General features: G+C 43.2%; 1 protein-coding gene across 1 annotated transcript; it reads right to left on the bottom strand.

The window, feature by feature from the left end:
- Positions 1-6,939: 6,939 nt before the first annotated feature.
- LOC148540329 (threonine--tRNA ligase 2, cytoplasmic-like) lies at positions 6,940-96,099 on the bottom strand. Its single transcript, XM_088445429.1, has 19 exons — positions 95,388-96,099; positions 84,141-84,230; positions 55,265-55,455; positions 46,922-47,045; positions 28,811-28,932; positions 26,609-26,726; positions 26,253-26,317; positions 24,772-24,850; positions 24,386-24,532; positions 22,322-22,420; positions 19,606-19,772; positions 17,446-17,608; positions 16,246-16,383; positions 16,084-16,161; positions 15,684-15,784; positions 14,501-14,605; positions 9,820-9,892; positions 9,136-9,250; positions 6,940-7,202 (listed from the first exon to the last, which is right to left on the bottom strand). The coding sequence occupies exons 1-19, from the start codon at positions 95,745-95,747 to the stop codon at positions 7,054-7,056; spliced, it is 2,484 nt and encodes an 827-aa protein (XP_088301555.1). The 5' UTR covers positions 95,748-96,099; the 3' UTR covers positions 6,940-7,053.
- Positions 96,100-144,179: the final 48,080 nt, after the last annotated feature.

Raw genomic sequence — 144,179 nt, forward strand, 5'->3', positions numbered from 1 at the left:
TAACTAGACGTGTCACATGGGAATCCATTGCTGGGGAAACTTCCCATTTAGCGCAACCAAGCTGCTGGAATAGAATTTAAAAAAAACAGGCGCTTTAGCAGCTGGAACTTTTTACTTGGTGTATTCCATGCCTTGCTCATGAGTTCAGAAAGCTGATCAGAGTGAGGAAATTCCACCAAAACCACTTTCTGTTTCTCAAAGAGTGACTCTTTTGCCTTAGGAATCAGTAGCGCATGCAGGGGGGGTTTCTGAGTACCCAGAAACCCCCCCTGACTGACCAAATAATTTTTTTTAGAGACAGAGACAGCACTGTCTCCGTCTCTGCACTGACTGCGGGCTCGACGGAGCTGCCGCGGATCCACAGACAGAGAGCTCTGTTTGGCAGAGCTCTCTGCAAAGGAGGTACAGGTGCAGTGGGCGCCGGGCAGGAAGCACTGTTGTATGAGACACTGTCAGTCCCTGCTGTGCTGTGAGGGGGCGTATTGGTGTGGCGGCAGTAGGGGATGGAGCAGCCGCTTGTCTCCCGGTGCTTCTCATCATTCTGTGTGGGTGGTCAGGTGCCGTGAGGGCCGCAGCTCTCATCGCTGTGGTCATCGTCATCCTGGTGCAGCTGCTCTGGATCTGGCTCAGCTCCAAGTCTTCAGGAGGAGATCACCGGAAAGGAGCTGCTACGCATGCAGAGCAGCAGCAACTACGCTCACATGGGCTCCAATGGTGACCCACCTCCTCCTCCCCTCTCCGGTAAGTATACTGATATTTGTGTACGGATGTATGTTGTGCATACGTATGCGTGTGTGTGTATGTATGAATGTATGTATGTATGCTGTGTGTAACTATGTAGGTATCTTGTGTGTATGTATGCTGTGTGTAAGTATGCTTATGTGTGTGTGTGTCTGTGTGTACGCTGTGCGTGAGTATGCTTGTAAGTACTGTGTGTATGAATGCTGTATGTATGTATATATATATATATATACATACAGTCAGGTGCATAAATATTGGGACATTGACAGAATTTTCATATTTTCGCCTCTATTCACCACCACAATGGCTTTGAAATGAAACAAACAAGATGTGCTTTAACTGCAGACTTTCAGATTTAATTTGAGGGTAATTACATCCAAATCAGGTGAACGGTGTAGGAATTACAACAGTTTCTATATGTGCCTCCCACTTTTTAAGGGGCCAAAAGTAATGGGACTATCAACTCAAAAGCTATTTCATGGACAGGTGTGGGCTATTCCCTCGTTATTTCATTATCAATTAAGCAGGTAAAAGGTCTGGAGTTGATTCTAGGTGTGACATTTGCATTTGGAATCAGTTGCTGTTGACTCTCAATATGAGATCCAAAGAGCTGTCACTATCAGTGAAGCAAGCCATCATTAGGCTGAAAAATCAAAACAAACCCATCAGAGAGATAGCAAAAACATTAGGTGTGGCCAAATCAACTGTTTGGAACATTCTTAAAAAGAAAGAACGCACCGGAGAGCTCAGCAACACCAAAATACCCGGAAGACCATGGAAAACAACTTTTGTGGATGACAGAAGAATTATTTCCCTGGTGAAGAAAAACCCCTTCACAACAGTTGGTCAAATCAAGAACACTCTCCAGGAGGTAGGTGAATATGTGTCAAAGTCAACAACCAAGAGAAGACTTCACAAGAGTGAATATAGAGGGTTTACCACAAGATGTAAACCATTGGTGAGCCACAAAAACAGGAAGACCAGATTAGAGTTTGCCAAACAACATCTACAAAAGCCATTACCATTCTGGAACAACATCCAATGGACAGATGAGACAAAGATCAACTTATACGAGTGTGATGGGACGAGAAGAGTATGGAGAAGGAAAGGAATTGCTCCAAAACATAGCACCTCATCAGTGAAGCATGGTGGTGGTAGTGTCATGGTGTGGGCATGTATGGCTGCCAATGGAACTGGTTCCCTTGTATTTATTGATGATGTGACTGCTGACAAAAGCAGCAGAATGAATTCTGAAGTGTTTCAGGCAATATATGCTCATATTCAGTCAAATGCTTCAGAACTCATTGGACGGCGCTTCATACTGCAATAGCAACCAAAGAGTTTTTTAAGGCTAAAAAGTGGAATGTTATGCAATGGCCAAGTCAATCCCCTGACTTGAATCCGATTGAGTATGCATTTCACTTGATGAAGACAAAACTGAAGGGAAAATGTCCCAAGAACAAGCAGGAACTGAAGACATTTGCAGTAGGGGCCTGGCAGAGCATCACCAGGGATGAAACCCAGCGTCTGGTGATGTCTATGCGTTCCAGACTTCAGGCTGTAATTGCCTGCAAAGGAATTGCAACAAAGTATTAAAAAGTGAAAGTTAGATTTAGGATTGTTTAGTTTGTCCCATTACTTTTGGCCCCTTAAAAAGGTGAAGGCACATATAGAAACCGTTGTAATTCCTACACCGTTCACCTGATTTGGATGTAATTACTCTCAAATTAAATCTGAAAGTCTGCAGTTAAAGCACATCTTGTTTGTTTCATTTCAAAGCCATTGTGGTGGTGAATAGAGGCCAAAATTTGAAAATTCTGTCAATGTCCCAATATTTATGCACCTGACTGTATTTAAATAATATGGAACCCCCCCTTAAAAATCCTGCATTTGCCACTGGGAATGGGCTCTGCTTCTTCTATTTGAAGAATTGTTTTGACAGCCCTCACTAGTGAATGTACATTCAATTTAGACTGAAGCTCCTCTTTCCCCGAGGGGACTAAGGAGCTCATTCAGACCCGCTCGCTAGACGTGTTCGCTCACACCCAGCGTATGCAAATCCGGAACAGACCCAGAAAGGCAGGCGATCGCACGGCAGGGCATAAACACGCCCACTATGTCTTGGCGTCAGCGGCGGGCTGGGCCGGGGGGCAGGGTGCCATGTGCCCCCCGGGCCGCAGCGTCATGCGGGCCGCAGTACAGACTGTGTCACTGTGACACAGACTGCATCGTGTGTGTAGCGCTACACAGCACAAACACACAGCCGCCGGTGCCGGCAGCTGTGTGTTTGCTTTAGCAGCTGAGTGAGACAGACTCATCGGCTGCTGCTCCCACTGCCAGAGCCGGACATCTTCCGGCTCCCGCAGTGGGTAATGGGAGTAACGCGTCACTCCCATAATGCAAAGCGGGAATGGAGGAGCTGATCTCGGCGGCGGGACCGGGAGCAAGAGCGGGTGTCAGCTAAGTGTGTTTTATTTTTATTTTTTTTATTATGTCTCTATTGCGGGGGGGGGGACTACTGGGGGCACTACAAGGGGGGGACTCCTGGGAGCACTACAGGGGGGGAATACTACTGGGTGCACTACAAGGGGGGGACTCCTGGGAGCACTACAGGGGGGAATACTACTGGGGGCACTACAAGGGGGGAATACTACTGGGGGCACTACAAGGGGGGGAATACTACTGGGGGCACTACAAGGGGGGAAATACTACTACTGGGGGCACTACAAGGGGGACTACTACTACCGGGGGCACTACAAGGGGGGGGCTACTACTACTGGGGGCACTACAAGGGGAGGACTACTACTACTGGGGGCACTACAAGGGCGGGACTACTACTACTGGGGGCACTACAAGGGGGGACTACTACTGGGGGCACTACACGGGGGGTACTACTACTGGGGGGGACTACTACTGGGGGCACTACAAGGGGAGGGGACTACTACTAGGAGCATTGCATAGGGGGGAGGGGACTACTACTAGGGGCACTACATAGGGGGGAGGGGACTACCACTGGGGGCACTGCATCGAGGGACCACTGCTGGGGGCTCTATATAAAGGGCAATAGTGGGGGTACTGCATAGGGGGAAGACTACAACTGGGGCCACTATTTAAGGGGCACTGCATAAGGGTTACCACTACTGGGGGCACTATATAAGGGGCTTACTACTGGGGGCACAAGGGGCACTGCATAGGGGGGATCACTACTGGGGGCACTACTCGAGGCCTGCATAAGGGTGTCCTCCTGTGGCACAGGGTGGCACTGCATATGGGCACTACAACAGGGGGCTGCCCCTAATCTTTATTTTTACCTTACATTAATCCCATATGGACCCGCCTCCTCCCTAGAACACTTGAGGGGGTGGGGGCACCGTAGCACGCACCGTCTTTCGGGCACCCTGGCTACACGCTACTCCTCTGGCAGGGCCGCCTGCATGCATTTGCCCCCCAGGCTAAAAGTTGCCAGCCAGCCCCTGCTTGGCGTGCCATCACTTTGTGTATGCAGACGCCCACCAGCCTATCTAAAGACGCCCACTTGCACACATCATCTCCAGGAAGTGTATGCATCCATCGGTACATCGGGTACCATCGGATGCGATCGCAGCGCTTGAGGTTGACTATACCCTGCCGCCAGCACTGCGATGACTTCAGTGTGAAATACAACTAGGTGACGTTTGCAATGACGCTGCCTGTTAAACGGCATTAAGATGCTCAGGCATGCCTGCGTTCGCACCTCCACTCCCCCGTTGTTAATGGCCAGCCGCTGTCATCACCCACAAACAGCTTCTCCTGTCATTCACTCTACTGGGCTGTCTATGTGGAGTGAGTGGAAACTTCCCGATCCCTCGCACTGGTTCGCGCACGCGTACTGCGACGCATGCGCAGATTGCAAAAATCAGCCAGCTACGAGCGGGTCTGAATCAGCTCCTTGGTATGAGAGAGATCTGTGTCTTCTGCTTCCCCAGACGATACCTTGGAATCTGAGAACTGTGTTGACTGTGAGATTAACACAGCACGTTAAGTAGTTTTATTGGGTAAGGGACTCTCACTTTGCAGCATTTGTTGAAAAGCTGTAGAAGTAGCCGCTAGACTGTGCACTGAGGGAGATAGTATGTCTACCCATGGAAGAGGCATAGGAGTTACTGGTATCAGTGGGTGTACCAATTGTGGCAATTCCATAGGAGGAGCTACCACAGGGACTGCTAGGCGGGCCGCAATATTTGCCTAAACCTGTGAAAAGGAAGCACAGGGGGGTTCCAGAGCAAGGGCTTACTGGCCTTATACACCAGTATCCCAGGGGTATTGTGAAAGAAAGAAAAAGGTATAAGCTGACAGTAGAAAAAACAGACAGCAGCGCTAGCACAAGTCACATACAATGCAGAGTGTAAAGTATAATTGCAATGGGCACTAAATTCAACTACACAGACCGCAGTGACTGGTAGGAAATGGCGCTGTATAACCTAGCTCCTAGGAGAGGTATACAGGGAGATTGGACCCAGCGTTCCCAGAGACCTGTGGCTGCTCTGAAGAAAATGGCCGCCTTGAGTCTCTGAGGGGGCGCAGGGTGGAGGAGCAGCTCAGGGTCGCCAAGACCACAGTGGAATGGCGCCCTGAGCTGGGGGAGGTACCGCAGGGAGAGGGATGACCTCCCCTATGCTGACATCAACCACCTGGTCCCCTGGCCTCTGTTATACCCTGTGCCAGTATAATTTTATGCCCTGGTGATCTAGTGGAGTCTCGGACGAACCGGTGTCCCCATCAGCACCTCTGGTCTGTCTCCTGAGACCGAAGGTAAGACTGCACATAGACGCAGATTCCTGCCTTACCTGTCCCCTATGTCCTGGCTGCAGTCTGGGGTCTTCCCGTGGAGTACGCTAGCCAGGTCCCCCGGAGTTCCAACAAGTACTAAGCCTGGGGCTGGAGTTGCGGCGCCACGGAGGGGTGATGGAGCAGCAATGCTGGCATCCAGAGGACTGCCTACTCTTCATGATAAAACAAAATAAAAGAAAACATAAAATAAAGCTTGGGCTGCTTAAAAGCGGCACCACTGTTGTAAACGGTGAGCCCCACTGTTGTAAGCGGTGATCCAGCTCCTGCAGGACACACCGACGAAAACTGAATTGCCTCAGGATGTGGGTATAGGGGGGAAGGACCAGAGCATCCTGGGTCAGAAAAGCTTTAACTGTTGGTGTCCAGTCTTCCTAACCACCACCTATACCCCACTGTCTCCCCTGTGGAGCCCTATGGACCCTGAAGAGGAAATAAAGCTAATTAATAATGAAATAATAATAATAATAATACTGTACTTGACTTCACTTCTGGACCCTCAGTGGTCCAGCATCTATAAGCATAATTTGTAAATTAGCATCCATAGCCATCCATATAGTATGGAATTAATCAAAGATGGACAGAACAGTTATTAGTTTACAGCCATACTGTTTTTCATTTTACATTAGGTTATCAGCACATTTCACAGGTGACACATCACATGATACTGTATATTACCAATCATGCAGCAAATGAGAATATGATAAAATTATACTCTTTAAGGTTTGCTGATATTTAATCCAAAATGTATGCAAATGGAGGCATTACTAATGAGGGAATTCATATAACCCTCGTTTTCTGGCTTGTGTGGCTCAGACGGTCATGTGCCACTTCCTATTCCATACCCTTTGGTGGATCTAATAGTGATTCATGTAACCATAAGTATAATTTATGCATTTCGCTCAGAAGTGTTTATTTATATTGAAGTATAGAATGAAAAGGGCAGCAGTTCAGTTGTTGCTTAAAGCTGCAGGAAGGCTGAGCATACTCTAGTCTCTAGTGTTGTTACCATTTCTTTATTAACTTATGTTAATAGTGTTACGATATAGGAGAGCAGTAGAATATAAGATAGGGGCATTGATGAAATGACGTGAGTGGTTGGTCTTACTGAACATGTGTCCAGATCCTGTTTCCAGGCAAATTGACCAAACTAACCACCCAAATCATGCCTGTTTTATTTCAAATGTCATTATGGGCATCTGTTCCTAATCAGTGCAGCCTCATTACACTAGAACATTTGAAATGCCCTATAAAGCGCAAGAGATAATGTGGATGAATGAAAATCATGTATCTGTACGTTGATCCATAAAAACGCAAATGTTTCAATACCTTTATGTAATAGAATTAGAAATAAGTTACAGAAGTCACATATTAATTACCAAAGTTTTATTAATTGGCAATATGCAGCTTGTTTTTTGTACAGTGTCAGCAGTATTGAGTTTAATGTTCATTAAAATGAACCGGTCTTATTTTTTAGTTCAGTCTTCAGAATTCCTCTTCTGCATTTTTACTGTGTGACTTCTTTAAGGTTTCGAGTCTTTCTAATGCAGAAGCTACAGACACCTCTCCGTGCACCTTGTTGTCTCTCGTCCGCACATTGACTGCACGGCTTGCCTTCTCTTTCTCTCCAACCACTAGAAGGACAATTGTTACCAAAATGTCAATTAACAAGAATATAATAAAAAAACAAAAACAATTCACACTGTAGTGTAGGGTGACACTATCGTGCCATTCCTGCTATGTCAGAATAGGTGGGTTTACTGCCATTAGGGAGACGATCGAACAATGTCGTATTTCTGTAAAATTGTGATGCAGATTCCAAGTCACATTTTAAATCACCAAATAACTGACCCTGTTAGCAACACTGTGTGATACAGCAGCAATCTGGTATCATACCATTGTTATTGCTCTGCGTATATAAAGCACAGTGCGGCCCATTTTGAGACAGCATCACATCACGGCAGCCTCCCAGATAGCAATAGCTGAGACTGTAGAAATTGTTAGTCTGTGATTGGTGGATTTGGTGACCAATATTGTGCTAACATACAGAGTGTGTCAACATTTTTCACAGTGACATAATTTAACCTCCTTAACCTTTCATAAGATAAATCTAACTGGACCGATGGAGAATGAAAGACAACTGCCTGTCATTAATAGTAAGAGGTCAGTGATTTAAAATATTGTAATGTTTTCAGATATGACCTGATTATTCTGAAGAATAATAAAAAATATTAAAAAAGTGTTACTTTTAACTGGGATTCTGTTTTTTTTCCCAAACAATTGTTAGTGACACCATTAGGATTCCCGATTTAATGGCATCTTAAACCTGACCTCATTGATTGGAAATAAATTAAATTATTCAGTTTATAGTCAAAGTAAAGGGGAACGCCTGTGATTTGTTTGTTCCTTCAACAGATAAGAATAAGGCTATGCATTGGATACAATTGTTTCTAAACAGCAGATCAGTTGTCCTCTTTAAAAGCAATGAGAATTACCAAATCTGCCTTGGTAAACAATTCTCTAAAGTCCCAATTTAAATAAACGCTCAGTTGATAATGATTATTTATTAATTGAAGATAACATATTTTTTCGCCATAGATCAGGCTTCTCCCTATTTCACATGCCCACAGGCTGGCGATATCTATCTCCAGCTGCCTCCGATGATACCTTCCCATGCAAAGCATGGAAAAGTCTATTTAAGAAGGATTGTGAGGATACATGTACTGATGCAATCCTGGTATAGTGTTTGCCAGCTCAAGATGCGGATAGCAGGAACAGGACAATGTAACAAAATTATTTATTGAATTAAATTAAGCATGTTTTCATAAACAAATTACTACTTGATTTTTTTTTTAAACTTATTTTAAGAGGTATTTTATAAAATTGATACTGGAAACCCAAATCTCGGTCATGCCTCTTTCCTCTTGTGCGTATCCTTTCTTTACTTATATTATCTGCTCTATACTCAAAAGCATCTAACCCGTGACTTTTGCCATCCTGCTTCTGTTGCAGCAGTGTTTATATACCATGTACTTGTCTTGTAGTGTCTTAAACTGTATGACACTGTTTTCTTGTTCTGCTCAACTGTTTATGTACTATGTCCTATGTACTATGTTTATGCACTATGTTTATGTACTATGTAAGGCGCTGCGGAACCCTTGTGGCGCCATATAAATAAAGGATAATAATAATAATGTATGTGAACTTGCTTCCACAATGGCCTGGTGAAGCAGTAAGTTCAGCCTTATCGCTGCAAGTTTTATTTATAGATCCCCTAGGACAGAAAATATAAACTAAAGATGCTCTCTTCTGTAAAGTTAAACTGCAGATGATTGTTCCGAGGAGGAAGGAGCCTATAGCAGATTTACATAAAGAAAGTAATTCACGGTGTTATGGTTTCATGCAATCACAAAGAAAGCATGATCTTCCCTTTAGGAAATGATTGCACATTGAAAACACTAACATAAAAATACTTGGGACAGAATTCATAGAGGTAAAGACAAACAATTCCTAGAACTGGTTGGTGTCTGTACATTTTATATATTAAAGTGTTGATCTTAAAATTACCGAAAATGAAATTGTATTGAGCCAGCTGTGCATTTCGTATCTTCTTATTCAACGTACAGCTATTGTCTAAGTCCACATCAGCCATAAAACCAGCATCAAAAAAATCTTTACACACCTGAATAGCAAATAAGAAAATACAATAAATAAGTATTAAAGAGAAGTACAAAGATTAAAGGGCAATTCTACTCAAAATGACCGTAAGCTGTAATAGGGCATGGGCGGATAAAGCGTTGTGTAATAAGTTGGATGATTGTAGTATATTTTGTTGGCATTCACAATGTCAAAATTCATGTTCATAATGTCTCTAACTATAAGGCTAATGGAAATGTTGACATTAAGGACAATGGCGATATTCTGTCAATGTCGACATTTTGCAGATCATGAATGTCAACCTTCTGCTGTCGACATTTTAATTGTAGACAGCGTGACTGCATGCCAGTTGGAGATGTATAAATAAAGCTAAATAATAAAAGCAGTAACAAGAGTAAACATGGAAACTGATTCGGTGCAGTCCACTGATTGATTCACAGTTTCACTGCTGCTAAAAAAAATCTGTTAGTCACAGTATATCTGTAATATTGCACCAAATTATATTTAAAATAACAGGATTTATTACAGTAAGTTGTAATATACAGCACGTAGTTCTAGATTGTGTATGGAAATCTATGACTCAACATTTATTACCTGTTGTGCATAGTCCTCACAGCTAGGTCCCACAGGGACTACCATCACTTGCCGTGGTGAAAGCCAAAATGGCCTAGTGGATAATAAAAGAAATAAAAATATTTTTTATCTATGAAGACAAAACAGTGGGGGTTATTTATGAAAACTGAGTAGCAGTAAACCGTGTTGAAAAATACCTATTGCCCATAGCAGGGAAATATAATACAACAAAATGAGAGTGTTGGAGTTCAACATCCCAGTTAATACACAAATTAATACAGCAGACAGTAAGTAAAGGAAGGACAGCCGCATGTTAATAGATAGAGCAGGGAAATCCATTGTTAGTGTGTCGATATGTGATAGAGATCTGTCTTTGTGTTGCGAAGTCAGCGTGTAGTTCACTGAGATCGCAATGACGGCACCTGAAAATCCCACGTGTTCCAAAAGAATTACCAAGAAGTCCTAAACTAGAAGTCATTTGTTTGTTCTCATATTGTGCTCACTCCACTTACTTAATACGGAATCGGTGTGTAATACCGCCGGCCGCATGGCCGGCAGTTCGAATCCCGGCAGCGTCAGTCCGACAGAGGAACAGATCCCGGCACCGGCAGCCCGACAGCACTGGAAATCCCGATCGTCCCCAGGTAAGTACCAACTAACCTAACCTACCCCCCTAACCCTAACCCTCCCTTAGTGGTGCCTAACCCTAACCTCCCCACCAAGTGCCTAACCCTAATCCCCCCTCTAAGTGCCTAAACCTAACCCCCCTCCTTCCCCGCTGCCTAACCCTAAGTCCCCCAGGGGTGTGCCTAACCCTAACCTCCCCCCGGGGGTGCTTAACCCTAACCCTCCCTTCCCCTAGCCTAACCCTAACCTCCCGGGGGGGGGTGCCTAACCCTAAGTCCCCCCTGGGAGCCCTAAACCTAACCCTCCCCCCCTGTGGCTGTCCGCTCGCGGCGCCCGGCATCCCTACGATCGGCGTCGGGGAAATGCGGGCGTCGATAAACTGAGCGGCGTCTACATCTAGACGCCGGTCATTTCACCCCCGCTGGGATATGACAGGAGGCCGGCTGTCGGTATAATGTCAGCCGGCTTCACGATTGCAGTATGTAATACCACCGGCCGCATGGTCGGCAGTTCGAATCCCGGCAGCGTCAGTCCGACAGAGGAACAGATCCAGGCAGCGGCAGCCCGACAGTGCTGGAAATCCTGATCGTCCCCAGGTAAGTACTAACTAACCTAACCTACCCCCCTAACCCTCCCTTAGGGGTGCCTAACCCTAACCTCCCCCCAAGTGCCTAACCCTAATCCCCCCTCTATGTGCCTAAACATAACCCCCCCTTCCCCGCTACCTAAACCTAAGTCCCCCGCGGGGGTGCCTAACCCTAACCTCCCCCCGGGGGTGCCTAACCCTAACCCTCCCTCCCCCTAGCCTAACCCTAACCTCCCGGGGGGGGGGTGCATAACCCTAAGTCTGCCCGGGAGCCCTAAACCTAACCCCCGCGGGTGTCCACAAGCGGCGCCCGGCATCCCTTCGATCGGGATGCCGGGCGCCGGTCTCCCGGCGTCGGTAAAATGAGCGACGTCTACATCTAGGCGTCAGTCATTTCACCCCCACCAGGATATGACAGTCGGGAAGCCGGCTGTCGGTATAATGTCAGCCAGCTTCCCGATTGCATCCCTTTAGTACATGTGTACCACATTTTTTTTTGTTTAATAATTTAATTTTTGACTACCAACTGCTCTCAATTTCTTTTTTTCAATTTCCATCACAGGTGAGTGGATAGTAGGTTCTTCAGCTGCAGAGGTCTGTTCTTGGATGCTAGCTGGCATGCTTATATCAACGGCTTATTTGTTGCACACAGCAATTGCACAAATTCTGTCATATTCTAGTACAGCTTAGAAAATGAAAGAATGATATACTTGTGGCATAATTTTCATGTGTCTATGGTACTGTCCATATGCAATAAATGCTCATCATAAACCAGAGTTATTTTACCCATAAAGCACTTGTTGAATGCAGCTTTACTAAATAATCTTAATTAAGTTCTGAAAGTACACACTAAGGGGTCAATTTACTAAAGTGAGAGTTTTTAGAAGAGAGTTGTAAAAATGATGGTGCCCATAGCAACCAATCAGATTCTACTTAACTAGCACCTTCTAGAAGATAATAGCTAGAATCTGATTGGTTGCTATGGGCAACATCACTTTTGAAACTCTCTTCAAAAAACTCTCACTTTAGTAAATTTACCCCCTAGAGTTAGATTCAATTAGCCGTGAGGTTAGTATGGATGTTCTAGGTAATAATGTTTGCTAGTTTTTACTCAAACCTTACTGCGAAATGGTTCTTATTGAATTGGACTCAAACGTTCACAGTGTAAGGAGGACAGACCATAGACACAAGATAATAGCACATGCAGCCCCCAAACTGCATCTAGTCTTCACTCTGACTGCTTGGATTAAGGCCCCATGGAGCCCTGGGCAACACATTATTATAGGCACCCTACGACCCCCATATGTCACAAAAAAACCCATGGCAACAGTAAACAGTAGTCTGGGACCTTCAGTGCCCATTGGGCCCTAACTAATAGGCTACGTTGCCCAATGGATTATCTGCCTACGCCAGGAAATGGATGTAGCTCAGACCATGTATATTACAGATTCAGATAAAATACCCTTCTGTATGAGCATTTTGCAACTAACAAATTCCTATTTGCAGTTCCACTTCTGATGGCACTATGCAGGCAAAAGCAGCAGTTAGAGAAAAAGATAGAAGTGCAGTGCCACTGACAAGATATATACTGTATACAGGATTTAATAAAAGACAATAAGTAAATATACAATAGGAGTCAAGTTTGAAAACAATCAAAGATAATAAAGTGAATATAGAACATACATAAATAAATCTGAAATTATTATATAGAGAATTAGCAGCTCTAAATGCCAAGGATCAGAACCCTACAATAAAAATATGACAATAGCACTGCGAAAGAATAATATGAAAGGGAGAAGAGAATAGGAAATACGGTTAAATATGCTAAATTGGTATTATGAATTGATTAAAGTATTAATAAAGGAGAACAGGGACCGGGAAAGAAATGGAGTATATGGATACATGGAGGGGTGAAAAAATGCCCAAATGGCCAACCATCTACAGGGACCTGGAGTCTAGTGGACACCTGGGGGGTGAACACCCCAACACACTAGTTCTTGGGAGCCAAGGGGGGAAATGCCAAAAAGTCAGTCTAAGCTTCCGAGATCATATGAGACATAATTATGACCATATTCAGACATTGTTGAGCTCAATTGTGTCATTAAGACCTGTTGGACCTAGGGTATTAAGTCTAAAAATCCAAAAGGCCTCTCTTTTACAAAGGTATCGGAATCTATCGCCTTTACGTTTAGTGGCTTTAATTTGTTTAATCCCCATAAATTTCAGATTATCTAATCCACCCTCTGAGCAGGAAGAAAAATGGCGCGGAGACCGGATCGGAGTCACCACCCGAATGTAAGGTACCTTACTCACACAAATCTATTACGAACAGAACATATGTGAATATATTTATCCCTCATAAGGATTATCAAAATGATAGGAACCTGGTTTGCCTAACAAGGATCTGGGAGTTGTATATCTCCAGTGTGTCAGTGCCAATTGATACATATCATCTATTTGCTACATTCAGTGCCTTGGATTCCCCTGCGAGACTTTATGGTACATTGTATCTATCATTGTTCAATTTTTGTTTTTTAACAGTTTCACAGTGCTATTGTCATATTTTTATTGTAGGGTTCTGATCCTTGGCATTTAGAGATGCTAATCCTCTATATAATAATTTTGGATTTATTTATGTATGTTCTATATTCACTTTATTATCTTTGATTGTTTTCAAACTTGACTCCTATTGTATATTTACTTATTGTCTTTTATTAAATCCTTTACACAGTATATATCCTGTCAGTGGCACGGCGGTTCTATCTTTTTCTCTCTCTCTATTAGAATTGCCTGTGAGGTTCAACACCTCTTTAGAAGCTGCAGTCCTGTGAGAGTGATTTACTAAAGCATTACAATATTTAGCTATTCAATAGTTTAATACCCACACTTTCTGGCGCCCTCCATTTGTCTTTCTTTTTTTCTGGTTATTAAAAGCTGCAGTTACTGAGGGCCAAGTTCTTCCATATTGCAGGGCCCCCTGACATGGGTTCCTCACAGATCTGCCAGCTTGGTCCGGTGTATATTTGTTCAAATATTTGTAAGGGGGAATCAGTGCTGGATTAAGGTTTGTGGGGGGGCCAGGGCAATTTACTGTGGGGGATCCTATTAATACATTTGTCAAAGTGATATGCTGGCAATGTTATTAAAAATTGTAATTTGTAAATACTCCCAGCACCACAGAGCTCCCTCAGTTCACATTATGCCACACAGAAATCTCAATTCACATATGATATAGTGCCCCAATGCTGGTGATGTAGCTATGTGTGGGGACCTTTGGGCGACCACCCCTTGCTGCCCTGGTGTTAATCTGGCATTGGGGGGAATTCTCCTTAAATTCAGTGTTTAATCTATTATAATTAGTCATTTAAATTCAGTACTAGAAGATTTTTTTATAACAAAACGCATATTATATTATAGTAACAATAAAGTAAATCTGTGCAAAGTGGAATTAATGCTCTTAGAGAAGCGGTAATTGGAAAAATGTCATACCACTTTCCTCCATAGTTTTCACAAAGAATTGCTATCATCCTCTCCACTGATCCCAAGATGGCACGATGAATGATCACCGGTCTTTTCTTGTCATCTCCATCTTTGCTGCAGGTGAAAAATATACAGAAACAAACCTATATCAACACAAAAATATACAGTGTAACATGATAATTGCTAAAGCAAGGGGATATCTCAGTAAAGGTGGAAGGGAGGACTAGTACATTAGGACAGGGGCTCTCAACTCCTGTCCCCGAGTACCACCAGCAGGTCATGTTTTGTGGCTCTAATCATGCGCAGGTGAGTTAATCTATTTTGCTGGGTCAGTAACTATCCCACCTGTTTGCACAGACAGAAATACTCAATACATGACCTGTTGGAAAACCTTGAAGTTGAGAACCACTATATTAGGGGGAGATTTATCAATATGGCTATAACATCAGTACAAAAACACATCCAGTATTGTTTCTTACTACAGCTATGTAGAATGTCTTTGTGCCACAGTAAATCAAAACCTACCCCTCCAGCAGTCTGTTGTTACCCAGTAGCTCATCAGCATAATGTTAATGTACTACATAGTTGTATGCGAGTGTCCCTGATGTGCATGCATGAGATGATAAGGCAGTATGTGATGCTTGGCGTATCTAATTTCTCCACATGATGCTTTATTATATATAGAGAGAAGCACTAATAACCACTTTTTTTTTAGCGAAAATGGAAAAAAGGGCATTATCTCCGCTTGATAAATCTACCCCTCTATATGGACTTGTAACCTACATTTTATGGGCAGAACCAGTATGCAGTCTATCAATTTACTAGGAACCAGTGACGTCCTTAAAGTACTACCTAATATTCATGAAATCTAACGTACAATGTAGTAATCTCTAGTGCACTGACAGGATGCATTCTTATACGTTCTGTTGACGATAGGTCCACTTTTAAAGAAACTTAAAAAAACCACCTGTATAAAAGTAATTGTATAATTAACAATATTAAAAATATGTTAATAAATATTTGTTTACATTTTGGTATAACAGTGCATGTTACCCATTGCTTGATTGCATGTATAGTTATCATTGATTATTTTAATTTTCATGACAGATCTCTTTTAAGGCTAATGAAAGAAAGAAAAGAAGAAAGGAAAGATCAAAGGAAAGAGGAAATGAATGAGGAAAGGACTCCATACTTTACATAAGTCAGGTTAAACCGAGTCGGCAGCTGGAAATCCAACTGTATTGTGGCACATTGATGGTATCTTCCTATGGCGTCTCTGATGGTGATGTCAATCTGCAATAGAATACACAATCCAGATGTGTTGTTTATATGAGTTGGAATATACTTTACTTTCACAACTTTCTAAGTCTAAGGGGCTTATTTACAAAGTATTGGGTTGTAAAACCTGGCGCTTCTGTTCCAGTATGTCCGATCTTTAAAAGGGCAATGCGTCTACTATCCAGACACGGCTAGAAGCATTGCCCTTTTAAATATCGGGCATAAACACGATCGGAAGCGCTTCATAAATAAAACCCTAAGTGCCAAGCACAACAATGCTAAAAAGTAGGGGAAAAGGTTGTTGTGATACTCACCTTGGGACCATAGAAAGCACCATCTCCAGGGTTCAATTTCCAGGGCTGTCCAAATTCATTCAGACTGCTCTCCAGTTGCTGGAAACAACAAGCGTTTTACTCTACTAGACATTTACTACAAAGAAGAAGGTAATTGTGACAATGTTAAACGGTAATAAAGACCTTCTCAGCTTGATTCCATATCTCAATTTCTCCGAGGTAGTTCTCAGGCTTGGTTGAAAGATGGAGTTGGAAAGTAAACCCAAACACTGTGTATACAGACTGCAGGAACTCTAAGCATCCCTTCATCTCCTCCTCTATCTGGGGAACAAGTTATTAAGGTTAAAAAAATAGTAATTTATTACAGTGTCACCGCCATTGTACATTCATATGGAGGGATTATACCCAGTACAGATCTCATTAATTTGTATAAACCCACTAGTTACTTTTTTTTGGTGAAATTAAATTAATTAATTTCCCATTAAACATAAACATTGTTTATATGTGTTGATAACTAAACCTTTTATTGCTCTGCTAGTTAAATACAACAGCCTCATACCACTTACTGCCATGCTTGGTGTCAGCAGTCTTTGGTCTGGTTTCAATTAGCCGTGAGTTTTGTGTTGTGTGCTCCTGCATTAATAATCTGTGCACTTCGCATGTTAACCATATCGATAATATCGGAACAGGTTGCGCAATTCAATTCCCAATGTAAACTTGTTGCCATCTTGGCTGTTTATGCTGCAGTATGTGTTCATGCAGTAAGATAGCTAGTGGCCATAGGGATAAGGTAGGAGTCTGTTATAAGGTCTCACAGGCATACTTTTATTTGTGAATGACAAATGATAGCCAGCAAGTGTGTTTCAGCCAATAAATGTATTTAGCGTATTTTGGGATATTTTTTAATGTCCTAATTCGCAGCTAATGGAATCGGCCTCTTTGTGTACATATTTACTAAAGTATGTAGAAACAATATCTTATGCAATGATGGAGTCTACCCATGATGGTCTGAGTTAATAGGAACAAACTGCCATGATATTCTCACGGTAGACATAATTTTCTCAACAATGTCGTATTATATCAAGAAAGACTTGTTCTACAATTGCTGAGACACACGTGTGAATAAATAATAAGCATTCATGAACAGCTAATTGTTTGATTAAAGATCCCCTTTAATCATGTTCTTCCTAATCTTGGAATAGATTGTGGCTGTCTAACATATGTTTCATTTGCCTTAATGAAAATGTCCCTTACATCTCTATTAGGACTTGATCAGAGTTTATTTAGTGATATGCTATTGACATTATTGTTCATAAACCAATGTCTCCATGTTCTGCCGATGAAATATAAATGAGATCTTTGTGTACAATCAGTTTGAGTTACCTGCTCCATAGTGCAAAAAATATGTGCGTCATCTTGCTGAAAGCGCCTTACTCTGGTCAGCCCACTTAGAGCCCCAGATAACTCATTACGATGTAGAACACCAAAGTCTGCAAACCTCAGGGGTAATTCTCTCCAGGAGCGAGGACGATGACCAAACATGAGACTGTAAGAGACCGTAAGACAGCACTGATAGAGTGCACTCATAACTTAAGGGAAATACTTTATTTCTATTTGCAGTTCACAATCTTACACCAGTCTTCAGATAGTTAAGAGAGAAATGTATCCAAGAAGAAAATCTGGTCTGTGTCTTGGGGGTGGGGGTGCGGCACTTACTGTACTCAATTTCCACTTGTCTTTCCCCATTCCACTGCTCCATTTACAAGTGGCCCCAGTATAAGATGAGCACAAATCTAAATAATGATGAATTTTGCTGCTCACAATACAATAACTTGAAATGGGGCTATTTGATGCGCAACGATCTTTGCTACTTAGCCGCGCCAAGCATCTCACAAAATATGCGTCTTACTCAAATCACTAATGCGACAAAAGTACAATGCAGGGGTACCCTGAATACTGATGTTGGCATTTCATGTAGCCTCTGTGTGTGACTCAGTCGCTGATACAAGTGGCCAGCACCATGCCTTGTGGCACATTATGCTCAATCTGTGACTTTAGTACTTTTGTCACAAAAATACTATGTGAACAAGGACAAATCTGTATGCTATCATCGGGAACAAAGTTTTACAGCCAGAAATACAAAAATGTGAGAGACAGCAGGTAAAGCACTTTCTCTTCACTCGCTAGCTTATTTTGAACTATTAGCTATCGGACTTCAGCCCTTTAACTCCACCAAGGCTATCCAGAGTAAAGTGACCAATAATCTACTCACAGCTAAGTCAAAGGGTCACTTCTGCTTGCTCATCCGCCTTTACTTCTGCCACTTTGAATGCAGTTGATCACACTCTTCTCCTTGACACCCTTTACTACCTTGGCCTTCACGGCTGTCTTTTCTCCTATTCAACGCTGAACCTTTCTGAACACTCAATCAGTGTATCTACTACTGTAAAATCCTCCCTTCCACTCCCCCTATATATTAGAGTTCCTGAAGGCTGTATTCTCAGGCCCCTGATATGCTCCTTTGGCTTCCACAGATGACACAAAAATCTACCTCTCCTCCTGACCTCTCTTCTTTTATCACAACTGCCTCTATGTAATTTCCAACTGGATGTCCCAACGCTACCTAAACCTCAACAAAAAGGAGCTCATCATCTTCCGCTCTCCTAGTGTTACTGCTTCTCCTCTAGTCTCTCTTTTTTACGCAGAACAATAACAATCCCCTCAATCATTCTTTAATTATTTACCACCTTGACTACTGCAAACTCCTGCTTTCTGGCCTTTTCCTCACCCATCTTGAGCTCTACAATCCTTTCTAAATGCTGTGGCAAGAATACTCTTCATCTCTCGCTGCTCCACATCAGCAGCACAACGCTGCAAATCAGTATCATTACCTCCAGAATTCAATTCAACTTCACAACCTCAGCTCAGATTCCTCCAGTAACTCTGCCCCTTCATATATGTTTTCTTCTCTAGGGACAGTTTCACTAACACTCTTCAATCTTCCTCTAACTTATGCCTCTCTTTCTCTATGATAACCACCTATAACACCCACCTCCAAGACTTGTCTTGCACTACTCCCCACTTATGGAATGTCCCATACTGCCAGACCAGACTCTTCCACAATCTTCAAGTCTAAAGCCCGATGTCCACTCAGAGCCCATTTATCTTCTATTGTCTCAGCATTGCCCTATTCCTCTATACAAGGGGTTCTCAACACTAATCCTCAAGTGCCACCAGCAGGTCATTTCTTTAATCATGTCAGTAATTATACCTGCTGCTTCCACAAACAGAAATCCATAAAACATGACATGTTAGTGGTACTTGAGGATAGTGGTTGAGAACCCCTGCTCTATACTGTAAGCTCTCATGAGCAGGGCCCTCTACCCTTTGTCTCATGGTTACACCTCCTTTGTCAACCTCATCTGTATGATTGTGTTCTGTATGATTAGAACTGTCCAGCCCTGCAGTGCTTTGTGGCATCTTACAAATGGATGATGATGATGATCATTGCTTCTGAAAATGGGAATATAAACTCCTACTTACCAATGTCCCGGACAGTTCATAGGTTTCAGTGCAAAGGTTTCCTTCTCAACCTCAAAGGAGAACATATTCTCGTTGTAATGCTGCCAGTGACCGGACGCTTCCCACAATTTGCTGTTGTAGATGTTAGGACTTGCTACCTCTGTAAAATTCCTCATCTGATAGAATTCCTGAAATAATGTTACACTAGTTGTAATACAGAAACATATTCATACACAGTGGGGTCATGTATAGTTGGTCGGATGTCCAGCTGGGAAGCACTATTATGCACTGCGAATACACTACCAGAGGTGGAACAGAGGAAGGAAGAGGCATATTTGTTACCACTCCCTCCCCCATGGTGCAAGATCTGTGGGCCTTGCTTTACCTGTAAGAATAAATAATAAGGAAACAAAATGAGCTCCCCTCCCCCACAAAGGTCAAACCACCACTATTGCCTGAATTGGGCTCACTAGAAATTGCTGCTACCAGCACTAGGCTATGTTAGCCAGGGATGGTGACACTATATAAGGAAACCATCAGTGTGGATACCCTATGCTATAGTACCACCCAACCCTAGGCTGGTAGGCAGTAGGCTGTATCCCTAGGTGACCCCTCCCTAGGAAAACCAGCTCCATGTTGCCTATAACCACACCCCTGATTGGTGGGTGTGAGTTACTTATCGGGCCAAGGAGAAATTAAGTTAAAAAAACACATACTCTGATTTAAAAAATAAATAAATAAATAAAAGATTATACTGCATATAAAAAAAGCACCTTACACACTCCTTCATTCTAAAATTTATTGTTCACCTAAGTCCTGGGGTCTGGAGGACCTCTTCCTTACATGTAGGCATCCATGGCTAGATACAAATCACTAACTACTAACCATTTGCTCCTTACTGAGCAACAAAGAGAATGACTAAAAAGTGGCTTATCACTTCTATTTATTCTGTGTTCAGGTCAGACCACTGGAATTCCCCAATATGCTAAAGTGATCCCTCACTAGCATAAGATACACTAATAACGTATCTTATTCAGTTAGTGTATTTTATTTTACTTGCAAAGTTTTCAAAAAATAAGCAAGTTATGTAAAATAAGATACCTGCATTTCTTATGGACACAATGTACACCTCTATTATTGCGTACATTGCATCCACACCTACACGAGCCCCAGTCTGACTGCCTGCATGTGTTACACATAAATATGTGCAAAAGATTGATAAGTTGTTTTTTTTTAATTTACTAAATATTGTGAATATTTAACTATCAATTTGTCACTTCAGAATTGTCTGTTTTCAAGGTCTGGCGCTACCACTGATTTAGTCAGAGGTCTATACTATGAGCTGAAGACTGTACTGTATCCATATAGTCCTTCTTAGTGGCAGAACAAATAAGGTATAAAATATATAGCTTCGCTTCATAGTATTTCTCATGATTAAAACCTCCTAAGAATTTCTATCAGGTATTTTCATTGAACACAGCTGTGTCAGGAAGCTTATAATCCTTTCCTGCTTTAGAGGTGTCACTCAATTTACCCAGACAGGATTAACCTAAGCCTGTAAAGAAATGTACTGCTTGTGATTTTACTGTAAATGGGTCTAGGAAAGACGGTGGTTCTTCTAACTCCCTCTATATTGCCATGACCTGTAATACATTGTATAGGATTATGGCACAAGGAGAACTGACTGTCCCTTTCCTGGAATACATATGATTGATTAGCTTAATCTGGGCTGACAGGGTGACTAACTGCTTGTTTAAGATAGCTGTATAAGACCATCATAAAATACACACATTTGCACTGTGCATGACCAGAAAATAGTCCGTGTACATACTGTATATGTACATACTGTATATGTACATACTGTATATGTGCATGCAGATCCATACACATATGACACTTGTGCCTCCTCTCATTCAGATAGGCAGGATGGGGAAACTGGTAAGTGTTGGAAGTGCAGAGTGTCAATTATACCTGAACTAAAGGTTCAGGTTGGCCAGGGTATGCTGGGACTTGTAGTTGTACATGCACCAACATATCCAAGCAGTTTAGACATGAAAGTGTTTGCTGTAGTAGTGCACCTGCAAAAAATGCTTTTATCTACTTTTTAGCTCTTTATTACCTCAACACCCACCAGGAGTGCATTGGGTGGCACCATAGTATGTCAGAAATAGGCTCTTTTCTTCTAGGACAGGTATCTTTGTGGTATAGTAAAAGCCATAACTGCAATGAGACTGTCATTCAGTGCATAGAGCTGGACAAGGGACCAAGCAACATTTACACTGACCAGAACTCGCTGTTTGGTTGTCCTGGGAATGCAGAGATGGAATGCTGAGACATCAGAGGTAAGCAGTTGAACAGAGTGTTTGGGACTTAGGAGCATATTTATCAAGCAATTTTGCTCTTAAAATATACAGAAACTGCTGTTTCCACATGATTAGGGCAGATTAGGTGTTGCCAGCCCTTGCAGCAGCCGTCCCCATAGTATTACTATGGAGGCGGTATTTATGAAGATCCAATAGTCTTTCGTGTGTTGGCTAATCAGAGCCTGCAAGTTAAATTGGTACATTCCCCCGAAAAAATAATTCTTATTGCCGCGATAAAGATTCTTAATTTTTCAGGGACTGGGTGCTTTTTTTCATTAATCTGCCACTTAGTACTTATAATTACTGAAGGGCCGTTTTCTCCTTTACATTGTTCAGGAAGACAGAACGTAAATAATCTCCAGTGCAGTACTGACCTTGATGAAGTCTATCAAAGTGTTATATATGTGTGCACCCCGAGGTAGGAAGAAACAGCTCCCTGGACTCAAATCATGGAAGAAGAAGAGCTCTTGATCCTAAAATACATATTACAGCTCTATTATTGTACATGGTCATTAGAAACATGTATTATCCACAAACAACACACACTGGTCTATTAAACATGGAATTAGAACTTTTGTTTACGTTAATTGCTTAAATTGCATGTGAAAATTAACATTCCATTCATCTCTCTTATGTAAGAAGCTTCATTTCATTTCCAACTACTAGACTGAATACTGCAGCCCATCAATTCCATGTATTGCCCGTGCAAATGTCATATGGGAAAAATAAAACATGAACAATTCAAACATAATTTCTGGTATTGCCCCATCACAAATACATTCTTATTGACACATCATAAATCAAACAGTATTGCTCCCATAATAAATCAATATATTAAAAAAAGGTTTCTTAATCAATAATTTATCCCTATAATTTTTTTAATTCGATCTTATTTATTGAGATTTGCATTTTTGAAAAACATAACAAATAGTAAAGAGGACTCTGTTAAAATTACAAGGGTACCTTTAGCATAATTTGTAATAAACCAGACAAAGACAAGTTAAATCAAAATTAATATATATAACATGTACCTATACCTTAGAAAGAGCCTCCATCCGGTCACAATATACATGTATGTGAGGTGTGTCCCATGTGACGGAGGGTTACAGTGGCGGAACTAGAGAGTGGTGGGCCCAGGTGCAAGAATATGCTTTAGGCCCCCTTATGCAGTGCCCCCAGTAGTGGTCCCCCTATGCAGTGCCCCCAGTAGTACCCCTTATACAGTGCCCCCAGAAATAGTCCCCGCTACGCAGTGCCCCCAGTAGTAGTCCCCCATATGCAGTGTCCCCAGTAGTAGTCCCCCCTATGCATTGCCCCCATACGTAACCCCCCTATGCATTGTCCCCAGTAGTAGTCCCCCCTATGCATTGTCCCCAGTAGTAGTCCCCCCTGTGCATTGCCCCCAGTATTAATCCCCCCTATGCATTGCCCCCAGTAGTAATCCCCCCTATGCAGTGCCCCCAGTAGTAATCCTCCCTATGCATTGCCCCCAGTAGTAGTCCCCTCTATGCAGTGTCCCCAGAAGTAATCCCCCCTATGCATTGTCCCCATTAGTAATCCTCCCTATGCATTGCCCCCAGTATTAATCCCCCTTATGCATTGCCTCCAGTAGTAATCCCCCCTATGCATTGCCCGCAGTAGTAGTCCCCCCCTTTGCATTGCCCCCAGTAGTAATCCACCTTATGCATTGTCCCCAGTAGTAGCCCCCCTATGAATTGCCCCCAGTAGTAATCCTCCCTATGCATTGCCCACAGTAGTAGTCCCATCTATGCATTGCCCCCAGTAGTAGCCTCACCTATGCATTGCCCCAGTAGTAGTCCTGCATATACAGTGCCCCCAGTAGCGGCCACCCCCCCCATACAGTGCCCCCAGTAGTGGCCTCCCCTACACAGTGACCCTAGTAGCGGCCACCCCAATATATACAGTGCCCACAGTAGTACCCCCCTATGCTGTGCCAGTTCCTGTGCCCCTTACACACAGTTCCTGTGCCCCCCGCTGCGGGGGTCAACGGAAGTCAGAGCTCATGAGTGAGCTCCAGTAGGCTCCTTCCATGGACGCAGCAGCCAATGAGAGTCTGTCCGACTCTCATTGGCTGCTATAACAAACACACAACCGCCGGATAAATGAACACTTAACAAACAACTGTTTTCGGTAAGCCACCCGAGCCTTCCCGAAAACAGTCTAATTATCAAGTTTTTTTTTTTAGAACCTGCTAAGATCCCCCAAAAAATCCCCAATAAGAAGGCTGCGCTTCAGGGCTAATCGGATAGCTCCGGGGAATCAATTAGCGTGCAGTAATTTACCCTGACTGATTGAATTCCCCCCTTTGTGTCATTGTATAAATGACTGATGAAAAGTGAAACATTTATTAGGTAACATATATTAGGAAAGGGATTTATTACTGAGATTGTATTATAGCTCATAGGAGCTGCACAAACCTTTCCAATCTTTCTGTGATCTCTGTTTTTAGCTTCTTCCTGGAATTGCTCCCATTCCTTCATCAACTTATTATCAGGAAAGGATATTCCATATATTCTCTGCAGCGTTTCCATGTCAGCCTTCCCCTCCCAATATGTTGAAGAATTCTGAAACATGAATCATATTGTTATTGTGGCAGCACAATCACTGAATACTGTGTTGTAACCCTGCTATAAACTACAAGTCCTGTATTATCCTTACATTTACAGCAGCATAAGGTTGTGTGAAAATGAAAGACATGTTTTGAGTAGGTTATAAAAACAAAGTGAATGATCTATACATTTATGAAAGGTACATTAAATACACAATTGTCGTACTGCTTTATTAAGTACATTTTGATACCTACCTTGTATATTTTTAAAGCTTTAATCTTCCCAGTGTGCCTTACATGTGGACCTCTGCACAGATCAATAAGAGGACCACACCTGGTGGCAACAACAGAAGTGATAAGTTATATGTCCTGGTAATGTAAGATATTAAATGTACAGTAAATGGTACATTATCAAAGGTGCTGACATTCACAGGAAGAGAAGACAAATCATTGGGACAGGTAATAAATAATTTACAGGAAAAGAGATCCCTTAAGGACTATACAGATGTGTCCTCATACATGTAGCCTTCTTGCGCGTTAAACAGCCCTTCTAGTCGCGCCATGCCGTGAAGTGACTCGGTAGCGCTGAGCGTCTTTTCGTGCGACTATTTACCTTCAAATGCGTCTTATTCCCACAGCAATGTTAATAGGACGCACAAGCAGCTTCCGTTGATTAAAATGCCAATATTCTGTGTGTGACATCGGGTGTATCTGCATGCTATGTTACAGTGTCAGCGGCTGTGACACTGTAATGTAGCATTTCGCATGCAGGTAAAAAGTAAAACGATAAGCTGCTTGGCCACTGCTCTCACTCGTTATGTGTAATGCACACGGATGATAAATGTATGTGGACATATACCCACAGTTTTGGTACAAAATTATCTGCAAAGTATATTCTCATATATTTAGTTAGCTTGATTCACTGCTTATACCTTGACAAAGGGACGGGTGTGTCCCGAAATGTTGGTGCAGTATTGTGTAACATGATTACATTAATACATTAATCTTTTTGCAAAGTCTCCGGAGTGCCGCCGCTTGTTTGTATCGACTATTCTATATATATATATATATATATATATATATATATTATTTGTATTACAAGGCAAACTGCTCCCAAAGCTATGTTTCGCTGCATCATATGTATGTGCTGACGGAAACAAATATAGAGCCATATTCAATTTGAGCCGAGCCTCATTAAGTTAACGCGGCCTGGACTTAACACCGACTTTGCCTGTTTTGTAGGCGTTAAAGTATCACACGCGTGCACGCTTTACCCCGTATTAAATTCTAAGTACGAGTAAACGGCACCCGGCGATACTGTAACAAGCGGAAAGTACTGTCATTTTTGGGGAAATCAACCTGTCACCTCCCAAATGATGCTCTGACATGGGCTTCACTATGGTACCCCCGATTTGGCTTTCTGAAGGTATTTGTTGTTTTTAAATGGGCTCAATAGCTGCTAAATAGCGTTTTTCTATGCTTGATGCAGAATAGAATTTAGGAGTATTTTTTTCCAGAAAATAAGTTATCCCAGCAAATTTGGGGTACTTGAAAATGGGGATCATCATATTTAAAGTTGAAAAAGTACATAATGATTGTGCAGTTCTGTACATGCCTGTGGCTGCCATTTACTACATAATACCTGCATTCACTCCTCGCACATTTCATACAGTTGCTGTCTATTAGTTTTCTTCACTCTGATTACAATAAATTATATTAATTAGTGTTCTAGTCACCTGTATACGGTTGTGGTTGGGGTATCAACTTTTTCATTCAAGATCCGACATTTGAATTTGTTATACTGGGGGAAAAAAAAGGATTAATATAAAAATATTAATGGGGAAACTGCATCCTCTACAAAAATGGTTTAACATAAGCAGGTAACCAAAGGTTGAATACAATATCCTAAGGGTGTGAGGTAAAGGATAAAATGTTCTAGACTAAGACAAAATAAGGACACGGTGTTAAACAACTGTAAGGGAAGTGGTTATGACAGGATGGTATTACATGACAAAGTGCAATTAGGGCCACTTACAAATCAATGCAAAAGATTAGGTTATCAATGTATTCATTTCAATTCTGCCTCTGTTACCTTAAACATTTCCAAAAGCAGCTCTTTGCTGACTTCCAGCCTTTCAAAGGGTTGCTTCTCCTTAACGATGGCCTTACACATGTTCTCTAGGACAGGAAACTCATTGCTAGACACCCCTCTAGAGAAATCACAATATATATGTCATACAGAATTACTCCAGGACCACAGAGACCATAACAATGCACCCAGTAATTATATTGCTGGGGTCAGGAGGCGTGTACAGGCAATAAACAAAATATGTATAAAATAATGGATCTTTATACATACAAAAAAAAATTATGTTTATTTATATAATGCATCTTTCAGTGTCTTTTTGTCCTAATATTAGTATGCCTACACATTTCCTTAGGGTAAATAATTTTTCTTATTTATTTAGAATACTAATTCAATATAATGGGAAAGTAAGTTAAACTATTTTAAATATGTCTGTAAAGTTTTGGGAAAAATTAAAACATAAAAAATACATAAATGACATCAGAGGGAACTCTTCTACATAATGGAGAGCAAAAGACCGCGTAAAAGGGACTGCTGCAGAGTTGCAGGCAAGCCTTGAGGATGGTACTTGCAGTGACAAACGCAGGATTTCTAGCGGGGGGGTTTCCAAATGCTTGATTTTAGAGTGAGTGTGGCCAGTCCATGAAGTGGGTATGATTAGCACTTATCCAGCTTTAATATGCACCATACAAAGTATATTGTGTGGCATAATTCCTGCATATACAGGACCAGCAATCACAGTAAGCCATTAGATACAGCAGTAGGTCCATCCTGTCTGAGCAGAATGTTTTTCTTTTCAGATGTGGGCACCATTCCAGAGTATGAAGCAAGTCCGGGAGTCTGGGGGAGCAGCAGAAGAACCTAGCACTGCCCTGGACATATATGTACATATTGGTCTCCTTATGCACTGGATAGTGTATTATTATACAGTATTAATAATTAACCCTATTGATGGTCTATAGCAGTGCATACCTAACATTGCATGTTTTCCACATCTCCTAGTTGGTGCACAGGTATATTTATTACTGGCTGACACATTTTAAAAGATCCACAGGTGTTGATCATTTCATTTGTGATACTGAGAAGAACATGCAGCACTAGTAACATTGTATTATATTACTATTTCTATTGTGGTCATGGTGTGTGCCGGGGACGGGGGTTTCCAGGTAGACGGAAACCCCCCTGCGTTTGCCTATGACTTGTGATGTTTACAACTGTGCATGGCTAAGAATATGCAACTATGAGCAACTACAGGCGATTCCCAGGCATACGCATCTCATTTGCATTTCCACATGTGGGTGAATGAGCATAACTGAGTGGAAAGGGAGTGTTCTGAGCGTGCATCATGGGGTGGGCGGAGCTGCAGTCTATGCAGAGTTAAGTGTATGCAGAGATCCGTCTGATTTTGCACCAGTGCAAATGCACTCTGATATTGATGATGCCTACTGCCATAAGCAGAGTAACGGGATCAGTGCGACAGCATTAATGCATACAACTCTGCATGCAGTATGAGTGAATATACACATTTATTTTTTTGACAGACAAAGATGTTGTAGCGCTCAACCTGCGTGAAAGCTAATATAATAATGGAGTGGTCTCAATTAATCCTTCCTGTGTTATAAGTCCAAATATATAGAACTGTAAGTGCCTGGCAATTAAGTATATAAACTGGTAACCCGCTTAGTTAGCTTATACTAAATCACATCTAAGAATGGAGGTAGAGGTAGTATACTGTATGTTATACGATAATATGAAAATATGCCAATGCAGATAATAAAAAATTATGGTGATTTATTGAGTCATGCGCTACACCAAAGTAAGCCAGAAAAGATGCACATGTAGGATGGTAACAATGTCACTCAGTTCAGGATGTAGACCAAACTGATCGGTGTTTGAGGAAGGATTAATTGAGAACACCACTCCATTATTATATTAGCTTTCACGCAGGTTGAGCGCTACAACATCTTTGTCTGTCTATGTATACTTTGTAGGTAAGGATACCTATAAATTGTTAGCAGCTCACCTTCGGTAGGTAAGCTCAGTGCGCAGGTCTACTCTGCTATATTACATTTATTTCTATGCATGCAGAGCAATCGACTTGCGTGCAAATCTGTATTGGCCCCAAAATGTACTATGTGAGATTTACCATAATTCTATGTAATCCATAATAAAATGTGTATTATAGGACTATAGAGACACTTAATTCACCTTTCTTCTAAGTACATGTCATAATAAAAGCCGTTTTCAATGGGTGGTCCATAGCACAAGCAGCCTCCATAGTAATTCTCCATGGTTTCCCCAAGAATGTGGGCACTGGAGTGCCAATAAACCTACAGAGGTACAAGGGAAAAATCTTAAACAATACAATAGTCTTCTCTTTGAAGAAAGAATTGTGCTGACAAATGAAAACCATTTTAATAACTTTTAGCTTCTGAAATTTGACAATCCGCCAATCTTAATAATTCGGGGCTAATGTAACATTTACATAATAAATGGTAAGAAACAATGACTTGTCGGCAGACGGTGCTGTAGTATTGTGCTCTCGTTTGTATGTCTAGTAGTGGATACCCGCCTTAAGAGGGGAAGCAATTGGGAAGCCGACTGCCTAAATACCGGCAGCCGGCTTCCCGACTGTCTTATCCCGGCATGGGTGAAATGCCGGGCGTCTAGATGTAGACGCCCGCATTTCCCCGACGCCGTGAGCGGACAGCCGCGGGGGGGAGGGTTAGGTTTAGGGCTCCCGGGGGGGACTTAGGGTTAGGCACCCCCCCGGCATGGTTAGGGATAGGCTAGGGGGAGAGAGGGTTAGGGTTAGGTACCCCCGAGGGGGACTTAGGGGTAGGCACCCCCCCAGGGGACTTAGGTTTAGGCAGCTGGGAAGGTGGTGGTTAGGGTTAGGCACCCCTAAGGAGGGTTAGGGTTAGGTTAGGTTAGCAGATACTTACCTAGCCACGTTCGGGATTTCCAGCGCTGTCGGGCTTCCGCTGCTTCGCACTCTGCTCCTGTCGGGCTGCCCTTAAGAGAGAGTACATTGCTACATGAGATGCTGAGAGATGCCAGAGTGGAAAGCATTCTGTATAGTATTGCTCATCTCTCAGAATATCATTCTTATCCAGAATACAGTCATTATGCATGTACCACTTAACTGAATAGTAAAGATACCAAAGAAGCAAGACCTTCAGGCTAAACACGTCAGATACCTTATTTGACTTTTCAAATGTAAAAAAATTGAAAATAATAATTTACTGTTGATATACACTTCCCTGCCTGCATAACATGCATACTTTATAAGAGGGCTGTTTTAACTGAACATTTATGCATTTCATTGCTGTATTATGTTAAACAAATACAGGCGTCTACCAACATATCTAACTGCAACTCAAGAGACAAGACATGTGAGTGATGATACCATGAAAGCAGCTTTTAAATCTGTTCCCAGTGACATTATTCCTAAATAAAACTTGAAAAGTATGTAGCATTTATGTTTGATTTTGTGCAGATTAAGCATTTAATTTAGGTAACATTGATTTCAGCGATAATCACACGGGGTTGTTTGTGACCAGAAGTCTCGGAGACCATCATTGTAGATGATTAATATCTGCCCCGAGTTTTCATAAGGTATATGGCTGAATTAAATAAATAGCTGTACGTTAAGCAATTGGTATGAATACTATGGGTTTCTATACACTGCAATGTATGTGACCAGCAAAAGCAATAGTGATATACCTACAGATAATGTAGCTACAGCTCATTGAAATAGAATATCCAATGAGAATAACATTGGCAACAGAGAAACAAACAAAATATAACCATAAAAACTGAAATTATAATATCTCATCTTGCTAGTATGTACATTTCAATTAAATACTATTTCTAATGACTCCATTTATGTGCAGTGCATATATATTCGTATTCCTGGAAGGAGAAGAGGTAGCTCAGTGGTTAAGGACACTGGAGCATGGAATAGATATTTCACTGTCAGCTCTTTGTGACCTTGGACGAGTCACTTTGTCTTCCTGTGTCCCAGGCACCAAACCTAAACTGTGTATAGCACTGTGTGTAATACAGTGTAAAGTATGCACTATATAAATCAATACATAAAGTAGTGGAAATAGAAAGGAATTACTGACGGAGCCATACTCAGCACACCTAGCAAATGGTACCCCTTCATTCTTTGGCATCAGCACTCCCGACCGCTGCGTCTTATATTTGCAGGCGGGAGATGGCATCATCTGCTCATCAAACTTGGAGTGTGGCGCTTGGTTTTGAAATCCTGTATAAGAGTCACAATTCCAGCTAAACACTGACATTGAGGAGCAGCAGCTGACAGCTCCATAAGCAAGCAATAGCCAACTACTTCCTTCATACCAATATTTGGATGGATGACATCATGCCACCAATTCAGCATTTAACCATTGGTGGTCTAGGCAACCACATATATTCAATTATATAATTTGTAAAGATATGCGCTGGTATAGAAAATCAGTAAGCTGATATCAAATATAATTGTATTGTTTAAATATCTGCTTGTCAATATGAAAACAAGAGATGGCTTCTTTAATTAAACATTTGTATATTTATTAAAACTAAACCACGTATATAAAATGGAACATGTAATATGACCCAAATAAATATTGCTTAAACACACAGATGCTTCTGAATTATAAAAGGAGTTAAATGGAATTATAGACCTCATTCAGAGTCGGTCGTTGCGGCCGCACGGTCGTACGGCCAACGACCGCAAATTCCAATTGTACGGCAGGTCGATCGTAAACAAAGTGACGCCCATTCGTTAGCACTGCACCTCCTCTAGCTACCGACTGATCTGATCGAACGAACGAAACAATCGTAGTCAGGCGCTGTCATTCGTTGTATGCTAATTATGTTCTGATGTTTGCGGCCGTATGTGTTGTTTTGATGGTCACATGTCATGTTTTCATGGACTATCGATCAGCTTGTTATGAGCTTGTTGTCAATTATCTAATTAAGAGTGTTTAACTCTTGCTGTTCTTGAAAACGAGTATTTTACCATGTGTCAATAAACTTTATTGTTCATTTCTTTGTTTTTTTCTCCGTTCGCTTTTTTTTAACACAATTTAAAAAACAAAGTAAGATTTATTATCTGTGAATGTACTGTTGATAAGTGTGTTATCTTTAAAAATACATGTGCATTTTGCGTTAGGATCATTTGCACTCTTATGTTTGCAATTGCACACTGCATGCTGTAGCCTTATTTTTCGGCCCACATGATTAAAGGATTGGCCAATAGTGTTTTTTTATGGAAACTGTGTAAATATTTTAGCCAATCATCTTTTTTTTAGCCCATGTATATTTCATGTTTTCTGAAAATTCGGCCATTGCCATCATGAGAGCCGCGGCTTTTACCAGGAGAGAATTGCTGATCCTGGTGAATATACTGGACAGGCGGATTACGTCCGCAGAGCCACCTATTTCCAACCGCATAAAGCGGGCAGCCTATGCGGAGGTGAGGCGAACCCTGAGAAGTGCGGGATACAGGCGCAATATTGCACAATTAGAGAGGCGCTGGTCTGATCTGCCCCGCCGGTCGCCTGCACTTTTATTGAATTTGCGGGTGCAAATACGCAGACGTAAGTATGCATTTGTTTAAAAGTAATAATTAGTGGACTGTTAAAAATGTTCCTTTGCCAATTATTTTAGTCAATGTTAAAAAACCCTCCTGTATATTGTCCGGAATGTGTAAAGTGTACTTGTATTGTGCAGCCGAACTTTTTTTTTTTATGTTTAAATTTTAGAAGCACAGCGGAGACAGAGAAGGGCACGCAGAAATCAAAGAAATGCAGTTGCCAACCTGCAGCCCTCACCATCTGCTGAACCCAGCCCTCCCTCCCCACCACCATACTCCCCCAGTAACCCTCCCTCCCTCTTCCAATCCTCCCCGAGTATTCTTCCCTCCCCTGCCCACTCATCCCATATATTCCCTCCCTTGGATATTTCCTGCTCTATTTCCCCTTCCACCATTCCCCCAACTCCAGATTATTCCCCTTCTCCTGCAGCATCTCCGGCGACATCTGTGGTTGTGCCAGACCACTCTGAGGGTATGTGTTTTGTATTTTTTTTTTTTGGTGTTGTTGTTATCCATGTATTTTTTTAAATTTATTACCGTTGTTTTTTTTTTGTCATTTCAGTATGGGTGTCAAAATCATTGCGCAGTAATGCTGTTTTTCACAATTGCGACCTTATGTTTTGTGCCTGGGCCTTTTTTTTATTGTGGACCACAAAAATGTAGGTTTTTTGGGCTTTAAAAAATGTTTAGTATTTTTAGGAAATAATGATTACATTAGGATTAGTATTTTACAATGTAAAAAAACATGTCACACAACTTGGCAAGGTGCTAGGAACCAGACTACCCTTGTTGATGTTGTGTACACTGTGTTTAAAATGTACTAAGATGTAACTTCATTAGGAAAAGTGATGTTTGCCATAGCAAACAAACACATTGTATTTTAGGATTATCAGGAACATTCTAGAAGTGAATACGTGCATTGTGTTTTAAGGATATGGCCATCATGACTTAAGAATACACCTCCCATTATTTTTAACATCATCATAGGGATTTTTGGCTTATGCCACATAGTTAGGGTTTCCAATTATTTTTACACCATAAAAGTATAAACCTATTAATAATGTGTGGCTGAAACTTTCAAACACACCCTAACATCATTGTGTTTACCCACTTTTTGGTATATTGAATAATGTGTAATGTTCAAATGTTTGTAATTTTAATGAAGTATTTAATCCAAAAAAAAAATGTTTCTGTCCACAGATCTAACAAACATCCTGAGGCAAATAAGTGAGGAGCTTCGAGACACAAGTGGCTATTTAATGCAGGCCTACTGCTGCCTCCAACGAATTGTGGGGAGTTTGGAGGATTTTTAGTTTTTTTGTATCATATTTGTCCATTTCTCTCAAAAATATTTTCTTACATTAAAGTTTTTGTGGTGCAAACATTTGTCCTCTTTTTTTGCAACACATTAAAGGGTGTAATTCTCCATATCAATAACTTTGTGAACAAAGCTGGGTGCCTTTCCATAGTGTAAGAACTGCAAAAATTTATTAGTAAACCTTAAGAACATTTGCAGTAATGTATAATTTTTTTTAGGGGTTGGCATACATTATCCACCTCAAAATGGCTTTCATAAAAAAATAAAAAAAAACACCATTTGTATTTAATTGAAAAAATGTATTAAATAACAAACATGTTGCCAACACGCTTTTACTCGTAAAAAGAATTTCATAACAGATTCACACATAACAAATGTCCTCAGGGTTTGGCCAAAGAAAACATCTGGCTTAGTCAGACATAAACAACAATAGTAAAAAACAAACAGATTTTTGAATGGAAAACATACAAATTAATAAAGGCAAATTAGCTAAACATGTTGGGGTATATCCGGTGCTAAATGTGTTAGTTGTCCAAAAACATACAGGGTATTGCCAATGGGTTCCTTTAGTTTTGCAGGTTTTGGAAAGTGTTGTGATTTGGTTGGTAGGAAAAGAAAACAAAAAAAAAAGGTACACATTAAAATACATTTGCAATAAGTGTTTTGCTAAAAAAAAACAAGTAAATATTCTTACCTAAAAAAAGGTGAAACAACATAATCGCGTCTGGCCCCCCCCGACAGCATCACAACACCTTCCTCCGTGGGGCCATCCTCTGGCAAGGCCTCCTCTGGCTGCATGGGTACTCGACTCCTTATTGCAATGTTGTGTAAAATCCCACACAGGACCACAATGCGAGAAACCATATCCGGCGAGTACATGAGTGCACCACCAGAGTGATGGAGACACTGGCCCTTTAAAAGGTCAATACAGCGCTCCACCACCTGTCTGGTGACAGTAAACGCACCATTATATTGAGTTTGGGGCCCTGGTGTGGGAGTCAAATAAGGAGTCAGCAGCCAGGGCGTGCAAGGATATCCACTGTCACCTGATGGAAATGGGACACCAAAAGATACATACATTTACCATGAAAACATGTTTACACTATTACTATAGATGCATACTGGATTTTTACTTACCAAGAAGTCACGCGTCACCAGCTTGCAGTGTGCTTAATTTTGGCCAAATCCCTGAATGATGGATCACGTACGCATCATGGCTGCAGCCTGGGAATTTGGCATTCAGGGAGAGGATCTGGAGGGAGGCATCACATAGCACCATTACATTTAGGGAATGGAAATGTTTTCGGTTCTTATATATTTGTTCCCTGCATGCAGGGGGCTGAAGTGCTATGTGAGTGCCATCCACTACCCCTATGATGTGTGGAAAGCCTGCAATTTCACTTCTGCTTTACCACATCAACGGCTTCCGTATCCAAAGGCATACTAATAAAATGTGCTAGATGATTGAAAAATGCATCTAGCACAAGCCTCAGGATCTGTGAAAATGAGGGCTGGGAGAGGCCACCCACCAGCCCCACAGTGGTTTGGAAGGACCCTGAGGCACAGAAATGTAACACCGCCAACAACTGTGTAAGTGGTGAGGTTGCTGTTTGAATGTGAATCTGACTTTCTAGATAATTCTTTATTATTGAAAGAGTGTCTAGGATAATATTTGGAGGCAGGCGATAAGTGGTTACAACCACATCATCAGGCATTCCAAAAAGGGTGACACGTGTTCTATATATCTTGGCCCTTGCACGCCTCCTATGCCTACGCCCAGGAGGAGGCTGAGGAAGGTTGGTGGGAGGCAACATGGCCACTATTAGCTGTCCAACATTGCTCTGTAAAGTTAAATTTATATTTTAAATTGGTTCTATAGAATGGTTTTTGATTATTTGTTCAAAAATACTTAGCTTTATAATAATGGTGCATATTCTTACAGGGTCGGGCAGTGCCATCTTCGGAAATCCCTACATGTGTATTTGTTGTACGGTTGATTTTTTTAGGGAAGAAAAATTTTTTTTTGTCCAAACCAATATTACTACTATTATTGTTAAAACAAACCTTAACTTTTAAATTGGTCAATATGAATTGTTGTTAAATGTACGAATTTACATTTACCAAATAGAAAAAAAACATTATTAAAAGAAATAAATAAATAAAACATAATTTTAGGTTTGAATAAATAGACACTTACCTGATTCAAGTACAAAATGGACTATTAAACACCTTTAATAAATGTTTAAATACAAAAAAAAATTTGTAACAAATAATGTAATATTTTTAGGATTGTAGAACAAAAAGAAAAAAACAAAAAATGCAGTAGGCTGGCACACTTACTTGAGTCTTCTAATAACGTTGGTTTTTTAAGGCTACAAAAGCCCGGCCACCCAAACAGAACAAGTAACCGGCTCAAACACAAAAAGTAACGGGGTTTTGTAAATGCACCAAACAAATTTGAAAACCAAAAACCCCACCAAAAAAGTAAAAAAAAAAAAACCACCACCAAAAAAATACAATAAAAAAAAACACCACCAAAAATAAAGGAACAAAAAAAAACCACCAAAAAAAAGGAACAAATAAACCACCACCAAAAATAAAGGAACAAAAAAAACCACCAAAAATAAAGGAACAAAAAAAACACCCACCAAAAAAAAGGTACAAAAAAACCACCACCAAAAATAAAGGAACAAAAAGAAAACCACCAAACATAAAGGAACAAAAAAAAACACCCACCAAAAAAAAGGTACAAAAAAAAAACACCAAAATTTTTTTTTTTTAAAAACAACACCCCAAAAAAAAACTTAAAAAAAAACCCCCAACAAAAATAAAACTAATAAATAAACCACCAACAAAAATAAAGGCAAAAAAACCCCACCACCAAAAAAAACAAAACAAGACACAACCAAACCAAAACTCAAACAACACACACAAGCAACACTCCAAAAACACACATAAGCAACACTCAAACAACTCACAGAAGCACCTCTCAAACAACTCACACAAGCACCTCTCAAACAACACACACAAGCAACACTCAAACAACTCACACAAGCACCTCTCAAACAACTCACACAAGCACCTCTCAAACAACTCCAAACAATGTAACCACTAACAATCCCTTCCTGCACCACAAATCACTCCAACTACAACCCACAAGTAAGGGAACATTTGGCTTTGCCTTAAATAAAGAAAAAAAAAAACAATTATTGAATCATGCAGGAAAGGTGTGCATTTGTAGTTAGGCAAATAAGGATGCACGGGTAACCAATCCAGGGATGCGCTCACATCTAGCACAACCCACGCAGTGATTATGGAATGCAGGAAAGGTGTGCATTTGTAGTTAGGCAAATAAGGATGCACGGGTAACCAATCCAGGGATGCGCTCATATCTAGCACAACCCACGCAGTGATTACGGAATACAGGAAAGGTGTGCATTTGTAGTTAGGCAAATAAGGATGCACGGGTAACCAATCCAGGGATGCGCTCACATCTAGCACAACCCACGCAGTGATTACGGAATGCAGGAAAGATGTGCATTTGTAGTTCGGCAAATAAGGATGCACGGGTAACCAATCCAGGGATGCGCTCACATCTAGCACAACCCACGCAGTGATTACAGAATGCAGGAAAGGTGTGCATTTGTAGTTAGGCAAATAAGGATGCACGGGTAACCAATCCAGGGATGCGCTCACATCTAGCACAACCCACGCAGTGATTACGGAATGCAGGAAAGGTGTGCATTTGTAGTTAGGCAAATAAGGATGCACGGGTAACCAATCCAGGGATGCGCTCACATCCAGCACAACCCACGCAGTGATTACGGAATGCAGGAAAGGTGTGCATTGTACTTAGGCAAATAGGTATGCACGGGTAACCAATCCAGGGATGCGCTCACATCTCTTAAAAAGTCTGCAGTATTCTTCATGCTCTCTCACAGGTTAGCAAAATGTCAAGCGAGGAGCATGGTGAGCATAGGCCAACTGAGGCAGGTAAGTGCGAATCACATTTTTTCAACAACACAAGAACAGTTCATATTTCCCTAAAAAAATTATTAAAATTTTATCTAATTTAAACAATGTTGTAGGTGCTGGGAATCCAATTCCACCAGTAGAGGATGAGGAGGCGGGCTCAAGCAGGCCAAGGCCAAGAAACCCTCCGTTTTCACGGATCGAGCTTGAGACATTGGTGACCATGACAATGGAGAACTTTGTCAATGCCCCAAGAAATATGGGGGCTGGAGCCAAAGACAGGATTTGGGAGGAGATATCCAGGGCTGTTAATGCTGTGGGGACAACCTACAGAATCATGAAAGTCGTTAAAAAACGGTAAGAAAATGATATTGTGAGTGTACTGAAGTCAAAATCTTGATCTTATTTAAATAAACTAACCCTTAAAATTTGCAAAATCACATTGACAGATGGACGGATTTCAAGTACCAACTGAAGAGGAAGCTACGGAGTAGGGTGGACCATGCTGCGGGGACAGGTGGTGGTCCCATCCCTGAGGAGCTGGCCTTGACGAGGTTGGAGACGTTGGCTCAGGGATGTGTGACGGCGTGTCCACTATGTCTCCAGTCGGCGTGTCCACTATGGACACTGACATGGCCGACTTCAACGCTCCACATGTGCAAGAAGGTAATTTTTTTTTGGTAGCCAAAAAGTATAAAGCTCAAACGTCTATGCGATTTTTTTTAAGGAAAACAAAATAAAATAGTTTTTTATATTCCAAACTCAGAGGAGGTAGTGCCTGCTCCTGAGGTCAGGTCTGGGTCCAGCACAGATGGAGACTCTGCAGGGGAGGATCCAAGTACTCCATCTGGGGACCCTGTGGAGTCTACTCCAGGGCAACCATCAGACCGAGCAGTGCCTCTCCTCACCAGGTTGGTCTCCCAAACTCAGGAGAACAGATGTGTTCTTCTGAGGATGGAGACCACTCTGGTGAGGGTGGCGGTGGCCCTGGAGACCATTGCTGGGGCCCTAGATCGTTTGGCCAATACCCAGGAGCAGGCACTACCTCCTCTGAGTTTGGAATATACCACCACCACCACCTGCCATGATGGAGCGAGACTCCCTTCCTCCCAGGACCACCACCTCTGGCAGCCCAACAGCCACCCCCGCAAGTATGGAGAGCCCTATGCCTAGGCCAGAGGAAATCCCATCTACCTTTGGCCAGGCCAGTCAGCGTGTTACACGCCAGTCGGCTGTCCGTAGCTTACCTCTTCCTCCGAGCCGGCCCAAACGACGAAAGTAGCCCTGGATATCTCCTCCCTCATCTGTTGTCCAGTCCCCATATTTGTTGTCACCAATGTCTCAAGCTCTTTTTTTTATTTTAAAAAACAAATTATTTTTTTTTAAATTTTAATTATATGCAAATGTTGCGGTCACAATTAATATTTAAATTGTGCTGAAAGGCAAATTTCAAATAAAAAAAATATTTTAAACCAAAAATGTATATCTTTAACTATATCAATATATACAAGGTTTAAAAAGTATGGTATCTGAAAAGGCTGCTACGCAAAACACAATGCTAGATGTTTTCAAAACTGTTTTACCAAAAAATTTTTTAAAAAGCACAAATAAACATTTCTGTTACGAATTCCCTAATGCACACGCAAGTGAAATCAGTTACAAGGTAATTAGCAGTGTTAATAGTTACAATGCAGCAATCTTAGCTGCTTGGTTTGTGTGGTTCAAAATAGAAACATCGCAGGTAACATCAGATTAACGATTGTACTGTTGTGGCTTACGGACGCTTCTTGCCTACATTAGCCTGGACGATCATCCTGTTCGTAGAGTGACGTTGTCATGCATCCGCAATTCTTGGTCGTACGAAGCAGGTAATTTATGCACTCCCCTAAACCGCCTGGAAACGCTGAAGAACGCCTCCGTTTGCAGACCACCACCCCCGTATACTCCCACAAACGGTCTTTCCTGTCAATCAACTTTAGCAATCCACTTCCGTGCCAGAAGCCCTACGACCGTCAGTATTTTTCATCGGTAGAGCTCGTACGCACATGCGCACAGCTAGCCGTGTGCAGACGCAGAAAGAAAAACATCGTATGCGTACGACCGTGCAGCCGCAACGACCGACTCTGAATGAGGTCCTATATGTGGTTGTCTGGCTGCTGCCCGATAATCATATAGTTGGTATAAAGGCCCTCATTCAGAGCCGCACGTTACCAACAGTACGCTCGTTGCGTTCCGATGTTGACTAACCGCGCATGCGTCGGTGTTACACTGCGCATGTGCGTACGGCAGATTGCGAGCTTTTTTTCTCTCGTTCCTAAAATAGCGTACAGGAAGTGACATGTCAAATGTGATTGACAGAACAGGGCGTTTTTGGGTGTTGACGGGGGTGGAGATGGAAAAACGCAGGCGTGGCGAGGCGTTTTTGGGGCGTACATACATTAGCAGATGCGAACGTCAAATGTGTTCGGACCGTCACATACGTCACTGGAACATCCTCTTTCCCTTCAAAATGCTCGCACAGTTTAGGGTCTGGATTACTCGACCACATTGGCGATGGCCCTCTCCTCCGTCCCGGGACTCCATGATGTTGCAGCGATTAATCGCGGGTGGTCACAAAAGCAATTAGTGTTGTATTGAAAACCGGCTTGGTATGTGTTTGGAAAGCAGTTTATTGGGATAGCACAAAACCGTACGCAGGTGGAAATCATACCTGCTAATGTCAGGATTACACAATCAATTGGCGTACATTTTTTGGGGTTTTTTTTGGCCTCAATTTGTTGTTTATGGCCTATTGTGACAATAATGTCATCATGTGTTAATTAGCTCCCCTTTTTTTTTTTAATGTGGAATTTGCATCGTTATGTGATTTTTTAAACGTTCCTTCAAGAGGCCTTTTTTTTAAAAAAATGAAATGGTTTTTGGTGTCCTTTTTTGCCTTTAGGGCCAGGATTAAATGTAACCCATTTGTACAATAATGTCACAATACAATGTCAGATTTTTAACATAAATTTATTGTTTAAACACAAACCAATTGGCATAATATTTTGTTTTCTTTTTTTCTGGCAAAGATACTTTTTATCAAAAATAAATAATCAATAACTGCTAACATAAACGTACAAAAATAAATTAAAAACATTTCACAAGAAAGGAGAGGGAAGTTTTGACCAGAAAGGAATATGAGCCAAGCACAGAAGGAGTGTGGGAAAAGTCGCCATTGCTGTCACCGTTTTTTCGCCCGTTTGGATGGGGGAGGGTGGGCGCCAGACCGGGTCCGGGATGCCATCGGGCTGGCCTGTCCAGAGGCAGATGTTGTGGCCTCTGGACTAGGCACAGGGCTAGGCACATTTGGAGGATTGGCTGATGTTGTGCCAGAGGTGGAGGATCCTGATGTTCCGGCAGGAAGGGAGGTCGGCTCCACCATGTGCTGGCGAACGAGCTGCTCCAGGGCATCGGCGATGCGGATGTTGACCCTGGTATTTTCCGCCAGGGCCTGACCAATGGTCACGTTGGCCGCAGCATTTTGCTCCAGGGCCTCAGCCACCCGTATCAGACTGGCGTCCATCCTCTGCAGAATCTCCGTATGGAAATCCGATTTTAAATTGAGTTCTGTGAGGAGGCCCACTGCCTGCGAGGGGGCACGCCCTGGACTGGCTTCTGCAGGGTCCTCAGCCGGATGTACTGGTTCCTCCCCTGCAGAGCCAGCAGAAATTCTGCGGCCAAGGCTTCCCTCTGGAGCAGACTCATCCGCCTGTGTCTCTGTTGGAAAAATGAGAAAAGAGTCACATTAGAATCTACATATTGGCACAATAGCATTTCAGAGTTGGTGACATCACAATACTTACCTGGGCCAACATGAGGAGCCGCAAAGTCTGGCATGTCCGTATCCATGTTGGACACGCCAAACACCTCCACAGGCTGCACACAGCCCTGTGCCAGCTCTTCTAAATCCGTCAACTCCAATGACACAGGGGTGGGACCCCCACCTGTCCCCCTTGCATGCCTAGCCCTGTCCGCGAGTTTTTGCTTTAGGCGATATTTGAAGTCGCCCCATCTGTGGGGAAAAATGGAAGCCATTATCCTTTGGTTTAAAATGGGGTTTGTTTTTAGGGGGGGCAAGGGTTTACTTACCGCCGTTTGACATCCCGGGCTAGACGGACATAATCACCCACTCTATTGACAGCAACGGCTACCTCTTCCCACATTCTCCACTTCTGGCTTAGACTCATATTCCTGTCTGCCTGTGGCAGGATGTCCACACACTTCTGGATCAAAACCTCCATCTCCTTTCTTGTGAAATGTGGCTGCCTTTTTTTTTTGCCCGCTTTGGCCGGAATACTGGGCCCAGCAGCCTCTTCCATGTCATCCTCCTCACCTATTTGTGTAAATTTACAGAATTCACAAAATCACAACTTGCCTAATCTTATGTTTCAAATTAATCGTTGATAGAAAATGCATGAAAGACTTACCGCCTGACTCTTGGGCATTTTTTCCCTGGTCTGTCGCCATGTCTGAGGTCCAAACAAGAAATACACCAGAATTTGAATGTGTTTTCGTGACGTATTTATACATGCGTCCTTATTTTGCGTCCCAGGCGTAGGCATCGTAGGCATGCAAGGCCCCAGATATTTTGAACACGTGTCACCCTTTTTGGAATGCCCGATGATGAGGTTTTAAGACGCTACCGTCTACCTCCCAAAATCATCATAGACACTCTCTCATTAATAGAAAGTGATCTTGAGCGGCAAATTGACAGTCCAACAGCAATACCACCACTGACGCAATTTATGGCGGTGTTACATTTCTGTGCCTCAGGATCGTTTCAAACAATGGTGGGAATAGTGGTGGGCATCTCCCAATCCTCCTTTTCCCGGATCCTGAGGGCAGTGATGGAGGCACTTTTCAAGCACCTCCATCATTTTATTCAAATGCCTTTGGATATGGGTGCCCTTAGTGTGGCCAAGGCCAATTTTTACCAAATAGCTGGCTTCCCACACATCATAGGGGTTGTGGATGGTACTCACATACCACTTCAGCCTCCAGCACGGCTGGAGCCAATATTTAGAAACAGGAAACACTATCACTCCCTGAATGTAATGGTGGTATGTGATGCCTCCCTCCAGATCCTGTCCCTGAATGCTAAATTACCAGGAAGTGCACATGACTCCTTCGTCATCCGGCAATCAGGGATATGGCAGAAATTAACCAACCTACAAGCTGGTGATGCGTGGCTTCTGGGTAAGTGGAGACCTTTAGTGCATAACAATGTTAAGCTTGATACACAGTGTTCCTGATGTTGTCTCTTATTTTTCACAGGAGACAGTGGATACCCTTGCATGTCCTGGCTGCTCACTCCTTATTTGGCTCCCACACCAGGCCCACAAAGTGAGTATAATTCCGCACTTACAGCCACCAGGCAAGTGGTGGAGCGCTGTATCGGCCTTTTAAAAGGCCGATTCAGATGCCTCCACCGCTCTGGTGGCGAGCTCATGTATTTGCCGGATATGGTGTCGAAAGTTGTGGTCCTGTGTGGGATATTTCACAACATCGCCATAAGGAGTGGTGTCCCAATGCAGCCAGAGGATGCCTTACCTGAGGATGGCCCCCCCGAGGTTGGTCGGAGGTCAGTATGTGGGGGGGCCATACGCGATGATGTGGTGGCCAGATTTTTTAGGTAAGTTTGACCAAAACTACAGTGTTTATACCTAATGTGTTTGTGTTTGTTTGCGAACATCTAATTTATTTTTATTTTTTTCACCATCTTCTGTTTGTTCACATAATCTTTGCCACTCCAACGCTCACTACTTCCTGCTACCCTTACCAAACCTGGATCTGGTGATTTTGGGCATATATTCTGGAACCCATATCGCAACGCCATGTTTGTGGAATCATGTTGGCATGGTCCTTCGTCAACCAGTTCTTGATTGTTTTTTTTATTTAAATATTTTATTTGTATGTGTTGTATTTGAGATTATCTTTTTTTTTTTTTTTTGGGAGTGACCACTTTGATTTCTCATTTATGTTGTGAATAAATGTTTGGAGAGTGAAATGGTCTTCCTTTTTTTGGACGTTAACAGCAACTGTAACCAGGTTAACACACCTTACATTTGACTAAGGGGTAATCCAGTACTGACACCAGTTGATGTAAACTGAAATATGTTTTCAGGTTCCCAACCCACACCAAAAGGAAGCCTGTCCAAACCTTTGGATTTGGAAGATTGGCCTAAGCAGCTTGCACACCAACTAGGAACCTGTAAAATGTCGAAATATCTAATTGACACTACACCCAAAAAGGGAAATGACATTGTTACTGTTATGTGTTTCTTGTGGCTGTTTAACATACAAATACAAAACACAATCTAACTTTTAAAAAAGGCAAATCCTTGCAGGAACAGTCTACTTATGTCAGGGAAAACTATTTTTGTTTTGGAAAAAAGAATGAGCCAGAACGTGTATTAGAACTAAAAAATTTATTTAGAAAACGAAAATAAACAAAAAAAACTACTGGCGAAGGATGCCAGACAGTCGGTCAAGGCCCACAAGAATGCCAATGACATGTTGGTGCATCTGGCCAATACATTCGTCCACCTCTTGTCGACGCCTCTGTTCCTCTGTGGGTGAGAAAAGTGTGTGGATTAATAAAACAATAGGGAATCCACATTAAAAAAACAAAAACACAACGAAATCACTCCTAAACCTAAAAAAAAGAAACCAAAACAAAAAGGGGGTGCTGCCAAAAATACAAGGCCTATGTACAAATTCCCACAGGTGTGATATGTGTATGTTGAAATCAGCAGGAAGAGGTAAAGGCAAACTGCTAAATCACCAAAAGTAAACCAAACAAGCACGAATAAAGGCACGACACATGATTACATACAAACACTTTGTGGTTAAAAAAAATGAGAAAGAAAAACATACCGGGAGCCAAAACGGGAGCTCCGGAAGTCCCTCCATGTTCTTCCTCGGAGGAGCCTTCATTCCCCAAAGAACGGGGAGGGGTAATGACGGACTCCGGGGAGGGGGTAATTGGAAGAGGGGTGGGTGGAGGAGAGGGGGAAGTGGGACGGAGGGGAAGGAGGCCCGACAGTTCCGGGAGAGGGTCTTGGAAGGCTGGGGAGGAGTGGGGTATAGGGGAAATATTTGGGGTGGAGTGTTGGCTGGGGGTTGGGGATAGTGGCCGGGAACGCCGTCTGGCCGGACGGTGACGGCGTAGTCTTGGCTGTCCTCCTAAAATATGTCAAACAAATTGAGGTTAGTTTCTGGGCAAATCCGGGGCCCAAATAAAAAAAAACAAACCACCAACAAAAAACATGCAAATAGGAGTAGAATGAAAAAAACAGAAATAGAGGGAAAACATGCACACGCAGATATGAGGACAAATAATAAATAGGACAGACAGGAAAACATGCACACGCAGATATGAGGACAAATAATAAATAGGACAGACAGGAAAACATGCACACGCAGATATGAGGACAAATAATAAATAGGACAGACAGGAAAACATGCACACGCAGATATGAGGACAAATAATAAATAGGACAGACAGGAAAACATGCACACGCAGATATGAGGACAAATAATAAATAGGACAGACAGGAAAACATGCACACGCAGTTTGCCCCACAAACACAAACATGAAAACCACAATACATAACACTTACTTTCCAGGATCTGCATGCGAAAGCATGCCAGCAAGCGGGGCGTTCGCCGTTGCAGGTCTGACCACCTGCGCTCCAGCTGCCCGATGTTGCGGCGTGAACCTAAGGACCGCAGGCGGGACCGTGCCTCCGCATACGCGGAGCGCTTCTGCCGGTTGGTGATGGGTGGAGGCTGGCTGGTGATACGGCGATCCATCACCTCCGTAAGCACCAGCAGCTCGCGCCTGGTAAATGCGGAGGCTCTCATGATGGCAATGGAGTTTTTCATACAAAACATTTTTGATAAAGTGTGCAATAAATTTCTGATTGGCTAATGTATTTTGGAAATTAACAGGAGCAATTTTATTGGTTAGTGTATGAGTCATGTGTTCAACAGGGCCAGAAATCTCTGGAGAGTTATGATAGGCTTGATGCAGTGACATGCGTTTGCAAATTTAAATAAAGAAATGAACCCCGGAAAATATGCGAGGATCCACAGCAATAGAACAATTGTTTAATTGTGGTTCACATGTTTTTTGAACAATAAAAGCGAATGTTCCATCCGTACGTATTCTGCGGGTAAACACAAACACGGACAAGAGTAAAGTTTCTTGCATTGTGTTGAAAAAAAAAAAACAATTAAGCTAATTGATACATTGACTGGCATGATACGATTGAGGGAGGTAGGCAGAATAAAGGAGCAGGTAATCGACATCTGACAAGGCCACTTCCGGTTTCACTTGTGCGTGCGTTCCCTTCAAGCCATTTCGGGGATGTACGCTCGCTATTTCGCACGCTCGTTAGTTAGAGGAGGGGTCGCCTGAGTTTAGGGAGGAATTTTAGATGCGAAAGAAAATACGAGCGAGCCATTGAATTTAAATAATTTTGTACGTACGCCTAACGTACGTGCGCCCGCTTGCGAGTGGGTCTGAATGAGGGCCAAAGTCTCTACTCAATATAGAGATATCCGGGAAATATATGTGTACATACACACACATTTGATTTGCCCAATAGTGATAATGTCCTGAGATCAGCGAAAAGTTCACCTCCAAATTGTTTCACATACCAGGATTGGCAATATGAAATTAAATCTTAATGTATAAACCAGCCAGACCGGCCGAATTTTACTTACAGCGCAATGTTCCTGGGCGGAGAAAGAATTCTCCTTGCCATCATACGGCTCCAGTGAAAGGTAGGAGTGAATTTGTTCCAGCTAGCCTTCCTACGATCTTTGGGGTCTATTCACTAAGCCTTGGAGAGATATAAAGTGAAGAAAGATAGGCACCAACCAATCAGCTCCTAACTGACATGTTAAAGGCTGTGTTTGAAAAATGACAGTTAGGAGCTGATTGGTTGGTACTTATCTTTCTTCACTTTATCTCTCTCCAAGGTTTAGTTAATAGACCCCTTTCTGCTATGTGCTGTGTACAGTGATTCCGGTCAGTCGGAGGGTCCCTACTACGCTCACTTTCTGATGTGGGGGACTGGAATTAGCGTAGGTCAGTTGTCCTCTTTTCCTTAGCCGGATGAAGAGTGTTAGCGTAGGTAATGCAGAGTGTTAGCGTAGGTAATGCCAGGCAGCAGAGCGGTAATAGTAGAAAAGTCTGTTGCAGATATTAGTTTGCTGCTTCTCTACACCAGCGCAGATTTTTACAAATTACATGATTAAATCTCCTTTCCATTTGGCAGGGTTAGCAACCAGTTTTTGAAGACCTGCAGTAGGTTTGTGTGCACAATTTACTTACAATATTTATGTTTTGTTAAGAGCGGGCAACACTGTAACTTACAGCTTGAGCTTCTTCATTGCCAAATGTCAGCAGTTCTAAAGTGCTGTCTCCCTCAAGCGGACGGTCAAGGTCCCACAACTCACAATTTACTTTGGCAATTATGGTGTTATCAGACAATCCATGACTACAAAGGAAAAAAAAAACTATTATGGACATTTTGAAAAAAACATATGGAAGACAAACTATACTGTGATACAGAATACATGATATTTCATATAGTGGTAAGCATTAATTGGTTTCCAAGTAGTTCAGTGACTAATAAAATATTAGATGCTACATATGTTGAGAGTTGTAAACTGAAAGAGGTGCATGAAATGATGGTTTTACCTACCAAACCGTTATAAGGTTCTATATGTTCTAGAGGAAAAGTTATAGCCTCTTCAGTTTATTCTCTTTTATATTTATAAACCACATCTGCAAAACACTTTCCCACAAAAGTGCAAAACGCATTTCATTATAAGTATGGGGAGGAGACAGAGGACCTCATTCAGAGTCGGTCGTTACGGCCGCACGGTCGTACGCCACCGATGTTCGCTATACTGCGCATGCGTAAAGTTCGCAATGCGCGTGCGCAAGCTAGCCGCTACGATCAGAAATTTCTCTCTCCTTGAACACAGCCAGGTCGGTAGTTTGAGTGACAGAATGAGGAGTTTGTGGGTGGTAACAGGGGAAGGTGCTTGAAAACGGGGGAGTGGAGATCCGAACGCAGGCGTGCCTAATTATGCGAACTGCGTTTTATGGGAGTGCATACGGTTTATGGGAGTGCATAATTAACAAAGTAGCGTCATGGCACATGTGACATGGGAGGTTTTTACACTGACATGATCGTAGAGCTTAAGAGAGGGTATGGTCAACCTTAAGCTCTACGACCAGTTTCGATGGTTCCCGATGGTCTCGATTGATCCTTATATGCCCGGAGATGACGTGCAATGCGTACGAGAAAGGGGCGTATTTTTTTTAATTCCGACCGCTTCCTCCCCTTGGTCGGCCAGCTACCGATCCGAACTTAGGGATGCAACTTGTGAGGGAATCATTTGAATATCCGTCCCCTTTTCCAGTACGACCGTGCGGCCGTTTCGACCGACTCTGAATGAGGTCCAGAGAACCCCAGAGGTGGCAGAAAATTCAAAGACTGTTGCATGGCTAGGCTTCGTGGCCCCGCAATTAGTATTTTCTTTTCTTTATGTCTTATTTTTTTTGCACCCATAGGGACTCAGCGAAATGAGCGGAGGAGAGGGGAGGGGGCCCCTCCTCCTCTCCAGGGGGGTATATTTACTAAAGTGAGAGTTTTTAGAAAGTGGAGATGTTGCCCATAGCAACCAATCAGATTCAACTTAACATTTAACTAGCACCTTCTAGAAGATAATAGCTAGAATCTAATTGGTTGCTATGGGCAACATCTCCAATTCTAAAAACACTCATTTTAGTAAATTTTTTCCCAGGGGTGAAGCCAGCCTGTCACCTGGGGCAAAGACTCATTATGGCAGACCCCCCATCCCAGTGGATAGCAGTCATCATTTACCTATATGACCACCATATAATACAGACAGTATCTGTGACCACAATGTACTACAAACAGCATTAGTGGCCTATATATATTACAGGCAGCATTAGTGACCTACAAAGAGTGGGCCTGATTCACTACCGATCGCTACTGCGAATGCAATAGCGATTATGCGATAGTAGGCTAATCCATTGTGATCGTTATGCCGCCGCAGCACAACTTAAGGACGCCCACTTGATCTTACACACATCCGTATTGTTTAGCAAGACTGCGATACCATCGGTACAATTGAGTACAATCGCAGCCTCACGCACACTAGCACAAGCTCTGACCTTACTCAAAAATAGCTAACTTCATCACATGCTATGAGTCCTCAAGCTGCGTAAGGCATCGAAGTGGAACATTTATGCACGCCCCTGCAACGGCGTTCAAATGCCTTGATTTCCTTGACCACCTCCCGTCAACACCTTCAAACGGTAATTCCTGTCAATTACTCTGCGATGGGTCTGCGTAGTCAATGCGATCGCAGTCCCAATCGCAATGGCCGGTTGGGGCTGCAGTTCGTGTGTGTGTGTAAATAAATATATATATATATATATATATATATATATATATATATATATATATATACAGTCAGGTGCATAAATATTGGGACATTGACAGAATTTTCATATTTTGGCCTCTATTCACCACCACAATCACAATGGCTTTGAAATGAAACAAACAAGATGTGCTTTAACTGCAAACTTTCAGATTTAATTTGAGTGTAATTACATCCAAATCAGGTGAACGGTGTAGGAATTACAACGGTTTCTATATGTGCCTCCCACTTTTTAAGGGGCCAGAAGTAATGGGACAAACTAAACAATCCTAAATCTAATTTTCATTTTTTAATACTTTGTTGCAAATCCTTTGCAGGCAATTACAGCCTGAAGTCTGGAACGCATAGACATCACCAGACACAGGGTTTTGGTGATGCTCTGCCAGGCCTCTACTGCAAATGTCTTCAGGTCCTGAAAATTCTGTCAATGTCCCAATATTTATGCACCTGACTGTACATACATACAGTGCATTTTTCCAAATTTTGTTATGTTACAGCCTTACTCCAAAATGGAATAAATTAATTTTTTACCTCAAAATTCTACACACAATACCCCATAATGACAACGTGTAAAAAGTTTTTTTACAATTTTTGCAGAAATCAGACGTACATAAGTATTCATAACCTTTGCTCAGTACTTTGTTGATGCATCTTTGGCAGCAATTACAGCCTCAAGTCTTTTTGAATATGATGCCACAAGCTTGGCACACCTATCTTTGGGCAGTTTCGCCCATTCCTCTTTGCAGCACCTCTCAAGCTTCATCAGGCTGGATGAAAAGCGTCGGTGCACAGCTATTTTCAGATCCCTCCAGAGATGTTCATTTGGATTCAAGTCTGGGCTCTGGCTGGGCCACTCAAGGACATTCACAGAGTTGTCCTGAAGCCACTCCTTTGATATCTTGGCTGTGTGCTTAGGATCGTTGACCTGCTGAAAGATGAACCGTCGCCCCAGTCAAGAGCGCTCTGGAGCAGGTTTATATCCAGGATGTCTATGTACATTGCTGCATTCATCTTTCCCTCTATCCTGTCTAGTCTCCCAGTTCTTGCCGCTGAAAAACATCCCCACAGCATGATGCTGCCACCACCATGCTTCACTGTAGGGATGGTATTGGCCTGGTGATTAGCGATGCCTGGTTTCCTCCAAACATAATGTCTGGCATTCACACCAAAGAGTTCAATTTTTATCTCTCATGGCCTGAGAGTCCTTCAGGTGCATTTTGGCAAACTCCAGGTGGGCTGCCATGTGCTATTTACTAAGGAGTGGCTTCTGAATGGCCACTCTACCATACAGGCCTGATTGGTGGATTGCTGCAGAGATGGTTGTCCTTCTGGAAGGTTCTCCTCTCTCTACAGAGAAATGCTGTAGCTCTGGGAGAGTGACCATCGGGTTCTTGGTCACCTCCCTGACTAGGGCCCTTCTCCCCCGATCGCTCAGTTTAGACGGCCGGCCAACTCTAGGAAGAGTCCTGGTGGTTCCAAACTTCTTCCATTTACGGATGATGGAGGACACTGTGCTCATTGGGACCTTCAAAGCAAGGGATGTTTTTCTGTACCCTTCCCCAGCATCGAGACAATCCTGTCTCGGAGGTCTACAGACAATTCCTTGGACTTCATGCTTGGTTTGTGCTCTGATATGTACTGTCAAGTGTGGGACCTTATATAGACAGGTGTATGCCTTTCAAAATCATGTCCAATCAACTGAATTTACCACAGGTGGACTCCAATTAAGCTGTAAAAACATCTCAAGGTTGGTCAGTGGAAACAGGATGCACCTGAGCTAAATTTTGAGCTTCTTGGCAAAGGCCGTGAATACTTATGTACATGTGATTTCTTAGTGGGTTTTGTCGAAGCTGGTTTAGTGGCTGAGACAGAATCAGTGTAAAATTAGCTTGGAGCGACGCCATCTTGCGAATGGCAACCAGACTCCATCTTAAAAATAAGAATCTGCAAGACGCCATTTTGCGACCAGCGCCATTTTAAGTTACAACTCACGAGCTAAGTACAGATGGCAATGTTTTTGATAATCATTTTAGAAGCCATGACAGGCCCATTCTGGGGACAACCTTGCATAAAGAAATACCAAAACAAACACAGTATCAGTTAGCAACTAGAAAAACAGCTTCCTGAGAAATGGAATTAGAAAAGAACAATACACCAGGAACTGTGGGTGTTTTTGCATGTAAATGGAGAGACCCCACATGTGGACAGGTGTAGCTGTGGCAATTGTAATATGGCCCAGACACTTGAATTAAATCTGCTTTTTTAAACTCACTGTCAGACAGGCTGGCACCAGCACGGTTGGGGGTCTCCACCCTGTTTGAGAGTGAAGCTCACTGCCCATAACACATTTGCATTGCAGTTTGAAAATGTTAGCAAGAAATTATATATATATATATATATATATATTAAATCCATCAGAAATAGAATCACATGACGCACATTAGCGAATGCACAATATCCTGCATGCGAACGCTGTTTATTAGTTGCATGCGTGCACATCTGCCCCAAATCAGATAAACCTAACTAGCGTATTTTCCCAAACCCCTAATACTTACATAGTGCACACTCACATAAAAGGTTCCATAGCTTTAAAGTATAAGATCCAAGTTTTATTCATTTATTACAAATGCTGTGAAATAAAGGCTATTTTGGTATCTAAGGTTTAATACGTGATAAGTAAGCCGTGTTTGGTATTATACTGATCTGCACTTTCTCAACAGCTTTCCGGTATCATCGGTGTGAAGATCGCAACATGCAATCTCAACTTATGGACCGTAGAGATATAAAGCACCAAAATGTATTTTGTGAAACTAACAGCTTAGATTTGCATGCAGGGGGAATAGAGGAGACAATAGGCTGTCAGAGGCTGACCTGTGTCCATTTGAATCAACCTGTTAAATACCCTGTAACAGATGCACCTGCACTGGGAACCAAGGGGATCAGCAACAAACCTCTCTATTGTGTTGTCTGTTTCTGTAAGGGTATAAATGTGTGTGTTGTGACCCCAGTCTGGAGTCTTCTTGCTGATTGCTGATTGACGGAGGTTTCTTGCTGATGCCGGTATCTGGTCCAGAGAGCGTGCGTATGTATAACTGTATCTTGGGTCTGTATAATTCTTTGCGCTAAATTGTACTTAGATCACAGCGTGTAACTGACTGTACTTTACTTGAATAATACTTTGTGCTTTGGAAACACATGTTCAAGGTCTAAAGTCTTTATTTTACTGTATGACTGCGTACGCAAATAGCGTCAATTTTAGAGGTTTATAGGCAGGTTTTAGAAGGTATAGGTAGGAGCGTATAAAGGTTCAAATTCAGTATCCTTAGTTTTTATTATTAAAGTTGCAAAAATCTCAAAAAAACTTTTTACACGTTGTCATCATGGGGTATTGTGTGTAGAATTTTGAGGACAAAAATGAATTTACTCCATTTTGGAATAAGGCTTCACCATAACAAAATGTGGACAAAGTGAAGCATTGTGAAAACTTTCCACATGCACTGTATATATATATATATATATATATATATATTTATATATATACACACACACACAATTTACACACTTACACATACACTGAAGTGCCAAAAGTCATGGGATTGCAAGATGTTAAGGTAATGGTAGGTGGAGTCACCGTACTGCAACGTCTTGGAATTGCCCAGACCTGCATCAGTTGTAATCTGACATCTACTGAGTAAAGGCTCATACACACTTAACGATATGCTCCATGAGCGATATCGTTAAGTGTTTTCCCTTGAACTGCAGGGCTCAATGTCGGGAACGACATTGAGCATACACCCTGAACGATATCATTCAGTGAAGTCAACCTCCTTCATCCCTGAACATCCCTGAACATGAACATCCCTGCATGTTCGGGTGACGGCAGACATCGTTAACGATCCGCGGAAGCTGGTCTATATTGAACATTATGAACGATATCGTTATCGACCATATCATTCAATTTATCATCTAGTGTGTATGAGCCTTTGGTTTGAACAGTGGCTAGGCTGCTCATAGCAAGGCGACGTGAATTATTGGAATTCGAACGGGGCATGATAGTGGGTGCCTGATGGATGGGACATTCCATTTCTCAAGTTATGCGGACATTCAACATTCCTCGATCTATGGTGTCACGTGTGTATCGGGAATAGCTCATGGAAGGCATTATCACCCACCATGGACAGCACAGTGGCCAACCAAGGGTGCTTAATGATTGTGACCAGTGGTGTCTGGCCAGTGTCAAGTGACACTGGCTTAAATCACATCCACATTCAATGCAGGAGGTACAAAACGCAAATCCAGCAGGTCAGTGTTTCAATGGGAAATAACAGCAGCTTCAATGGTAAATGAGAGCAGAACACCCAGAATGCCCCTGGTAACACTATGATACGCATAAAGTGCCTCACCTGGGCTCGTGATGTCGCTAATTGGACCCTGAAGGACTGGCAACATGTGACGTGGTCTGATAAGTCACGATTCCAGTTGTTTTGGGAAGATGGTAGGGTTCAGTTGCGGTGCAAAACCCAGGAGGCCATGGATCCCAGTTGTCAACAAGGCACTGTGCAGGCTGGTGGTGGTTCCATAATGGTGTGGGGTATGTTCACGTGGCATGGGTAGAACATGTTATTGAACGGTAACTGCTCGTTGAATTGCTTGATGACCATTTGCAGTCCTTCATGGACCCCCACAAAGATGGAATATTCCAGCGGAATAATGCACCATGTCATTGGTCCCAAGATGTCTAGAATTAGTTCCAAGAGCATTCTGGAGAGTTCTCACAAATGGTGTGGCCACCATGATTGCCTGACAGGAAACCAATCAAGCATTTGTGGGACGTGGTTGAGAGGTCCATTCACACCCAAGATCCTGCACTTACAAATATCAGGGAGCTGTGGGAATCTATCCAGGCAGTATGGGTCAACATCTCTCCAAAGGTCTGACAGCCACTTGTGGAATCAATGCCACGTTGAGTTATTGCACTTCACTGGGGCTAGAGGGGGTATTACACGATACTAGGCACCTATCCCATGACTTTTGGCACTTCAAGTGTATATACATAAACACACACACACGTGCCCGGAATTTACATTTTTATTTTCACAACATACTATGATAAGGCTGGCACCTGGTCTGACTTGTTCTCCCTGGCTCTGGCAATAAGACCCCTCACTGCAGCTGCTTATGCCTCCAATGCATCCACACCTCAGACTGCTCCCGTCCTTCACTTCAGAATTCAGTGCACGGCCAACAGAGAGAGACAGCTGATGACGCCACTGCGGATCCCCCACTGGTGCCACACTCCCTCCGTCACTGCGCTGCGCAGCATATTAAATTAATTAAAATGTCACCGACTGTGGGCCCCTTCATTGCGATGGCCCCTAGTGCAATGCACCGTCGCTAATTCCGACCCCTGACTAAGAGCATCTAGTCTGCAGTTCATAAATGGCCATTACTATTTTGTTACACTACTGAAGAGCAGAAAACATTTATGGAGCACACCAGTCTATTTTTACAAAAGTCTGCTCTATGTATAATATTTACATGCAAAGCAATTCTCTACACCACTGGTGGCCAAAGTTGGTCCACAGGAACCACTAACAGTTCATGTATTCCATATATCCAACATAGTGCACAGGTGTAATTATTACTGACACATTTTAAAAGATCTGCAGGTGATTTGGAATATATGAATGGTTAGAGGTCCCTGGGGACTAAGGGCCTGATTCGCAAGTGGACAAAATGCTGATGTTTGCGGAGGCGAGACTGATTATTTTTGAACTGTGCATGCGTCCCGATGTATTGCAAACACAGTGAGGATTGGAGGCAGAACGGTTGACAGTCAGTGAGCATTTGAACACAGAGGTGTCGCAGCTGTTTTGGGGGCATCTCAGCCTGCGACTGCGTACACTGTTACAATGGCTCCGGCGGCTGACTTCTGACGGACATGTTGAGCAACCATAGGGTTGCTCAGAGGTTCAATGGTGCGACCAGCAGAGTGTCTTTGTACGCAAGCAGCAAATCAGAGACGCCACCGATGGGCGTCTCTCTGTAGAAATCCAGGTGGTGGCGATTACATTTTTTCACAGAATTACTGCATACGGAATCATGTGTTTGCATCGCCCTGAAGTTGGCCACCCCTGCTCTACACACTCCAACATAACCCACTCCAAGTGGATTCATAAGTATTCTCTTATAAATCTTTAGAGAGAGAGAGTCACTAGTTGTCGCTGCGCCATTTTACCTGATTCCAGCAGCTACTTGATACGGAGTTGTCTTCCAGGATTCCCCATCAATGACCTTTCCATTAGCCAAAGTGATCTTAATGGGTTTGCTCTGGTTTGCAGCCCGGTCAGCAAGTAAAGCATCATGTTCCCTTTTCAAGGTTTCATAGAGGTGAAGTCTGTCCTTTATATAAGGAGGGGGTTGATGAGCCTGCAAAGAAGATTTCATAGTTCACTATGTATATGTAACATTGTAGATATTAGCTTATTTATGCATGTTTTTATAAATGTAGCACCACCAATGATACACAGCTCCTTAAAGTACACATTACATGAGTTATATAGAACTGATGAAAAGGATAAGCTGAATATAAACTTGTTTTACTGCTTGTCATAAATTCACAGAGAATGTAAGAGATCTAGAATTCACCAAGAAAAATAACCTCGGAGAAAGGCTGCACATATATTATTGTAAGAAAGTGGCCACATATTACTTACTATAAGAAATTATATTCAATTTTTTAATATATTAAGGGGGTATACATTAGTTTTAATAAACTATATGAGAAACATTTTTCATTTTATTTTTTAAGTTAAATAATGGTGCCCACAAGCCATGGGTACCGGGAGATGACCAACGTAACTTAGCGACGAACGCATGTATCCCTAGGTGCGGGGAGAACATAAAGAATGGCTACAAATTTCCCTAAACCTCATGCAATTTAAATATTTGAAACTGTCATACAACCCGCTCAGAAGAATGACACTTCATCAATTATGCCCATTGTCTGACTACCACAAAGAGTCAATTTGTTATACATATATACTGGTTCTCAGGAGTTCATGGGAAAAGAAGATAAAAGATTGCACAGTAAAAATAGAGCTCAGAGGGCGAGCCAACGCCCAGGGCAGTAACTAGGGTGGAGCGACAGGGTACTGCAAGGCAAGAGAGCTGCTCGGGCCTGTCAATTTTCTGTTTACAGTCATTCTCACTTGTAGCTTCCTCTTCTTTTATCCCCTTCCTGGCTGCCCCTATCTCCTCCCTGGTCGACTCCCCCTCCATCTGGCCTCCTCCCCAAGCACCTTCAGCTGCGTTCTCTTTTATTTAACACACACATTTCAAAATACTGTCATATTCGGATTTCGAGCCTATCATATCTCACATGGCAGTCAGATGGTTTAAACATTGAGATATCTGCCCCACAATTTCTGATGGTAGCCCTGAACAAGCCGATTCCCAACCAAGGTGGTACCAGCACACCTCTAGTACCCTTGCCAGTGAGTTCAGCTGCCAGTGCAGGGTACATACATGGACCTCCCCGCTGATATTTGTGCATATACACTACAAGCAGCGCTCTTTCTATACTTCAGTCGGTGATCTACACTGCCGGCTACAGGCTTGTGCACGGCAGTTTTAATGGACAAATCCTCACCAATGCTCTCATACATCTAGAGCTGGTGAGATATACTGCATAATTATTGTGTATCATCACTGCAGCCACTGGATTTATACTGTATTTGGCAGTGACATCTGGATAACAGTGGTACAAAGGGATCTGTACCCCATCATCATCGAATGGGACAAATCACATTTGTCATACCCCTTCCCCATGAGGCCACGTCCCTTTTTTGGGTGCTCGTCTTATGTACCTATCTGAAAAATGGGGGGTGGGCACCAAAAAGTCATGTCACGGCTTTGCCAACGCCTCTATGGTTACTACATCATGTGCCATATAACTGTTGCTACTATGATAGTTCATGGCACTGTATTAGTGTTCCCGCTAGGCTGTTTCAACGAGGTGATGCGCCCTGCCCAATTTGAAGTAGCTGAAATGCACCCTGCCCTTATGGCGGCACCCATACATGAAACATCTTTCCTCACCAATGTGGGCCAAAGAACCCAGAGGAGGGGGGGGTTGTTCCGGTGAAAAGATCACGGCATATATTCACACTTTGGGAAGAGCTTGGGGGTAGCCCAGCATCCCCGTGTGTGCATAATGCATTCACATACTGCAAAAAAACAAAATCATGTGGGTTGCAATAATTTTCCGCTTATCCATGCATTTGTCATACATTTTAATTAAAGAACTTATATGCTTGTCTGCAGACATCTTATATGCTGAAATGTCATTAATATGCTCCTCTAGCAAATGTGTAGCACAAATGCTTACATCAGGCCTAATGAAAGCTAAAAAAAAACCTACCACCTTTTTATCTTCATGTAAATGTTTATTGATTTAGTTCTATTCCATCAGTCTTTCCACAGAAACAGGCACACTAATACTTGTATATAACATGAAGCCTTATGGTGTGTTTCAGATAAATAACATTAGGAAGATCCCATACAGGGGGTGTGGATTAACAGATAGACGGTAAAAAGGTAGACAATGTCTAAATAGACACCAGGGGCCAAATGTACTAGGGTGAGAGTTTAGAAAATGTTAGTGTTTAGCAGTAAACGGTCACATTGGTGGAGTTTTATCTTCAAAATGGGAAAACATCTGAATGAGATTTTAAATCATGAGTTTTTTGAGTCTGAAAAACATGCGAGTTTGCTCTGTTGCTTTATTCTCAGACTCTATTACATTGGCTGATTTAAAAAGGGTGAGAAAACTGTCACAGTTTCTAAACTCTCACTCTATTACATTTGACCCCAGATGTTAGACAGTTAATAGGTCGACTTGGACAAAAGGTCGATACACTAAAGGTTGACATGTAAGAAGGTCAACATGAAATGGTCAACACAAAAATGGTTGACACCTGATTTTTTTGTTTGTTTGTATTTTAGCCCTAATCTTCACCCTAACACTCCCCTTGGTCCTAGAAAGACAGATATAGCAACTGGCCCGGGTGCCTCTCCAGAGAATACTCATACACAACCAGGAATAGCGGACGGAACTCCGGGACTAAATGTTCAAATATCACGACAAACTGCAATAGTAGTGGTCAACGTTTCAGAGCTCAACGCTCTTTTATCAAGTCAATATATGAGTTACAGTATAATATATACAGTGTATATATATATATATATACACTGTGTATATATATATATATATATATATATATATATACTGTATAAATATATATAGTTATATTTTATATATCTATATACAGTCAGGTGCATAAATATTGGGACATTGACAAAATTTGTATATTTTGGCCTCTATTCACCACCACAATGGCTTTGAAATGAAACAAACAAGATGTGCTTTAACTGCAGACTTTCAGATTTAGTTTGAGGGTTAGTACATCCAAATCAGGTGAACGGTGTAGGAATTACAATGGTTTCTATATGTGCCTCACACTTTTTAAGGGGCCAAAAGTAATGGGACAAACTAAACAATCCTAAATCTAACTTTCACTTTTTAATACTTTGTTGCAAATCCTTTGCAGGCAATTACAGCCTGAAGTCTGGAACGCATAGACATCACCAGACGCTGGGTTTCATCCCTGGTGATGCTCTGCCAGGCCTCTACTGCAAATGTCTTCAGTTCTGAAGCATTTGACTAAATATGAGCATATAATATTACCAGAAACACTTCAGAATTCATTCTGCTGCTTTTGTCAGCAGTCACATCATCAATAAATACAAGGGAACCAGTTCCATTGGAAGCCATACATGCTCACGCCATGACACTACCACCACCATGCTTCACTGATGAGGTGGTATGTCCATGAAATAGCTTTTGGGTTGATAGTCCCATTACTTTTGGCCCCTTAAAAAGTGGGATGCACATATAGAAACTTTGCACCTGATTTGGATGTAATTACCCTCAAATTAAATCTGAAAGTCTGCAGTTAAAGCACATCTTGTTTGTTTCATTTCAAAGCCATTGTGGTGGTGAATAGAGGCCAAAATATGAAAATTCTGTCAATGTCCCAATATTTATGCACCTGACTGTATATATATATATATATATATATATATATATATAGATATATAAAATGTGTGTGTGTCTCCGTTCACTCACCTGGGTGAGATGGCTGTCTCTACCCTATGGGGACCGGTGATTGCCGGGTGGTCACGTATAGAGAACCGGACCTCCCGCAGTCCTGGGGAGCCTATTTGATGATATTAATATTGCCCTCACTAGTGGTAGTGCCCCTTATGCATGCCCCCAGTAGTGGTAGTGCCCCTTATGCAGTGCCCCCAGTAGTGGTAATGCCCCTTATGCAGTGCCCTCTGTAGTGGTAATGCCCCTTATGCAGTGACCACAGTGGTAATGCCCCTTATTCAGTGCCCTCAGTAGTAGTGCCCCTTATGCAATGCCCCCAGTAGTAGTGCCCCTTATGCAGAGCCCACAGTAGTGGTGCTCTTTATGCAGTGCCTCCAGGAGTGGTACCCACTATGCAATGCCCCCATTAGTAGTGTCTCCAGTAGTAATGCCCCTAGAAGTAGTGCCCCCTGTAGTGAAGCCACTTACACACACAAAAAAAACCCCTAATGCTTACCTTAAGTCCCGATCCTGCGTCCGCTGCCATCCGGTCCGCCTGGTTGCTCCTCTGAACTATGGGAGAGACGACATGACGTCACTTCCATAGTGCACTACACACTGCAAGAGCCGGAAGCCAGAGCTCAGGAGTAAGCTCCAGCCTCTGGCTGCCGCTGGCTCGGTGAGAGAGCTGGCCGGACGCCCGCTGACAAAATCTCAGTGGGCGCCTGGCAAATGGAGCTTGTCGGCAGGCCTTGGGGAACCGCTCCTGCGGGCCATGGGTTGAAGACGCCTGGTCTAACATCTGGTGTCTATCTAGACCAGGGGTGGGCAATAAGCGGCCCTCCTGCTGTTGTTGAACTACACATCCCAGCATGCCTTGCAACAGTTTTAGCATGGCCAAATAGCATAACTGTGGCAAGGCATGCTGGAATGTGTAGTTCTACAACAGCTGGGGGGGTCGCTTATTGCCCACCCCATATCTACCTTTTTACTGTCCGACACCCCCATACAACAGTGGTTCCCAAACTGATTGACGTGCATTTGCAGGGGTGCCACGGTTTCGTGGTCCAGGACCAAATACAATTATTTATAGTCAATGTTATGGGTAAAACCTGTGCTGTAGGCTGTCCATCATAAAACAGAAGCACAGCGCTGTCCACCATCACATAACTGAACCTAATAATAATAGGTATGCAAAATTAACTTAATTTAATAATTTTTGGTGAAAATATCAACAAGAAACTTTTGGCTTAGGGGTTCTGACACTCTAGGGCGCCATGATTCAGGAAACTTTGGGAACCACTGCAACAGTATAACATTTATTGGATGTCTTACAATCAACTTGCTTGCACATACAGGCATCAGGATGGAGGGGATGTCTGCAGACATGAAAGGTGGAACCAAGCACAATGGTTTTGACTGGGCTTAGTTTAGGGCACTGTTCTGTGAGTCTAAAATGGGTTGTGTATGGACAGATGTTTACAGAGCTACAAAGTGTAAGAACAATACATAAATGAATAAATAATAAAAATAATCATAAGAATAAACTATATATATATTTAAATTAATCATTCTGAACATTCAAAATCCTATGGCATTGTATATGATTACTAGGAATATAAAATCTGGTCGGCTGTTGACACGGGATGTAGTTACCATCCCGGTGGTCAGGATCCCGGCGCTCAGAATACTGGCGCCAGAATCCTGACAGCAGTCTGAATCCCGGCGCCAGAATCCTGACCACCAGCATCTAGATGGTGAATATTAGGGTTAGGGGGAGGGTTAGGTTTAGGGTTAGGCACTTGGGGGAGGGTTAGGCTGCAGGGTGGAGTGGTTAGTGTTAGGCTGCAGGAGGGGGAGGGTTAAGGTTAGGCTGTGGGAAAGTGGGTTAGGGAGAGGGTTAGGGTTAGAACCCTTACCTAATTGGGTCGAGATGCCGTTATTGGTATTCTGCCCGCTGGCATCCCAACTGCCGGGATCCCATACCCAACACGTTGACACTTATCATGTCAGTTGGTCCAAGATGCAAGAGAAAAAGCCACCAGTATTTTAAGAACTAGTCAATTTATCCCGACATTCATACAACCAGATCTCTGCAATACTTTGCACTGAATGTATGAGGGTAAATTAGACATTGACCAGGTCACGTACGACTGTGCTAGCGGCGGGTATCTTTTTTGGGCGAAAAAGCATCTTAGTAGCGACTAGGACGCATCAGGAGTCTTCCCTGATTAATTCATATGCGACACTTGTATATTTGTGTGAGATGGAGCCTATGGCCAAAATTTACTAAGCGGCGGTTTGATTGCGGGTTCTATTCTATTCTAAACCCCGGCGGTTTGGTGTCGGGTTCTATTCTGTTCTAAACCCCGGGGGTTTGGTGGCGGTTTTGCAGTGGTTTCTAAATGACAGCCCTGTTCTATTCTATTCTAAAATGTGTTTTGACTGTGGTTTGGCAGCGGTTTTGCTATCTGCAGATTTACTAAGGCCAAAACCGCTGCAAAACTGCCATCAAAACACATTATAGAATAGAATAGAACAGGGCTGTCCTTTAGAAACCGCTGCAGAACCGCCACCAAACCCCCGGAGTTTAGAACAGAATAGAACCCGCCACCAAACCGCCGGGGTTTAGAATAGAATAGAACCTGCCGTCAAACCGCCGCTTAGTAAATTTTGCCCTATATATGAAGCACAATAGAACCCCAGTATGGAAAAGAGCTGCAGCCATGGCATCATAGCACTTTGTATACAGATACAGACTCAGTCGCACAAGGATATACAAGTGTTCCAAATCACATTAATCAGCACAGTCTGCTGATGTGCCCTAATCGCATCACAAAGCTACTAAGACACATTTTCGGGCAACAAAGAAGCCCAGTGCTAGCAAAGCTGCATGGGACCTGGCGCGCCCAAAGGGGCTATTTGGCGCAACTGCAGCAAAGGTGTATGAGGACACATCTGTAGCTTTATATATCCATATGACAGAGGAGAAGCCTAACAAAAGTCATCTCAGTGCTTGGTTACTTTTATATGGCCATAGGACCCTTTTGTGACTTCTGATAGCCTTTTAATTAACAGTAGAAAGGAATGACTTCATTATAACTAGGTCTTTTTTTATCATATTTTGAGTTGTATTACAGTACATAATAGAATTACATACATATATAACATTTGGCAACAGTAACAATTGTGGGATTTCATTTTTATAGATAGAGTACATTGTTTGCCCTTGTCATCCCTATTCTAATGGACTAAAACATTTTCTATAATGCTATTTGATTTCGCAGTGTGATTGTGAAGTGTGCAATTCATTTGAAATATTTTAAACCAAATAATTCCTTGGTGCCAACAGAGACACAAACATTCTGAACAAAGTAATTAAAACCTGCAATACTCATTGGGATTCTGCTGATGGTGGTGCAAAATGGTTTTATCTCCTGGTGGTGACTCCAGCTCCTTTCCAACACTACAAAAGTGTAGTGGGGGCACTGGTCATCAACAGAGACATTTTCCTCTGTATACCCCTTTTCCGACAAACTGTTAACCCAGGCTATTGCCGAGGCAACCCAGGTCGAGATTTACCGTGAAAGGGTCTGAGAAAAATACATGGGTTGAGTTACCAGGGAATCAAACCCTGGTAGCTACCAGGGTCGAACGTGGCATGGTGCCGGGTAACTTTGCAACCCGGGTTATCCGACACGGGTCACGCTAAAAGCCGCTGACTGGAGTTAGAATCTGCACTCAGAGATGATGTCATCTCCAAGTGCCCCCCTCAGAGCTCACAGCATGGCTACATGGACGGATGTAGAGGTGAAGGAGAAGTATTGGCATTGAGTATTAGCTCTCTCAGCCAAAGATTACACCCTCCTCCTCCTGAAATAACTCCTTGCTAGCTACCACAGTGTCATAAGCTGCATCATGTGATCACTTGCTGTGTTAAACAGCAGTACTCCACAAACACTCAGGAACTCCAGGATACACAGTGGTAACTCGTCGGCCATGATTGATGCAATGCAGTGAGCAGTCACCACCCACTTTTTTACCTCATCTTTGTGAGCCATAAAACGTCCATTTTAAAATAGTGTTAGAGGTCTTATCATATCATCAGAAGAAAACTCCTAGCAGTATCTTGAATATTGGTCACTATACTGTCATCTTTTTGATCAGATAACTAATCAATGTGTGTCTCTGTTCTGTCTTCTCTATTGATTACAGTATATAGTTCAAATAAATTATAGAGCTTGATAACAGGTTATATATTATTCTATATCAAGCAAAATGACTGTCACAAATATAACTGGTATTTGTGAGTATGCAAATTACAGGTATAGTCCTAGGTCTATATAGCTAGGGGTATTCAAATTAGACAGTCCTCTCTTAATTATTCACCTAGTCATTGGGGCTAGGCAGAAAAATTCTTATGCCCTTGTCTGTAAAAACAAGTAATCTCTTGAGAGTTGAATTCTAGTGTATCACTAGTCACTCTGAGGTATAATGTATATGTCACAATTAGCTGTAATTAGTGACAGATTATGAAGAAACAGCATCAAGAGTAATACCTTAGTTTAATAATCCTCTAGTCATTAACACTGTTTGCACACAATCACAAATAAATGAATAGTATATAGTTTGATTGCGTGATCACTAGTGTGAAACCGATCCCTCAGAGATATAAGATGAATACTGAATATGGTTGCAGTGGCAAACGCAGGATTTCTAGAGGGGGGTTTCCAAATGCTTGATTTTAGAGTGAGTGTGGCCAGTCCATGAAGAGGGTATAATTAGCACTTATCCAGCTTTAATATGCATCATACAAAGTATATTGTGCTGCATAATTCCAGCATATACAGGACCAGAAATCACAGTAAGCCATTAGATACATCCATCCTGTCTGAGCATAATGTTTTTTTTCAGATGTGGGCATCATTCCAGAGTATGAAGCAAGTCCGGGAGCCTGGGGGAGCAGCAGAATAACCTAGCACTGCCCTGGACATATATGTACATATTGGTCTCCTTATGCACTGGATAGTGTATTATTATACAGTATTAATAATTAACCCTATTGATGGTCTATAGCAGTGCACCCCTAACAGTGCATGTTTTCCACATCTCCTAGTTGGTGCACAGGTATATTTTTTACTGGCTGACACATTTTTAAAGATCCACAGGTGTTGATCATTTCATTTGTGATACTTAGAAGAACATGCAGCACTAGTAACATTGTATTATATTACTATTACTATTGTGGTCATGGTGTGTGCTGGGGAGGGGGGTTTCCAGGCAGACGGAAACCCCCCCTGCGTTTGCCTATGGGTTGTAATTGGTCATAGCCAGTTAGGGAATAAATCCTAAGATATAAGCCCCTAAGGACTAGTTTAAACTAAGACACCAAATAATTCCTGCTAATTTGTTCATTCACAGGAAGAAAGGATAAGTGACATTATTAAATCACACGCAGTAAATCATATACACAGCTGGACCCACACTATTGGAAGCATACACTATTGGTAGATATATTGTATGCAGATACTGTACTAGAATATGTATTGCATCATCATATGTCACATGACATCTTCCTAGTAATGCTACTATGTAAACATCTGCTGAAAGCTACTCTAGAAGATTTGATAATTTTCTGATAATTTAATCCGGCATTCATATGTAGTCACTGAAGCCGCGATCAGTATAGAACATGTAGCTCACTGTATGTAGAATATGGTCAAACAGAGCAAATCACATAGCTGGCTGTATCCACGCTGTTTGAACTCATAGATACAAAGTGTACATAGAGTGAAATGTTTGTAACAGTATTCCTTTATTACAATGTTGCTTCCTAGCAATGAGTCTAAACGTACAGCTGTTTGGATCCACACAAGCAGTTTACTGGTACTCTGATAGTTGTGCTCAGCAGTCAGAGACAGTTACTGACGCCGGGATCGGCGTCTAGCACGTGGCCCACGATATGAACTGACCCCTAACACACACACACCAATGCGCATTTCGCCTAGAGCTTAGTCATGGTAATCGTATGAAAATTACTCATATTCAAATGAAGGACTTCAATATTCAAAGATGATATAAGAGGTGTGATCCATCATGACTAGCATAGTCATTTTTACTTATCCAGGCTTGTTCACCCCAATGTGCTAGTCAACACTTGATAACATATACATTTGAATTATATTATACTTAATAGAGCTATCAGAACAGAAACCACGCAGTGTTAAAATAAAAGTAAAAAGCTGAAGTTGTCATCCAATAACACATTTTTCCATTGAAGCATGAAACGTACTGGAGTAAGCATGGGATGAGGGGTAGACAATCCAATCTAGGAAAGCCAGCAGAAACCAGCTAGAGAGACAGGAGGAATTGTGTTACACTCTGACACCCAAAGTAATGTGTATACAGCCAGCGATCCCAAACCATGAGCCTGATTCAGAGATAGACGCTAATGCATTCGCAACTGCATATTCATATGCAACGCAGCTGCGAAAATATGCAAATGTCAGCAAAGATTACCTGAGCATTAAGACGCCCTCTGCTGCCTTCTCACCTGTGTGCGAGTACGCATACCTACGTTATCGAAGCCGGATGGTTGGCTGAGACCTAAATTGTAAAATTAATGTCTGAAGACGCCATGTTTGCGTTGTCTGCACGATGCCATCTGGCGTAGTCAGTATAATATCATTGTGCGCGGTGCTATTTTAGCGTTGTGTACATCTGCCGTGTTACTACATACTGTTAAAGTCTTTATATAATAAATGCGCACGAATACAAATATATAAATTTATTTTTAAAGACTTCATATATTCAGTGATGACAGACGAGTCTTGTGGACATGTTTGTGACAAATAATTAAGAATACACAAAGATACTGTGAGTGTTTGCTCCGCATACAGAAACAGTGTGTCTGTGACAATTGAAATATAACACAGACACTTATATGCTCAGAGAGAATGTTCTGAATGTGGATTTAGAAACAATTGTCAGACGTTTAGCTATCGTTAGAAATTGTAGGCCTTGCGTCCCATGCTGATGTGGTTAAGAGGGACTGACAATTGTATTCTGAATAAACATAGGAAAGCCTTTTGTTAAAGTTATCAGACCTCTTGCCAAAGCTTGCTCCACCTGTCAACAGGACAAACTCCATTGTCTGTCATTATTTTAGTTCAGACAGAAGTAATATTACTGTTTGAAGTTATGTATATATATTTAAATGATCACATGGGTATCCACAATGCGTGCACACATATATATACAGTTGCAATTATAAATAGAAACACACACAGCACATGTTTTGCGCTGTAACACAAACCCTGCACACAGCGCACCTTTTACGCTGCATGTAGACACACAACGCATACTTACATATAATCATAAATATACACGCACTCATAAAAGGTTCCTGCACATTATGGTTTATATTAAAGTTATTAATTATGATGATAAAAATGTATGTATTTGATATTAATGGTATACAACATGATAGACATGGCATGTTTGGTACTAAACTGACACACTGTTTATTTCCAGATATCTGAATCTATCAGCGAGGGAGTCGCATCTTACGTTCAATGGTTATGGAATATAGGAAATGATTGGTTAGAATGTATACACTGTAATGTAGTGTCTCTATCTAGTTTAAATCAATTAAAGGAAGACAATGTAATCTGGAGAATTGGGACATACCCCAAGACAACTGTCCTATGAACTACAGTGTACTACAAAGACCAAGAGCAAGAACCAATGGAATTATGTTTGTCTGTCTACATTGTTGTTATCATGATCTGTTAGGGCATAGGTTCTCAAACTCGGTCCTCGGGACCCCAAACAGTGCATAATATTTTCCAGGTCTCCTCACAGAATCACAAGTAAAATAATTACTGCACCTGCGGGTCTTTTAAAATGTGTCAGTGAGTAATGAATACACCTGTGCACCTGCTGGTGGTGACCTGGAAAACGTGAACTGTGTGGGGTCCTGAGGACCGAGTTTGAGAACCACTGTGTTAGGGTATATAGCCTGTGTCCCGGTCCCAGTTAGTAGCCATTCTCATGGATGACCACAGACCTCAGGATTGATGACTGTTACTGGGATCAGTGCGCTTGCGTATGTATCGACTGTACCTTGTTTATGTATAATCTTTTGCACTAATTGTATTTAGATCACAGCGTGTAACTAAATGCTTTTTATGTGAATAATAACTTTTTGTGCTTTGGAACCACACTCAAAGTCTAGAAAGCAATTATTTGTTGTGTGACTTACAACACTAAATAGCGACATTTAGGTATATAGATCATTAGGTATTCATAACATAAACATCAAAGTACATCGGTGGCCATCTTACCTTCACAGCAGGTCTGACCTGGCCATAGGCAATCGCAGTGGCTAATTTATGCACGCCCATGTAATGACGTTTAAACGGATAGGCACGCCTGCGTTTTTGTGACCACTCCCCATTACCACCCCCACACGATGGGAGTCTGCCACTCACTTGGCGATGGATTCCTGTATGCATGCCCAATCGCAACGCAATCGCAGCATACACGTAGTGCAGTGCATACACATGCGCAATGACAAACAATCACTCAATCTGCAAGAAAATTGCATTAGCGTCCGTCTCTGAATCAGGCCTCATGTCTTTGTAGTAATGGCATAACCTGCTGCTTATTGAAGGTGGCAAAACAGAACTTATTGCAGAGTGTTGTCAACCAGTTTCACCTGTCCAGGACCTGCAGAAAGAGTACTAAAGTCACTTATCACTAGTAGGAATTTGGTAGCAAAATCAGAGTTTCTCATTATCAACAAGTGGCGTTTCTGGCTGGTGGTTGTATTTAGTAACCTTAAGATGGCTAGACACGCCAAGATGAACTCCCAAGATTGATCCAGTTGTTTCTGTTCAATGACTGCATACAGATCATGTTGTACTTCCTTCAGAAATGATAAATGACAGGCCTAATAGTAGAAATCTGTCATATATGTGGCTAATCTCTCTCTCTCTCTCGCGCTCTCTCTCTCCCGGTTCTGGGGTCTGTGTGTTTGTTTGGGCTAATCTCTTCAACCACTGGATGGATTTTGATGGGGTTTTCACTATTCTATACAGCATTCATCTGTGACAAAAGGGAGCCAAGCAGTGACTATTTTAGTGAAGCAGTCACAGAAAAAAATCTGATCTTACACCAAGCTGAAGTGCAGTGGCTGCCCATAGTGCTGAAACAGCAAATAGAGAACCATTCAGAAGTAGCAATGTGCCCCGTTGCTTAGCAGCAGCCTAGAGAGGGGAGTGAATCAGCGACTGGAGCAGGATCACATCTGAGGCAGACAGAGGGCCTGAATCAGATTTGGGAATAGAAAAGAGCAAGTAACGGTGCATCTTGATAAAACAATGCTGCACTGCAGGTGGGGCATATTTAAATGTGCAGAGAAATTTTGATTTGGAAGGGCTTTGTCCAAACTGAAATCTTAATTCCATTTTAAAAATAAAGCTGTCCAGCATTTATACGCTACATACAGAAGCAGCCAGTATTTAGCCCTCTTGCAAAAAAAAAAAAAGGTCTATATTTGCACCCCTTGCAGTGCAACATGGTTTGTACAGGTAGAGAGTTACTTGCTCTGTCTTACTCTATTTCCAAATCTGAATCAAGCTCAGAGAGTGAGAGACAGTCTCCAATGAACCCATGAAGATGCCCTGATGATCCTGACAGTAGCCAGAAAGGAGCCAGGGGATGCATAGCTATCAGGAATTTAATTAAAACAACCAACCATCGGAACACTATCAAATGATTTCCAATTGATAGTAGCAAACATCGGACCGCCATTATTAAAGGGTAAAAACACTGCCATGGGAACACAAACATCAATGGTTAGTGACCATCAGATTCCGGTGTCCATCTCTACGGTGAACCTGCAGGTGGACTCCGGCCAACACTCCTCCACCGTGAAGTGCTCCCTCTCCAGCGTGATGTTCCTTCTCAGCCACACACCTTCGGTGAACAGGAGGCACCTCGCATGGAAGTCAGCACTGTTCTCAGACCGGGGCACCACGGTGAGGAAGCTCAACAGTAAGCCCAGAAAATACAGAGAACATTGCTAATCGCCATGTTCGGCATCTGGGGAGGGGTGCGCATGGAGGCCGTGGAAATATGCACAGGTGCCCCAGCCCTGATAATGCTTACGGTAGCTGTAATACAAATCTCTCATCCATGATCCTCCTGCCTTTCCCAGCACATCCCAGTGGCCAGGCCACAACCAGCTACAGGGCAGCAGCAGTGGGGGTTGTGGTGACACTGGTGAGATGCAGAAGCCTGTCGGTGTGATGCAGGGGGGCAGTAGTGAGAATCAGGAGGCTGTTGTGAGATGCAGAGGGCTGTGGTGAGATGAAATTGCTCCTGTGCAAACCTAGGGCAGGTCGCTAGTATACCAATAAAAGAGAGAAAAATCTACTTAAAGATATGACTTGAATTCTCTTGACAACATTTATCAAAATGTTTTATTCTAGGTTCAAACTTGTCCTCAAGAAATGTATACCAGTTCAGAATGGATATTCCAGTTTTGACGTAAAAGTATTACCTAGTATAGATACAGTGAGATTGGAAGCCTGGTTTAATGACAACTCAAAGACATTTACTATATAGAGAATTGGGGGTAGATTTACTAAAGCTTCTATAAATGAAAAGTGGTGGTGTTGCCCATAGTAACCAATCGGATAATGCCTCATCTCCAGCCACACTCCTGCCCACTTCGCTCTGCAAATGACTGCCGTCACTCCTCCTAACTGATATCATCCACTCACTCCTGTCTCCAAGACTTTGCTCAAGCTACTAATCTCTTCCCTTCCCTATCAGGCTCTCTACCTTTTTTTTTTTTTTTTTTTTAGAATAATTTATTATAATACTTTATAAGCAGTAACTACATCCTCTATGATAAGAGTATAGATAAAATTATATGTTATGCAGCATTTTCTGGATATTTTAGCCCCTGTGAGCATGTTGGGTTAATATGTTATTATTGTTATTTTATTTACTTTTTGTATGTCTTTTTTTTTATTTACATATCTGATTAGTATGTGTGCTCATTGTAATTGTGTATCCTATTACACAAAAGGAAACAATGTTGGTAGGAGAAATCAATGGGACGAACACCTGAATTCCATCTAAAGAGAGGCCTATTTAAAACCCTCACAGGTTTCCGTTCAGTATACTTATATAGTATGCTTCTTGAGAAACCCACCACAGGTGTGGAGAAATGCATTGAAAGTACAGGTGTTTCAGCTATAACATGGGTGGGCAATAAGCGGCCCTCCAGCTGCTGTTGAACTACAAATCTCAGTATGCCTTGCAACAGTTTTAGCATGGCCAAAGAGCAAAACTGTTGCACGGCATGCTGGGATGTGTGGTTCTACAACAGTTGGGGGGGCCACTAATTGCCCACCCCTAAAATAGAATCACATACCCGTCTAATCCCCTTGCTGACTACAGGAGCATGTGCTGTTTTCCTCCTATACAATACGGACATTTGTACTCAATGTGACTACATCTTCTGGCTGCCGGTCCACAGCAGCAGTTCCACTTCTCCGGATCGGACACCCTCCTGGGGTGATTTCAGTATCTTCCCACCTACGGGCATTACAGTTATCGGAGCCTTAGGGGTCAATTTACTAATAATTGTGGAACAGCCGCGATTAATATGTGTCCATATCGCAGGGGGCATTTTAATTTTAATTAAAAAATCCCTGCTATGTACAAAGGGGAACGCACAAGGTAAATTATATCCCTGGCATATTGTAGATATCTTTCACGTTTGTGAAAGACTCCTCCTGCGAAATTTAACACTGTTCATGCGCACAATGTCAGCTTCCGAAGCCGCCCGAAGGCTGCGGGAGGGAGTTCGAAAGATCTCTCCCCTGCTCCTGGAGCCTCCCATAGGCTAAAAGCAATTTACACCACCTGAAGATGGCGTAAACTACCTGGGCCAAACTCCAAAGAGCTTTGCTTTTTGGATTTTGGTACATCGGGGTCAGATCGTAGACCCCATCGATAATAATGGGGACTGCAATCTGATCTGAAGCCAATTAGCACTTTGCCAGAGATTTCTGTAAAATCTCTTGCATTGTGCCATTAATACACAGGTACACTACATTAAATTATGCAGACACTGCAGTTTCTACATAATTGTATGTTATATCTTGACACATAGGCCCCTTAATTACTGACAGTGGATGTGGCTGGGGTCCGGAGAAGCCTAGCAGTGAGTAATACTTAACAGTTTCTAATTATGAAGAGAATAGACTAATTTCTAACTGGTTTGATATGATCAGCACTGCCAATTACTTCTGTTTGTTCTGTGTATTACCATCGGATTATAAAACAGCTACCAAAGGTCGGATTGTAGCTATTTGCAGGACTATTGATTAGGAGTTAGAATATTTTACTTCCTGCAGTTAGGGTGATTAGGATTATTTATCTGCTTACATTGTATGCCTTTGGCAAGTGTCATTTTTAAATGTTTCAAGTTTACATTGTTTCAAAGTTATAGCAAAACATTTCTGTGTGTACCAACTATCAATTAATCTTCCCTTGGGAGCAATAATATGAGTATATAAATACTTTGTTATTCTACAATAGATTGATATATGGTTTTTACTCATGTACTCTGGAGTAATTGTCATAATTGTGAGTAAATAGTGTTTTTTTGTTATTTAAAATGGTGTGTTGTGTACTTTTAATGTTCTAAGCGCCAAAACATATTTTTCTTTATATCTCTACCTCTCTGCAAATCTTCAACCAAGCTCTAAATCTACTCAGTGATCGCACTGAGCGAAAACAAAAAATGTGGGTCCCAGGGAACCTTCACTTTAAAAAATTGGGGTCCTACTCATGCCTCACGGCCTGTAGCACGTGAAACCCCCTCTATATGGGATATTTTGCACTGAGAAGGACATGGGGAGAAGGGAACAGGGGGCACAGGGGTGGCAGAGGAGACTACACAGGAGAGCAGAAGTGGTAAAGCCATAGGGAGAGGGGAACAGGGAGCACAAGGTGAGAGTGCAATATATTTAATTATTTTTCCAGCAGTTGCTAACAAACATGTGCTAAATATACACTCATTAATATTGTCCAGGAAGGCCAGTCTGACCAGTATGAGGAAGGCGGAGATATATGTATTGTATGCATTGGCCACTCCATATCTTGGGTACTCCCCAAACTACAGCACAGTAGTAGTGACCCCCACACCATGTAGTGACTACAGTATTAACACTATTAGCCATCCCCTGATCACAGGCAGAGGATTGCACAGTTGCTTACATTTAATCCCTATATCCAGTAAAAGCAGAGCAACAAGACATTCAATTAGTTGTATGCCTGTGTTAATGTAATGCAGACAATAAACGGTTTCTTTAATGTTATGTAAAGTGCTTATCATACAGATGAATCCCTGTGCAGGATAAGTGTTATCACTTTAGCTGTCCAGGACACCAGACTCCAAGGCTGCAGCTATCCTTGCCGAGGGTCCACTTCAGGGGGCTACTGAGCAACAACTGAACTATGCAAGTGACAGGGAGCACTTAGGAGAGGTGAGCATAGACAAACTGTTCTAGTGAGCAATCACCCCTTCCTGGATCTGCACAGGTAACTGCATACAGGAAGCAGAGACCTTCTAGAACCCAGAGCCATCGGTCAGCCCTTGTGTGACTGCATCAGGGCTCCATACTGTGCCACAGTCTGCTGCTCCTCCAGTGTCATGGCTGCCTGGCCTGCCAGCCCAGCTGATCATCTCTGTGTGCGGTTTGAAGCTCCACCTGTGCTGTCCGCTCGCAGCCCATAAGTAAAGTTATTTAAAAGAAAAAAAAATGGAGTGAAAATGCTTGGGGGGTAGCACAGCCCCATCTCACATTGCACAACGTTTGACACAAATTTTTAAATTATTAAAATATGTTCCGAAACGTGTTTTACAGTAGCTGGGAAAGTAGATCCCGGATTGCAGTGCAGTGGTGTAAAATATGTCCAGCATGAATGTGTTTAATGTACAATATTTAAATAATACTCAACACATGTTGCACTCACCATGTGGCCAAGTTGGTGGTCTGGGGAATCCCTCTGGTGGCTATGATGCTACGGACCCTATCTGTGGGGACCAAACCTCTGTGGTATCCCCTTCCAAGTAGTTTTAGTTTAGAGGAGGGCTGCTATATTACCCAAAGGTCCAGCAGGGCATGTAGCCGGCAACTGCAATCAGTGCGCTGCCAGATGGACTTGGGAGGTGCAGGAAGACCTCCGTTACAAGCAGCTAATTGCTACATGGATACTTCTTCCCTACGGTAAAGCTGCCTACCCTCTGAAGCCCATTTTCAGCCATGGAGAAGCTAGTCTCTGGAGCAGATCTCCTGGAAGAATTCAAGGCAGGAGAACTAGAGCTAAGATCCCCTTCAGCTAGACTCTTGGGAAGGGTCACGGCAGCAGGGAGCCGCGGGCTGTGCCCTCTGCTGGCTGCCACTCTATGCACCAGCATAAAGTCAGCGTACCTGTCCCAGCCCTGGATAGTACGCAGCGGCAGTAGAGCGTCCCCCAGCCAACAGTATCTCCCTCCCAAACCAAACGATTGTGGCGCACACACAGCACATCCTGTGGGACCCGGTCATTTTTAAAAACAGAGTCCCTCACCTCCTGTTTCGCGCATATTTTGCAATCACTGCTACTTCTTTAGCCAAGCCTTCAGGCTCTCATCCTAACCCACTGCTCCATGCACCTCGCTCATCGTCTCTCCCTTCTGCTACTCCCCTTTAGATTGTAAGTGCTCACAAGCAGGGCCCTTCCCCCTCATGTGCTTTCCCCTCCATCACTTATACCATCATCTCCTTCCCACTGCCAACAATGTCACCCAACCTTTGGGTTCTGATGGTGCTGCTTTTGTGGGTATTGTTACTGCATAAGCAGCAATATTTATATAGCTTATAGCCCATTTTCTAGTATGTTTTGAACTCAAGTCTTTTGCACGGTCTCTGCTTATGTACTTTTTAAAGGCGCTGCGGATCCCTTGTGGCGCCATATAAAAAGGATAATAGTTATAATATTGCAGCCTATTACAATTATTTTTAAACTCCTTAATTTGATCAAACCAAAAATTTAACCCAAACTTGAAAGCAGAAAAAACTAAAAAGTACACACTAATTGTTTTTAGAAACATTTAATTTTCCGAAGCATAGCTCCATCTTTAATCATACAGATAATGAATATATGGTAATAAAGTCATATTGAATATGAGATTATATACATGAGGTCTTGGACAACCCAAATTGTGACTGTAGATGTACATTTAAATTTAATTGTAGTAAATATTAAGTGCCACGTTATTTTTATTTTATTAAGATCCATAGAAAAATAATTGGCAGATACATTTTTGAACACAATTGGGGAAACACAGAAGTGGTGCAGCAATCACACTGAGCAAATGGCACCACACAGTTTAGAACATGGATAGCAAACTTAAGCTCAGCTTTCATGTAAACATTTACAGTATACAGTAAATTTGTGAAACAACAACTGAAACTGGCTTTTCGTTTTGGACCTAATTGTACACCGTATCAGATAAAAGGAGTTATCCACCATAAAATGAAAAGTGAATTCCCATCTTTTATCTTCCAGCCAAAAACCTATGTTTTACTCCTCTGTTTAGACTCATCCTAACCAGTCAGTTCTTGTTCTGGAAAAACTGACAAGTTGACCATAAGACCAGTAACCATTGATCTAAACAAAATGTGAATTTCGATTTTATTTAGTAACATCTTAAATCAGTAACTTCATCACACATCTTCTTATCACAAGTAGGAGTCTGGAAACAAAGGAAAACGTGTTATTTAAATTCTGTAATAAACTTTATACAGCCACCACCCAACAAACAGCAGTCTTGCAGTGACTTACATAATGGAGATCATTTTCCTTTTAGCCGTCCTTTGGAACCATCTAGTGGGACTATGCATCTCTTTAGTAAAAGTAGGTATTTGTCTGGTGACTATATTATAAAATAAAAAGTACTTTATGTTGCAGTATGACCAACACAGCCCAAAACATTTTTATTGCCACGCCTATATATAGGAAATCAAGGATTTTATTCTGATCTGGAAAGCCAGAATGCAGCATCAACCTAAACCAACAGCATTATGGGGGTAAATTTACTAAAGTTAGAGTTTTTAGAAGTGGAGATGTTGCCCATAGCAACCAATCAGATTCTACTTAACATTTAACTAGCACCTTATAGAAGATAATAGCTAGAATCTGATTGGTTGCTATGGGCAACATCTCCAATTCTAAAAACTCACACTTTAGTAAATTTACCCCTAGGACTCTAGTGATACAACTTACTTTTATATAGATTGCTAAGGATTTCTATTGTTTTGACTAGAACCATTCAAAATTTATGACAACAAAAATGTATAATTAAAAAACACAGCTACTAACTTGAGAAGTCACGTGTTACAACAAAATGTAGTGAAACTCCAGGATGACAACAGACACAGGAAAAAAAAGTAATATTCCATGCATCTAAAACTTCATATTTAAAAACAGCTGAACATGAAATACCAGATAAATTTACTAATTATAAATATATTATCTTAAAAAAAAAAATGTAAACAAAAAAGATATAACTTGGATTATATTTGTGTTTATGCTTATATATGGTATTGCTGTTTATCCTGGTTGTAACTGATTCATTAAGTATTCATCAAGTAGCTAATTTCCTTTAGTGGGGAAAAACAATCCTATATCCTGTGGGATGTGGGCTCGTGGACATATAAGCCTCATGCATGGAGATTGCAGCTTCTCATCAGCCCTTCTGTTTACATCAATTTTCACTGGCCAAACAAGCACATTATAAAGTACTGCATAAAGGAATGATTAGGACTGAAGTTGTAAATACACAGAGTACTTAAAAGGTGAATAATAACTGCTCCGTACAGTGTACGTAATAATAAATCCAAGTGGAGCTAGCATAATAAAATCCAATAATAAATAAAAATATTTTCTAAAAGAAATGAACACACAAATTCAAGAGGATTCAGACTAACATTGCAGCTTCTTTCAGAAATAGAATATAATATACTCAAATAATCTAAAGTGCTAATAGCAAATACATGTGACAACTGAGGACTCTGAACCTATTCATCTTAGGAGAACACAGAATTTTCTTGATGATTTCACCTCTTGTCATTAGGTTGAAATAGTGAACAGTTATCCTAGTTTCCAAGGCCCATCTGTTTGTCACAGAACCAGGCAGGATGTTTCATGACTTACGATATATGGAATGTATGAGGAAGAGGAGTTAGCTGTAGTTTAATTAAAGCATTAAAGCAAGTTTCTCTTTCATTTTAAATGTACATGATTTTAGCTTTATTAAAATCAAGGATTTATCTTTGGCATGTAACCAAAACAAACAAATAAGAAATGATGAGATAACATCAGGGGTGTCACCTTATATTCAGTGGAAGTTAATGTTCGATATACTAACCACAGCCACGTGGCTGTAATGATGGGATAGATTGGGAGAGTGTCTCCACCCACAAAAGGTTTATTTGGAAATACTTTGTCTTTATTTGTCCCCATTTCATGGTATAACAGACATCTACCCTCTTTTCGGGAGTAAACATGAACTCTAAACAAGGGCAATCAGTGAATGAAGATTTTAGTAGAACATATCTACAGTGATACATGTGTGCTTGTTCACATGGAAACTCCATCTGAAAGAGCCGGACAATATTATCAAGGAAAAAAATGGTGGACACTGTCTACGACAGTGGTTCTTACTGACCTGATTCAAAGTTAAATCGTGTCTTAATCCAGCATTTGTGGAACAAAATAAGTAAAATGACAGTATACTCACAGGGTCCTGGAACAGTACAGTCCATGTGCTGTCTGATGACTTGAAATGTAATTCCTCATGCTGCTCCAGCCATCTGGGTAACATGACATTTTCTAGTTGGTCCTGGACGGCTGGTTCTCTGAGCTCTTGTAACCTTTTTAGAATGATTGTTGATACAGGGTCGTTTAGGTCCTCCTAAACAAAACAATTGCAAAACAGTACAATAGAACAAGTGCAACTGAAATATTTCCAAAAACAAAAAACACAAAACTACAAATAAATAGACAAATAAAATGAAGCCCCTACCTCAAGTGGGAAGATGACCTTCCATGGTCTGTGTACAAGGTCCCAGTATTCCCGTGGCTGGATGAGCTGTAAGGAGTCTGGCGGGCCACTTCTGGAAAAACCAGCTGGTGCTGCAAGGTGTGGTCTCTCTGGTTTCACTTCTCGACGATTTGGCAACCTCTTCTGCTCCACAGTCACGGTGCAAAAGAGCAAAAATGGTTGTGGTGCATCGTCATTTATCTGGGTGTTGTTTTTACCGATTAGGCGACTACTCATTTAAAGTGGTGCAATATACTCATATATTGCATTATTAAACTAATTGTCTTCACAAGTGCTATAATATGGCAATTGTGGGGTACAGCACAAAGTAAAGCTATGTGGATGCTTATGAGAGGCCACACTTCTTGCATCAAATGAACAAGATAGGTTTAGCATTATTTTTGCACTAAGGCAATTTAATAATCTGCTTTAACAGAAAATGAAAATACAAAATCATGCTGTATTTAAAATAATCCATCCATATGATAGGCACACTGTGCAGTGCAATGGAGAACCCTGAACAAGATTTATATTACTAACACCATATTAAAAAAAGTGTGTCCAGAACAATATGTCAAGCCAAAATTACCGACAGCCCTACAGCTGTTGTGAAACTACACATCCCAGCATGCCCTGCCATAGTTTTGCTATTATGGCATACTAAAACTGTGGCAGGGCTTGCTGGAATCTCTACATCCACAGCAGGAGAGTGGTATGTTGAATACCCCTGTGTTAGAGTGTCAGAAAGAGGGGCTGTGCTACTGTAATAATACCATAGTCAATATGGTCTCATGACATTCAGTACTGTGGCAAGTGACAGTGCAGGGCATCTGAGTCAGTAACAGTGAAGATGAGAAGGGAAGGTCTCTGAGACGAGTGACCATGACCATTTAACACCGCAAAGGCTCAATAATACCTCTTTTCCACCAAAAACCCAGGTCTGACCTGGGTTTTTGGACCTGGTTCCAACCCTGGTCAGACCCATTTACACTGCACCTTTGATCTGGGTTACTCCCAGGTCAGCCCTGTTCACACTGAACTCAGGTCTGCCCTGCTAAACCTGTGAGGTCATAAAATGTGGGAGGTGAATGCTCCACAACCACCAATCCACTCATTTTAGGCATGATCCAGGTCAGATAACCCGGGTTGCACCGTTTACACTGCACCATTACCTGGGTCCATCCTGGGTCCAACCCTGGTAGCTACCTGGGTTGGATTGCAGGGTCACTTGACCCAGGTTATTTTTCAGGGACCCTTTTACACTGAGCTGCGACCCGGGTAGACCCAGTAAAAACCCAGGTTTTTGCTCTGGTGTAAAAGGGGTATAAGTCTGGAAATGAAACTGATATATGCTGACATTAGCATGGGTAGTGAAATGAGACTTATCTCCAATGAAATTGATGTGAACTATTTAATATTCTTTGCACAATGCTAAGTAATCTAGTGGAGCTATGTAACCAATAATAAATAGGTGAGGGACACTCTTCCAATACAGCAACATACTATATCCATAGATACAAAACAATCATGCAGTGTGTATGTTGGTTTCAAGCACAAGTCAAATACATTTTCATGAGTTCTCTTAACGTGCCCACACACATACCGACTTGCTCCCAATCAGCCGATGTACACGATTTCCCCTGAACTCTCCCCAGGCAGTCGTGGTCACGATTTGGAGTAAAAAATGTCCAATCTGACTAAAGATCTATCTTGCAGCCAATGCATTGTATCCCAGATTAGCTAATCTGCCCTACAGCACGGCAGATCTGAAGATGCGAGGTACGACGAGCGGGGACGCGCATCGGCATCGTGATCAAGAGTAGAAACTCACGATTTGGCCATTTTTTAAATGATCTGTCATCACGATTCGTCGAAATCGGCCAAATTGGATGAAAAGTCGGTATGTGTGTGGGCACCTTAAAGTTGAAGATTTAGTGAACCACATTTTCAGACCCTCCTGCATGGCTGTTTACATTCAGTACAAATGCTCTTCATCCAAACTTTCCACTTAATTTACTACTAATTGTGTTAATTAATGTGAACAGTATTTTCTTAAAACACATTAATTCAGCACTGGCAAATACAATGAAGTGGGATGTTCAGGAACAGAACAGTCTGTACTGTCTGGAAAGGGACAAGTTGGTCTTGTTTTTGTTTTTTCAACCAAATAAACAGAATAAAAAGAAATTAAATTTACACATTTATCGTTTGCACTGCATCTCTCTACTTAGACTAAACATCCCACATAAAAAATAGCAGCGTGTGCATCCAAGTTACGTATTAACACTTAGGGGGGTATCCAAATAGCCACAATAACGGTACGTTTTCTGTGGAGAAAATTTTTCGGACCATTTGCCTGGTGGCTTATCGCATATTTGCATGCTCCCGTTTATCATGCTATCCTATTGCAAAATCGGAGATAACCAATTTGCACGATAATTCTTGCATGGATGACAGGCGATAAGTACAGGTAAAAATGGAGAAGTCAGTCTGTACCCCAAAAAAAGAAAACTAAAAAGGTAGGGTAACGGTATAGAGGTAGGTTAGTGGCCATAATCCAAGGGTTTCGGGTTCTTAAATTGTGTCAAATGGCTGTTATATGCATTTATTCTCTAACACTGAAAAAAATTATAGAGCAATATTTTTTGGCCAAAATAAATGCTGTAGTTAAAGTAGTAGAGGTTGAATCTCCCATTTCCAAATATTCCGAAATATGGAATATTCCGAAATACGGAATTTTTTGGCATGACTGAGAAAATGAAACCTTTGATTTTTGATGGTTCAATGTACACAAACTTTGTCTAAGGCACAAATTATAAATATTGTATAAAATTACCTTCAGGCTGTGTATATAAGGTGTATATGAAACATAACTGAATTCTATGTATGTACACAAACTTTGTTTGAGCCACAAAATTATTGAAAATATTGTATAAAATGACCTGCAGACTCTGTGTATAAGGTGTATATAACACATACATGTATTCTGTGTGTATATTTGGGTCCCATTCCCAAGATATTTCATTATGATATGCAAATATTCCAAAATACGGAATATTCTGTTATCCAAAATACCCCTGGTCCCAAGCATTTTGCATATGGGAGCCTCAATCTGTAGTACATTAAAATGGGTGTTTTTGTGTCATTATAGGGCATTTAAAAAGTTAAAAATACACCTGTCACTTGCATCTGCAATGTTTAAAACACCTGTCCCATCCATACAGTACCCCCATATACCTGTCCCACTACTTTAAACCCATTTTCCAACACTTTCTCACCACAAAAATATGCAATTATTGGCCAAATGAAGCTAATTAAAAAAATATATTTTTGCCTAATTAGTCACTGGGGGGAGGGGGTGTCCCCATGGTTGTGCACCAAGTCCCAACATTTTTAGCCAAAAATAGGGGTTTTGCCCAACTTATCACCTGCTCAGAGGTGGTGAAAAGAAATTTGCAATAATTCCTATGCTGCGGTTTTCGCATATGCGAAAACCGCGGCTAATAGGATAGCATTATAACCATTTTTGGAGAAAAGTTGTCACTGGTGTAAACTTTTCAGAAAAAAAATGGGTTGTCGGTAGGGGTGAGCGGGTTCGGATTTCTGAGAGAGGAAGTAGGAACACCACTACTTTTACTAAATAACTGACCCTCCAACAGTCCTTAGTGAGGAGGATGAAACACGACAGCAGTCATCCTGAAGCAAAACGTATAACTGAGGCCTTGACTGCTATGTTGGTGTTAGACGTGCGTCCGGTATCCGCCATTAGTGCAGTGGGATTTAGACAATTGATGGAGGTAGTGTGTCCCCGGTTCCAAATCCCATCTAGATTCCACCTGCATCCTCAAAGCAGCAGCGACAAGCGTCCGTCTGTCTGTTAAAGGGTGGTGTATTCCTCAAAATGCTCCAAAAAATAAAAAACTATTTTTTTTTCTGTGTTTGTGACTTGTGTGCGATGTAGCCGCACATGCTTCAACGGAGTAGCAGCACCAAGCGTGCGCCTGTGTCATAAGTCAAGGGCCGGTTTGGACATCTGGTCCGGACTGAAGGACGTGCCAACAATTTCTGACAAGTCTACTGTCACTGCATATGATACTGTCCTCAAAGCAGCAGCGACAAGCGTGCGTCTGTCTGTTAAAAGGTGGTGTAACCCTCAAAGTGCGCTCCACAAAAAATAAAAAATTCTTTTTTTTTCTGTCTTTGTGAATTGTGTGGGCTGTAGCCACACCTGCATCCTCAAAGCAGCAGCGACAAGCATGCGTCTGTCTGTTAAAGGATTACATCGGTGACAGCATCCAAGTAGGCATGTCAGACAGTCCGTACATGTACTGGCAGGAAAAAGAGCCAATTTGGAGGCCCCTGTACAAACTGGCTCTATTTTACCTGAGTTGCCCCCCCTCCAGTGTGTACTCCGAAAGAGTGTTTAGTGCAGCCGGGAACTTTGTCAGCGAAAGACGTAGGAGGTTGCTTCCACAAAATGTGGAGAAGATTATGTTCATAAAAATGAATTATCAACTCTTCCAAGGAGACCAGCCTCCAGAACATACAGAGGGACCTGTGGTTGTGGATTCCAGCGGGGACGAATTAATACTCTGTGAGGATGAGGATGTACAATACACTGAAGAGGGTGAGGAATCGGTGAATGAGGAGGATGAGGACGACATCTTGCCTCCGTAGAGCCAGTTTGTGCAGGGACAGATTAATTGCCAGCTTGTTTTGTGGGGGCCCAAACGAACCAATCATTTCAGCCACAGTCGTGTGGCAGACCCTGGAGCTGAAATGATTGGTTTATTGAAGTGTACATGTCCTGTTTGTACAACATATGGGTGGGTGGGAGGGCCCAAGGACAATTCCATCTTGCACCTCTTTTTTTTCTTTGCATTATGTACTGTTTGCGGCCTAGTTTTTCAAACTGCCATCCTGTCTGCCACTGCAGTGTCACTTCTAGATGGGCCACGTGTTTGTGCCGCCCACTCGTGTCGCTTAGCATAGTCATCCAGCTACCTCGGTGCAACCTTTTGGACATAAAAACACTATTGTGAGGTGAGAGGTGTTCAGAATAGACCGGAAATGAGTGGAAATTAAGGTTATTGAGGTTAATAATAGCATAGGAGCAGAAAAACCCACAAATTCTGTGATTTTAGCTGTTTTTATGCTTTTTTAAAAAAAAAATACAGATCCAAAATACAAAACCCAGAATCCAAAACACGGAAGGGTGGTTTTGGCAAAACCAATCCAGATCCAAAACACGAAGAAAGATGCAGATCCAAAACCAAAACACGAAAAGTGGCCAGTGAGTGTTCATATCAACAGTGTGTGAATTTCTAATATTTAAAGCTCTATTTATCAGACTAGTTTTTTTCTACGGCACTTAGTACTTTGGCCTATATTTACTAATAGTCAGGTTTACGAAATGCAATCTTTAAAAATTCGGTTTACTGAATTTTTACTGGCGCAGCGATACAAAATGTGTTACCACTGCAATTTATCAATGTGATAACCGCGGAAGAGGTCCTGCAAAAACTTTCCGCTCTGTTGGTGCGTTTTCCTCCTTTCAGCATCACCATAATGCTGATGAGTAAACTTGTGACAGATCTATCATTTAGGCTGTGCATGCCCAGTAAATGCTTACATGTAATTGGCCCATGAAAGGAAGATGCACACCAACAAGGGGAGGAGCCTCAGCGAAAGCCTACCTAGGAGTAGAGGAGAAGACTCTTTCCATCTCCGATGGACGTTACCATAACATCATCCTGAAATACAGATGTGTCTTCATACAACTCGTACTATGTAAGGCACTGCGGAACACTTGTGGTGCCATATAAATAAAGAATAATAATAATAATAACTAGCCTCCTTGCGCATTAAATGGTCATAGTCACACCATGCCGTGGCGAGACTCGGTAGCGCAAAGTGTCTTTTTGTGAAACTTTTTCCCTTCAAATGCTTAATCGCAGTGATGTGAATAGGATGCACAAGCAACTACTGCTTATTAAAATGATGTGCGGCACGAAAAAGTCACACAGAGCTCCCGCGTTATGTGTAGCGCATGGAGGATAGATAATGTATGTGGACACATCTTTAGAGAATATATATATATATATTTATATACACACACATATACAGTCAGGTGCATAAATATTGGGACATTGACAGAATTTTCATATTTTGGCCTCTATTCACAACCACAGTGGCCTTGAAATTCCTACACCGTTCACCTGATTTGGATGTAATTACCCTCAAATTAAATCTGAAAGTCTGCAGTTAAAGCACATCTTGTCTGTTTCATTTCAAAGCCACTGTGGTTGTGAATAGAGGGCAAAATCTGAAAATTCTGTCAATGTCCCAATATTTATGCACCTGATATATATATATATATATATATACATACACACAAATCCAAATATACTTGAATAAGTCTCCAGAGTGCCACCCTATTTGGACTCATTATGGGGGCAGCAAAACACACACAAATTTAGAGGCACTGTTGGAGTAACCAATGAATTCTCCTCTGTATACCTCTTGATTAATACGAAGAAGCAGTGATAACCTCAGTCGGCCAAAAACAATTAAAAAAAAAGGGGTCGTCATTGCATGATGAACACACTCCTTAGAAAAAAGGATGTGCAATTTGTGCAGACTCCAAACTTGAGTGAAAGTAATAATATATCATAGCCTAGTATACAACCAATCACTAAAATAGAGTTAGTATGATTCACCCCATAAAACTTCTTTCCATTCAATCATCTATAAGGGACAGTTTCCGGGAAAGAGGTCTGTACACACCTCCGGCTTCTGGCCATCAGCTTCTTTACTGGCTTTCTTCTCCTTTTTCTTCTTGTTCTGGGAAGAAGGCTGTCTCTCTGCCACAGAGTTCTGTACAGAATTCAAAATAATAAATTATCTTAGCTATAGTTGAGAACAGCTAATGATATATTAAAAAAAATGTGACCGGCGCCTAAGGGAAAGTGATTTGAGGTGAAAGAGAGAAGTGGTATGGGAAATCATGGACTCACTCTAGAGGCCATCTAGAATGTGCAGGACACTGGCGTGGCTGTGGAATCGTGTGCCTAAACTCCCCAGTGCATGTTATGGTGCATGCCTCTTTTACACTGCAAAGCATCCCAATAAACTATGCTATCTTACATCTAATGAAACACAATTTCATTAGGTTGATGTTTCATGTCTCCTCCATAAATACTAATTTACAGTTAAGCATATTTTATGTTTTAAATTAATAAGGGTGAGGGGAGTTTGAGACAGTCTTAGAATATTTTTTTTACACTAATCAAAGTGCATACAAAAAAGAAAAGAAAACGTACTCTCTTTTTGTGGGGCACTCAACCTACCTATTTAATTAAAACTTAACTTTTAATAGTATGCCACTAAAAAATAGCATATGTAGATAGTTAACCATGTGATGTCCGCACAGACATCTGTACAAAGACAACGAAGAACAAAAAAACAAAGGACAATATTACACATAAACAAACAATCTGGCCACAATGAGACCTAGTAGATCAAAAACTGACTGACTTAGGTAGGGAGATCATCAAAATAAATAAATAAATTGGATCACTAATTATGGTAAATCAAACATGATAGTAATGACACCATATAGTCAGACCAGTGGCGAAAATTATGAAAAGATATAATAAATATTAGGGAGGATTCTATTCCTTCTACTAATAGCGTGATTGACCACCACACCAACACCACTTCTGTTATACGTATACAGCTGAGGTTTGATAAAAGGAGTAGGATTATATAGATCAATGAATGTCACATCATTGTATTACTGAATATACATTTCCATATCTCTATACATAATTATATTGATGAATCTCAGAATGACAGGTGAATTGAGCAGCAAAGGGTAGTAACAGATTCAAAATTCCGTGTATATGTGCAGAATTTGCATAGTTTAAAGTGTTATCACATATAATAAATCATCTACTGAACATATGTCATGATTTCAACAATATTGAAACTCATCAGGCAGTTATAACCAGGTAGGGATCCAAAGACAGGGCCGCAACTAGGGGGGGCTAGAGGTGCACATGCACCGGGTGCCGGAATGCAGGGGTGAAAAATGGATGACTCACAGTGGCAAACGCAGGATTTCTAGAGGGGGGTTTCCAAATGCTTGATTTTAGAGTGAGTGTGGCCAGTCCATGAAGAGGGCATAATTACCACTTATCCAGCTTTAATATGTGTTTTGTGTGTCATAACTCCAGCATATACAGGACCAGCGATCACAGTAAGCCATTAAATGCGGCAGTAGGGCCATCCTGCCTGAGCTGAATGATTTTATTTTAGATGTGGGCACCATTCCAGGGCATGGGAGCAAGTCCGGGAGTCTGGGGGAGCAGCAGAAGGACCTAACACTGCCCTGGACATATATGTTAATATTGGGCTCTATAGCAGTGCATTCCTAACAGTGCATGTTTTCCAAATCCCCTAATTGGTGCACAGGTTATTTATTACTGGCTGATACATGTTAAAAGATCCACAGGTGGTGCTATTTATTTCATTTAGGATACTGAGAAGAACATGCAGCGCTAGTAAAATTCCATTATATTACTATTCATGGTGTGGGCTTGGAAGGGGGGTTTCCAGGCAGACGGAACCCCCCCCACGTTTGCCTATGACTCACGGTGGCTTGGGGGCTGCAGAGTCAGAAAACGGCCATCCAAAAATGGTCGCCGCCAAGGAGGAGACAGATGCTAGAGGTCCTTACTGGACCTCTAGCATCTGTCTCCTCCTTGGCGGCGGCCATTTTTGGTTGGTCATATCCAGCAGATTCCATGCAGACTAGCCGTCCGCATGGACTCTTCTGAAAACGGCCATCCAAAATTAGCCGCCGCCAAGGAGGAGACAGACACTAGAGGTCCTACTGGACCTCTAGTGTCTGTTAGGCCAGTGCAAGTGCAGGGAGAAGATGCTGAAAGCTGCATCTTCTCCTGTGAAACCCTCTGGCAACGAGCATAAACCCCATGGCAACGAGCATAAACCCCATGGCAACGAGAAAGATTCCCTCTGGCAACAAACATGAAACCCCCTGGCAATGAGCATGTAACCCATGGCAACAAGCATAAACCCCATAGCAACGAGCATGAATCCCCCTGGCAACGAGCATGGAACCCCCTGGCAACGAGCATGGAACCCCCTGGCAACGAGCATGGAACCCCCTGGCAACGAGCAGGTAATTTAAAAGTAATTAGAAGCCTTACTGTGGGGCATAAAATGGTGTCGGGCAAATTTGTAAGTGGCACTTTGGTAACAGGCATTACAGTGTGTGGTATAATGTGTAATAGGCATTATGGTGTGTGGAATAATGTAAGTCACTATACCAGGGACGTTTGACTAGTGCACTGCCTTATGGCGGAGAAAGGACAAAATCCAGGTACGGGAAGGGAGGGGGCGCAAAATTGCTACCTTGCACCGGGTGACAGATATCCTAGTTTTGGCCCTGCCAAAGATTAGATATTTTGATGATCTCCCTACCTAAGTCAGTCAGTTTTTGATCTACTAGGTCTCATTGTGGCCAGATTGTTTATGTGTAATATTGTCCTTTGTTTTTTTGTTCTTCGTTGTCTTTGTACAGATGTCTGTGCGGACATCACATGGTTAACTATCTACATATGCTTTTTTAGTGGCATACTATTAAAAGTTAAGTTTTAATTAAACAGGTAGGTTGAGTGCCACACAAAAAGAGAGTACGTTTTCTTTTCTTTTTTGTACACACTCTAATTAACTCTCAAGGGTGCACCTCCATAAAAAGACTATCATACAAATATTGTTTTCCATCTCATGTAATATACCTATCTTCACACCAATTGTTTTCTGTGTTCACTATCAGTGCTTAGGATATCCCTTACCCCCTCTCCTCATTTGTTTCACTAATCAAAGTGCACCTGAAAAAAAAGCTTTTCTGCTAAAGTACTGCTGGTGAAAGGTGCAAATTATGTGCCGTTAATGGTATAAGATGAAAAATGATCATTATAAACTCTGAAATGTTGCAAATGTGTTTTTTTTGTGGAGTGGAAAGGGCTGTTTGTCCATCTGCAAAGCAAGGTATGCCCCTAAAAACACAATCTCCATGGCATCATACATTTTTGTAACATTGCTTAATAAAACCCAATTCTAATTTGGGCCCTGTTCAACAAAATAGGTGTACCAGTGCCTACTCTGTACTCCGATGGTCACAATACAGATAGCGACATCCCGGCTGTCAGAATACCAACAGATTACAGAGGTAAGTATTAGGGTTACGGGCAGGGGCGTTTCTAGAGAGGAGGGGACCCATGTGCAGTCTCCGACACGGGCACCCTCCTCTCTGTCCGGTAGCCGGCAGCGCACTGAGCTGTGCGCGGCCAGTGGCGGAGTTATAGACTCTGGGCACTAGAGTGCGCCCAGAGTCTATAGAGTATGCGCAGCGGCCATTTTCCCTGTACTGCGCATTCGGAAATGACGGAAACATGGCCGTGGCAGCCATTTTCCAGTCATTTTTACAGCGCCGGACCCCCGCGCCGACGTGGGACTCCGGAGAGGTAAGTAATACTATGGGTGCCGGGTGTGCGGTGCAGGCGCCCCTGGACCCATGGGCCCATGTGCCCCGCACACCCTGCACCCATTGTAGATACGCCCCTGGTTACGGGGAGGCTTAGGGTTAGACACCAGGGGGAGGGTTAGGGTTATAAAACGTACAAAAATCTGTTGAGAGTCTGACCATCGGGATCCCGCACCCGACCCAGCCTGTTTCTGCTCCTCCAGACATGCTGTCACTTTGCTCTACAAACCCATGTACTTTGCAGAAATCTGGGGCTTCCAGTACAAGTCAAGCCCTGCAATGTCACCAGAGCATTTTGTTCTGCATCATAAATTAGGTCCACATTTATTGAAGTGTTTAGTCTAGGTCAAGAAATAATGTTGATGCCTCATAGAATCTGTTCATTCATTCTTAAGTGAAGGCCATGTCCACTGTCACACGATATGTGTTGCATGATGTAATGAACTATGTTAGGTTTTGATAAAGCCATTTGCAATCTTGTGTTGTAATTGAACCTGTTGCTTTAGTAACTGTAAAATAGAACTGGGAGGAGGAGGATAAACACTGGAAGATAGGCCAGACAAGACACCTGCTATTAGAGGTTATTTACTCACTGTCGAGTTTCCCAATTAATTCTGATGAACCCCTGAATATGTACAAATATATAACGGTCAATAAAGACTAGATAGCTTCTAGGCAGCTGTGTAAAATATTCCATCCTGATGTAACATTCTCGTCAGGATTGAATAATTGACATTATCCCCAGTATTGAATATTATTTTATACAGAAATGTAGGTTTAGGTTGTGGCATAATATGTAATAGTAATTAATATACTTTAGCCTTGGTTTAACAGACAAGATGTGAAGGAGACTGTCCTTGACCATGTAAAAAAGCATGCATGCATAACAACATGGGGCTGGATTCACTAAGTGCCAGCTTTCGTAAATTGTCGATCCTCGCTGGTTTTGTGCCTGAAAATTTAAAACATCAATAATATTACGTAGAAAACGTGCCTGGTATTGCATTTAATGCTACTGTGGTTTTAATTTGGGGTGCAAACACACAAGCTGCTTAGTAAATCTAGGGGAAGGGAATCTGCGGAAGAAGTCTTATAGCTGGACTTTTCTGTACCGTCTCTACTAAAGATTTACACACATCATAAACGTAGTACACTACTGTGATAGTTACTCTTTTTTATGTACGAACCCTTGATGTAAAGAAAAAAAAAAAATCGACTAATAGAAGATTGAAAGCATCCAAAAGACTTAAGTATTTCTACAAATTGAGATTGATTTGAATATTTTGAATATTGTATCCTTACAGTGGAGCGCAAGGTTTCTATCTTCCTTTATTTACATATTCATTTTGCCAGTACAGATAACACCGGTAAGAATCCTGAGCTGCTCCTTTCCAGCGCAAGATCATTATTTTTATTTGATATTCTGCTTAGTAAATCTGACTAAATACAGTCCAGTGTTCTCCCCAGGCTGTTTTGTTCGGGCGCATCGCCCAGCAGCAACAGCCCACCGTCCATCACTCCCTCCCGCCCCAATATGCGTCCCGTCCCCCTCAACGTGTCCTTGTTGCCATGGATGCTGGATGTGACGCCGAGCTGCCAGCCAGTCATCACCAGAGGGAGCACACCCTTCGTGGGATGGAGTCTTTGCAGCCTATCCAAGCGGAGTCTCTGCAGTCAATCGGGACAGCCACACAGAGCTCTGTATTCAGTGACACAGCGGCCGCAGCAGTGTCTCATAATAAAGGAGGGCAGGTAGAGCCGGATTTAGGAGAGGGCGAGTACACCCTGGCCAGTAAGGTGTCTGACATCGGATCTTTGTTACTGATGTGATCTGAAGTGATGTGCTACTGCTGAAGGGAAAAAGACCCTGGGTCATTAGTGCGGCAGCAGAGCAAAGTGATTGGCAGACGGTTATTAAACTGAAAAGTTGATATAGCTTCATGTGTATATAACCTTTCTGTGTTGTAAGTCCTGTGAGTGCTGCTGCTCTACGTCTGCTACATACCTCGTCTCCCACAGAAGGCACCCAGTCATGCTGTTATTCAACTAGGGAGAGAGTACCAGCCTCTTTTCATTATCTATCATGATTTTTATATGTGATGGGAAAGGGAGCAACTGTCTAATTTTGTTTTTCCTAACATATGGGGGAGAGGGGGCACTAGTCCCTTACTTTGCCAGGGGCGCTTGGACCCTTAGATACACCCTGGCTCTCAGTGCATCTGGCATCTGTGTCCTCTGGCTATAAGGACACGTTAGTGAAGGTTCTGGACGACGGGACGTGGCACATTGGGGCGGGAGGGAGTAGCAGACAGTAGGTTGTACAGGGATGCACCGTTTTGGAGCCAGCAAGGTCAGGGCTTAAAACATTTTATTATTGCGAAGGCCCCCTCCCGGCTACTTCTTAACACCACCCGGCTGGAAAACTTTTCTGGGGAGAACACTGCAGTCTGAACAGATGTATCTATGGTTGAACCTTATTGAAAAACTGACAGCATCTGATGTTAAATTATTTCTGCCATTATTGTGCCCTGAAATAGAAATTCTGTATACTAGTGGTTTTTCCATCACTTTATAACAAACACTTATGTTAAACCCCAGATATAATAAACTACTACCAACATAAAAGAAACTACTCTTCCTATCCGTTAGGGCGGAGGTGCAGTGGCATCAAAAGATCAGCCTCACCGGGCGGCCACCTCATCGCATGCTGAACCCAGGAGCTAACCACAATAACCTGAGCATCTGGAATTACAATCAGCTTACCCGCGCATTAGGTCCACAAGTACTGGTGCACTTTCCACAGCTATATCACAAGCCATTGGAGGCCATCGGGACTATTTATATAAAGCGGCTTACTGTTATAACAATGTTGCCAGTGTGAAATAATTTTTAAAGGCACATATGTGCCCTGGTTATTTATTTTACCAAGTAGAATTTTTTTTAAAAAAAATATACATTTTCATTGATTATTGCTTATATATTCATGTTAAATATATATCTACTTTCAATAGTGTGTCTTGATCATATTTAATTCTGCCACATCGGTATTTATTATATAGGTATATTAATTAGCTGTTTCCTTTGTCTTTGTTATGTTTTAGAATTAGCTTTTATTATTTTTGTCTTTTATACTTAAGTAACAGTTTATGAATTTAACTCAGCTTTGAATCAGATCTAATTCATTTGTATACTAATGAAAGATACTGATTAGACAGGTATTTAATAAATAGCTGGACTTGAGACCATCAAGGATCCTTCTAATGAAACACCTCAAGTTACACTTGCTACCGTGTATGATATACAGCAGGTAAAATAAGTATTGAATACATCCACATTTTTCTCAGTAAATATATTTGTAATGGGGCTAGTGTTATGAAAGTTTCACCAAATGTCAGCAACAACCCATGCAATATACACATGCAAAGAAATCAAACCATAGATGTCCATAAATTAAGTTTTGCGTAATAATGTGAAATAACACAGGGAAAAGTATTGAACACGCTTACTGAAATGTATTTAATACTTCGTACAAAAGCCTTTGTTGGTAATGACAGCTTCAAGATGCCTCTTGAATGGAGAAACTAGTCACCTGCACTGCTCAGGTGTGATTTGGCCCATTCTTCCGCACAGTCTTCAAATCTTGAAGGTTCCGTGGGCCTCTTCTATGAACTCTGATCTTTAGTTCTTTCCATAGATTTTCAATTGGATTCAAGTCAGGTGATTGGCTGGGCCATTCTAGCGGCTTTATTTTCTCTCTCTGAAACCAATTGAGAGTGTCCTTGGCTGTGTGTTTGGGATCATTGTTGAAATGTCCACCCTCATTTCATCTTCAGCATCCTGGTAGATGGCAGCAGATTTTTATCAAGAATGTCTCGGTACATTTTTTCCATTCATCCTTCCTTCAATTACATGAACTATGCCAGTACTGTATGCTGAAAAACAGCCCCACACCATGATGTTCCCACCTCCAAACTTCACTGTTGGTAAGGTGTTTTTGGGGTGATGTGCAGTGTCATTTCTCCTCCAAACATGGTGTGTATTATGGCATCCACAGAGTTCAATTTTGGTCTCATCTGACCAGACTATGGGGGTCATTCAGACCCACTCGCAAGCGGCAGTACGCTCGCAAGTGGGTCGATGTTCCCCAAGCTGTCGCTCCGGGTCTCGCACCAAAGGGCGCGTGCTGTCGATGGTGACTGACAGCACGCCCCCTTTGGTGGGCGTGCCTGCCAGACGGAGGCGTTCCCATGGGAACGCCTACCGTCTGAAGCCGGCCCCACTGACATCACTAGTGATGTCAGTGGGAGTGATTTTGGTTCTGATAGAGCCAAAATCACTCCAGGGCTTGTGGCTGGGAGACCCTACCGCAGGGTCTCCGTTGCAAGTCCGATGGTCGCGATGGTCAAGACCATCGCGACCATCTTTTTGGACGCTCGTATATGCTGTGGGTGGTGACCCACAGCTATACGAGCGTCCAGGAGGACGCTCCATTTTAATGGAGGAGGAGGGCCCTGATTCAGAGCGAGCGCTCTGGTCAGAGCGTCCGGCTCTGAATAAGGCCCTATATTCTCCCAGTATTTCACAGGCTTGTCTAAATGTGCAGCAAACTTTAAACGAGCTTCAACATGGTTTTTCTTCATCAATGGAGTCTTCCGTGGTGAGCGTGCATACAGGCCATGCCTTTTACTTATTTTCTTTGAAACAATTGTACCTGCTAATTCCAGGTCTTTCTGAAGCTCTCCACAAGTGGTCCTTGGCTCTTGGACAACTCTTCTGATAATTCTTTTCACTCCTCTGACAGAAATCGTGCGAGGAGCACCTGGTAGTTACTTGTTTATGGTAAAATTATGTTCTTTCAACTTTCGGATTATGGCCTCAACAGTGCTCACTGGAGCATTCTGAAGTTTAGAAATCCTTCTGTAACCAATGCCACCAGTATGTTTTGCAACAATAAGGTTGTGAAGGTCTTGAGAGAGCTCTTTGCTTTTACCCATCAAGAGATGTTTCTTGTGTGATACCTTGGTAATGAGACACCTTTTTATAGGTCATCAGTTGGGACTGAACCAGCTTATATTAATATGCACTGACAAGGGGCAGGATTGCTTTCTAATTACTGATAGATTTCAGCTGGTGTCTTGGCTTTCTATGCCTTTTTGCACCTCCCTTTCTTCATGTGTTCAATACTTTTTCCCTGTGTCATTTTACATGATAACACATAACTTAATTTATGGACATCTATTGGTTGATTTCTTTGCATGTGCGTACACACGGTATATACTATACTATGAACGATAATGTTATCGTTCAACTATATATCGTTCATTTTTATGCAGTGAACGACCAACGATGCGCATTCCTGCATGAAAGATAACGATATCTATGATCATCCGTACATGCAGGCCAACTTGCACGATATGGTCAACTTTGCCTGTTCAGAGATGTGGTAGGATGACTTCACTGAAAGATCTCTTTGAAAGATATCTTTCAAGTTGTAGGTAGTACAGATCGTATAGTGTGTATGCAGCTTAACAGTTTTAATATATTGCCAGAGAGGTGCAATAAGCAGGATGTCTCTTAAGAGGCATACACACTAGACGATATGCTCCATGAGCGATATTGTTAGTGTTTGGCCTTGATCGCCCGTGTAAACGACATTGAGCATACACACTCAACGATACAGTTAGCGATATTGTTCAGTGACATCACCCTGCACTTCCCCGAAATGCAGTTCCTGACAATATTGTCAGATTGACATGCATGGTCAAACGACAACAGACATGGTGGACGACCCGCGAAAACGCGCATCGTCCATCGTTTTGAGTATACACACTGGACAATATGAACGATAACGATATCGTTCACTTTTATTGTCTAATGTGTATGCCACTTTAGGCCATAGATAAGGGACATGGTGTCTTATTTATCACTGGACATGGCAGCATATTTATTACTGGGTTTTACCTGATATATGTAATTTCTTATTGTGGCAATAAGAAATTAACATTTACTGAGATTTATCAAAAACATCTGAAAGGAGCCCATCCCTGTGATGTGTTAGAAGTTAAGCGATTTCATTAGCGGTCACTCCAATTCTGTTTTGTGCCTCCACAGCGCTACTGTAAATGCGGTGTCCGCTGATCACGTGCGCTGATCATCGTCAGGAAGGGTCCTGGAACCCTCTCCCCGGGAATTGTTGTGGAATTTAGCCCATAGGCTACAATGGCTAACGCTATCTTCAGATAGTATTAGCTGCCAAGGCTGAACACTGAAATGCTTCTCATTCCAAAGCTTGGTAAACCTGACAGCTTTGCAGCCCCCACAGAAACCCACAAGTATTAGGGCGATAATTAATATTTGCAGTTATCCCCCAAAAACACCCATTATGTGCAAATATTGAATAAGAAATAAACCCAATAATAATACACGTGTCCCCCAAAGGCATGAATGCCGTAGGTAATTAACACTATTCCTCACCTTATATAGTAACAACCAGCAGAACTGATCCCAGTACAGGACGTGTGGAGACTGGGCACTAGACAGGCCCTACCGTTGATACAGACCCCCATTTATTAATGATCGGCCGGCGGTTCACATGCCCACAGCGGCTGCCCGAACAGGATGAAAATCCCGATCGTCCCCAGGTAAGTATTCACTAACCTATTCCCCCACCCTAACCCTCCTTTAGGGTGCCTAACCCTAACCTTCCCCCCGAGTGCCTAACCCTAATCCCCTCTCTGTGCCTAAAAATAACCCCCCCTTCCGCGCCGCCTAAACCTAAGTCCCCCAGAGGGGTGCCTAACCCTTAGTCGCCCCCAGGGGTGCCTAACCCTAACCCTCCGTCCCCCTAGCCTAACCCTAACCTCCTGGGGGGGTGCCTAACCCTAAGTCCCCCCCCCCCCCCGGGAGCCCTAAACCTAACCCTCTCCTTCCCCGCTGCTGTCCGCAGCAGCGCCCGGCATCACTTCGAACGGGATGTCAGGCGCCAGTCTCCCGGTGTCGGTAAAATGACAGGCGTCTAGATGTAGACGCCGGTCATTTAACCCTCGCCGGAATTAAGCAGTCGGGAAACCGGCTGTCGGGATTAGGTCCGCCGGCTTCCTGACTGCACATGTGCGGCGACCATAGCTGGAGAGGGTTCCGGGGGAACCCTTCGCCAGCTATTTATGCGTAGTGTAGCCTGTAGGCTAATGCCATCTTCAGATGGTGGTAGCTGAGGGGACCAATATCGGGAATGTGTTGCATTCCAGATATTGGTAAATCTGGCAGAAAGTTATCAGGGTTGCGTCTGCCAGTCTGAATGGAGGGATCACAGCAGGTATCTGTGGTCCCTCCTAAATACATCTGGGAAAACTCTGTACTATGAGGTAAACCCCCGAAAACGGATTATACCTCAAATATTCAACTATAAATGGGCCCCACAGTCACAGTGTGACACTACATCCTGCTACCGGAGCTCTCACCTCTCCTTTGTCCTCACATGCACTCGCCGCCTGCGGCCTCTGCACGTCCCTTTCCCGCTGCTGTGTGGTCTCTTCCTCCAGGGGAATCTCCTTATGGTCGGGCCTGGTCTGGCCCTCGTCTATGGGCTGACTGTCCGCTGCCCGGCCGCCTCTCTCCTGCTCCTCCTCCAGGCAGCGCTGCAGATGCACAAGACGGTATCTCAGCTTCTCGTTCTCGGTCCTCAGCTGCTCCAGCTCCGGGCTCGGATTGTTGTCCACGGTCCCGTGCATGCCCAGCTCCAGCAGCCGGCCGATCTCGTCGCTCAGCCAGCGGATTTCCTCCTCCTGAATGGTCAGGCGGTCTGCGATCTGGGCAGCCATGATCCTCCACAGTCAGTCAGTACATACAGAGAGACGGTGACAGCTGCTGCAGGCCGGAGCACTCACACCCACTGGCTGTCTGCTGCTTGTCACTCTCTGTAGTGGGCGATTAGCAACTCTCCCGTTGGCTGAGATCGGGTATCAGTGAAAGCCGGATCGGACCAGATTCCGGAACGCCGGACCAGAAAAGCTCCCTGCAGCGACCTCTGTCGCTGATGAGCTGCGTGTGTGTGTTAGTTACAGGCAAGCTGTCGCCGCGGAGGAAGAGATCACAGCCGGCTCCCTGCACCAAGCTGCCGCTGCCGGACTGACCTGAGATTTAAGTGTATGCCCTGCACAGTAACTCAGGGCACACTGTGCAGGAAGATGCTCCTGCCTCCTAACCCGCTGCTTCTGCTACTGGACAGAGGGAGCAGCACCATAATGGCTGCTGGTGCTACATCTAAGGGGCAGATGTTTTTAATGTAATATTAAATAAAATTCATAATAAATTACCACTTGCCCATTGTTAACGTTGGGATGGTAGGGAGTGTTACTCCAAGCTGAGTGTTTGGGAATAGCCGGAACGAGTGCAGACCACCTTAGATATCCGTTCTGGGTGGCGGAAAATGGCACAGACCAACTCAGCCATACAGGGTGCCGGAATGGGGCACTGACCACCACAGACAGCCATTCAGGGTGCCGGAACGGGCTGCAGACAACCTTAGCTGTGCCGGAATGGTTGGCAGACCACCTTAGATATCCATTCTGGGTGCCTGAACGGTGCTGTTATACCACCATAGATAGCCGATCCGGGGGCCAGAACGGGGAGCAGCCCACCTTAGTTGATCCGGGTGCCGGAATGGGGCACAGACAGCCTTAGATAGCTGTTCAGGGTGCCGGAATGGGGCACAGGCTACGTTAGATAGCCGTTCCGGGTGCTGTAATGGGGCGCTGACCACTTAAGAGAGCCTTTCCGGGGGCCGGAAAGAGGTACAGGTCACTTTAGATAGTCGGAACTGGGAGCAGGCCACCTTAAATAGCCATAACAAGCCGCAGACCACCTTAGATGGCCGTTACGGAAACCAGAATGGGGAGCTGACCATGTTAGAAAGCCATTCTGGGTACCGGAACGGGTCACAGACCATCCAAGATAGTCGTTCCGAGTGCCGTAATGAGGAGCAGACCACCTAAGATAGCCTTTCCGGGTGGCAGAAAGGAGTGCAAGTCACCTTAGATAGCCAAAATGATGCCGGAACAGGGAACAGGCCACCTTAGATGGCCGTTACGGAAACCAGAACGGGGTACACACCATCTGATATAGCCATTCTGGGTGCTGGAATGGGGCACAGGTCACCTTAGCCAACTGTTCAAGGTGCCAGAACCGGGCACTGACTAATACCCCTTTCAGACATACGACCTGGGAAATTTCCTGCTCAGACCCGGGAATTTCTCCTGTGCAAATTCCCGGGTATTTGGTAGAGACCCCCCTTTCACACTATAACGTCTACCCAGGAAATTCCCAGGTAGACCCCTTTCAGACAAGAGCAGGGTTTTTTAGATTACATGGCAACTGCTGGACACAAAGATGAGGTGGAGCTGATGTGAGTGGTGCCAGGCCCTGATCACACACAACTATGTGCCCCCTGTGACTGGCATGCTGTGTATGTGGGGGTGCACATCATTTGAAACACTTCCCAACATGTCCCCAAACTACCTCCCATGGGTGCCCTGGCAGCTCGCCCCCATCCCCAGGCCTCTGGCTGGGCTGCCCCCTGGACACGGCTCCTGCCTGGCACTGACCATGGGCACAGAGAAGAGCAGAGCAGTGGCCGAGGTGCCAGGGGCCGACAGGCCGGGTACAGGTGCACGAAGAGCCGTCACCCACCCATATTTGCGGCAGCAGCAGCGTCCCACCCAGCCCTCCCCGCCTCTCACCTCTACAGTGGCCGGGGCAGGCAGAACCCCCAGTGAGCCAGCATCTCTCCCCGTCACCCGATGCTATGTTCGGGAAATAGGGGCAGTAGTGGTGGTCCAGCGGGAGTGTGGGCGGGTGGTGAGCGGCAGCGCTGAGTGTCCTATAGGACGCTCTGCGCTGTCAGCTCAAAGCAGCAGCGCTGAGCGTCCTATAGGACGCTCTGCGCTGTCAGCTCAAAGCAGCAGCGCTGAGCGCCCTATAGGACGCTCTGCTCTGTCAGCTCAAAGCAGCAGCGCTGAGCGTCCTATAGGATGCTCTGCGCTGTCAGCTACATGTGAAAGCTGCTTGGTGCTGCCCGGGAGTAGTAAATTCCCGGGTAGCACCATTCAGACAGAAGCAGGGTAATTGAAAACCCTGGTCGATTGCAGGGGCGGCTACCCAGGAACGTGTTCCCGGGTAGGTACCTTTCAGACAGACGGGGCTACCCGGAATTTGGCTGAGGCAGGCCAAATTCCCGGGAATCTCGAGATGTCTGAAAGGGGTATAAGTTAGCCATTCCAGGCAGGGCCGCGCCCCGTGCAGAATCCCCTGAATTACGCTATTTGGGGGCGTGCCCGTATGGCACGCCTCCTGTTTAACGTCAGGCTGGGGGCGAGCCCAGCACTCCTTCAGTAGCTGGGCTGCCCCCAGCCCTTTTCCTGCACTAAATGGATCTCTTTCTCCAGGGTCCGGCACAGCCGTGCAGCTGCGGCAGTGGGGGTGCCCAACCTACCTACCTAAACATACTTCAAACTTCTTTATTGGTTAACTACTGATAAGAACTTTCTAAAACTTAATGCAAGCGTACACCGCAGTAGACAACGACTTGTGGATTTATGGCCTGTCTGCTTCCACATTCCTGTACCATTTCATGCCTGATACACCACCTCATGTCTGATACACGCATAAGAACAGGGCCGGTGCAAGGTTTCCGGGTGCCCTAGGCAACATTTCACCAACCGCCCCTGCTCCCTCCAATTCATAATATGCCACGCATCAGTCTCCCCAGTTAAATAACATGCCACACAACAGTGTCTCAAATTCATACTATACTATATAGAATACTACACACAGCAGAGAGCCAAAATCATAATATATGTCAATACTGCTGCAAATTCATAATATGCCACACAGCTGTGCCACAAATTCATTCTATGCCACTCAGCCATGAATTATGGCATTCTTTTATTTTTTAGTGGACTCAAAGGCGCCCTCCAGTGGCTGACGCCCTTAGGTGGCTGCCTGTGGTTGCCTAATGGTAGCACCGGCCCTGCATAAGAATCATGAATAGAAATGGCTGTCAGTAGCCATTTTGCTATCCCAATACAGTCCACCCTTGGGCTTATGGTGTGGAAGACATGTATATCATATTCTCATAGGAATCTTTTCTCCTAATTGGTAACAATTTAACAGAATCCAGCATGTTACAACATTTCCCTGCACAAAGAAATAATACCTTGTTCCCAAGATACATACATACTATAATCATGATTCCATAAATAAGCGTATGCAGTAAACCAGTGAACCAACCCCCTATTTCTGAACAGGGTTGAACCACCGTAACCAACTTTCCTCATAATACTGTGTTAAAGGCCGCACTACTCTCTTGGTTAACAAATGATGTGGAATCTGGGCCTAATTCAGACCCGCTCGCGAGCGCTGAGCGCTCACAAGCGGGTCGATGTTAGGCCAGTGCACATGCGCACGACGGGGGCGGCTCCGTCCTGCGCATGCGCGAGACCCGGATAGCGACGGGCAAGCCATCACTATGGGTCTCGCTACAAAGGGGGCATGCTGTCGATGGTGAGTGACAGCACGCCCCCTTTGGTGGGCGTGGCTGGCCAGACGGAGGCATTCCCATGGGAACGCCACCGTCTGGGGCCGGCCCTACTGACATCACAAGTGATGTCAGTGGGAGTGCTTTCGGCTGTGATAGAGCCAAAAGCACTCCAGGGCTTGTGGCAGACGAGACCCTACCACAAGGGTCTTGTCGCAAGCCCGATGGTTGGGATGGTCTTGACCATCGCGACCATCTTTTTGGCCGCTCGCTATAGCTGTGGGTGGTCACCTACAGCTATGCGAGCAGCCAGGAGGCCGCTCTAAAATTCAGAGGGACGGCCCTGATTCAGAGCGAGCGCTCTGTCAGAGCGTCCAGCTCTGAATCAGGGCCCATGTTTGTTATTAATTTGATTCCCATCTGTAAAGAATGTGGTGGTTATCAAACGTCCCAATGTACAATTGCCAAATCCCCATAGGGCAACCATTTGTAAGCCTTTCTCCCACAAAGGTAATAAACATCATCTGGAAGAATATGTGGAATATTAGCCACCACAGTGTATACATTGGCCAAAAGATCTCTGCTCTTATTAGGTCAGGTGTTAATTGCATCATGTCTGGGGTATTACTACAATTACGTGTAATGTTTAACAGAGCCCACCATTCCCTGGCAGTATTAACCAACTGAGCTCCTACATCCCGTATATGAAATATCTTCCCCTACCCACCATGCACTCAAACAATCCCCTTTTATATGTGCATACTCTAATAAAACAGTAAATAATACATATGATTATATCAAATATATCAGTTAAGTAAAACTCAGTTCAGTGAAATCTTGAAAAAGTCTTGAGAATATTGGTGAGTGTGGATCCAACCAATATAAGGCACAAGTTCAGTCTTGCACAATACACATAGATATATGTAATGGTTGTGCTATCAGATCATATAATTCTTTTGTCCTCCTGGACTCCTATGCAAGAAATCATTCTCTGGCCATTGTCATCTCAGGCACATCTCCAGCGACGTTCTCTCATCTGTTCCAACCATCAACCTGTTGGCTTAAACAAAGAAACAGTGTGAGATAAACCATAACAACAAAATAAAATAAGCATTTACTTATCCTGCTACAATTATCTATTACACCTGTATATATATCTCTTCCTACTAAACATTTCTTCACAACAACCTTATCATAAGTGTTTGTGTCTGTGCACCAGATATCTTACTTAAAAAGTTCCACCTTTTACCACCCTCCGGTTAATAAAATATATATACTGTATACAGCCTACTCTAAAAACCCAACTTTGTATATATAAACATTCCTGTTTCCTAAACAATACATCCACTCATTCAATCATACTGATGTCAGTGATATGAAGCATAGGAAAAAACAATATAATTCATTTTGTATCTGTAAAATGGGTGTCTTTGCTTGAATCCTCTTGGACATCCCATAATATCAACAAATCATTAAGTCTGTGTCACATCTTCAGGATAGTCTCTTATCTTGTATCACTCTGCTTAAGACAACTTCACTCATGAATGAATGTGTTTTGTAGCTGTTCAGTACACTACTCATCCTCCATCTTCTTGGTGGCAAACGATGAATTCAAACTGCCAGACTTGTACAGTCATTATTTCACAGTAAATGAGGCCTTTATCAGTAGCAAGCAAGGTAGACCACATTTCCAGCTGTTGGCAAATTTAACAGGCTTTTGCAAAGTCTCTGATCATGGTTTGGATATAAGGAATCCCATTGATTTTAGCTTGCTCGAATGCAGCGTCAGCTCCATCATGGCTTAACAGTTCTCCTAGCATCATCAGTGCTGTCTTTGCGGTGAATTGCACACCATGTTCTGTATCCAGTTCACTTGTGCACACACCATTAAAGCTGTAGGTGTGTGTATCAGCATGTCCCACATCGTTCTTCCAGCTTTGGATAGCAGTCCATATAGACTTTGTGTCAAATGTCCATTTATCAGTGTGAAGACTTACAGGGCATCCAGTCTTGTCAGTGACTTGGAAAACAGTCATAGATGCAACAAGTTCGCTAGCCCCTTCTTTTGTCTGTCGGCTGTCAGCTTGTAAAGAAAGCTGCTTTGCTCTAGCAAAAATCCACAACAATCCTGTGTTGGTGCAGGTAGAACCATACTCCATGAACCAATAATGCTCTCTGTCTTGGAAATCTTCCCACCATCGTGGAGCTGTGATCATCAAGAAATCCAGTATGAACAGTTCAAACATTGGTTTAAATTTCACTCGGCCAGCAAGTAGCACCTTAATCTCCTTAATCAGCATCAGAGTTTCTGCCATTGTCATTAGCAACTGTGTGTCTTTCAGCTGCTTCAAAACCTTTGGCTGGTAAGGCTTTGTAAGGAAATACACTGGGATGCGAATTTCATTACCAAACAAAATCTGCAACTTTGTCACAAAACAAACCCACAATCAGTGTGTCTGTGATGCATGTATGCCCCTTGTGGTTAGTCAGTGTGTACCCACCAACCCCTCCTTCGCAATGAGCAAGTAAACCATGAACATCATTTGCAATGGATGTTTCATCAGAAAACACATCTTGTTCACTTTTTGCACTTTTAAACTCAACAATGACACGTTGATCATGCCATGTAAAAGTAATGTTGTCACAGGGGGAGTCTTCAGTCTCAGGGGCATGGTCTATAACTGCAATCCTACCTAATTCCCACCCTTTGGCTTTGGGCAATGCTCATGTCTCATTGCGCAAGGCAAAAAGCATCATCACCACTCCTTCACTTAGCAACACCCCTTTGAATGGCCATGCAGACATATCCTTTTTTTCAATCATTTCACAATGGATGGCAAATGGGACAGTCCTGGGCAATACAGGCATAACATCATTCACCTCATTTGTACCACAAATCAATGGCATATTATCAGAAACCTCATTTGCATTCAATTTTGACTCTACTTTCTGGACATATTCCTTGAATTCATGGATTTCAACATTTTGTTCACATTTTGTCAAATCATCAGACATTTTCATCACACAATGACTAACCTGATCAAACACATTTTCTGTTTCAAGTTCTTTCTGACATACTTCTCTTTGTATTTCAAGCTCACTAATTTCTACACTTTCTGTGTGTAATAAATCAGCACTTATTTCTGCGCTAGCTGACATCTCAACTCTTACTTGTGAGGATTCACTCCCCCTCCCTATGGAATTTCTGGGACAATGTGAATTCAGGCTTACTCTCTCTGTCTGCGAGACAGGCTTTCTTATCACTGCATTCCTCTGAACAGATTTTACACTTCTTTCAACATATATTGGTCTATGCAAAATTTCACTATTTTTACTCTTATCAATACCAGGCAGTGAAAAACCAACATTATGCTTTTTCTGGAAATCAGCCAGCTGAAATCCCAATTCATCTTTCAACATATTTACATATTTCTTAAAAATCTTAAAATGCATTATTCTTGTTTGTTTCAACAACACAAAGACAGTAAACAGACAACATACAGATATACTGTGATGTACAGTATACACTCTGTAACTGATTGGGTCACACCTCCCTCATGCACTTATGAGACAGAGGATTTTTTACATGGGTTTCCACAACCCTGCATTTGCACAACACTACGTTTGCACAGCAATGCTAAAATAATCGACTACACATTCCAAGCATGTTTATGACTATTAACTCTCTGTATCCCACTTCTGAAACCACTTTAATGTTCCCGGTGGAACGGAATAAGATTCTTGGATACAGAAGGTTAATTAAGCCACACAAACCAGTATCTTGAAAAAAGATATAATTTATTACAACAAATAAGATCTAGTCCAGGTATAAGGCAGGCCACTGGAATCTCCTTTGTTCTTCGTTTATATAGTATCCTACTTGCATACCCATCTAACTCTTACTAATATGGGCATAAACATACTCCAAACTACTTTATTGGTTAACTACTGATAAGGACTTTCTAAAACTTAACGCAAGCGTACATTGCAGTAGACAACGCCTTGTGGATTTGTGGCCTGTCTGCTTTCCACATTCCTGTAGCATTTCATGCCTGATATATAAGAATCATGATTAGAAATGGTTGTCAGTAGCCATTTTGTTATCCCAATACAGTAGGTAACACTTACCTGCTTCCAGCTGGGCAGGTCTCCCGGCATCTCCCTCCGGCGCTCTGGTCTCTCCTCTGGCTCCGTCTGCTATTCTGACATTGTGTTCTCCCAGCAGAACACAATACAGTTTAGAAAAAAAAAAAAGTTTTTTTTCTTCTAAACTTTATTGTGTTCTGCTGGGAGAACACGTGACAGCATAGCAGACGGAGCCGGAGGCTGCTGCGCGGGCAGGTAAGTGTTGAATGGGGGGAGGTGAGCGGAGGGGGGGACACCAGCTTACCGCAGGTGTAGGCAGTGCTGCGCATGCGCTGGTTTTACAGATGTAACAGCGCATGCGCAGCACTGTTTCCAGCTGCGGTAAGTTAGAGCAGGCAGGGATAACTATCTATTTCCTGAAAAGCTGTCATCGCAAAAATGACAGCTTTTCGGAATAGATAGTTATGGGGAGGAGGAATGATGAATTCCTCCGGTAATTAGGTAGAACTCCATGTGAGTTCTAAACCTAATTACCTCCTGAGAAACTTTAGGTATGATGAATAGGCCCCTAATTCCTTTCACTTTGCTGCTACCCAGAAAAAATTCTTGCACTGATCAATTTGATGTACAATATTTGTATATCTGTGTGCGACTGAGTCTGAATCTGTATACAAAGTGCTGTGATGCTGCAGCAGCGGCTTTATTTCACACCAAGGTCCGCTGTTCTTCATCTGTGATTTTGTACGTATTTTAAACTAATTCCAGTGTGGTTAAAGTCGCAGTCCAGTGTCTCTATTGTAATACCAGTAAGACTATATGCTACACTGCTCGTAGTGTCTCAGTTGTGCCAGACATCTCACGTTGTATGGCATATAGACGCTAGGGCATGAGGACACATCTGTATGCAGTGGTTAGAAGAGGCAGGGCTCTATACCGCCCTGTTCAGACCCTGCCTCACAAACCCGCGACTTTATGGCATCATGTCTAGGGGTGGGTCTGTTGACACTATGAAGTAGAGTACTGCGGCAGCTCTACAGGTTGAATGGTGCAAGCCGGAGTGTCCCTTGGATGCTCTAGGTGGTTCTACAGTAGTTTCACTGGCTGCAGGGTGCTGTTTCCGGCACCCTGCACACCACATGCAGGTGCCGTAGGGCAGCAAGGGTGCTGCCCCCAGGGCTCGCACAGTTCTAGTTATGGCCCTGCGAAGAGATAGGCCACCTATAAATAAAAATAACCTTAAAATAACTCTGACTTTCTGCGTGAACCACTGCCAGGTAAACATGCACGGTGATGTCCAACTAACCATGGTGTGGGTGTATATACTTCCCACAAGTCAGGGCAGATGTGCTGACCAGCAGGTTAGCAGGACAGTTCCCTCAAATGAGAACCATCCCACCTAAATGGCGGCAGTTCAGGATTTTAAATTGGGACCTCTCCTGACCTAAGCGAGAATCACACCCCTAGACCAACAAGCTATCCAAATAATAACCACCACTGATGATAGTTTATTTCATATACGTAACCATAAAATATTAAGCATCAAAATGCTTGACATATATTGTTATTAGTGTCAATAATCAACATGAGACAGTTGACTGCCAATGTGATTGATATGCAGGCTGGACAAATGGCAGTTCAATATCACTGAATAGGGAGAAAGCTCAACATGAGGATTGCAAAGTAGTAAATTGATATTATTTTGGAACAATGTGTCACTCAGGTATTCTCAACGCTGCAGTGTAGAGCAGGTGGTGTCCAACCAGTTGGAGGCAAGAGGCAAAAAAATATGTAGTCAATCGAAATAGCCGGTAGCGGGCAAAAAAGGGGGTGTAGCCTGTCACAAGGTCACGCCCCATTTTTGTCCGCACGCCTTTGGTATGACATTTGCAGGAGCATGACCTTGTGTCACACCCCCCCCAGTTTTTACTCACGCTGGGCGCGAGCCCAGGACATTAAAAATAAACATTTTACATAATCTTACCAATATACATTTTTCACTGTTGAAGTGAAAGAAAACACCAGAGCAACATCGAAAACATTGAAATAGCCACGTTCACATAAAATACATATTGAAATCCAGAACCACATAAAATACATTGAAAATGCCAGTACCCATTATGCTGTGCCCCCTGTAGTTGTGTCCCTTCTGCAATGCCCCTGTAGTTGTGCCCATTAATCAATGCCCCCAGTAGTTGTGGCCTTTATGCAATGCCCCCAGTAGTTGTGCCCCTTCTGCAATGCCCCTGTAGCTGTGCCCATTAAGCAATGCCCCCAGTAGCTGTGGCCATTATGCAATGCCCCTGTAGCTGTGCCAATTATGCAATGCCCTCTGCAGTTGTGCCCCTTCTGCAATCCCCCCTGTAGCTGTACCCATTAAGCAATGCCCCATTAGTTGTGGCCCTTATGCAATGCCCCCTGTACTGTGTCCATTATGCAATGCCCCCCAGTAGTTGCCCCTTCTGCAATGCCCCCTGTAGCTGTGCCCATTAAGCAATGCCCCCCAATAGTTGTGCCCCTTCTGCACTGTCCTCTGTAGCTGTGCCCATTAAGCAATGCCCCCTGTAGCAGTTCATATCCTGCAATGCTCCCTGTAGTCGTGCCCCCAGCACTAGCTCCCCCCTCCCCCTATGAAGAAACTTACCTTTGTGCTGACACCGCTCCACGACGTCAGGGCTGCCGAGTCCCGCCACCCCGCAGCTGCTGCTGCTTCTGCCACCTGCTAGATCTAACTGGCTTCTTTAGCCTCTGATGGCTTTAGAGACCAGCTTTCCCAGTAACTGTGAGGGGTGGGTGCGGTGCAGTGCCTGCTGCCGTGCAGGTGTACGTCTGTTCCTTACCTTGCGTCGCACCCTCTCACCTTCAGGCCGTGTGTTGAGCAGACGGTCCTGGAACCTCCAAATAGAACACGGACACGATGACCTAGGGGGAAGGAGACGAGGTGAGTACCGTCCTTCCTCACGTCGACCGACGCGCCCTACCGAACCGGGGGATAAATTCAGATCAGATCCCGAATTTTCACCTATCGGTACTCACGCACCAGGTGAAGATCCGTCCTTGCACCGGGTTGCAAGGTTCACCGTCCGCCCAGAAGGAAGGAGAGATAGATAGTGACAAACAGGGAGAGACAGTACACACAGATATTTCTCACCGTGTCCACTCTTGCTCTTCGTCCGCTCACTCGCCCACAGGTCCCTGTAAGGAGATACACAACACAGCCGTGCAGGGCCTAAACGTATGTCAAGCAACTACACATACTAAACGGCATCACCCTCAACCTACGGTGTGTGTAGTGCGACAGATATAACAACAACTAAACTTTTGCCCTGCACGGAACACCAACCAAAGACTATAAGTATACAAGAGCAAAACACGGTACTGTCTCTTTAAATGTCTGCTACCTACCTATACAGAGCTGGCCAGCTCCTCTTCTCAGTGACTGGGGAAACCACTACCTCATGGGTGGGAGCCGTACAGCTCTCCACCACTGCTCACACCTCTAATCATCCGCCTCTCTATATTAGCGCTGCAGCTAATGGGCTCAGGGCACTGGGCCTAACGCCCAGGGTCTTACCTGCGGCTCAGGCCCAGGTGCCTGCCAAATGGTGGACTCTGGTAGTGGCCTGGGCCTAATGCCCAGACCACTTTTTATGGGGCTCAGGCCTATTTGCCTGCCTATCTGTGGGGCTCATATATATGGCCTAGTGCCCTCCTGTATGGGTACAGGCCTATGCCTGGTTTATGGCCACGGGCCTGGTGCCCGCCTACTTTATTGAATAGTGACCTGGGCCTTGTACCCAGGCCACTTACACCTACTTAAGGGGGAATCCTTTTATGGGGCCTAATGCCCGTTACTGGGCCCCGGGCCTTGTGCCCGACTAATTGCCCACGGGCCTAGTGCCCGACAATACTCCACGGGCCTAGCGCCCGACAACCCTGGCGGTCTAGGGAGGGGGTAAATGGTGGGCCTCACGGAGGGCCTACCTGCGACGTTGGAAGAGGCTGCGGGGGGAACTTCGTGATGCTCTTTCACTTCCCTCCCCCGCAGCCTCTTATAATTATTATTTTCTTATAATTATATTACTCATTTTAATACTTTTGTTACCTGTGCATAGCTGTATCCATATCAATGGCAGTTCAAGAGCAGTATATGCCTTTACATACACACACACACATATACACACACACGCATACAATCTGCGAATTAACATTTATAATAGATTATTTTCTTATAATTATATTACTCATTTTAATACTTTTGTTACCTGTGCATAGCTGTATCCATATCAATGGCAGTTCAAGAGCAGTATATGCCTTTATAACAACATACATACACACACACACATATACACACACACGCATACAATCTGTAATATTACATAGTCTAGATCCCGTACCAGCATAATATCTGCCAATAGGAGCCCTTTTAGTCTGATAATACAGTTTCTGCAGTTCCATAACATGGGCCTGACCATACTAAACCTAAAGGTATATTTATCCTCAATGCAGTTATCAGGGCACAGGGGGGAGATGTATTAAAGCCTTGGGGAGAGATAAAGTACCAACCAATCAGCTCCTAACTGTCAAGTTACAGGCTGTGTCGGAGGTATGTACTGGGAGAGTCATCGGGATTGGCTGTGCGGTTGCGGTGACATCAGTGATTGGCAAACCCGGGATGAGTCCCGGCGCAGCTGGTTGGTAATGTAGGATCATTGCTGGTGACGTATTAAAAGCGCGACCAACATTTAAGAGAGGTAAATACTACACAATGATGGGTGGAAGTTTGTTACAGTAGCATTTAGTGTGTATGACAGTTACATAAACCTTTCTATATGCGTGCACTGTGTCCGGCAGATCATGTTCCTGTAGGTATTAGCGCGAGTGGGCGGGGCTATGACGCGGCGAGCCGCGATTGGCTCGTCGCGTCCACCTCTGATTGGCTGCTGGCCCGCGAGCCAGGTTTGGCTCGCGGCCAGAGCCAAACACCCGCCGCACGGAACGCCGCACCCAACGCCTGACCGGCGCTGGGAGCAGGTACTCTGTCCCAGCGCCGGCTACCCGCCGCTTCTTGGCTGCCGGGCACCAAGCTCCGCTGAGCTTGCGCCCGGAGCCAAGCTTGTCCCGGCGCCAAAGTACCGCCGGCACTGATGAAAGGAACCAGGCGGTCCCTTCACCAGGTGCCCGCGGTGTCTGCACCGACGCTAGGGACATCACTGTCCCAACGCCGGCAACGGATGTGTCCCGCAGAGGACACATCCCCTCTGCCTGCCCCTGGAACTCTGCTGATGCTGGGATCAAACACTTGATCCCAGCACAGTCTTCCACATAACAATGAAAAGAGCCTCATGCGGCTCGAAAGCCGCGGGTTGGCCACCGCTGGTGTAGAATAAGTCTGGATCCAGATCACCCTCAGTATAAATGTTTGCTGCTGATTATCCTCATAGAGCTGTTTATTGTGAAATGATTACTCCCGATGTATACAATTTAGGCTCAGTCGGCCTGCTTCAGTGGTGGACGCAATGCTGATGTTTGTGGAGTTAAGCTATTATCTTTGTACTGTGAGAATCGGTATGAATCATCGTCGGACCTAAGCCCGGCGGATGAAATACCGACGTCGGAAGGCTGGCAGCTGAAGATCCCAACTGATGTAACACCCCTAACCCTAACCCTCCCTTAGGGGTGCCTAACCCTAACCTCCCCCAGGGGTGCCTAAACCTAACCCCCCCTCCCCGCACCCTAAACCTAACTCTCCCAGGGGTGCGCGCCTAAACCTATCGTCCCCCCGGTAGTACCTGACCCTAACCCCCCCTTCCCCTAGCCTAGACCTAACCCTCCCGGGGGGGTGCCTAACCATAACAACCATCACCCCACCCCGCCCCGCGGCTAAGCTCTCCCGACGCCCGGCTTACCTACTATCGGGATTTCGGTATGGGGCTGATGGTAGGCATCGGTGTTTAGATGCCTGTCATCAGTCCCATGCCGGGATTTCACAGTCGGGAAGCCAGCGGTCGGCATTTCGACTGCCAGCTTCCTAACTACATCCCGTACTGTGCATGCTGAAGAGTTTTAATTGATTACCGATGGTGGTTGAAGTGATTTGTGAGCTTCATATGAATTGATCAGTCAGAATAAAACTGACATTATATAGCAGTATTATACCCCTTTTCCACCTAAATTCCGGGTCTGACCCGGAGTTGGAACAAAGTTCCTATTCGGATAAGACCCGGAATTTTGCCGGCGCCGACTCGGGATATTCCAGAGTCGGCGCCACTCACACCGGAGTCGGGTCTGCATAGACCCAGCTTTTTTGGAGTGAAAGTGGTCGCTTGGAGATGACGTCATCTCCAAGCGCCACTGAAGCCGGACCAATCGGCCGGCTAGCAGCGCACTCCAGGTCATCGTGACCCGGAGTGCGCTGTTCTCACCGCAGGGTTTCACGGGCTATGCCCGTGTTAAACCCTGCTATTTACCTGGGTTGGATTGCCGGGTCACTCGATCCGGCGATCCAACTCTCTCCCCTTTTACACCAGGGAGCTACCCAGGTTAACCCTTCAAAAACCCGGGTTTTAGCTCCGGTGTAAAAGGGTTATAAGTGTGATGCTATTCTATGCTCACAAACCAATGTGTATTATATTAAGTGAATAAACTGTGACACATGAGACAGCAAATGTGTGACTTATAGAAGTGTGATTTACCACACAGATTGATTATTATCATTTTGAGCCTTGCTGAAAGCTGCAGTGAGGCACATGATACCATTTATTCTGTGATTATTGCATTCCTTTTTAGGAGTGCTTATAAATACTAAGAAACAAAAATAATAATAAAATCTACCAGAATAACATATAGATAATTATTATCAATCTGTGATTATCTGAGCTGTGGTAATAATGCTACCTGATTGGGGAGGATGTTAACATTGCAACAACACTATTCATTGGCAGCACAGCCTAAAGTGACTTTATCATGCTTGTACTAGTTCAGAAGTGATAACACCAGGCCCGCTGAGAGCTGCGGCGGGCCCGGGTAACAGGGGGCGTGACCTAATCGCGGGAGGCGTGGCCACGCCCCCAGCCCGAAAAAAAAAAAAGATATGCAGCGGCGCGAAGCGGCGCGAAGCGCTGGGGAGGTGGGCGCTCTGAGCCCCCTCAGCCCGGCGCAAAGCCAGGGGGGGCGCGATCAGTGTAGGGCAGCACAGATGGTGTAATGGTTAGCGTTACTGCCTCACAGCACTGAGGTCATGGGTTTGATTCCCACCACGGCCCTACCTGTGCGGAGTTTGTATATTCTCCCTGTGCTTGCGTGGGTTTCCTCCAGGTACTCTGGTTTCCTCCCACACTCCAAAAATATACTGGTAGGTTAATTGGCTCCCAACACAAATTAACCCTAGTGTGTATGTGTGTGCGCATGTGGTAGGGAATATAGATTGTAAGCTCCACTGGGGCAGGGACTGATGTGAGTGGCCAAATATTCTCTGTAAAGCGCTGCGGAATATGTGTGCGCTATATAAATAACTGGTAATAATAATAATAATAAGTATTCGCAAGCCACTCAAGTAGATGTGATATTATTACCACCAATATTAGTGAATTCCTTTACTAATTTAGCTCTATGACCAACAAGGAGCATTTATATGTAGGTTATTAGATATATTGAATTTACATATTACATATAATTTTGCTCCGGCTCAACGTAGTACATTGCTTTCATAATACTGGGAAATAGAAATGGTGGACCCTTCTTTTTTATACATTATTTGCAAAATTTTTCTATATTTATACACTAATCTATATGTATGTTTATCAATTTAATTAATTCATTTTTTACCTCTAGTTTTCACTGTACCATTCCCAGTGAATGGAATTCTTAGTATAATAGCTAATAAAAGTCAAACTTTAATGTATTAATTTTGTGCATGTGCGCCCATCTCTAACAACCCCTAGCCTCTATTTGTTTCATATAGTCCTGCGCATACATCGGGAACATCGAGTAACATCGGTCCCTCACGCACATTCACAGCAGCCCTGACCTTACACAGAAATTGCTAACCTCATTGCACGCAATGAGTACACAAGCTGCGTATGCCGTCACAGTGGCTAATTTATGCACGTCCATGCAACGGCGTTGAAACGGACTGGCACACCTGCATTTCTTCAACCACTCCCCGTCACCACCCCTAAACGCTGGCGTCCTGTCTCTCTAAGATGACTTTGTATCTGCGTAGGTGAATGCAGAGTGAGCGCAATGCTAACTCGCGCACACGTAATGCATGTGCAGTACGAGCCATCGACCGAATCAGGCCCACACTGAGTGAGGGTGGGGGGGTGGCTAGGCAAATGCAGGTGTCTTACCCAACTGTTTCGTGGACATGTCTTTGCCAGTAACTGTGTCTATATACGTAGTTGCATTGGCTACGGCAGCTTACTAATGACGGAAATGCTGAGCAACCATATGCTCGCTTAGGGGATTGATGGTGCGAACAATGGTGAGTCTTTGGGCCTGATTCAGTACAGATCGCAACTGCGATTGTGGCTGCGATTATGCACGCAGTCTCACTGCGATGATATGCTAATCCACTGCGATCGCTATACCGTCGCAGCACAACATTAGGACGCCCACCTTACACACATCCGTAATACTTAGCAAAACTGCAAAACCATCGGTAACATCGAGTACCATCGCAACCTCATGCCAAGTTGCACAAGCTCTGACCTTACTCAGGAATTGCTAACCTCGTTGCACGCAGTGAGTACACAAGCTCCGTATGACATCGCAGTGGAAAATTTATGCACGCCCCTGCAACGGTGTTCAAACGCATACACATGCACACTGCAATGCGTACGCATGCGCAGAATGCAACAATCGGCTGCTTGCATGCATGATCGCAGTTGATCCTTGCTGAATCAGGCCCTTTGTACGCAAGCAGCAGATCAGAGACATCACCAATGGCCGCTTCTGTACAAGTCCTGGGGGATGCGGCATTTGCATAATTTCGCAGTTAATACGCAGTGGCAATAGGTGGCTACACGCGGTATGATATTTTAAATGATATTGCCATTTTCGACCGATTGGAGCAACAAATAATTTAAAATCTGCCCTGTGTAGGCACGATAACAATGCCAATGTGCTCTCCCGCTGGTCATTGGTTGGGGTCTGTGATCTTTTGAATATGCAGAAAGATAACTACCCGTCTTTCACGATTTGACATGCAGCGTTCCGTGTGTATGCACGACAAACGATTTCATGAACGACGAACGATTTGTCCTCACTTTTCCTGGACGCTCCCCTCCACCATTTTGTTCCAGCCGACGACGGAGACAGCAGCGTTGGATCGTGTTGGCTTCCCTGATTGATGTGAGTAGACACACCAATGTTTATTCCACAAAGCACCTATGTATTCCTATGGCCCACTAATGTTTTACTGCCTACCAATGTTATTCCACTGCTGACCAATGTTTATTACACTGGCCACCAATGGTATGCCACTGCCCACCAATGTTTGTTCCACTGCCCACCAATGTTTATTACACTGCCCACCAACATTATTCCATTGCCCACCAATGTAATTATTTTCCAACGCCAACCAATGTTTATGTCACTGCCCACCAATGGTTATTATACTGCCCCCCAATGTTTTTATTTTCCAATGCCCACCAATGTTTATTACACTGTCCACCAATGTTTATCACACCACCCACCAATGTTATTTCACTGCTCACCAATGTTTATTACACTGGCCACCAATGTTATGCCACTGCCCACCAATGTTATGCCACTGCCCAAAAAATGTTTATTACATTGCCCACCAATGTTATGCCACTGCCCACCAATGTTTATTACACTGCCCATCAATGTTATTCCACTGCTCACCACTGTTTATTACACCGCTGACGCATTTCGACCATTTAACCACACATGTTGATAGTTCTATACAGTTAGTGGACCCAGATCAGCAGCTCCACTTTGAAAGGCTGCTGTTCGACATGGTTATATGAGGGAAAATGAAACAGCTGACCCCTACAACACAGCTTACTGATGAGCCTCTAGCCCAGGCAGCTGGCCAGCCCGTTCAAGTGATTGGTCCCTCCCCATCACACTTTAACCTTCCAGCCACCTACCAGCCTACTACAGTGACCAAACCCATCACACCCTACTTTCCAAGCCACATACCCTACTCCCCAAGCCCCATACACTCCCACATCATCGGGAGTCATATTCAGAGGCATGCTGGAGGCAGATGAGGAGCACCCTCATTTTTTTTATTTTTTTATTTTTTCCCAAAATATTTTATTGGTAAACTGTATACATTAATAAAACATACATAATAGACAATGTATCACAGTCGAATGTATAAACAATTACATTTTATATTTACCATGAAACGGATTGAGAGAACCACACGTATCTCCAATAAACACCATAGGTCAGCCAAATTACCACTTTAGAAGGGTGAGCATCCTGTTGAAATAACTTCTAGGTTGTTCCAAGCAGTTAACTTCACTGCTTGGCGTAAGTTATCTTTTGTCTCAGAAGGTAACGCACAAACATATGGTAACCATATCTCGAAAAACTTTTTGACCTTTTTTTCCTTGTTAATTGACATTTCAAGCCAGTCCATATGGAACAAATAGGAAATACGGGGTATTAACAAAGGTAATGTCAAGGTATCTGTGGATATCCACTGAGACAGGATTGTCTTCTTTCCTGCTGCTGCAATTTTAGCTAACAAAATTCGTTGACCCAGTGGTGGTTTAGGTAAATTTTGGTCAAGGTATATGTCCCATAGGGCCCATTCGGGAAAAATATTGATAGTTATACCCAAAACATCTTTAATGTAAGTTTGAATTATAAGCCAAAATTTTTTTACTTCAGGACAATTCCACATACAGTGATAAAGATCTGCTTCTAAAGCTTGACATTTGAAACATTTAGAATCATTGGAGGCCCCCATCAAAAAACGCAACTTGGCTGTGTAGTAAGCACGATGTAGCAGTTTATAATGCATTTCTGTGTAAGAAGCAGAAATAAGTATTTTATTTAGACGAATAAAAGCTTGAAGAATATCATTAAGTGGATTGTCAGGAAAATCAATCTTCTATTTAACAATACCAGACTGTAATTTTTCAAAATCTATAGATCGTTTAATTTGAGAATACAAATATGAGGTAGAGCAACTTCTTCCTGAACAACCACTCAACACTCTATCTAATGTATGTGTCTTGTCAGAATCTGTTAGTTTGGAGAGAGTGTTAGTCACATAACTTCTGAGTTGGTAATATGTAAATAAAGGAATATTTATCTGAGTAAATGTTTCTTGTAATTTTTCATATGTAAGAATTTTAAGTGTCTGTCCATCCAAAACTTGATAAACCAGTCTCGGACCCCCTGAACCCCAAAAACGCACTAAAGTATGATGTAAAGCAGAGAATCCTTGAGACCTTGTATTATGATATATGGGTAAAAAAATAGTGTTATATGTTGATATACCTATCTTGCGTCTAGATAGACGCCAGGCTGTGCACGTAGTGGTTAACAACAAATTATTAGTAACCGAGAAAGGAAAATCTGTGGGTCTCATATGTAGTAGGCTAGAGAGCGTGATGTGAAGACAAAAGGTTTGTTCCAAGCCAGTATTAGCGAACTCTTCAGAATTCTGTAACCAATCAACTGCATAACGATAGTTTGCAGCTAGATTATAGCTTTTTATACAGGGAAGGTTAATACCTCCCAATTGTGTGGAATTACTTAATTTGAATAAAGATATTCTTGGTTTCTTATCCGCCCAAATAAACTTACTCATAGCTTTATTCAATAACTTTAGATCTGAATCTCTTAAAAGTAAGGGTAACATTTGTATTGGGTATAGCAACCTAGGAAAAGAGATCATTTTTATTAAGTGGCATCTACCTATGTAAGACAGTGGCAAGTGTTTCCAGGCCTGAAAGTCAGCAATAATACGGAATATTACAGCAGGAAAATTAGCCATGTAAAGATCAGAGGGATTGACAGGTATATGTAAACCTAAATATGTCAAAGAGGTATTCGCCCATCTGAAAGGAAAAGAACCATTCCAGGCAGCCTGGGCACCATCGTGTAAGGCTAAAGCTTTTGTCTTAGACTTATTTATCACAAATCCTGACATAATTTCAAAATCATTTAAAAGTTGCATAAAACCTGGGAAAGCAGCTTGTGGATTAGCAAAATACAATAGCAAGTCATCAGCTTATGCTGACACTTAATATTTGATTTCCAATTCGAATCCCTTTCCATTCGGTCTGCAAATAAAAATTTCGGATAAGGGGATCCAACGCTAAATTAAAAAGTAGGGGAGATAAAGGGCACCCTTGTCTTGTACCACGATATAATTGAAAGTTCTCCGTATTTAAACCATTAATGGTGAGAAATGCTGTGGGGGTATTATATAGTGACTTAAAAAATCGTATAGAACTTGGACCAAAATTTTGAAAATGAAAGACGCGTAACAAATGTGTCCAGGACACACGGTCAAATGCTTTATCAGCATCACAACTGACCAAAAGAGACTTATCCTCTGAGTTTTGTAGCGATTGCGTTATGGCTGCTATTACCTGACGAATGTTATGTACTGAAGATCTATTCTTTACAAAGCCAGATTGTGATGTATGGAGTAACTTGGGTAAAAGCATCTGTAATCTTTGTGCCATAATGGAGGATAATAACTTTAAATCCTGATTTAATAAAGATATGGGATGGTAAGACTTTTAAATGTTTTTAAATTCTACTCCAAAGTTACCCCAATTATCAACAAGTTTTATCTTTCCCAATGGCTACTCTATGATATATGGTGGTAATGATGCGGTCACTAAACACATGGCGTAAGGGCAGATTATTGGAAGCCGGGGCCACAATCTGAACTTGCGCCATGTGTTTTTTGGCTTATTCAAATCAGCATCAGACCCACCATATCATAGAGCCAGGGCCGTAACTAGGGTGGTGCGACCTTTGCCATGGCACAGGGCACCGCAGGGCAGGTGGCGCTGTTTGGGCCTGTCAATTTTCCTGTTTATTATCATTCTCACTTGTAGCTTCTTCTTCTTTTATCCCCAGCATCTCCTGGCCACCCCTATCTCTTCCCTGGCCCTACCCCATAATGCTATGGCCCTTTTTCAAGTGCACTATCTTATGTCCCTATTTAAAAAATATGGGGGGGGGGTGCCAATGCTCTCTCTGGCACAGGGCACCAAAAAGTCTAGCTACGGCTCTGCATAGAGCATAGCTATTGGAACTGATAAAACTTGTTGATAATGCAGTTTTAATATTGTTATTACAATGGTGCAAAATTTTACGTACCTGTTGCTATTTTTATGTAGCACATTTTCACAGCAAAACGAGCAGCCATGTTGTGTAGTTTTAAAAATGCAGCTATGTTGGAAGCATCGTTTTACAAATGCAGCCATGTTGGGTGCACAGTGTGTACATTATTTGTTTAAGTAAAAAACATTTCTTGCACAAGAAAAAACAACTTACCTTACAATATTGGTACTTCAGCACATTCACAATGGCTTTGCAGGTCTCAGGAATGTTCCTCAAAGCTTGAGGGGAGATGAGGGTCCCAGACTTCAGGTCTTCCAGTGACCTTCCTGTAGCTAGGAACCTCAGGGTAGCCACCAGCCACTCCTCAGCAGAAATGGCCCTCCGCATATTAGTATTCTCCCTCCGGATATAGGGAGTCACCAGGCCAAGCAAATCCTGTAAGGTGGCGTCATCCATGCGCAGGAAGTTGTGGTAGTCATCTGTATTGTTCTCACAAATCTCCATCAACAGAAGCAGCATATGCAGGGAGAAAATTTGTGATCTCTCAGTATGTGTGTGTAACAGGTAACCTTCAGTTTTGTGTATCTGAGTTATTGAGACCCAGCTTACTCACTGTCCAGCTGTAAGAACAGATCCACACCATACAGCGGCAACCGTATTGAAGCACACTCCGTTACGCTGATCAGCAGGTGTATATTAACTGGTCTATTTAAAAGACTTCAGCAGATTATACAAACAGCCCGCAAAATCAATCAGTGCAGTGACTGTCGTTACCTCAATGTATCAGTGGCCATTAATAGATGTTCAGTTTAGTAGGTCTGTTTCAAGGACCTCAAAGGATAGTGAAGACAATCTGCAGGGAACATTGAATGCAGCAGTAGTAAGTCAATCCGTGCAGTTGCAGTCCCTGGCTGGTATTAGGCTGGAGGTAAATCAAAGAACCATTGGTGTCAGGAAGCCCCACAGTCCTAAAACGTTTCCCTTCAATCATGAAGATTCATCAGAGGATGAGGATGGTGAGTAAGGGGTCATCAGCACATCAGCAAACCAACTTTAGATTTTTATATACGAGGGTTGTCCAAAAAGTAATGCCTAAATGCTCATAACTCTGAAATAATATGCAATATTTAGTTGAAACTGTCAGTTTGTAGTTTAATATGTCTGCTAGCTATATATGTATTGTTGTTCAGGTAGTCCAAGAAATACCATGTAATCCAAGATGAAACAAAGAGCAGTCGTTGAATTTCTGGAAAAAGAAGGCTGCAGTGCTACAGAAATCCACAGAAGACTGAAAAAGTGTATGGTGAGCGTACAATTGACTACAGCAATGTCAGAAGGTGAAGCATTTTCAATCGGGAGAATCGTCCGTGTGCGACAAACCTTGTGGTGGCAGACCATCAACTGCAGTGAAAGCAGAGAACCGACACAAAGTCGATGCCATGATTCAGAAAGACCATCGTGTGACCATCAGAGATATCAGTGGTGAACTTGAATGTAGCCATGGCACTGTAGAAAAACTAATCAATGATTTGGGATATCGTAAAGTGTGTGCTAAATGGGTTCCAAAGCAATTAACCAGGGATCTTAGGACCCAGAGGGTGGAAGTGTGCAATGACCTTTTGACCAACTTTGAAGCCAACCCTGAGATGTTTTTGGAAAATGTCATTACAGGAGATGAGACCTGGGTATTCCTTTATGACCCAGAAACAAAGGCCCAATCAAAGCAATGGAAACACCCAAGTTCACCTAGGCCAAAAAAGTTTAAATCACAGCGATCTGTAAACAAAGTCATGGCCACATTCTTCTGGGATTGCCGAGATGTTATGCTCATCTATTACTTGGAACCAAACCAATCAATCAACAGTGATCGATACATTATTGCACTTAAGAAGCTGAAAGAAGCCATCCGCAAATAAATGTCAACAATTCCACTGTCAAATGTCATCTTACACCACGACAATGCCAGACCTCACACTTCGATGGCAACATCTGCGGCCATTGCCAAAATGGGGTGGGCAATAATGCCACATCCACCATACAGTCCTGATTTGGCCCCTTCTGACTTTCATCTGTTTGGCCCTCTCAAATACTGTCTCCGGGGTCAACATTTTGAAGGCATAGAGGTTGTTAAAAACTCCATACGTTCCTGGGTCAAACACCAACCACTGGAATTTTTCCAAAGTGGATTCACAGCTTGGGTTGGGAGGTGGAGAAAATGTTTGAGGGCAGATGATGAATTTTTTGAGTAGAGTCATTCTGTTACTAAGACTTCAAAGTATTTTACTGCAAATTTTCAAATCTGTATCTATAATAAAATTTGAGTTGTGAGCATTTAGGCATTACTTTTTGATCAACCCTTGTATATGCTTGCTGAGATACCTGGCTTCACCCGAGTTGAAGATAGGACCCTGAAGTACACCTGCAGCCTTTATTTCTTTATATTGTACTCGCATATAACCCCATTCCATTAATTCTGAAAAGTACCCCACTGTTTGCTATCATGCATGCAAACAGTGGCGAAACTACTGTGGGTGCAAGGGGTGCGACTGCTATGGTGCCCGAGCTGCCTCTGTAGCCTCCCATTACCCCTGCAGCCAGTCATGCACACAAGGTGGGCCAGCCCAATCGGGCCATCGAGGGGAAACCGGATGTCAGCAATGTTGATTTGGTGTCAGCGTGCCAGCTGATTACAGCTGGCACACTGGCAGGCAGTTATGGAGTCACTGCTGGTGGTGAGGCAATCAGAGCTCACGGACCGACAGCCAATCAGCAGTGGAGACTCCTGATTGGCTGCCGGTCCACGATCTCCAATTGGCTTGAGGCCGGCGCCAGATTCAAATTGTGCCAGCGCTGTCTGTCCATGTCTGCTGCTGTCTGCCAGTGCACCAGCTGTAAAAAGTTGGCGGTGCAGTTCCAAATCCACACCTGCTGGCTTCTGATGGCACATGGGGAGGTGGCTGGAGGGACACGGGGAGGTGAGAATATGTAAGGGGCATTACTGTGTGGCATAATGTTATAAGGGGCATTACTGTGTGACAATGTGTAAGGAGAACAATGTGTAAGGAGAACTACTATTTTTGGAATAATGTGGTATATGCGTCACTACTACTATGTGGCATAATCTGTAAAGGGCATTACTGTGTGGTATAATGTGTAAGGGGCATTGCTGTGTAGTGTAAGGGGCATTACTGTGTGGCATAATGTATAAGGGGCACTACTACTGCGTGGCATAATGTGCATAAGGGGTACTACTGTGTGGCATAACCTGAATGGGCTCTGTGTGGCATAACCTGAATGGGTTCTGTGTGGTATAAATAACATGAATGGGCTCTGTGTGTGGGCAAATGTATGTGTTTTTTTTACCTCTTGGGGGGGCTTTGAAGATCTTGCTATGTGGCCCCCAAAGTTCTAGTTACGCCCTTGCATGCAAACACAGAGGCTCTGGATTTAATATGAACTTGCGTGAGTCATCAGGCTTGCTCAGACTGAGGTTAAAAGGATACTTTTGTAGTTTTCTCACAGGTTTTCGGCAGACTGAGAAATTTCAACTGGAGACAGCCCCAGAACCCATGTAATTTAAGTGTCCTCATTTTTAGGGATTGGGTGACTGTGTGGTCCTGACAAAGCTAAAACACCACCATGCTAAATTTGGTGGAACTAGGGAGCTGATTCAGACCCGCTCACTAGGATGCGAATGCTCATAGCTGACCGATAGTTGCAATCTGCGCATGCGTATGCATTGCAATGCGCATGCGCAAACCACTGCGAAAGATCAGATGGCGTTTGCTCGTTGCGCATAGACAGCCCAGAATGAGTGACAAGAGAAGCCGTTTGGGGGTGATGACAGGCAGTCCACTGGAAACGGGGCAGTGAAGGTGCGAGCGCAGGTGAGACTGAGTGTTTCAATGCTGTTTTAGAGGCGTGCATAATTAAAAGGCAGCATCATAGTACATGTCATTTGGTGGGATTTCACTCTGAAGTGATCACAGTGCTTGCGACAGGGTATAGTCAACCTCAAGTGCTGTGATCGCATCCGATGGTGCTCGATGCACCAGTGATTTCATGCACTTCCAGGAGATGACGTGTGCAAGTGGGCATCTTAAGAATGGCTGGTGGGCGTCTGCATACACAAAGTGATCGCACACCAAGACATAGTGGGCATGCTTATGCCTTGCCATGTGATTGCCTGCCTTGCTGGGCGTGCGCTGGATTTGCATACGCAGGCTGCGAGCGAATGCATTTAGCGATCAGGTCTGAATGAGCTCCTAGGTCCAAAACAGTGGCCGTACATAAAAGACAAACAGACAGACAGGCAGACAGGCAGACACTCTTTCGCGCTTATTATATATTTATATATGAGAGATTTTCTAAAGAGCTTTAATTATTATTTCGGCTTTTAAGACTCGGTACACACTACATTAGCCATTGCAGGATATATCGTTCCGATGAGGATTGGAGCATTATATGGTATGGATCGCATAGTGTGTACGCCGGAACGCGCATGCCTGTGGGTCGTTCATTGCATCATCACATCTGAATGCAGCATGGAACTACACATCACACCATTGTCCACTGCATCATGTAGTGTTTACAGATGACATGATGTATCGTGCCAGCACATCGTGCCACTGATGTATCGTGCCAGCACATCGTGCCACACATCATGTAGTGTGTACCCAGCGTTAGTCTGATATATTAATAACACCATACAATTTGATTTGTTTTTAAAGGAACTTGCAGTCTCCTTAAGGAGAACAGCTGTTGTTTTAACTCCTAAAGCTGTAGCACCATAACGTGTTTGTTTCCTTGGCATGTTTCCATTCTAATGTAACAATTTTTGGTCTATCTGTAGTTCCTCAATCCAAGTGTGGATTAAGAAATAAGCAGTAAAAAGGTTGACAGTGTCTAGATAGACACTAGGGGGTAAATTTACTAAAGTGAGAGTTTTTAGAAGAGAGTTTTAAAAGTGATTTTGCCCATAGCAACCAATCAGATTCTAGCTATTATCTTCTAGAAGGTGCTAGTTAAATGTTAAGTAGAATCTGATTGGTTGCTATGGGCAACATCACTTTTAAAACTGTCTTCTAAAAACTCTCACTTTAGTAAATTTACCCCTAGATGTTAGACAGTCAATAGGTCGACAGGGACAAAAGGTTGGCATACTAAAGGTTGACAGGTACAAATGGTCGACATGGTCAAAAGATCATCACAAATAAAAAATGGTTGCCACAAAAATGGTCAACATATGATTTTTTTTGTTTTCTAGCCCTAATCTTCCCCCTAACCCTCCCCTTGGTGCCTAACCCTCCCTCCTGGTGCCTTACCCTAACCATCGTGGTAGGTGCCTGACCCTAACCGTCCCTTCTGGTGCCTAACCCTAACCCTCCGGTAAGTGCCTAACCCTCAATCCTGGTGCCTAACCCTAAGCATTGGGGTAAGTGCCTAAACCCTCCGGTAAGTGCCTAACCCTAAACCTAATCCTAAAAAAAACAAAACAAGAATCACGTGTGGACAATTTTTGTGTCGACCATTTTTGTGTTGACTTTATTACATGTCGATCTTTAAGGCTCATACAAATTAGATGTACTGTATGAACGATATTCAAACGATATTGGGTGTACACACTGAAAGATATCTTTAAAGATATCTTTCAGTGACGTCATACTGCCACATCTCTGAACAGGTCATTCTTGATGATATCGTCAGATTGGCCAGCATGTATGGACGACAAAAAACATTGTTAACGACCTGTGGGAGTACGCATCGTTAGTTGTTCACTGCATACACACTGAACGATATGAACGATATATCGTTGAATGATATTGTTATTGTCCATATCAGAAAAATCTTCTAGTGTGTATGCAGCTTTTGTGTGTCGCCTTTTGACTCTGTTGACTTATTGTTTGTCTAACATCTGGTGTTTATCTAGACATTGTCAACCTTTTTACTGTCTATCTACAGTCCGGAGTATCTCAATCCATGACTTTGAATGGCTACAGTGAGGGTGCTCTCTGTATTGTATAGCGGCCATTGTAATGCTCTCTATATTGTACTATTATCATTTACGTATAAGGAGCAGAAACAAGGTAAAGATAATCTTACAATCTAAGAGAGATGGGGAACATTTGATTAATAATGTAGAGAAAATCAGCTGTAGTTGCTGCTAGTAAAGTGTGTGGCTCTGTTGCAAGACAGCATCATTATACACTACTAATAATAAAGCAGCCATTGGCAACTACCATTTCTGTGCAGCTATCAGTCGAGCATACATGTTGGAATGAAAAGAGTTACAAAACCAGTCAATGTGTTGAGATCGCCAGGATAATTTCTGTGTTGTATATTGGATACTAGGATGCTCTTTGTATTGTATATCAGTCACATTGTTTATTGGTCAGTGGAATTCTCTCTGTATTGCATATCACTTAGTAGAATGGTCTTTGTCATGTATATCAGTCAGTAGAATGCTCTCTGAATTGTATATCAGTGTATAGAAATCGCTATTGTATGTCAGTCAGTAGAAGGCTTTGTATTGTATGTCAGTCATTATAATTCTCCCTGTATTGTATATCATTCAGTATAATTCTCTCTATATGGTACATACTCTAGAATAGTCTCTGCATTGAGTACTAAACAGATGGGACTGGTATGTGTTGTATTTCAGTATACTTATTTGACACAACTAATTTTCCTTTTTGTATTGGCCCTATAAAACCAAACACACAACTACACACTTTACATCATACCATACTTGTTGACTTTCTGGCTGCCCCCTCTGGGGGCATGGTGGTACGATTGCATCATAATACTATACAATGCAGAGACCACAGGTGAGGCAAAACAGCGCAAATCACATCATTATCCCCCCCCCCACCCCGGGCTGACCATTTTTGCTCGGTAAATCTGTACTGTTACTATTCCATATAGCCCCTTCACTCCAAACCTACACAGTCCTCACTCCTGTCCCTGTGTTGCTGTGTTTAGTGTTTCTCTGCTTGTGTCTAATAAAGCTGCTTTTGAACTATATGACTACCTACACAATCCTGGCTCAAACCCTGCTGACCACAAAACACGTTTCAGAAGTCATCTCTACTCTAAAAACTTTCACTTTAGTAATTATACCCCCTATTATTTGTTTGAAAATACTTGACCTGCAGACTCATGTTTTTATGGTTCCATATTTTTTCAGTTACTTCTAATATTCATGCCTTTTACAGGAAGGATATGTTATCCCATATACTGTATTCCTCACATGGACACCGATTTTTAGCAGGTTTTTCTTACATTTGCAATGTAACTTATACTTATTTGGTATCTTTTAATGAGGATATAAATGATTCTAAAACCTACCTCTTCTTTGCATTTTCAGTTTTGTTGTCTGCTGCACAAAATCTCTGCAGTGTTTTCTGCGATTCCGCAAACTCATACATTTTCAGTCTCATTTATTTGAACTTTGGGCCTGATTCAGAGATGAACGCAAAGGCAATTCCATATGCACATCGAGCGATTGCCATCGCGCATGCATAAAAGCCGCACTGCATGTGCGCTGAAATCACATTGCGATTATGGACGCACATAGTATTGACAGGTTATCAGTGATTGGGGGTGGTAACACGGGGGTGGTCAGAAAAATGCAGACATGTCTGACCGTTTAAACGCCGTTACATAGGTGTGCATAAATTAGCCCTTGCAATCTTCTGCGCAACATGAGAGCCCTCTGTGTGAGACAGCAACTGCCGAGTCTGCGACTGGTCAGATCTGCTGCAAGGGCAAGATGGCCGCTTGATGTGCATCGATGTTACCAATATTTCTGCCGGTATGTGTCATCGCACGCAGGTAAGAAGGCAGCAGTGGGCGTCTTTATGCTCGGGTAATCTCGGCAAACATTAGCATATTTTCGCAGCTGTGTGCATATGTTCAGTCATATGCATAACAAGACGTGCCCAACTGTAACACAGTTGTTTTAGCTGTATCAACTTTCCTCCACATGAAAATGGGGAGCAATAACTTCTTGTATAAGTGTATTCTGTTACAGGTGCAGATCACCAGGTATAAAATGTTTTAATGCAACGACTGTATTAAGATACTGATATTTCAAGGGGGGGGGAGTGGTCACAGCATGATTGTGTAACACAGGTGGCCTGATACAGAGGTGTACGCATTGCTGATGTCAGACATAGCGGAGCAGTTGTTTTGCTACTACGCATGTGTCTCAGTCACACCACACATATGTACAGTTTGTGTCCATACAGAGTTGTAGTTGTGATTTTGGATGCATGGAGACATACATTGAAAATGCAGTGGGTGTCCCAGGGCAGTCACAGGGAGGTGTATTAGGGTATGCGCAAAGGTGGTTCATCTTAAGATAGGGATGCTATACATTTCCCGGGAATGTACCGTAAATCAAGTGAGGGTGGAAGATGGGCCGGTCCGCCAAACGGCAGTGAGGGGTGATTGGAAGACCGGGAAGTGACAGTGAGGCCAGGGCCGGCTGGGTAAGGTGACTTGTTAATGTCTAGTGTACCCATGGTCCCCAGCGGGCAGCCCATGTTCCATGTCCCATTCTGCACAGGGCGCACCTCCTCCTGGAGCCGGCCCTGCACATACCTTTGAAATACTTTCCATTCCAAGTAAACTTTGCTCCTACAGAAGAAAGCTGCAGTTTACAACTTGGTGGTGATTGTCATATATATATATATATAGTTGTTCAGGACAAATCTACAAGTGTCCTATTTCCCGCTCCCCATCAGACTCACCACCTCTCTACAATCCTTCAAACGGGCTCTCAAGACCCACTACTTCATCAAAGCCTTCCAGCTCTCCTCCTAACTTGCTGCTACATGCTCCTTTCTCCCTGTCTAAACCTGTTTGTCTGCCCCTCCTCTTTAGAATGTAAGCTCTTTCGAGCAGGGCACTCTACCCTCTTGTACTTCTACTTACTTTATTTTCATCTACTTCTTACTCCCCACTAGGGCACCCCAACACTTGGCTGCTTATGTTCTGTTGCTTATTTGGGTGCAGTGGTCTAACTAGGGTATTTGGAGCCCAGGGCAAATTGAAAAAGGGAGCCCGCCCCCCTCTATGTGTGCACGCTGAAAAATGGGTATGGTCACAAGGGACTCTTATGCAGGCCCCCAGTAGTGCCCTTATACAGTACCCCCAGTAGTGGTCTCCCTTATGCAGCCCCCATTAGTTCCCCTTATACAGTGCCCCCAGTAGTGGTCCCCCCTAGGCAGTGCCCCTTATACAGTGCCCCCTGTAGTGGACAACCGAAGCAGGCCCCCAGTAGTGATTCCCCCTTATACAGTACCCCTTGGAGTGATCCCCCCATGCAGGCCCCCAGTAGTGATCCCCCTATGCAGTGCCCCCTGTAGGGGTCCGCCCTATGCATGCCTCCAGTAGTGCCCCTTCTTATGCAGCCCCCCATTAGTTCCCCTTATACAGTGCCCCCAGTAGTGGTCCCCCCTAGGCAGTGTGCATGCTGAAAAATGGGTATGGTCACAAGGGACTCTTATGCAGGCCCCCAGTAGTGCCCTTATACAGTACCCCCAGTAGTGGTCTCCCTTATGCAGCCCCCCATTAGTTCCCCTTATACTGTGCCCCCAGTAGTGGTCCCCCCTAGGCAGTGCCCCTTATACAGTGCCCCCAATAGTGATTCCCCCCTACGCAGTGCCCCTTATACAGTACTCCCTGCAGTGGTCCCCCCATGCAGGCCCCCAGTAGTGATCCCCCTATGCAGTGCCCCCTGTAGGGGTCCCCCCTATGCAGGCCCCCAGTAGTGCCCCTTATGCAGGCCCCCAGTAGTGATCCCCTCTATGCAGTTCCCCTTATACAGTGCCCCTGTAGTGGTCCCCCTTATGCAGACCCCCATTAGTTTCCCTTATACAGTTCCCCCAGTAGTGGTCCCCCTTATGCAAGCCCCCAGTAGTGATCCCCCCTATGCAGTGCCCCTTATACAGTGCCCCCAGGCGTGGTCCCCCTTATGCAGGCCCCCAGTAGTGCCCCTTATACAGTGTCCCTATGCAGTGACCCCAGTAGTAGTCCCCCCAGTAGTAGTCCCCAGTAGTGGTCCCCCCTATGCAGTGCCCCCAGCAGTAGACCCCCCCGAGAGTAGTCCCCAGTAGTGAACCCCCCGAATGCAGTGTCCCCAGTAGTAGTCCCCCCCAGCAGACACACACGTAAAAACAAAAAAAATAAAACACTTACCTGAATCCCTGCTCCAGCTCCTGCTCCCGCCGCCGCCATCCGCTTCTCCGTACTCCCAGGCCAGCCCACTCTGCATTATAAGAGAGACGTCATGATACTCTCTGACCCAGAAGCGGCTCCAGGTATGGGCAAGCCGGTCCATCGCCCGGAGCGCCATTGTAACAGTCGGGCGCAGGAAATGCCCATCCTCACTCCCGGTTTTACAGTGCATATGTACGCTCGGGGAGGGAGCAGTGGAGGGAAGGGGCGGCAACACAGGATGACGCTAGGCACAGCAAAGCCTAGCGCCGGGCCTGCACTGGCAACAGTGTCCTGGACTGCGGCCAACGCCGCCATCCGCCCCGTCGGTCCAATGGTGCCCAGGGCACAAGCCCAGCTCGACCCACCTTAGTTACGCCACTGTTTGGGTGTTATGGTCACCAGTGTAGCAATGTATATTATCCATATCCTTTTCCTGCATTGTATTGTATTGTATTGTACTCTAAGGGCCTGATTCAGAAGCGCTCGCAAAAAGCGAGCGCTCACTCTGAATCAGGGCGGGCACTGGTTATTTTAGTTGCGGCCTCCTGGCCGCTCGCATAGCTGTGGGTGACCACCCACAGCTATTGCGAGCGGCCATGATGATGGTCGCGATGGTCAAGATCATCGCGACCATCGGGCTTGCGACAAGACCCTTGTGGTAGGGTCCCGTGGCCGCAAGCCCCAGAGAGCTTCTAGCTCTAATAGAGCCGGAAGCTCTCCCACTGACATCACCGGTGATGTCAGTGGGGCAGCCCACAAACGGCAGGCGTTCGCTTGGGAACGCCTCCGTTTGTGAAGCCACCCCCCGACCACTCCTACAAAACGGGGCGAGCTGTTGATCAAGATCGACAGCCGCCCCTTTTGTAGTGAGCCACGGAGCGAGTGCTTTTTGCACTTGCTCCGGGGCTCGCACTCTCGCACGCGCAGTGCGCACACCACGCATTGCGCACTGGGCCACCATCGACCCGCTTGCGAGCGCTATGCGCTTGCGAGCGGGTCTGAATTAGGCCCTAAGTCACTTATTTCTTTATGTACTTTGTAAGGCGCTGCGGAACACTTGCGGCGCCATATAAATAAACGATAATAATAATATTTAGCACCAGGAGAACACAGCTCTCCTGCTGGCCGTAGGATGGTATTTCTGCACATCACACAAAATTTTATCAAAATGTTTGCATTAGTAGTAACTTTTAAATTATGTATTTCTCAGCATTTAGGTTATATTTGTTTTAATTAAAAGGAAAAATACCTAAAAAGATTACTGAAAGACCATGTGACTTCATGCTGCTTTAGACATTATTTGATGATTTTGACTTATAGATTAAATAAAATTAGGTTACACACATTGCAATATTACCAGTAATAACATGAAAATTGGCATTTGTGTGGTCTCTTAACAAATATAATGCACATTGGCCCTCATTCAGAGCCGCACGTTAACAACAGTACGCTCGTTGCGTTCCGATGTTGACTAACCGCGCATGCGTCGGTGTTACACTGCGCATGTGCGTACAGCAGATTGCGAGCTTTTTTTCTCTCGTTCCTAAAATAGCGTACAGGAAGTGACATGTCAAATGTGATTGACAGAACAGGGCGTTTTTGGGTGTTGACGGGGGTGGAGATGAAAAAACGCAGGCGTGGCGAGGCGTTTTTGGGGCGTACATACATTAGCAGATGCGAACGTCAAATGTGTTCGGACCGTCTCATACGTCACTGAAACATCCGCTTTCCCTTCAAAATGCTCGCACAGCTTAGGGTCAGGATTACTCGACCACATTGGCGATGGCCTTCTCCTCCGTCCCGGGACTCCACGATGGTGCAGCGATTAATCGCGGCTGGTCAGTAAAGTAATTAGTGTTGGATTGAAATCCGGCTTGGTATGTGTTTGGAAAGCAGTTTATTGGGATAGCACAAAAGCGTACGCAGGTGGAAATCAGAGCTGCTAATGTCATGATTACACAATCAATTAGCGTACATTTTTGGGGTTTTATTTTGGCCACAATTTGTTGGTTATGGCCTATTGTAACAATAATGTCATCATCTTTTAATTAGCTCCCCTTTTTTTTGGTTTACTGTGGAATTTGCATCGCTATGTGTTTTTTGAAACGTTCCTTAAAGAGGCCTTTTTTTTTTTTTAAGAGGGTCAGTTTTTGCCTTTAGGGCCAGGATTAAATGTAACCCATTTGTACAATAATGTCACAATACAATGTCAGTGTTTTGTTTTTAATTTATTGTTTAAACACAAACAAATTGGCCTAATATTTTGTTGCCTTTTTTTGTGGCCAAGATATTTGATCCAAAAAAAAAAAAACCATAACTGCTAACATAAGCGTAAATACAAAATTTAAAAACATTTCACAAGAAAGGAGAGGGAAGTTTTGACCAGAAAGGAATATGAGCCAAGCACAGAAGGAGTGTGGGAAAAGTCGCCATTGCTGTCACCGTTTTCTCGCCCGTTTGGCTGGGTGAGGGTGGGCGCCAGACCGGGTCCGGGATGCCATCGGGCTGGCCTGTCCAGAGGCAGATGTTGTGGCCTCTGGACTAGGCACAGGGCTAGGCACATTTGGAGGATTGGCTGATGTTGTGCCAGAGGTGGAGGATCCGGATGTTCCGGCAGGAAGGGAGGTCGGCTCCACCATGTGCTGGCGAACGAGCTGCTCCAGGGCATCGGCGATGCGGATGTTGGCCCTGGTATTTTCCGCCAGGGCCTGAGCAATGGTCACGTTGGCCGCAGCATTTTGCTCCAGGGCCTCAGCCACCCGTATCAGACTGGCGTCCATCCTCTGCAGAATCTCCGTATGGCAATCCGATTTAAAATTGAGTTCTGTGAGGAGGCCCACTGCCTGCGAGGGGGCACGCCCTGGACTGGCTTCTGCAGGGTCCTCAGCCGGATGTACTGGTTCCTCCCCTGCAGAGCCAGCAGAAATTCTGCGGCCAAGGCTCCCCTCTGGAGCAGACTCATCCGCCTCTGTCTCTGTTAGGAAATTGGAGAAAAGACTCACATTAGAATCTACATATTGGCACAATAGCATTTCAGAGTTGGTGACATCACAAGACTTACCTTGGCCAACATGTCTTACCTTACCTTGGCCAAAGTCTGGCATGTCCGTATCCATGTTGGACACGCCAAACACCTCCACAGCCTGCACACACCCCTGTGCCATCTCTTCTAAGTCTGTCAACTCCAATGACACAGGGGTGGGACCCCCACCTGTCCCCCTTGCATGCCTAGCCCTGTCGGCAAGTTTTTGTTTGAGACGATATTTGAAGTCTGCCCATCTGTGGAATGAATTTGGAACCATTATCCTTTTTTTTACAATGGGGTTTGTTTATAGGATGGGAAAGTGTTTACTTACCGCCGTTTGACATCCCGGGCTAGACGGACATAATCACCCACCCTATTGACAGCAACGGCGACCTCCTCCCACATTCTCCACTTCTGGCTTTGGCTCATATTCCTGGCTGCCTGGGGCAGGATGTCAACGCACTTCTGGATCAAAACCTCCATCTCCTTGCTTGTGAAATGTGGCTGCCTTTTTTTTTTGGCAGCTTTGGCGGGTTGACTGGGGCCAGCAGTCTCTTCCATGTCATCCTCCTCACCTATTTGGGTAAATATGCAGATTTAGCCACTTCACAACTTGCACAATATTATGTTTTAAAAGAATCATTGAGACAAAATGCATGAAGGCCTTACCGCCGGAATTTTGCCCATTGTTTCCCTGGTTTGAAGCCATGTCTCTGCTTCCAGCATGAAATCATCCAGAAATTCTATGTGATTTCGTGACGTATTTATACATGCGTCCTTAGTTTGCGGCCGCATCATTGATTGTGCGTCCCTATGATTCATCCTTAATTTGTGCGGGAAAATAAACACTATTTATGGCTTGGTGTGTGTGGAGTCGAGGTGGGGTTGTTGGAGTGTTGTCGGTTAAGTTGTTTGGATTTGGTTGTTTGCGGGTGGAGGATTTGGCAGAGTTGGTTTTTTGTTTGTTTTTGCTACATTTCTTTTGTTTTTCCGTTCGCATTTTTTTCATTTTTTCCACATCCTTTCCTGATTTGGTAAGTTTTGTGCAGTCAAATTTGTGGCCAATTGGTGTATTCTTCTGTTTTGTGGTTAGTTAATTTTTTTAACACTCATTTCATCTTTTTTAGTTTTTTTTGGTTTTCGGACCCAAAGAAGTTTTTTTGGGAAATCTTATATATTCGAGTTGGGTAAGTCCATTTTTTGTCTTGCATTTGCGAATTAATTACCGCATTTTTGACTGTTGGTGTAGTGACTTGCATTTGCGAATTAATTACCGCATTTTTGACTGTTGGTGTAGTGACTTGCATTTGCGAATTAATTACCGCATTTTTGACTGTTGGTGTAGTGACTTGCATTTGCGAAATAATTAACGCATTTTTGGCGGCTTATTCATCATGTAATCCAGTTTTGCTTTTCCCTTTTCCATTTTTTGGGTCCATTTGAACCCTATTTGACGTACGGTGTGCAATGTCGTTTTCATCGATGGCCAAATGTGTGTTTCCGCTATTTTCTGTGTTGGCTTGCAACAATTTGAATAAAAAAAAAACACCCTCTAAATTTTTGAAGTCTCATTGTTGGCTTTTTTACAGTTTATACGTATCATGACAATACCCCGGCATGTAAGCAGCTATGGATGGTATCAGAAAGCTAAGTTGTTTTTTGTTACTTTTGGGGTGGGTCAAAAGCCTTACATTGTAAACTTTGAATTTCAGGTAGATCTGGGGCGAATTGTTCTGGCCCTGCTCCCGGAAGACGACCAACCTCAAACTCGTCCCAGGCATCGTAGGCATGCAAGGCTCCAGATATTTCAACACGTGTCACCCTTTTTGGAATGCCCGATGATGAGGTTTTAAGACGCTACCGTCTACCTCCCAAAATCATCATAGACACTCTCTCATTAATAGAAAGTGATCTTGAGCGGCAAATTGACAGTCCAACAGCAATACCACCACTGACGCAATTTATGGCGGTGTTACATTTCTGTGCCTCAGGATCGTTTCAAACAACGGTGGGAATAGTGGCGGGCATCTCCCAATCCTCCTTTTCCAGGATCCTGAGGGCAGTGATGGAGGCACTTTTCAAGCACCTCCATCATTTTATTAAAATGCCTTTGGATATGGGTGCCCTTAGTGTGGCCAAGGCCAATTTTTACCAAATAGCTGGCTTCCCACACATCATAGGGGTTGTGGATGGTACTCACATACCACTTCAGCCTCCAGCACGGCTGGAGGCAATATTTAGAAACAGGAAACACTATCACTCCCTGAATGTAATGGTGGTATGTGATGCCTCCCTCCAGATCCTGTCCCTGAATGCTAAATTACCCGGAAGTGCTCATGACTCCTTCGTCATCCGGCAATCAGGGATATGGCAGAAATTAACCAACCTACAAGCTGGTGATGCGTGGCTTCTGGGTAAGTGGAGACCTTTAGTACATAACAATGTTAAGCTTGATACACAGTGTTCCTGATGTGGTCTATTTTTGTTCACAGGAGACAGTGGATACCCTTGCATGTCCTGGCTGCTCACTCCTTATTTGGCTCCCACACCAGGGCCACAAAGTGCGTATAATTCCGCACTTACAGCCACCAGGCAAGTGGTGGAGCGCTGTATCGGCCTTTTAAAAGGCCGATTCAGATGCCTCCACCGCTCTGGTGGCGAGCTCATGTATGTGCCGGATATGGTGTCGAAAATTGTGGTCCTGTGTGGGATATTTCACAACATTGCCATAAGGAGTGGTGTCCCAATGCAGCCAGAGGATGCCTTACCTGAGGATGGCCCCCCCGAGGTTGGTCGAAGGTCAGTATGTGGGGGGGCCATACGCGATGATGTGGTGGCCAGATTTTTTAGGTAAGTTTGAACAAAACTCCAGTGTTTATACCTAATGTGTTTGTGTTTTTTGGCGAACATCTAATTTATTTTTATTTTTCTCACCATCTTCTGTTTGTTCACATAATCTTTGGCACTCCAACGCTCACTACTTCCTGCTACCCTTACCAAACCTGGATCTGGTCCTTTTGGGCATATATTCTGGAACCCATATCGCAACGCCATGTTTGTGGAATCATGTTGGCATGGTCCTTCGTCAACCAGTTCTTGATTTTGTGTTTTTATTTAATTATTTCTTGGTATGTGTTGTATTTGAATTTATCACTGTGTATTTTTTTTGGGAGTGACCACTTTGTTTTCTCTGTTATGTTGTGAATAAATGTTTGAAGAGTGAAATGGTCTTCCTTTTTTGGAATGTTAACAGCAAGTGTAACCAGGTTAACACAAGTTACATTTGACTAAGGGGTAAACCAGTACTGACGCCAGTTGAGCTAAACTGAAATATGTTTTCAGCTTCCCAATCCACACCAAAAGGAAGCCTGGCCCAACCTTGGGATTTGTAAGATTGGCCTAAGCAGCTTGCGCACCAAGTAGGAACCTGGAAAATGTAGAAATATGTAATTGACACTACACCCAAAAAGGGAAATGACATTGTTACTGTTATGTGTTTCTTGTGTCTGTTTGACATACAAAGACAAAACACAATCTAACTTTTAAAAAAGGGAAATCCTTGCAGGAACAGTCTACTTATGTCAGGCTAAACTATCTTGGTTTTGTTTTTTAAAAATGAGCCACAACGTATATTTGTCTTAATAAATTTAATTGGAAAATAGAACCAAAATAAAAAAACTAATGCCGAAGGAGGCCAGACAGCCGGTCGAGGGCCACCAGAATGCCGATGACATGTTGGCGCATCTGCCCCACAACATCCGCCACCTCTTGCCGACGCCTCTGTTCCTCTGTGGGTGAGAAAAGTGTGTGGGTTAATACAACAATAGGGAATCCACAGAAAAATTAAAAAAAAGAACCAAATCACTCCTAAACCCAAAAACAAAAATAAAAAGGGTGGGCTGGCAAAAATACAAGGCCTAGGTACAAATTCCCACAGGTATGATATGTGTATGCTTAAATCACCAGGAAGAGGTAAAGGCAAACCTTCACAATCAACAAAAGTCAAGCCACAAAAACACGAAGAAAGGCACGACACATGATTACATACAAACAGTTTGTGCTTTAAAAAAAAAAAACATACCGGGAGACAAAACGGGAGCTCCGGCCAAACCTCCATGATCCTCCTCGGAGGATCCGTCATTCCCCAAAGAATGGGGCGGAGTTATGCTGGACTCCGGGGAGGGGGTAATTGGAAGAGGGGTGGGTGGAGGAGAGGGGGAAGTGGGACAAGGGGAAGGAGGCCCGACATTTCCGGGAGAGGGTCTGGGAAGGATGGGGAGGAGTGGGGAATAGGGGAAAGATTTGGGGTGGAGTGTTGGCTGGGGGTTGGGGAGAGTGGGCGGGAACGCCGTCTGGACGGACGGTGACGGCGGAGTCTTGGCTGTCCCCCTAAAATATGTCAAAGAAATTGCGTTTAGTTTATGGACAAATCCGGGCAACCAAACTAAAAAAAAAAAAAAATAAAACAAACAAAAAAAAAAAATAGCAGTAGAATTAAAAAATCAGAAATAGAGGGGAAACATGCAGACGCAGATATGAGTACAAATAATAAATAGAACAGACAGGAAAACATGCAGACGCAGATATGAGTACAAATAATAAATAGAACAGACAGGAAAACATGCAGACGCAGATATGAGTACAAATAATAAATAGAACAGACAGGAAAACATGCACACGCAGATATGAGTACAAATAATAAATAGAACAGACAGGAAAACATGCAGACGCAGATATGAGTACAAATAATAAATAGAACAGACAGGAAAACATGCACACGCAGATATGAGTACAAATAATAAATAGAACAGACAGGAAAACATGCACACGCAGATATGAGTACAAATAATAAATAGAACAGACAGGAAAACATGCACACGCAGTTTGCCCCACAAACACAAACATTAAAACCACAATACATAACACTTACTTGCCAGGATCTGCATGCGAAAGCATGCCAGCAAGCGGGGCGTTCGCCGTTGCAGGTCGGACCACCTGCGCTCCAGCTGCCCGATGTTGCGGCGTGAGCCGAAGGACCGCAGGCGGGACCGTACCTCCGCATACGCGGAGCGCTTCTGCCGGTTGGTCATGGGTTGAGGCTGGCTGGTGATCCGGCGATCCATGACCTCCGTAAGCACCAGCAGCTCGCGCCTGGTGAATGCGGAGGCTCTCATGATGGCAATGGTGTTTTTCTTAAAAATCATTTTTGATAAAGTGTGTAAAAATTTTCTGATTGGCTAATGTATTTTGGAAATTAACAGGAGCAATTTTATTGGTTAGTGTATGAGTCATGTGTTCGACAGGGCCAGAAATCTCTGGAGAGTTAGGATAGGCTTGATGCAGTGACATGCGTAAGCAAATTTAAATAAAGAAATGAACCCAGGGAAATATGCGGGGATCCACAGCAATAGTACAATTGTTTAATTGTGGTTCACATGTTTTTTGAACAATAAAAGCGAATGTTTCATCCGTACGTATTCTGCGGGTAAACACAAACACGGACAAGAGTAAAGTTTCTTGCATTGTGTTGAAAAAAAACAAACAATTAAGCTAATTGATACATTGATTGGCATGATACGATTGATGGAGGTAGGCAGAATAAAGGAGCAGGTAATCGACATCTGACAAGGCCACTTCCTGTTTATACTTGTGCGTGCGTTCCTTTCAAGCCATTTCGGGGATGTACGCTCGCTATTTCGTACGCTCGTTAGTTAGAGGAGGGGTCGTCAGAGTTTGGGAGGAATTTTAGATGCGAACGAAAATACGAGCGAGCCATTGAATTTAAATATTTTTGTACGTACGCCTAACGTACGTGCGCCCGCTTGCGAGTGGGTCTGAATGAGGGCCATTGATAGTTTTGATCAATTCATGATAGTTTTGATCAATTCACTTATGGACAGTCCCAAAAACTCAGTTAACATTGGGCCTGATTCAACAAGGATCACTATTCTGCTTATACACATGCAACACAGTTGCTAATATCAGCGGTGATATGTAAATAATTGCATTCGTATTGCGATCGCAGCCTATCATAAGGACGCCCTCTTCCCCTCACTCACATCCGTATACTTGGGCAACATAGCTAAACAATTGATAACATCGAGTAACATCGGACCCATACGCAAAGTTAAGGCAGGTCTTCAGCATACGCTATGAGGCCTCAGGCTGCATCTGGTATCACAGTGGCTAATTTACGCACGCCCATGCAACGCCGTCCCAACGGCATTCACCCGACCAACCCCTCCGTTACCAACCGACAAACAGCATTTCCTGTCAATCACTCTGCTATGGGTCTGCAATATCCTCTGTCCCGAACGCAGCGGCCGGCTCGCACACTGCGATGCATACACATGCGCAGTACGCGACAATCGGCCAATTGCGTGCTTATAAGCAGCTGCGATCCTTGCTGAATCAGGCCTATTGTCCAGTGTTGGCCAATGTTTGCAGTGTTCAGCTGTCTGCAGTAAGTCTCCATCAATGTACCTTTTAAAATAATGGCTTCATTAGTACTATTTGGACAGTAGGGCAAATTCAGAGTGTATGATCCATATAGTCACACCATAGAAGATACACATTAATGCAATGTCTCTGCTGCTCCCTGCACACTACATAGGCACCTATAGTGTCAATACAGCAGGGTATACGGTGTGACCAGATGGCATTTGCAGCTAAGAGAAATGACAGATGTTTGGCAGACCTGACATCTGTCACCTAAGTGAAATAACATGTAACATCCCTACTGACAGATTACTAATGGCAGAATAATTCAACTAGGATTGTAATAATCTCTATTGTTAATCCTGTTTCATTAAGCAGAATCATTTCAAGGATTTATAGCACCAGGAAAAACAGGTTTCATGAGATGTGCAATTACTACAGCGTGTATATCGTCCTGCAGTTCTCAGCTAAAACACATTAACTAAATACCGCTGCAACAATCCAAGTAGTGGTCCAGATGTTTTGCCTAAAGTATTTGCCACATTATTTGTCATGGAAAAAGCCAACACTAATAAGGATGGAATGTTTACACAAAGGAAAGCATTTGTTGCCTGTGTTATGATGTTTAATTTATAACCAATACCTAAATAATGTCAGTCTAAATAATGACTGAGATACATCCTTCTGCTCAAACATGAAAAATGTGCGAACTCAATAATGAGTTATATATAATAGAAGCAATCCACAGTCTATATGCAGCAACAATACTCCATGCTGTGACTGATATCTGACTAAATGTGTATCAGTATCAACTTTCAGAATGAATACATACAACCATGGTGATCATGCGAAATGAAGACTCTTCAGTCCATAAAAGCACCTTAAGCTCCATTTTAGCTTTCAAATGTAGAATAGTTATACAATATCTAAGAGGGGTATTCAATATGAAACGTTAACTTCACTGTCGAAGTTAACGTTTCATATCAGAGTTTTTTCCTGCGTTAAAGTCTGGTGCGCGCTCCCGCTTATCTCCGTATTCAATATAAAATTAACGAAAACGGGAAACTCCGAAGTTGGATTTGCGTAAAGTTATGAATTTTTCCTTAAAATAATTGTAAGACCCCCCTAAAGTTGTAAAAATATGGGGGATCACTATGGGTACCCCCGTTTTAGCCTTTAATTGAAAGTCGGGGATTTAAAAAGCCGCAGCAGGTGTTTTTTTCCTGACATTGAAGAAGTGATGCAGAAGAGCACTTAGGTTATTTTTTTCATTTTTTTAAGTGGTCCCATCAAATTTGGGGTACATGAAAATGGGTACTAGCATATTTTGGTGTCCCTAAAGTAATTTTTTAAAAATTCTGCATTTGTGCACCTGCCGCTATAATTCTATTCTAGAAAACATCTGCCGCATACTTGCAGAATAGCCCTGAACCTATTTCCCTATTGTTTAACAATTTTTTCCCTTTTTGTTTTTTTTGCACCCCAATTTTTAAATTAATTTTTTGGGGTGTCCCTATTTTTTTTTTAAACTTTTTTTGACACAGTTCTTTTTTAAATGTCATTCTCAGGGGTGCAGGCTATTTTTTTTAAGCCTGCACCCCTAAACCCCAATTCTGCACTTTTTTTATCAAAGACTTGTCAAAACTGCGATAAGTCTTTGAAATTGAATAGGGTGTAAAAGTAAAACCTGCGATAATGACATCATAATTGCGATATTAACGCAAAAACGATGTTATCGCACCCATATTGAATACCCCTATTAAAGTAATATCGGCAGCAGCCACGTTTGTTTTTTTCTTGGAGTGCCGTATTTAGGAAATTACTTTAGCTGGGTACACTCTGTACCCAGCACAACATCGGCAGCGAAGGGACCCAGTGGGGGAGCTGGTATCAGCAAGTGCATACATACTTGCCAATGCGGGGAGCGACGACGGAGGCCATGCTGCATTCATCAGCTTGACCATCGCTAACGACATCCCCTGTCAGACCTGCATGTAGGGCATACAGAGGATGTCGCTGACGACCCGCGGGAGCGTGCATCGTCAGCACAGAGTGCGTACACACTTGACGATTTGTCGTTCCGATGTGTCAGAATCTGCCAAATGGTTCAAAAAATCATCAAGTGTGTACGGGGCATTTCAATGGAGGGCCACAATTTTTTCTCACAGTTAGCCTCCCAGCAATTACGTAAAGGTCCTTTCCAGGAAAAATCGTATGCTAATAAGCGCTAAAGTTGAAAAAAACCTATACTGACATTTTCTGCATCTAATCAACTTCTACGCCTTCTGATCATGCCGTAAATTGTACTATGCATGTCCCAATAAAAATCTGCAGGCATACAAATTTCTTGGCATTCCAACAGAATTTACTGGTTCTGGTAACCTTTTGGGATAAAAAAACAACAAAACAAAACAAAGAAAAAAAAATACAATAAAAACTGCAATAAGCCATGCATACATATGACAGATACAAGCTTTGCAATAAGCAAGCAAAAAAGACTTGGCTTATATATTGCAAAAAGCACCTTTATATCGCAAAAAGTATTGCTTTTGTTAATTGTTTTTTGTTTTTTTTAAACACAGAGAAACTGTCTATTTCTCCACATAATCACCTCATTCATTTAAGCATTTATCATATCTGTCCACAAGTTTTAGAATCCCCTTTATGTACTCGACCACCTCCAGACCATTGAGCCAGTTGTTTATTGCAAGCTTGAACTCATCATCACTTCCAAAACGTTTTCCGTCCAGGAACTCTTTGAGCTTAGTGAAAATATGAAAATCACTTGGAACAAGGTCTGGACTATAGGGTGGACAATCGAAAGCCTCCCACCCAAAACTGTGACAAGTGATGGGCGTCCCGGTCTATCTTCGCCATGCATGTTTGTTTGTCCATTATTGAACATTTCACACAATTTTCTCACATCACCGTACACCTGCTTTCATTGACGATACATTTTGGCTGGTCTCACTTTCTGTACATTCAGGAATTGAATAACAGTTCACAGTCGGAGGGATTTTATATCGTAGTGTTAATTTTAACAACGCACAACATCACCAAAAACAGCCATAACAGCACGCCACTCACGTCGCACTTAGAATACAGGTTAGGGACACCGCTCAACCATGATTTGGGAAGGGTGAATGACCTGCATGATGGGAATACGTAAACAGTCTTTACTTTCTGGATTACCCTCGCAAATGAATCCCCCCAAAAACACCTACTTTCTTCCCCACTTGACATTATACCCACAATTGCTCTAAATAGATCTGTAACTAACACAAAGTGAATAGAAGTCACAATCTTACAAGGTCAGATAAAAGATCCAAGTCTGCTTATGTCAAAATAAACCTTGGATGGACCCTGTCTCACCTTTAATGGGGTGTGTTATATTTTGTCCACATTGATAATGTCAACATGAGAATGTCAACATGGTCGTAATGTCGAAATGCAGCATGGGTTCAGCAGCTTCAATGGTGTCTTCTGACTCCGGCTGTGATGTCCTGACGACTTCCGGCGGATTCTGCCCAGCATCTGGAGGTGAGTATTGCTAATCCTAACCGGCCCCCTAGTTCCTAACCTTAACCTCCTCTCCTGCAGTCTAACGCTAACCCTCCTCTTAGTGCCTAACACAAACCCTACCCTCTCGCAGCCTAACCCCAACCTATAGACCTATGCGTGACCATTTCAAATATCATATCAAGCCAAAGTCTTTAGTAAAACTTGCAACTGTTTTCCAAAAATAGAACTTTTCCAATTTCTGTTTATTCAAAAACTTTTATTCCATTTAAAAACAAGTCATAACCCCTTTAGCGATTATACTGCTTATGTCCTACAGTCCTTATCAGGGCCGGACTGGCCATCTGGCACTTATAGCAAATGCCAGAAGGGCCGATGGCTTGATGGGCCAGTCTGGAGTGAAACCCTGGGCGAGCAACTCCGCCTCCTGGTGAACTGCTTGGCTGGGATACTGAGAGATGGGAAAGTGTGACAAGGCCATGCCCCCATATGGCAAGCCACACCCTGTATGTTGAGGCCACACACCCCTTATACGAGCGTGAAGGGATTGATGCCAGGGCCAGTCTGAAGCCTCAGTCCGTACCTGGTCCGTATTGTCATGTTTCCATTTATAAAATCATATTTCCCGTAAAACAGTTAATCTGGGAGAATTGCAAGTCTAGTACGATATACGTTCAGGAAGCTGGCGGACGCAATGCCGACCGTTGGCTTCCCAACTGCTTAATCCCGGCGAGGGTTAAATGACAGGCGTCTAAATCTAGGCGCCTGTCATTTTACCGACGCTGGGAGACCGGCGCCCGGCATCCCGATCGAAGGGATGCAGGGCACGGACAGCCGCGGGGGGGAGGGTTAGGTTTAGGGCTCCCCTGGGGGACTTTGGGTTAGGCACCCCCCCCTGGGATGTTAGGGTCAGGCTACGGGAAGGGGGGTTAGGGTTAGGCACCCCCTGGGGGGAGGTTAGGGGTGGCACCCCCCCGGGGGGTCTTAGGTGTAGGCGGCGGGGAAGGGGGAGTTAGGTTTAGACACTTAGAGGGAGGAATAGGGTTAGGTACAGGGAGGGAAGGTTAGGGTTAGGCATCCTAAAGGAGGGTTAGGGGATAGAATTAGGTTCGTTTATACTTATCTTTAGGACGATCAGGATTTCCTCCTCTGTCGAGCTGCCGCTATCAGGATTTGAACCGCCGGCCATGTGGCCGGCTGTAAATCACACCGAATGCGTCTAGTACATTCTAATAAAATCAATCTAAACATAACATTTTTAATATCATTGCTTTTATGACATCACCTTTTATTTAACATCACCTTTTTTTTAACATCATCTTTTATTTTTTCATGGCATACCTGTATTTGTTTATTAAAAATGTAGACAATGATTTGTTTACCAATCATTTCAGTGTGCCCTGTCTTGTGTTTCAGAAGGAGTTAGCAATTGTAAAGGGCTTATTAGTGTCATGTAATCCTCTTAAGTAACTGCACACAGTAAACCGTTGTGCATCCCAGTCTAGACCAGTCTAGAAAAGGCCTTCATTGTGGCAGAAGAATTAAATTAATTGCAATAGCAGAATGCAGTTGCGTTCCTTCTGTTCACATTATGTGCATATTACATTATGAGGAGCTCTGTTTGGAACATGTGGCACTGGAATTTCACATCTTCCATTACAAACTCAAAATGCTGGGCAGGTCTGCAAAGTCTTGGTTTCACAACGTTGCTTGTCCGGTAAAAAGAGAGAATGAAGATGGAAAGAAATGGCCCTCAGTGATTCTAAATAATCACAGAGAAATGATACTTGGTGAACTGGATGTGAATAAAGTCCTCTCGTACCTTGTTTATGAAAATATATTCTCCTTGGAGGAATACCGAGACGTTCTCTCTCATGAAAGCAGTAAGAAAAAAGCTGAGATTTTCCTCGATAAACTTGCTGTCAAAGGTCCTAGTGCTTTCTGCGCATTTTGTTCTATTTTGGAGGAGATTTCACCTCATTTGCTTTCAGGATTTCTTCCAGACTGTAAAGGTAAGAAGGGAATATGTAATGTATAATACTCAATGGGGGGAATTTCTAATAACTGTCGCTCAACTAACAAGTCATCCTAAACTGCATTTATTCCTAGCACAGTTTATTAAATAAAAGAGTACATCTGATTGGTTTGTTAGGGTTTACAACATGTCATTTGCTGTTACCAATGTACCTGGTTTCGTAAATGTTCCACATGCTGAATTTGGGGTCACGTATTTCTAGTTTCTACATATTTCACATAAAATCATCTGAGAATATAATTATTTACAATGCACCAAATATTCTCTAATTGTTATATTAGAATTAATTTGAACTTATTCCTTTGACACAAACCGTTTCTAAAAAAAACTGGTGGCTTACAGGTAGGGCATGTTTGATCATCCCACCACTGGTGGGACATATCAGGGGTGAGGGAATTTTGCTCTGGACTTTGTGCAATTTAACTACATCACCACATAAACATATATTTAGAACACACACACACACACACACACACACACACACACACACACACACACACACACACACAAAGAGATAACTTTTGGTTAATGCAACATACCATTTGTGTCTATAATGTGATATATTCCTTACAGGGATTTTTTTTAAATTAAACTTATCTACAGTTTTGTCCTTTACTGCTAGTTCATCCCATGGTGTTTGGAGATTTATCATATCTTGGAGAGAGATAAAGTACCAACCATTCAGCTCCTGACATTTTTTTCAAATACAACCCATAAAATGGTTGTTATTTTATCTCTATAATACATCTTCCCTAGCGTCTTTTAAGACAGACAAATAGAATGTAATTATTTTGTTGCAATGGTATAGCTATACTCACTGATGGGAATCTGATTAAATACCTTCTTCACTAAAGCTGGGTACACTACACACTGACAGATATATTGGGCGATCAATTGATTGGCCAATATATCAGATGCCCGTCGGCCAGTGTGTGCCAGCAATATGTCTGTGAATGACGTCATTCACAGACATATCGCGTAGCTGTGCTGCAGATATATCTGCCCATCGGGCAGTGTGTACCGGAGGTCTTCCGATGCAGAAGAGGCCGCGGGTAAGGGGGCGGGACATGCCCCCAGTCAGCGGGACCCGTGGCCAGAAGCAGATGATGGAGTTCATTGTGTATGAAAGACCATGATCTTCCATATATATCTGCAGATCACTGGATCTGCAGATGTATCTTTGCAGTGTGTACCCAGCTTAAGAGATCAAGGCATGATCTGTGCCTTTGACTAGGAGTAATAATATCAGATATTTCCTAAAAACAAATTTCTTTGGAAATTCCCATTCTAACAGTATAAACTAAAATTATTCAGAAATAATACAACCAGTATATGCTATATAATCACTAATCACTCTATGAAAGCATGCTACAGGCTGCAGGTGTTTATGTTGGCAGACAGATGGCACCGCTGCCTAGACATTATATAATTTTACTTGTACCAAACTACTGTTGAGCAGCACAAATTTGAAATAACTTAATAAACGGAACGCGGCTCAGTGTAAAAAGGTCCCCAAAAAATAACCCGACTGTTCACATGTGTTGTCAAAATCTGAAAACTCCAAAATGTCAGATTTGACCGCAAACGATCAGATGAGGACCAATAAGTGTTTGCTGCACAACATATTTTGGTGCAAAGAGGACCCACATTGAGAGATTGCACTATTTTGAACATTATTATAAAGTCTCTATGAAAGCACAAGTACAGTATGTGCTTGACACCAGAGGGGACATGACCACCCCATGAAGTCGGTATGGTCACATCTTACAGTGATTGAACTATTTCCATCCTCTGAGGCTCTAGGGGCAATATTTCAAAAAGAAAATGTAAAGTTGCTATAAATGATGAGCTTGATAATAAAGTGATTATTGGGTGAGGCTTTGAAGAACTGATGTTTCAATTTTTCACAATACTCTTGCAACTTGTCATTTGCATGGGGGTACTTCCAAAAACAGGATGTTCGTGTGCACCTTGTTTTGCGCAAGGCAAATAGATGCATTTGCGCTAAACTACTGTAAATGTGTTCTACATTTGCCTATTGTGGGGATATTACATGTGTCTGATGGTCATATTCATATTAAACAATAAATGCGTTGGTACAT

Source organism: Taudactylus pleione, unplaced genomic scaffold (genome assembly GCF_031769625.1).
Source record: "Taudactylus pleione unplaced genomic scaffold, aTauple2 ptg000019l, whole genome shotgun sequence".
Taxonomy (NCBI): domain Eukaryota; kingdom Metazoa; phylum Chordata; class Amphibia; order Anura; family Myobatrachidae; genus Taudactylus; species Taudactylus pleione.

Bases quoted from the DNA above. Each gene is read 5' to 3' on its own strand.
- LOC148540329 (XM_088445429.1), bottom strand. From the start codon at position 95,747: ATGGCTGCCCAGATCGCAGACCGCCTGACCATTCAGGAGGAGGAAATC. The intron at 17,609-19,605 runs GTAAGTAGGAGT...GGTCTCTTACAG, and splicing joins ATGAACTGTCCGGGACATTG to TCTCATGTTTGGTCATCGTC. The intron at 15,785-16,083 runs GTGAGTATCACA...ATTCTATTGCAG, and splicing joins GTGCTTTCTATGGTCCCAAG to ATTGACATCACCATCAGAGA.